The following is a 107451-nucleotide window of genomic DNA, read 5'->3' on the forward strand; positions in this document are numbered from 1 at the left end:
CTTGTTCCTCTCCCTCTGCCCCTCCCCCCTGCTCATTCTCTCTCTCTCTCTCTCTCTCTCCCCCAAATAAGGAAATAAAATCTTGAAAAAATTCATTGAACTGTACACACACACACACACACACACACACACACACAGAGTTATTTTCTGGTATGATAATTTAAAAAAATTAAAATCATCTCCCCAGGTGATCTCAGTATGCAGCCAATGTTGAGACACTGATGATGGCTTTGAAGACCATTTGAAGGTTTCTTTTCAGAACCATGGGGAGCAAGGGAGGGGCATTCCTGAGATGGGAACTCCCAGGAAGATTCACACATTGAGGTTGGTCCAGGGAGTGGAACACTCATTGGCCTGGAGGTGGCAGAATGGGAATGAGACATACTGTTTTTTTCATGTATTCATTCAACAGTTACTCAGCACCTAAGTTGTGCTGCCTGTGCCTGGGAAAGAAAACAAGAAAAAAAAATTAAACTACTCTTTCCTCCTACCAGGCAAGGAGAATGGGGTACTTTAGAGATTTCAAGGGAGAAATCTGGGGAAGGAATCAGAAACCAGTATTTCTGATCCCCACACCTGGCTAGAGTCTCTGTGCTTGATTCCCTGGAACCTGGGGTTCTCATGGAAAAGTTTTTGGGGGTTAGAGTGAGGAGACCATGCCCCTCAGATGCCACACCTGTGACTGTCACCTTTGGGATTTGGGGTTTCCATGAGGATTTGGGGGATCCCCCATTACCCATCTGCGTGGCACCTGTTTATCTCTCCCCTCCTCCACCTGCACTCTGGCCCCGCCTCATCCTTGCATCCCCATCCCTGCCTCAGTCTCCTCCTTGGCTTCTAGACTCAGACTCTCTTTTTATCTACTCTCCCACTGGGCAGCCAGGAGGATCTTTCCCTCCAACCCTGCCCTCTCCCAGAGGAATCTTCTTAAAGTCTAAATGTGAATTTCTCTTCCACAGCTAAAATTTTCCATGGCTCCCTAGTGTACTCAAGGTAAAATCAGCTCTTCAAAATGAATATTTAAGGTCTCTTGCAATCTAGTCCCAAAAGATAACTTTGTTTCTGGCTTCTCTCTTCTCCCTCTACCTCCCTGAACTCTAGTCCTCTTAATCCCAAAGTGGCAGGTCTGGGAAGGCTTTGAACTTAGCCTGTCTCCTACCCTCCTGTCAAGGCTGCCCTGGGAGAGTTGTTGAGGAGCCTGGAAGGCCTAATAACATGGTGGCTAAGAGATCAGGCCTGGGGACTCTGGAGTCAACCTAAATGGTCTCCAGTAGGAGGCTGGTCTACCAAATTATGGCTCTCAACCAAAACACAGGATTTACAGCAAATACATAGGATAAAGGAACACAGTAGATGACATCACATGAGTATAACCAGGCAAATACAGCAGGTCAGGCATTCTCCAAGACACCTGGCCTGGGCTTTTTTGGAAAGTTAACATTGTCTTTTAAAAAAACCATGGGGCATCTGGGTGACCTCAGTTGGTTGAGTCTCCAACTCTTGGTTTTGGCTCACATCATGTCTCAGGGTCCTGGGATTGAGCCCTGTGTCGGGCTCCATGGTCACTGGGGAGTCTGCTTGAGATTCTCTCTCTCTCCCTCTGTCTCTCCCCCTGCTCACACACTCTCTCTCTCAAATAAATAAATCTTTAAAAAAATCCTGAGGACTGTACCAAAAATATACCCAAAACACTAAAGAGACATAATAACCAAATGCAAAGCATGAACATGTACTGATTCTGGTTTAAAAAATGATAATAACAGGGATCCCTGGGTGGCGCAGCAGTTTGGCGCCTGTCTTTGGCCCGGGGCACGATCCTGGAGACCCGGGATCGAATCCCACGTCGGGTTCCCGGTGCATGGAGCCTGCTTCTCCCTCTGCCTGTGTCTCTGCCTCTCTCTCTCTCTCTGTGACTATCATAAATAAATAAAAATTAAAAAAAATGATAATAACAGCCATGAAAACTATTATGGAGACAATTAAATAAATCTGAATGTGAATGTGATATTAAATACTAAGGAATTATTGATTTTTTCCTAGATGTGAGAATGGTGGTATGGGCATGTAGGAAGGAGGTTGTTCTTTTTTTTTTTTCCCCTGCAGACAGGAGGGGGCCCGGCCCAGCCAGCTAGGAGGATGTTCTTATCCTTTTTTTTTTTTTTTAAAGAATATTTATTTATTTATTTATTTATTTATTTATTTATTTATTTATTTATTATTTTAGAGAAGAAAGAATGAGCAGGGGAAGGGGCAGACAGAGAGGGAGAAAATCTCAAGCAGACTCCCTGCTGAGTGAGGAGCCCAACATGGGCCTCAATTCAAGGCCCCATGATCTGACCTGAGCTGAAATCAAGAGCTAGACACTCAATCAACTGAGCCATCAGGCGCCCCTGTTCTTATTCTTAAGACATGCATCCTGAGTTGCCACAGGACTATAACTTCTTTCAACTATAACAACTTTCAACTATAACTTCTTTCAATGTGTGTATGGGGCACACATTTACATTAAGAGATAAGAAAAGAGGAGAGAAAAAGCAAATATGGCAAGGTTGTTGGATCTAGATGGAAGGTGTATAAATGGTCAGTGGTCATTCTTTAAATTGTGTTTGCAAATTTTTTATGCTAAGTGTCAGAGAAAATGAAATCATCAATGATGAGAGTCCATACAACAGAACAATCTGCAAATGTTAAAAATGAGACAGATCAGCAAACCACAGAGAAAATTAACAAAGCCCAAGTTGATTATTTGAAAGAAATTAATAAGATTGATAAAATCCTTAGTTAAAAAAAATCCTTAGACTAATCAAGAGAGAAAAAGAACAAAAATGACCAATATCAAGAGTGAAAGAGAGGTCATTTCTACAAATTCTGTAGTTAATAGACAATTTAGATGAAGTAAGAACTCCTTGAAAACCACAAAGAGTGAAAGTTTGTGAAATAGAAAATATGAAAAGCCCTATATTTATTAAAGAAATTGAATTAATTATTTAAAAAAACTTCCCACAAAATAAAATCCATAAATAAATAAATAAAATCCCATAAATAAAATCTTAAAAAAACAAAAACCAAAACCTCCTCAAAAGACAACTGGCTTTGTGGTAGATTCTAACAAAGATTAAAGGAAGAAACAGGGGTGCCCGGGTGGCTCAGCATCTGCCTTTGGCTCAGGGCGTGATTCCGGGGTCCTGGTATCGAGTCCCACATCGGGCTCCCTGCAGGCAGCCTGCTTTCCCTCTGCCTGTGTCTCTGCCTCTCTCTCTGTCTCTCATGAATAAATAAATAAATAATCTTAAAAAGATAAAGAAACAACATAGAACTTTTCATATTTGAGATGGAGTTATTTGTGCTGAGATAGGAATGATCTTTCAAAATACATTGTTAAGTAAAAAAAATAAAGTCAATGTGCAAAGAAATGAGTAGTATTTTCTCATTATGTAATAAATCAAGGAACTATATAGGTGCATTTCTGTGCATAGGAAATTCTGTCTTTGCAAGGATAGCCCATTGCCTTATAGGGAGGAAATTGAGGGGTTCAAATTCAGGCATAGGAGAAAGATTAATTTTTCACTGTCTCCTTTTGTATTGTTTTATTTTTTTATTATTTTTTATTTATTTATGATAGTCACACACAGAGAAAGAGAGAGAGAGAGAGAGAGAGAGGCAGAGACATAGGCAGAGGGAGAAGCAGGCTCCATGCACCGGGAGCCCGATGTGGGATTCGATCCCGGGTCTCCAGGATCGTGCCCTGGGCCAAAGGCAGGCGCTAAACCGCTGCGCCACCCAGGGATCCCCACCTTTTGTATTGTTTTAACATGAACTGTGATTGGAATAGAAAAAGCAGTTTAAAGACTTTTTTTTTAGCTCAAGCTTTGCTGGATTTATAATCTGACTCTAGTCACGTGTTCTGTGAATTGCGTACTGATAAAAGATTGCAGAAAGAGACTGCATGGCTAAAATCTTGAGGCCTCGGGGTCTAGGGGACAGGATCATTAAACCCACACTTGGCCACCCACTGGCTGTGTGACTTCAGGTAGGTAGCTCTACTTCTCTGAGCCTCTACTTTTAACACCTGTGAATTAGAGGATTATGCAGTAAAGGATTAATTTTGCCCAGTTCCTGGGAGGTAACCTCTTGGAATATCTTGCTTGGCAAGAGTGTTTTTGTTTACCTGTGGACATGCAGCGTCAGCTTGACCTTGGGAGGAGCTGGAGGCTACAGTCAGTCATATGGGGCAAGAGCCATGACTATGTGACTGATTCTCCAATAAAGAGCCTGGACAACAAGGCTCATGTGAGGGTCCTTGGCTGCAATACTCCAGGTGTGTCGTCACACATTGGGACTGGGATCATTGAGTGCTGTTTGCTTGGTGGCACTGGGAGAGAGCAACGGGAAGCTTGTGTCTGGGGCCCCTTGGATCCCACAAGTCTCTTCCCTTTGTCATTTTTAATCTGTGTCTTTTCCCTGTAATAAACCATGACTGTGAGTAATCAGCTCTTTTGAGTTCTGTGGGTCCTTTTAGTGAATCACTGAACCTGAGGGGGCTTGGGGGATCCCCCAACACAGGAGTAATGAACAGTGTGTACTTCACTGGGGGCGCAGGCATCATGAGATTGTGTGCACACAGCACCTTAGGATCACAGCCAGTACTTACTGAGCACATACACAGTATGTGTGAGCACACGAATGCACCGGATCCTCTTAACAGCCCCATGAGACTGATACTATGATTAATGTTTCACCTTTATTTTATCTTGAAATGTACTGTACATTCAGGAGTAGAAAACGTAGATGTATGGCATTAAAAAAAAATACTTAGAATGTGAACAACAATGAATCATCAGGTTAAGAAGAAAGGACAGGGAAGCCCCCAAAGAGCCCCAACCCAGTTATAGCTCCTCTCATCGCCTGAGGTGACCACCTCTCTGACTTTGGTGATAGTCATTTCCTTTTTTGTCTTTTCTTTATGGTTGGGCCACGCATGTACATATTCCTAACATTTTTGGATCTAGGGTGTTTCATTTTTCCCTGCTCTCAAGAGTAGTGAACACAATAACGCAGCTTGTGCCGTTTGGTGTTTCGTTCACTTTGTTCACTCACCGCTATGCACGTGAGGTTGCCCCACGTGGTTGTATGCCCCAGGACTCTCCTCTTTTTCGCTGCTGTATAGTATTCCACGCAGCATTCCACTGTAGACCACGCTGCATCTAATCCGTTCTCTGGCTGGTGGAGGTTTGGGTGGCTTGTGGCCATCCCACACCGTGCGGCTACGAACATTCCTTCCTCTACATGTTCCCGGATGGCCGTGTTCCAGTTCTCGAAGATGCACGCTCAGCCTGGAACAGCCGGGTTACAGGTTCCGCGCACTTTCAAATTTATTCAGTAGCACTGTCATCTTTCCCATTCGAAGATGAAGCAACGGCAACAGCGAAGTTAAGTAACTTTGCCAAGATCATGAAACCAAATTGCCTTGAGCCCAGCGATCCTTGCTCCAGAGCACCCACTGCTACGTGGTGGGCAGCTAAGAATTGTTGGGGGCTATGACTGGGAGTTTCATTTCCTGACCCCATTAGTCTGAACTCTGTCCTCATCAGTTAATAATTAACTGACCCCCAAGGAGCCCACAATCCTAAAAGATTTGCCTTGCCCCAGCTACTGCCTGGTTAATCAATCACTGGCCCTGGCCGGGCAAGGGGCACTTGGTAGACCTCCCGCCCCCAGAGCCCCGTTACTCGCCGCAGAAGTGGCCAGGGATTCACGATGCTTCGGACCTGTCGTGTGCTCCGTTCCCAGGCTGGATCCTCCACTGGGGGCTGGCAGCCCCTGAGCTTTGATGGGGGTGCTTTTCATCTCAAAGGCACAGGAGAACTGACACGAGCTTTGCTGGTGCTACGGCTGTGCGCCTGGCCCCCTCTGGTCACACACGGCCTGGTGGTGAGCGGTGCCCCCGGGGATCGGCCTCGGGCATCCCCGAGGCTTGGCCTCTGAGCCCTTCCTCTCTGTCCCTCCAGCTCCAGGCCTGGTCTCAGCGACTCCTGGGCTCCCGGCTCTCGGGAGCGTTTCTCCGAGCATCCTTCTACGGGCAGTTTGTGGCTGGTGAGACAGCAGAGGAGGTGAAGGGCTGCGTCCAACAGCTCCAGACCCTAGGCCTTCGACCCCTGCTGGCGGTACCCATCGAAGAGGAGCCAGACTCAGCTGTCAAGGCTGGGTGAGTAGGGGCCGGGTCCGGGGAGGCGGGGAGGTTGGCAGGAGGGGGGCTGGTGGGCTCCGGAAGCTAATGCCTGCTGGCTGGGCAGCGAGGCCTGGTATGAGGGGAACCTCAGTGCTATGCTTCGGTGCGTGGACATGTCACGAGGCGTCCTGGAGACCCCCAGCCCGACTGGGAACATCCTTATGCAGCTGAAGATGACGGCGCTGACCAGTACTCGGCTCTGTGTAAGGGACGGGCAGGATGGGGAGGGAGGCTACAGCTGCCCACCAGGTCCCCCTCACCCCTCCACCCACCGCCCCATTCCAGAAGGAGCTAACCTCCTGGATCAGAAAACCGGGGGCTTCCTTGGAGCTGAGCCCCGAGAGGCTGGCAGAAGCCATGGACTCTGGGCAGGTAAGGAGCCCAGGCTGGCTGGATGGTTGGTGGGGACTGTGGGGCGGGAGCAGAGTCCTCTGTACTAGGATGTAGCAGCCACCTGCAAGCGGCGTGTCTGAACCATGCAACTACTGCTACTTCCCAGCCTTAGAACAATTGGAATAAACGTGGCTATAGCCTGGGCCGTGGTTGGCATGGACGGAATATATGGGCCACCTGGGGGACCTAGGCGAGGGGGCTGCGGGCTGGGAGTTCTCAGAGGCGGGGGTGAGAGAGTAGCTCTTCCCCAACCAGAAGAAACTAATCAGTATTTGGTCAATCAACTCAGCTATGACTGGAAGTTATGATTAGGCCAGTGGGGTTTTGGTTTAATCATTCATTCATTCATTCATTCATTCATTTCATTTCCATTTACTATTTCTACTTTCCTTGCCATTGACACCCCCTTGACCCTGCATAACGTATTTCTCTTTGTTATTGTTTTGGCAAGTACACTGTTCAGGGGGACATATTTCCCCAACATTTTATTATGAAAACCTTCAAACATACGGAAAAGTCGAGAGAATCTTACAGTGAACACCCATATACCAGCCACTGTTAACATTTAACTTTACCTGCTTGGAATCATATCAGTCCCTCCATCCATTTTTCCGTTTGTCCACCGATCCATTTTATTTTTCAATGCATTTCAAAATAAGTTGCAGGCATCAGCACAGGGCCCTCCGAATGTTTCGGGATACGTATCACCAATTCGAGCTTGATAATTATTTATAGTATTTTATTTCTTTCGAGGAAAAATGTATATACGGTGAAATGTGCAGATTGTAAATGTATCTATTGGTGATTGTATCTATTTGTGGATTTGACAAATACACACACCTGAGCAATTCAAGTCTATCAAGGCACAGAAGATTTTCATCACTGCAGAAAGTTCTGGCATGCTCTTCCCCATCAACCTGAGGGTGTAATTTTAGATGTACACAAATAGCATTGTTACCTATCTCTTTCCATTTTTCACTTTTTCCACTGAGCACTCTGATTTTAAGATCCGTCCAAGAGTCTTTGTGTGCATCTAATCCGTGGCCTCTACCTGCTGCTCCTCGCCACGCAGCTCACGTCTCCCAGGATGGACACGGCGAGGGCGCCTCTGAGTCTCCACCACCACAAACAATGCTGTGGGCGATGTGGTGTCTCTTTCACATTTTAAAAAAATTGGCATTTTGAAAAAAGCGTCACAGGACACATAGAAGCAGGACTCGGGTGTTTCAGAGAATCAGCTCTGGAGTATCACGGACAGTGGGAGCAACTTCTTCCCAGGGCGGTTTTAAGGAATAAAGCCCCTGCTTGGCTGGCATCCGATCCCCCGAGGAACAGAGGGGCCTTCCTCGGCCTCTCGTCACATGATTTCCTTGGCTTCCCTAATACCTGGTTTTCCTTTTCCATCTCAGCCAGCTGGTTCTCAAACCATGTTAGGTTCTTCTCTGCTGGTCTCTTCAATACGGAGGCTCCCCCTCCTCACTCCTTCCTCCCCTCCATGGGACCTTCTTCACCCACGCTGCAGCCTCAGTTTCTCCCCTGGGTACTAGTGAGGCCCACATCTGTCTCCAGCCCCAGCCTCTCCCCTGAGCCCCTGGACATCCTCCAGACCGCCCATACCTACCAGATCCCACCCTGGCTTCCGTGTCTCCCCAGACCCGCTCCCCTTCCTGTCTCCATCTCAGCGACAGCCCCCCATCCCCTGTCTCAGTCCTTGGCTCAGAGGGAGGCAAAGACCGGGTGAGTTAAATATTAGGTGAGGTACCCCAAATAGCACTGGGCACCCAGTAGGCCCTGTCTGAGGGTGGCCATCATATGCAGGCAGTTTCACCAGCTACTAACTCCCCAGGACTTCCCCAAGACTCTGCCCCCAGTCAGGGGAAGAGGAAAAGGTAACTGGGCAGGTGCCTCCTTCTGGAAGGTTTCTCCACTAAGCCGAGGGCAGGGTGGTGTTTGCCACCTTCTCACGGCCTGATCCCGGGGGCCTCCCATTAGCAGACCCAGCCCCCCCACCCAGTCTCCATCTGGACTCTGTTGGATCTGGGTAGAACTAAGTCCCACCTGCTCCTCCTTCTTTAGCTTCCTAATTTCTTTGAACCCAGCTGACTCCTTGAGTGGCCAGCAGTTCACATCCACCCTTAGAATCTCCACAATAAGAACAAGAGTTGGGGGACAACGATTATTTCCACCGTGTTCCTCCAGGGCTGGACGAAATGATGATGGAGATGAACTCCTAGTCCCTGAGGCACTTACTTGCTAGTCGGGGAGAGGCAAGACCAAAGCCAAGATGTACAAGTATAAATAGGCGTTGCAGGGGGGGAAATAAGGCTAGGGAAGGAGAAGGCAAGAGCCCCAGACAGGGAGTTGCAAATCTGAGCCACGGAAAACCTCGCTGAGAAGATGACATTAAGAAAAACACCCGGAGGAGAGGCAGGAGTGAGGCAAGAGGACATGGAGGGGAAGAGTGTTCCAGGCAGGAGCAGCCAAGCAAAGGCCCTGAGGCTGGAAGGTGCTGGACATGTTGAAGGACTGGCAGGGAGGCCAGCGTGGCTGGAGGGCAGGGGGCTCCGGAGAGCCGAGGAGATGAGAGCAGAGGGGCCCGATGGGGGAAGCCTCGTGGGCTGCAATGACGCAATGAGGCTCTGGCCCTAGAGGAAGGTATTGAGGTCCTAAGACACCCAATAGCAGGTGACACTTGTCGCACCCACTACGAGCTAGCCCCTGCTCACTTCCTACGTGTTAATTCCTAGTCTTCACTCATGGAGCATTAGTCTCCTCGCTGCAGAACAGGGTTTGGAGTAACTGTCCACCAGGATCATTGTGAAGATTAAATATAGGAAGTCGCTTATTATCATCATGACAACAGCATGTTTTGAATGCTTATCACGGGCTCACCCCGTCCCATTCTTACGTCCAGGCACGTCTTACAGGTCCACACAGCAACTCCACGAGGTAGATGCCATTATCAACTAATTGTTGAAAAAAATAGACAAAACTTGAGACCCAGAGAGATTATATGACTTGTCCAAGGTCACACAGTAAGGGATGGAGTCAGGATTCAAACCCAGATCCGGGGCTCTAAACCATTTATTCAGGTGAATAAATGGTTATTATTCACCTGAATAAATGGTTTCTTTGTGATAAGGTTACTTTTCATATTGCTTACAATTTCTCAACTTTTTTCCCTTCTTGGTGGTGGGGGAGAGGAGACACAGGCCCTGGAAGGATCCAGTAACCTGAGCCATTCCCACCTCCCCTGCTGCTCCCCCAGGACCTCCAGATCTCCTGCCTCAACGCCCAGCAAAACCAGCATCTCCAGGCCTCTCTGAGCCGCTTGCACCGGGTAGTACAGGTAACACCTGCCGCGGCCTGGCTCCGCCGCACCTGCTGGGCACCCCGAGGCCTGACCTCTGACCCTGTGACCCTCAGCATGCCCGGGCCCAGCGTGTGAGGATCCTGGTGGATGCCGAGTACACCTTCCTGAACCCTGCTCTCTGTCTGCTGGTGGACGCCCTGGCCCTGCGCTGGAACGGCCCCGGGGAGGGCGGGCCCTGGGTGTGGAACACTTACCAGGCCTATCTGAAGGTGTGTGGTGCACCGTGGGGGACTGCGGGCTGGCGCCCCGGGGCCCTGACCCCAAGCTGCCGGGGTGCTTCGCCAGGACACACACGAGCGGCTGAGGCGGGCCGCGGAGGCCGCTGACAGGGCTGGCCGGGCCTTCGGAGTCAAGTTGGTCCGAGGGGCGTATCTGGACAAGGAGAGAGAGGTGGCTCGGCACCAGGGGACCGAAGACCCCATTCAGCCCAACTACGAGGCTACCAATCAGAGGTAGGACTAGGCCAGCCAGGCCTCTGAGATAAATCATAACATCTAACCCTTCATCACGCACACATCCCATGTGTGTGCACCATCATTTCCTCTCCCTGGGCCAGGACCTCATCACTTCCCACTTGAACAGCAGCCTCCTCCTTGGGCTCCCTGCTCCCTCCTTTGTCCACCCCTCACCCCCATCCCAGTCTGTACCCCCACAGGCAGCCAGAGGGAGCCTGTTAATAAGTCAAATCCTGTCCCTCCTCAGCTCAAAACCCTTCCATTGCTCCCACTGCACCTCAGTAAAACCCCAAATCCTTCCAGCAGCTCCCAGGCCCCATGTGCTGTGATCTCCTCACCTCAGACTCTGCTTCTCACTCACTGCACTCCAGCCACACTGGCCTCCTTGATGATCCCCAGGGCCTTTGCCCTTCCTGTTTCCACCGCCTAGAACATTCTCCCTCCAGACAGCTGCATGGCTCACTCTCTCATCTCCTTAGGTCTCTACTTATCGGTATGTCCTCGGGGGACCTTCCCTGCCCTCCCTGTCAAAAATTAGAACACCCACACCTACTCTCTTCCTGAATTTATTTTTCTCTTTAGCACTTGCCGGTGTCTGAGGTTCTATACACTTTCGTATTCAATTGCACATTGTCTGTCTCCCCCTCCAGAATGTGGGCCCCCAGGAGGACAGGGGTTTCTGATTTGTTGAGCACCCAGTGCTTGGAACTGAGCCCGCTACAGGGCAGGTGCTCAGTACAGATCTGTTGAATACGTAAACGACCCCCAAGCAGTAGGTACTGTTATCTCACACGCACGCGCACACACACTCCATTTCTCAGAGGAAGGAACCCAGGCACAGAGAGGTGGAATCGCTTACTCAAGGTCACATAGCTAGTAAGCGGCAGGGCCAAGTTTTGCACCCAGCAGACTGGCTCTAGAACCTGAACTCTCATCCACCTCAAATCACTCTGCGTGGGGAGCAAAATATGGGTGAGCCCCTGGGGCCCCCATCCCATGGCCCTGGGAGGAAGGAAATTGTTCCTTTACTTTCTGATCACCTGACTTAGATCAGGACCTGTGCTGGCCCCTGGCCCCAGTAGCAACCAAGGTGGTCCCCAAGCCTTGTCCTTACAAAATCTGCCTCCATTTCACACTGGATCCAGGAGAGGTATGTAGAGTTACAGAGACTGACCCAAGCTCACAGGGCAAGTGGCCACATCACGGTCGGAACCTAGGCTTGCATCCAAGGACCATGGGGGCTTTTTTTTTTTTTTTTTTTTTTTTATGATAGTCATACAGAGAGAGAGAGAGAGAGGCAGAGACATAGGCAGAGGGAGAAGCAGGCTCCATGCACCGGGAGCCCGAAGTGGGATTCAATCCCAGGTCTCCAGGATCGCACCCTGGTCCAAAGGCAGGCGCTAAACCACTGTGCCACCCAGGGATCCCCCATGGGGGCTTTTGTGTACGTTTGTATCCCACGGTCTTTTTTTTTTTTTTTGTATCCCACAGTCTTAATCACCGGCACCATTATTATTCTTTTTACTGAGATATGATCCATTATTATTTTTTACTGAGATATGACCCATAAAATCCACCCTTTCAAAGTATACGATTCAGTGGATTTTAGCATATTCACAATGTTGTGCAACCATCACCACTAATTCCAGAACATTCCATCACCCCCCTAAAGAAACCCCATGTCCTTAGCAGTCCCTTCCCATGCTCCTCCCCTTAGCCCCGGCACATTTTGTTTAGCCACTCATCAGCTGATGGATCGCTTCCAATTTTGGCTATTGTGACTAGTGCCGCCATGAACATTCGTGTGCACATTTTTCTATAAATACACATTTTCCATTCTCTTGAAAGCTCAATTGTCTAGGAGTGGAATCGCTGGGTTGTATAGTAACCCCCTCTTTAACTTTTGAGGAATGGCCAGATGGTTTTCCAAAGCTGCTGCACCATTTTGCAAAATTCACATATTATATATTCTGAAAAAATAATAAATTTATGCCACTAAAAATCAAAGTGATATGGGGTGCTTGGGTGGCTCAATCAGTTGAGCGTCAGACTCTTGGTTTTGGCTCAGGTCATGATATCAGGGTTGTGAGATCGAGCTCCACATAGGGCTCTGTGCTGAACATGGAGCCTGCTTGGGATTCTCTCTTACCTCTCTCTCTGCCCATCTCCCCTGCCTGCTTGCACTTTCTAAAAATAATAATAATAAAATCAAAATGCTATGAAAATTAATACACTGGGGCACCTGGGTGGCTCAGTGGTTGGGCATCTGCCTTTGGCTCAGGTCGTGATCCCAAGGTCCTGGGATTGAGTCCCACATTGGGCTCCCTGCGTGGAGCCTGCTTCTCCCTCTGCCTGTGTCTCTGCTTCTCTCTCTGTGTGTGTCTCTCATGAATAAATAAATAAAATCTTGAAAAGAAAATGAATACACTGACATATCTCACTTCCACCCAAATCCCCATCTCATTTTGGAGTCTCCTTGCTCTTCACAGGTGACTACTTTTGTTAGTTTCTTACACATTTCCTAAGTTCCTTCATCCATAAACAGGTAAACACAGAGATTTCTGTGTGCAAAGGGCATCATGTCTACACACTGCCCCTTGCTTTTCCCTTCAGCTGCATAACTTATTTTTTTTAATTTTATTTATTTATGAAAGACACACACACACACACACACGCACACACACACACACACACAGGCAGAGACACAGGCAGAGGGAGAAGCAGGCTCCATGCATGAAGCCTGATGTGGGACTCGATCCTGGGTCTCCGGGAACACACCCTGAGCGGAAGGCAGACACTCAACCGGTGAGCCACCCAGGCGTCCCCAGCTGCATAATTTAAAGCCAGGATAAAAAAAACCCAGGCCCTGGAGCATCAGACAGCCTAGGTTCAAATCCCAGCCCAGTCACTTTTAGCTGTGTGACCTGGGGAGAAGCTTCATTCAATCTTCCCCTCCTTAAAATGGGGATAACCAGGACATCTACTTCACGGAGCTGACTTGAGAGTCAGATGAGTGTATGTGCGTCAGGCAGGACCCCAAGGGAGGGCAGCCCCGGTAGCTCAGCGGTTTAGCACTGCCTTCAGCCCAGGGCCTGATCCTAGAGACCCAGGATCCAGTCCCACGTCGGGCTCCCTGCATGGAGCCTGCTTCTGTCTCTGCCTCTCTCTCTCTCCTCTCTCTCATAAATAAATAAAATCTTTTTTTTTTTTTAAAGGACCCCAAGGGAAAAAGAACTCTGAGCAAAGGAGTTTAACTAAGGGAAATGTAGTAAAATGCACTCTCCCTATTGAATGTGGGGAAGGTTAGGGGAGCCACAAGGAAGATCAAGGAACCCCGGAACCCCTAAGAGCATGAAGCCGTAATGACCGCTATTCCATAGCTTAGGAAGAGGGGCCACCCTAAGGAGGTGTCACCACACACAGGGGACAGTCAGCGGAGGCCGGGGAGGGGGCTACGGGGTGAAATACCCCAAGCTCTCTCTCTCCCCACCTTCGGATCTCCTGCCGGTTACTCCATGGGTGACACAGCTTCCCAAGGGGCAGAGACGGGCAGATCTGGGAGGTGATGGAGAATAACCAGGGCGGTGTGTGGAGTCCTTAGCTGGGCACATGGCCTGAGGCCAGCTGGGAGCACATTCACCAATTTGCCTCCGTTTTTAGTGCCTGGCGCTGCACTCGCTCTTGTGCACCACCACGCATTTTAGCCAGTGCCCACTTACAGCTAGGGTCGCGCTACTGCCACTCCTGTTCAGTGGCCAACACCGCAGTGAATGACTGTAGGTAAATGTCACCTTGTGCCTGTGATGAGGCCCTTTGCTCTGAGGCTGCCATTGCACCAGGGGCTTCATGACACCCTCATCTCACCCCATCTGCAATAGCCCTGTTAGGGGACCTTAATCCTTATAAGGGAGGTAAAAGGCCCAGTGAAGGGCCATCCCTTGTAGCAGGGGCAGGTGAAATGGGGGGGGGGGGGACTTTCTGGCTCCAGAGTACTTGCCCTTGGGCACCCCACCTCCCAAGGACAGGGTTCCCTAGCCCCTGGGGCCTGACCCTTCATCACCGGAAGCCATAAGCTAAACAGAACACTTCCCTTCAGTTACAGCCGCTGTCTGGAGCTGATGCTGACTCAAGTGTCCCACCGGGGCCCCATGTGCCACCTCATGGTGGCTTCCCACAATGAGGAATCTGTTCACCATGCCACCAAGCGGTACGTAGGGGAATGGGAACTAGATATCCACAAGAAGGCCCCCTTCCTTCCTCTTCCTTGCTCACATGCCAGGGATGAGCAAAGGGTGGTGGACATGGAATAGGGGGAGGAAAGCGATGGGCCAGTAGGTTCACAGGGATTCTGGGGGAGGCCAGTCACAATATCTAACCCTTGTAGGCTAAACCTGTAGACCCTGTAGGCCCCAGCTAAATAAGACATTTGTCCTTATTTGCTGGGGCCTAGGGAGGCCTGAAGGCTCCAGAGAAGGAGCTGATACCCACTGGGGAGATTTCAGGGGCCTGAGAACAGTGGTTATTTATCACTAAGTTTAGAAGAACTTCAAAATTTTAATAACTGCAACAGCCGTATGAGTGCATGATGGCTGACTTCCAGCTCTGGATCCAGCTGCTGTCTGGATTGATGATGTGGCCTTTTCTATAGCATGTGGGACCTGGGCATTCCTCTGGATGGGCCTGTCTGTTTTGGACAACTTCTAGGGATGTGTGACCACGTCTCCTTGGCATTGGGTATGTGAACGATCCATTCTCCCCATGTCCCACCACCATGCTCCATCAGCATGTGCGCCCCCCCTGCCCTAGGCCTCATCCCCATCCCCCCAGCCAGACCCCTTTCCCCACTCCCAACCAGTGCCTGACCAGGCTCCCATCCAGAGCCTGCAGCCGGCCCAGCCACCAGACTCTTCCAGAGAGATTTGTTGTTCCCATATCTGAAGGCCTTGCACGCCTGTCTCTGAGCCTGCTGTCTGTTGTTTTGGCTGGTTCTTGATCATGGTGTCTTGTTTCCCCGGTGCCTTATTATCTTTGCTGTGCAGCTGCCCGGGGTCTGAGACCAGAAGATTTGTGTTTTCTTCTGCCAGGTGCTAAGGGGTACAGAACCACTTTACCCTAAATTCAGGGCTTGAGGTTTCCTGAGGCATCTCAGTGATGCAAATTTGAGCTACAAATATATGAGGCTAATCCACGGCCTCGATCCCTCAGAGATGGGTTTCTGTTTTCTTCTCTGTTCCACTTATGGCCAAGGCCACAATTCTCTGTGAGTGCGGGAAGGTGGGAGGGTTGATTTCTGGTGAACTCTGATGCTGAGGGCGCAGCTTAATTTGAGCAGGTGCTCCATTACAACTCTCACCCTGGTCAGGCTCTGGGCCTCGATTTTGGCACCCCCTCAACTCTGTGAGGTCAACAAGTAGCTCGATTTTGCCTTCAGGGTGGAAGTGCTTCCTGTACATTCTTCCCTCTTTGGGTTCTCAGTTTCTCTTAATGCTCAGGTTAGTAAATTCCTTACTCTTTTGGTAGGATTTTAATAACTTTAGGAAGATTTTCTAAATGTTTACTGCAGGATTTTACGTTTTTTCAGTGGGAGATTTTGTCCAACTCACCTAGACTGCCAGGTTCTCAGAGATGGAAGTCTCTGTTCCAGATGGGGCCTCTCCCTGAACAGGAGGAGTTCACGCCCTGCCAACACTCTCCCCACAGGGCAGGCCGGCTATGCCGTGTATAAGTCCATCCCTTATGGTTCCCTGGAGGAGGTGATCCCCTACCTGATCCGGAGGGCCCAGGAAAACCGGAGCGTGCTGCAGGGTGCCCGCAAGGAACAGACGCTGCTCAGCCAAGAACTCAAGCGGAGACTGCTGAGACGGGGCCTGAGGGCACCCCATTAGCATCCCCAGGGGGCACGTGGTTAATAAAGATCCTGAGCTATTGCCCAGGCTGCTGCCCTGCACAGAGGCTGCCTCCTTGGGGAAAGGCTATTCTCTCTCTCTCTCTCTCTCTAAGATTTATTTATTTGAGAGAGAAAGCATGAGTTTTTGGGAGGAGCAGAGAGAGAGGGAGGAGCAGAGAGAGAGGGAGAACCAGACTCTACTGAGCAGGGAGCCCTATGTGAGGCTCTATCTGGGGACTCTGGGTTATGACCTGAGCCAAAGGCAGATACTTAACCAACCAAGCCACCCAGGTGCCCCATGGGAAGGGCTACTCTTGACCTTCGTCAGGGCTTGCAGCTCTAGAGAGACTGCTAGCTGACCCTAGAGCACAGCAAGGGTATCAATCACAGGCAGGCCAGACAATGGCACCTTTGGTGCCAGACTTCAGGGCTTGGACTCTGCCCCAAGGGCCGAGCGGAGTCAGGAGGGTTTCACGTAAGGGAGAGACAGGGTTTGGCTTTAGGAAAAGTCCCCCGGCTACCATGCAGTGGGTGTCCCAGAGTGGGGCAACAGGCTGGGAGCCCAAGGGAAGCTGGACTAAGAAACCCCCGCTGCCAGCTGGAGCAGGGCAGGGCTGTATCAACCGGAGGGGGGCTGGTGGGGAGGACCAGCTGGAGGCTGAGAGGCTGGATGGGAGGGAGGCAGAGGGCGAGGCCCAGGGCTCTGGCTGGAAGAGGGGGGACCCTGAGATGGGGATGGGGGAGGAAATGTAATTTGGGGGAGATGCTCCTAGTGTGGGAGCTGGTGGATGGGAGGGTCCCAGGGGACTTCCAGGGGGAGCTGTCCAGGACACTGCGGGGCCCCAGGCTCAGGGCAGAGAGACGAGGCTGGCGCAGGGAAAGAAGGGACAGTCGGGGGGCGGGGGGGGTGAGAAGCGTGGGAAGAAGACCGCGGAGGACAGGGAGGGCCCAGCACCTCGAGCCCCCGGAAGGCGGAAGAGGCGTTCCAGGTGCAGCAGAGCCCACAGCTCTGGGGGGGGGCATCGCCTCGGGTTCTCTCGCACCGCCTCGGGGCTGGGGGGCGCCTCTCAGAGGAAGCGGCTACTGCAAGCGCAGACGTGGCAAGCAGCCACTGGTGCGCATGCGCCTCTGATGCCCGAGCGGGAGTGCCTGGGTCACGTGGCAGGCACGTGGTGAGTGCTGCGGGAGCCCAACGGTAGGTGCGCAGACCCCGGGCTGGGGCCTAGGCCCCTGACCCTCCTGGAGCTTACGGCCCTCCGGCTAGACCCCGCCCCCAGGCCGCTGCCCCCCAGCCTGAGACCCCCTCCTACCCCCACCTCTAGGCCGCAGACCCCACCCCGCACCCGACGCTTCCCTGAACCTCAGTCCCAGTCCCCAACCCTGAGACCCTCCCCCAGCCTGCAGAGCCTGCCTCAGGGCCTTTGCACCAGCCCCAGCCCTCGGACTAGGACTATCCTCCTCCCTAACACTGCCCCGCCCAGCCTGGAGACCCCCGTCCTCTCCGTCCCAACCCTCAGGCCCTTCTTCCGCCAGACTCCTTCCCTGAACCCCTAGACTCCTTTCCTCCTTATCCCTGGAGCCTTTACAGCTCCTCCGCGCAGCCCGAATGCCCAGAATGCCGCCCTCAGACTCCCTGAACCAGGGCCTGGCCCCAGGCCCGCCGCTCTCCCAGACCCCACCCCTTTCCTCATCGGACACCTAACAGCAAAGCAGACCCCTCCCGAGGCCCCTGCCTTCTCCCGCGGCCCTCCATGGTCCCCAGAGGTCCTGCCTTCGCTGTCTCCTGCCCGCATGAGACCCCGGAGGTGATCCCGGCCCGGGAGCTGACCGTCCGGAGCCCACAGATGCCCTCCGTGCGCTCCCACTTCCCGGTGGAGCTGGGCTCTGTTAGGGATCCAGAAGCCCAGGTGGGACGACTGCACCGCCTGGCTGTGGCCGGGGGCCCGGGCTGGGGCCTGGCCCGGCTCCTGCGGAGAGGTGAGGGTTCGCGGCTGGGCCGCGTGGGGGGCCAGGCCAAGAGGCAGCGTGGTCAGAGGTCAGACGTTGTGCGCCGGCCGGTGTGCGCCAGCCTCTGTCGTCTATGCTGGGGATTTAGGGATGACCTTCGGGTCATTGGGAGCGAAGTCTATCATGAGAATTTAAGAGAGTGAGGAGGATGAAGTAGATTCACGGAAAGGGTGGCTTTGGGGATGGGGTGCTACTTGGGCCCCACAGTAAAAGAGCCGTGGAGGGTGGGGGAAGCACTTCAGAAAAGTGGAATAGCCACTGTAAAGGGCTTGAAGTCAGAACAAGGTTGTTTTTTTTTTTTTTTTTTTTTTTTTTTTTAAGATTTTACTTATTTATAAGAGACACACAGAGAGAGGCAGAGAGACACAACACAAGCAGGCTCGCTGCGAGGAGCCCGACTTGGGACTCGATCCCCGGTCTCCAGGATCACACCCCGAGCTGAAGGTGGCGCTAAACCGCTGAGCCACCCCGGGCGACCCTAGAACAAACTAAGCAGCAGCAGGGAGACTCTGGGAGAGGGCTGAAGCTCAGAGGCGCAAGCAACAGGCAGGAGGTGTGTGAATTCTGTGAGGTTTTGCCCCGTGTGTGATGGGAAGCCATTGGAGTTGTGGGCAGGAAATTAACATCTAATTTACAATTTCCATTTTTCATTGATTTTTGCAAGTCGACTGGGGTTCTGGCCACTTCCTGAACTTAATTAATAGTTGTGATTTTTTATTCTTTGACATTTTTTATTACCTAAAGATGGTGACAATTTGATCTCAGACCTTTAAACTCTAATTCTTTTTTTTTTTTTTTTCCCTCGTGTAAAGTGTTGGCCAGAACTCCCAAACCTTGTTGTCCATGGACATCTCTTTCCTTGTTCTTGATATCAAAGGGAATTAATCTGTACTTCTGCATTAAGTATCATGGGTGCTCTTCGGGTTTTGGTATGTAATTGTTACGAAGGGAGGGAGTTCCCATCTACTCATAGTTTTTTGAGGTATTTGCTCCCCTCAATCATAAGTAAGTATTGAATTTTATTTTTATTTATTTAATTTACTGATTCATTACTTACATATACCACCCAGTGCTCATCATAACTACTGCCCCCCAGTTAGCCCACCCCCCCACCCATCTCCCTCCATTAGCCCTCGGTTTGCTCTCTATCCTTGAGAGTCTCTAATGGAAGTTCGGGATTTTATCAGGTGCTTTTTCTGTATCTACTGAGCTGAATGTGATTTTTACTTATTTTTATATTTTTAAAAATATTTATTTATTTATTTATTTATGATAGATATATATATATAGAGAGAGAGAGAGAGAGGCAGAGACACAGGAGGAGAGAGAGAAGCAGGCTCCACGCCAGGAGCCCGATGCGGGACTCAATCTTGGGACTCCAGGATCGCACCCTGGGCCAAAGGCAGGCGCTAAACCGCTGAGCCACCCAGGGATCTCCTGATTTTTATTTTTTGATCCATGGATGTGTTTTCCTACATTGATTGATTTTCTTATGTTGAATCATCCTTGATTTCTGGGAATAAATCAGTTGGATAATCCCTTTTACTTTCTTTACAGGTTTAGTGTATACGGTCAAACATGAAATTGAAATATAAGTTCATTTTTGGTTCTGGAAACTTAACTGGTTTTGGAATTAGGGTCATACTAGCCTCATAAAAGGAGACTTGCCCCCCCTCTTTATTTTTGGAACAACTTGTATAAGATTATGTATACAAAAAATGAAATGATTACCATTGTAATGATTATATCACGCAGTGATTTGTGTTTTAAGAAGACCCTTCTGCAGGGCAAGACAAATACAGAAAACCAGTTAGCATGCCATGGCAAAAGACCGTGGGCTTCCAAGTAAAAAAGAATGCAGTAAATGTGATATTCAGATGTTCCTAAAGGACCTCATTTGGAGGGATTTTATGACTGAGACTGTCATAAAGCTGGGTTGGGCCAAGCGCATGATTGATTTTTGCCATATCTGCCTAGGACATAGGAGTGCAAGGACAGAGACACCAAGCATTTGCCCTCGGTAGGGATGTGGGCGAGGGCCTACAGGAAGAACTGGGATGACAGGTGCAGGGGGGAGGGGTTGGGGGAGGACCTGAGCAGAATGATCCCAGGAAGGGATTGGCATAGGTGAGGTGGAGAGAAAGTTGCTACTTGGATTCAGCTCTTAGAAGCAGCATTCAAAAATAACCGTGAGAGATTTCCTGATAAAATCCAAAGATTTTGATTTTCTTGAAGAACTAGGTGCTGGCTGCACGGGGCCTGTACACGTATACTGAATGCACACACGGAGCACCTGGACTGTGCCCGAGGCTCCTGTAGGCCGGGGTCCCTGAGGAGTTCACTTGCCCCCAGCCCCTGGGTACCTTTGTGTGATTTTGACACTTCTGGTATGGCAGATGGGTGTCGGCTTGGCAAGTGGATGTCACCTCTCGTTGCAGCTCTATGGACCTATTAACAGCAAGCACTGTGTTGAGACAGATTCTGAGCAGAGTCCCTGACGGTTGGAGGGTGGGGGTTCCAGAACATACAGATAGAACCTGGAGTTGAGGGTCACCCAGGCAACGAGGGACTGCGGGGACTGGGAATTGGCAGAGGTGTGGCATAGCAGCCCCAGGACCTCTGCCTCTGGAGACAGTCCTAAGCCCTGCTGCCCCTCAGTCGTCCAGGTGGATGGTGAGAACTCTGCTGGGCAGACCGGGCTCTTCCTTTCGGCGCTGCTGGGCCGCAGCTCTGCCGTGCAGCTCTTGCTGTCCTTTGGCGCCAACCCCAACCAGTGAGTGGACCGACGGCGGTGCCCCCGCGCTCCCAGGGGTCTGAGTCTGAGCCTGAGAGAGCCAGGGCTTTCTTCCCCAGTGGGGGACCTCATGACACCCTTCCGCCCCCAGTGAGCTCCCCTTTGTTCTCTAGATTAACCCCTTGTCCTCCAGTGACTGTTCCCGTTCCCCTGGCACCTCCTGTGCTCACCAGACACCCTCACCAAAGACCCCACCGTGTCCCCAGGTGACCCCTCCTGTTCCAGTGATCACTTCCTGTGCTCACTCTGACTCCTCTCATGCCTCCATGCTCCCGTCCTGCCACCTCTTGTCCCCATCCCGCCCCTCTCCTAATCCATCTCTGTCCTCCCTGTTCCGCTGCAGTCGCTGCCTCGATGGCAGCACCCCTGTGCACGCGGGCGCCTTCTCGGGCCGCAGCCTGGTGATGCTGCACCTGCTGCAGGCAGGGGGTGACCTGCGTCTACATGACCAGCAGGGCCGCACGCCTCGGGACTGGGCAGAGCAGGGTGGTGCGAAGGAGAGCCGGAAGGTGCGCGGTGGCCCAGGGCAGGTGGGGGCGTATGGAGCCGGCACCCCCACCTGCTTCAGTGCACAGGTCCCCCACCCAGGTGCTGGAACTGCTAGAGCTATGTCGAGCCCATGTATCTGCGCTCGTGCACGGCAGCCAGCTGGTGGCCAGTGCATCCCTGGGCCCGTGGCACGCTGGCTCTGGACGCAGCCCGCGTGGCTCCCTGTCCTTGCTGTGGCGGGCGCGCGTGGACAGGTAACTACCCGCATCCTGGAGCCCACTCACCCGTACCCCCAGGCGCCCAGGACTTAGCCCTGGACCTCCCTTTGCCCCAGGGTACCGAGGCCGGTGCAGATCAGAAGATGCCCCCAAATCCCAGCCTTGGGGTTTGGCCAGGTAAGCGGGAGAGGTTGGGGGAGCAGGGAACCCCCCTGTCCGTTTTGTGCCTCATAGCCCGGCTCCCCATCCCCAGCTGAGCAGCCTATGGCCACTGGGGCTGGCAACAGGCATACCCCTCGTGGACCCCAAGGAGCTGCTGCCAGCCCAGGGCGAGCCCGACCGCACCTATGAGAGCAGCTCCCACACCCTCATGGCCAAGTGAGAGAGGGCCCCTCCCAACCCCCACCCCCCACCCCCCACCCCCACCCCACCCCCGACCTAGCTGTCCAGCAGAGTTCTGGGAGGTGTCCAGCTCCCCTCCTCCCCTCGCAAGGAAGACACCCCCCCCCCCGCCCCACCCCATCTCAGACCCATGCTCTTCCCCCCCCCCCCCCATTCTCTAGCCTCCTGTGGAGGGGCCACCCCGTGACAGCTCGGCAGCTGAAGGCCCCGGGAACTCAGCCCGACGTGCTGTTGGCTGACCTTGAGCACTGCAGGTACAGGGGAACCCCCCTGCCCCCCAGCCTTGCCGCAGGCGGGCCCAGCCCCACAGAGCAGTCTCCTGCCTGCCCTCCAGACAACGGAAAGCCTGGAGCGTGGCAGTGGCCCCGTTACCGTCTTCCCGGTGCGCCAGCTCCCGGAGTGGCCCCCCGCCCCCCCGCTGTACAGTGGTTCGGTCCCGTGTGCTGTGGGCCCCAGCCCAGGGAGAGGGGGCACAGGGCGGCAGGACCTGGGCGCTGGCCCCGTGAGCCAGGCCTCAGTCTCTCCTCGTCTGGGGGCTGGTGCAGATGGGGCCTCCCTGTGAGCGGCCCGCTCTCCTCCCGCCAGCGCCCTGCACCACCCCAACCTGTTGCTGCTGATGGCGCTGAGCCCCTCGGCGGACCTGTCGGGGCTGTGCTTGCTCTTCGAACCCGTGTGGCTGGGCTCCCTGCACGTGGTGCTGCACCCACGGGGGCCGAGCCAGGGGCGGCCGTGCGCCGTGCCGGGCCTGCTGCCTGGCCACCTGCTGCTGCAGGTGCTGGAGGCCCTGCTGTTCCTGCAGGCGCGCTGGCGGGCCCATGGCGGCCTCAGCTCCCACGCTGTGCAGCTGGTACGGCCGGGCCTGGCCAAGGTGGGCGGCCTAGAGCATGGGCGCCCCCTGCACCGGCGCTGGCTGCAGCCCGGGTGAGTGCCTGCCTCGCCCGCCGGCCCCTCATCCGTGGGGCGGCCCCCCTCCCGGCTCACCAGGCCCCTCGGCCTCCTCCGCAGGCCACAGCAGGGCTACTCCCGGGAAGGCCCAGGCCCGGGGCTGCCCCCGCCTCCCGAACTGTACCCGTGGCTGCCACTTGAGCTCATCTGCGGTGACACGCCTGCGGCCACCTCGGATCTCTACAGCTTTTGCATCCTGGCCCAGGAGGTCTTCACTGGTCAGTGAGTGATCCTACCCCCTGCCCCACTGAGCCAGCCCCTCCTGTTTGGGTCCCCCAATCGTGCTTCCTCACAGGAGAGCTGCCCTGGGCTGGGAGAGAGGGGCCTGAGGTGAAGGCTAAGTTGGAGGCAGGTGAGAGCCCGACCCTGGACCCCCTGGTGCCGGCCCCCTACCAGGCCCTGGTTCAGGCTGGGCTGGGCCTAGGGCCCGCTGACCGCTGGGGCAGCCTGCAGAACACTCGATACCTGCTGCGGGAGGCCATGGCCCAGGTACAGGACAGGTTGGCAGGGGTGGGTGGTAGCCATGGAACCTTAGGCAGGCCTCACGTTGCACACTCAGCCTCCTCTCCGCAGGACTCAGCTCCTGGGGTGAGCTCTCTGATGCACGGGACCACACAGTGCCCTGTGTCTCAGGGTTTCCTCCCAGGTTAGAGGGCACGGAGTGGGCGGTAGCGGGTGCTGAGCTCAGCTCTGCTCTCCCCACTCCAACCAACTGGTCTGTGCCCCCCAGAGACCCTGTACTGTGAGGTGGCTCCCAGAGCCAAGACCACACCCAAGCCTGTGTCCCCTGTGATGTCCCTAGGCCCCTCCCCATGCCAGGTAGGAGCCAGAGCAGGGCTATGGAGGACCAAGGGAGCTGTGGGGCACCTGGGCAACCTATGCCAGCTCCTGCCATTATCTCCGCAGGCCCTGAAGACTCCTGAGGTCACAGGCCACTGCAGAGTCCAGAGGGCCACTGTCTGGGACTCAGGCAGCAGCTTGACTCTAGGCAGTGGCCCAAGTCCCTGTCCCATCCTCTACCCAGGCTCCAGCCCCACAGCCAGGGTCAGCCTGCACCGCTGCCTGGAGCCCAGCTCAACAGTATGAATACCCCAGGGCCCTGCACAGCCATCCCTTTGTTAATCTGGGACCCCTCCCCCCAGCTGTCACCAATACCAACTTCCCTGGCTGCCTCTCCTTTGACTAGGGACCCCCAGGACTCCCTAACTGTCCTCTCACTGACCTGTGCCCCCTGACCAACCCGACTTCCCCCAGGGCCCTGCCCTTGCACTCCAGCCTTCAGGACTCAGCCTCCCTGCTGGGGACCCAGGGCTCTGTGGAGCAGTGTGAGAGGAACTCAGCCAAGACCCCAGCCCTGCGGGGCTACAGTGGCACACACACAGGGCTGCCCTGCTGCCCCCGCTGCCCTGTGAGCCCATCCCCCGCCTGCCCACCCACACCCTGGAGGCTGCTGGCAGGGAAGGCCACAAGGGTGGGTGAAGCAGAAGACCCCGAGCCCATCCCCTGTCCTGAGCTCCATGGCTATTGGGTGGCAGCACCGGCCTTTTTCCCCTGCAGGCCCCCAGTCCTGAGCTGATCACAGGAGGTCTCTTCTCCAGCCTGCAGAAGTAAGAAATGGGCCCTGCTGGGGGCCCCCTCCCGGGCCCATTCCTCATCCCTAAGGTCACCACGGCTCCACCCGTATCCCACTACTCCCCAGGATGGACCTGCTGGAGGAGATCTTAGCAGAGCTGCAAGGTGGATACCAACTTGGAGACAAGCCCAGCCTCAACCCTGCTCTTGACACAGATTCTTAGAGTGCCCATGACTGCCTCTCTGCAGATACCACCCCCCTCAGAGCCTCCCAGGAGTGACTTCCCATTCAGCACTTGCTGAAATGATAAAGTGAAAAAGCAACCCATCTGTCTCGGCCTCTTTGTTCAGGGTCTGGCCCCAGCGTGACACTAGCAGCCATGTTTTCACTGTTTTTATTCATTAATTTTGTCAGATGGTTTAGTGGGGTATGGGGGGGTGGATGGACAGGAGCTGTTCCCCAACCCCTGTGCACAGGTCAGGACAAGCTGGGGGCTCCTGGAGGGGGAGGGAAGACCGTGTCAGCCTAGCCCTCAGACTTGTGCGAGAGCCCCCAGAATGGGAGGATGGTGGGGGGATGGGTGTGCCCTTCGGCCCAGGGTAGGGAAGCTATAACAGGTTAGGGACCCACATCAGAAACAAGTTACAAAGTTAGAAACCTGGGGTAGGGGTCAGGAGCTCAAGAAAGTACAAAACAAGGGATTGACTGGGCCAAGATAAGTGAGAGGGAAGGGAAGGGAGGAAGATCTCTCCCAGCTGTGGCTCAGCAGTAGCTCCGGGTCTGACCCTCAGAGTGGAGGGACCAGCTGGGAGTGGGGTAGGGGGGTGGGGGACCAGCCCCCTCCCTTCCTTGCCCCCCATTCCTGTACAAGGACCCTCGGTGGTGCTCACCCCCCCTCCCATAGGCTGGTGGGGCTGCCCTATACAGCAGGAGAGGCTCTGGAGGGCCCCAGGGTGCAGGCACCCTGTGAGGAGTGTGGGGGCCCCAGGGTGCCCGCTGTTTCTGGGGTAGGCGGGGGGCTGGGGGTCCAGGATCTGAACGGCTACGGGGGTGGGCAGGAGGGGAGGAGGAGCTGGAAGAGGCAGGTGAGGGACCCCTGGGCCCCAGAGCTAGGTTGACATAGAGGGGCTCAGGCCGGGTGGGGCGCCTGGCAGGATGCTGAGGGGCTGAGTAGCCAAGGTGGTCGTGGGGAAAGCAGGAGGGGGGCGGTGGGTAGCTGAGCAGGAAGTCGGGGGACCTGTGGAGTGGTGGTGACTGGCCAAGCAGACCATATGAGGCATTGAGCCGATCTGGGGGCATAGAGCGAAAGGGACTCCAGGACCTAGTGGGGCCAGAGTAGGGGGTTCCCTCACCCGCCTCGATTTCGTAGTACAGGTTCTCTCCCCTGTCAAGTGGTGTAGGGGGACCTAAGGGGCTCCTCCAGACTGGGGCTGGGGAGCTGGGTTGGAAGGATGGGGAACCCAGGGGGTACAAGCCTGGTTTGGGGACCCCAAGGAAGGGTGGCAGGCACTCCCGAGGGGCTGAAGAGAAGAACCCGGGAGTAGGAGCCTGTGAGGGGACAGAACAGGGGAGCTGAGCTGCCATCTCTGGCTCGTGCCCACGCCCCCTACACCCCCCTCTCCCAAGCTGGGCACTGACCTGGGCAGGGCCTCTGAGTCCCCTCCTTGAGGTCCCTGGGGGCCGCTGGTTTCTCACCAGGCTCCCATCGCTTTGTTGCCTTGGTAGGGAGGGTGGGGGTCCAGGAACCCAGGCACCTGGGTGGGCTAGGGAATTGGGGGCTGGCCCAACCCCTGAGGTCCCTGGGGGCTCACCGCCCACCTCCAGTGACAGTGAGCGGTGGAAAGGGGAGTGGGGAGCAGAAGGGGTGCTCCCATGCTCCTGTTGGCTCTGTCTCTGGGCCACCTGCTGAGCCCGCTCAGCCAGGGCCAGGGCCATGAGGCGTGCTGGGTTCTTGGGGGGTGGGGGTGGGGCCCCCCCAGGGCGCAGGAGGGACAGGGGTGGGGGCAGCAGCGGTGAATCCATGCCAGGACCTACCCAGAAAGGAATGACGACAAGAGTCAGCCAGGTTCTGGGTGCAGCTTCAGGGTCTCTATGGGTGTGGGGTAGGCTGAGCAGGACTCACCGTGCTGGCCTTGGGCTCCCCGGGGAACAGGCAGTGCCAGCTTGCTGCAGATCTCCTGTTGGCAGGTGTCACTCAGCTGGGCCTCGGCTCCACGCAGCAGCAAGGGGATGAGATGGGGCCGCAGGCCTGGGCTGGGGCTGAGGGCTGGTGCTGGGGTGACTGAGGCAGGCGTTCCCCCAGCCCCTAGCAGCTCCAGGACAGCAGGTGGCACTGATACAGCCAGGGGCTCTGAGATGTCCAGGGCAGTGGGCGAGGCAGGGCTGGTGGTCCCACGGGGTGAGAGGGCCTGGGGGGTCACTCTGGGTGGGAAGGCAGAGGCAGGGGCAGGGGGTGCTGGGCTGGCAGGAGGTGCCGGATCCCCCGGTGTGGGGCTGCTGCAGCGAAAGGTAAGGGGATCGAAGTCGAGCCCCCGGAGCCCCTCCAGGCAGCGGGGTGGGCTGAAGTCCAGCTCGTCACCATCATCCAGCCAGGCTGAGGTTCGATGTGAGGGGGAACCAGAGAGTGCCCCTAGACCAGCTGCCGAGGATCCAGAGGAGGAGGACTCAGAAGAGGAGGAGGACTCGGAGGAGGATGAGGATGAGGACAGGCTCTCGCAGGAGCCAGCAGGTGCCGGGCCCACAGGGAAAGCATCACTGCTGGAGTGCGGTCGCCGTAGCCTGTGCAGCCTCTGGAGGCCTGGAAGCGGGGGGACAGTAGGGTGTCAGGGGCCAGAACTATATATACCCATACGTCAATAATAGGGGACATAACCCAGTAAGTTAGGTTGGGGAAGTGACACAGAGACACGCTTGCCCGGATAGGGTCACAGTGGCTGCAAATCCAGGGAGAGCTGTTAGCTGTTCAGACTCGCAGTGATAAAGGAAATAAACTGGCAAGGCCATGATGAGAACCTTCTACACCCCAAGGCAAGCCTGCTGTCTGACAACTGCACGGCTGGCGAGCACGAGACCAGTGGGATCTCACGGGCTCTCCCTACTGGGAGTGCAGAGTGGGGCGACTATTTTTGGAAAAAGATTGGGCCTTGGCACGTACAGTTGAACATGCATGCCCTACGGCGTGCACCTCCGCTCCGGGGTACGGGTAACCCTCTCTCAAGGGCACGGGTGTGGCAGGGATTGCTCGCCAGAGCTCCCCAGCCCACTGGGAGTAGGATGGACGGGCAACTCTGGATGGGACAGCCACAGCTGGATACCAGAGAGCAGCCAAGAGGAACGAGCCTGAGCCACACTCAGCCTTGTGGGTGGCAGTGAGTGAACAGTCAGATTCACATCCAGCCCCTCACCCCCTTTCTTAGGATAGGAGTCCTAAGGAACTTAAGAACTAAGGAACTTTAGGAATTTAAAGTTTCCAAAGCACTAGGACTGTGCCCTGTGCTATTTCCCCATATGCCTGCAGGTGATAAAACCTTAGAGCAAGGGGATGCGGACCGTCAGACCTAGAGGGCGCCTCTGCTGGAGAGGCAGCAGATGGGAAAGGGGGGAGCTTGCAGGTAAGGGCTGAGGCTCTTGCAGTTCTGGCCAGTGGGTTCATGGCTGTTCATTTTATTATTTAGATTTTTTTTTTTAAAGGAATGAATAAAAGCCTGACAGGATCCTGCCTGGGCCAATGATCACAGTACCTCATGAACCAAGAGTGATGCTTTATCCAACTCACTGCACTTAATGTCCAGATTTGGAACAACAACAACAAAAACTCGAACCCCCTGAATTTGAAGTACATTTAGAGGCCACCACAGGGCCCCCGGTCCTCCCAGCTCCACCTGGGCACAGGCATGAGCCACCCTGCACTCACCAGCCCCCCTGGCCTGCGATGACAGAGACTCCTCACTTTTGGCAGATCTCAGGGTGACTGTGTCTGGTCGGCCGCCTGCTAGAAGAGAGGGGGATGGTCATGGGGCATTCCAGAGTGCCTCCCGCCACCTCCACCACCCCCACCACCCCCACCACGGCCTCTGACCTGAAGGCTGCGGTGGAGCACGGGTGCCCCCCAGCCAGGGTAGAGGCTTCTTTCGGGGGATGCTGGGGCCCCGGCCCAGTGCAAAGAAGGTCTTCCAACTGCTTCCCCCTGGCTTTCGCTGCTTCTCTCCTCTCTCCCCTTTCCTCCTGGGGTTTGTGGGAGACACAGGAGGCAGTCTGAGGATCTGGGGCCTCCAGCCTGGCCCTGTGCTCCCCTGGCATCCCACTCACCTTTCCACAGGTGAAGCTGGGGCCTTGGGAGTTGTGGGCTCGGTGGGAGTCCCCAGCCGGCCCTGGGTGCGAGCCTGGGCTTCCTCCAGCGTCAGCAGGCGAGTGGAGGGGCCGCTGCCCGCAAGGGACTTGGGCCTGGGGAGGAGGCAACGGCCTAGGGAGTTGGGAAAGGGGATAGGTGTCAGCTCAGGGGGGCCGTTCAGGGCCACAGGCAAAGCCAAGCGCTACAGCCCAAGCCCCGGCCCGCAGCGTGCCCACCCGGGCTGGCAAGGCAGGGGGCCAGGGCGGATCAGGCGGGAATGGGCGGGCAGCAGGCAGGTGAGGAGGAGGAGTGAGGCGGAACGAGCTGATGAGGAGGCAGCTCCCGGCAGCCAGCGAGGGCAGCGGCTCTGGCTTCAGTTACCTCGGGCCAGAGGGCCCTCCGACGTGCTGAATCCTGATTGGGCTGGGGTCCGGGGTAGGGCGGGGAGTCTGGGTGGGGCCGGGGTGGGGTCAAGTCTGGGGACCTCCCACCTCCTCCCCGGTGGACCCCTGGCCCCAAGAGCCCCCAGGAGCTACAAGGGGTGAAGGAAGAACGATGTCCGGGCCAAGAAGTGGGGATCCTGAGCGTAGGAGCTGAAATGAGAAGGGGGGGGAGGGGAGGGAGAGGCCGGGGCGGGGTCCTCAAGGAGCCAGGAGGGAGGTCCAGCTTCAGTGGGGTAGGGAGGAGCCCACCTGCCCTCCCACTGCAGCCCTAACAATGAGGGGGCAGTAGCCAGGACATCAGGCGGCAGGATGGGCATACCTGCAGGGTCGAGGCCAGCAGAGGTGAAGGTGTCACTGAACAGGACATCCACGTGGGTGAGCAGGAATTCCACTACCACGGACTGCACCCGGACTTCCCTGAAGGCTGCTGCCCCACCCAGCCCCACAGACTCCAGTTCCATGGACCTGGGTGAGGAGGAGGAGGGAAGCCAGATGCTCTGAGCCCCAGCTGGTGGGTTCCCACTAGGCAAGATGGGGAGCCAATGAAGAAATGACTGTCGTCCTACACCTCTGACCTCATCAAAGTAATCACATCCAGAGTTGGGTTCTCAACCTTTCCCCCAACCCCGTCTTCCCTCCCTGCCTTCCCCATCTCAGCCAATGCTCAGGCCAAACACCTCCGGGGGTGTTGCTCCTGACTCCTCTTTCCTTTACCCCTATATCCAATCTCTCGGCAATCCCTGTCTGCTCCACCCACCTATCCTGAACCTAAACTCTTCTCCCCCACTGTCCCCACCCTGGCCCAGCCTCCATCCTCCCACTCCCAAACATCTCAGCAGTTCCTCCTTGGGCTCCCAGTCTGTCCTGCCCCCGGGAGGCTGCTCCCCTGCACAGGGAGCCTGTGATGCCAGGTCAGAATCCTCCTGGCTCAGAGCCCTCCCCTGGCTGCACCTCTTTCCTAGTAAAAGTCCAAGTCTACACTGTGCCCCGCAACCCCTAAGTCACTCCTCTGTCTGGTCCCGTTATCTCTGACGTCATCATCTCCTCCCCCTCAACCCCTCACTCACTTGCTCACTGACCTCTCTCCTGGTCCTCCGGCACAGTGGGCAGCCTTCCAGCCCCCAGACATTTGCTCCTCCCCAGATATCCACATGGGTCCCTCCCTCACCTCCTGCAGGTCTTGACTCAGATGTTACCTTCTCAATGGACTCTTCTCCACCCGCTTTATTTAAAATTGTAAGTTTCCTTCTCTTTCTCCCCACCCTTGTCCTAGAAGTTCTTATATCCACCATCTCATGTATCACTTATTTTACTTAGGACAGAGAGCTTTCCTGTCTTGGTCACTATCAAATTCTCTGGGGCTCAAACTGCTACTGGCCATAGGAAGACTTTCCCTGAAGCCTTCCCTGCCACTCTAAAAATGTCAAAATGCCATCACCCTGTGCATCTCCCTTTCCTGCTCTGTAATCTTTCTCCTTGGTAGTCATCACGATCATCACATTCTCTATTTTCCTTGTTCAGAGTCCATCCCTCCCGTGCAAATGTGAGCCCAGGAGCAGAGGATCTTGCTCCACTACTGTGTCCCGGTGCTGAGAACAGGAGCTGGCACCCAGGAAGGAGGTCCTTAAGAAATATGTCAGGGCAGCCCAGGTGGCTCAGCGGTTTGGCGCCACCTTTGGTCCAGGGCGAGATCCTGGAGACCCAGGATTGAGTCCCACATCAGGGTCCCTAGATGGAGCCTGCTTCTCCCTCTGCCTGTGTCTCTGCCTCTCTCTCTCTCTGTGTACCTCTAATAAATAAATAAAATCTTAAAAAAAAAAAAAAAGAAATATGTGTCAAATGAAATGAGTAAGAGAACAAAGATTGGGTAGGTGCTAGGTGGGAAGTGTGGGGGCAGACCTGGGGCCCAGTTTGTGGAAGGAAGCTGAGGGGGCAGGCTGGTGAGCTGCCAACTTACCGTAGCAGGTTGGGTGCCCAGACGATGGCCAGGTTGCGAGCATGCATGCTGGTGTTGGCACTGTGTCTCGCCATGCGGGCCAAGTGCCTCAGCAGGTACTCCAGGGTCCTGGGGGTGGGAGTGGAGGATGACACCTGAGCCTCAACTCCCTTGGGACCCCATCACAGGCCTTCCCTGCCCCTTCTGGTTTACCTGTAGTGAGGCGGGGGCAGCTGTTGGATGACATCGTGGACACGCACCAGGCGTTCCTCCTCCCCAGGCACTGACATGGCTTCCTGAGATTATGCACAGACCTGGTGAGGGCTGGGCCAACACATCCCAGCACCCTCCAACCTCGGCAGCTCCCTTACTCACACTGAACTTCCCATAGAGCTGATATGTGAGCAAGGGATTGGGCAGCTCCCGGAAGTAGAGCTTGCAGAGGGAGGACACACTGTGGATGTCCTGCAGGAAGGCAGGGCCAGACAGTTCCGGGATCCTCTCACTGTCAAACTCGTGCCTGAGGCCACCAGGTCAAGGAGAAGAAAGATTCAGGTCAGAGCTGACCCAGCTGGCCATGTTCTTCCCCCACCTTCCAAAGTGTCCACACATGGATGTAACCCTGTGCTGGGCTCTGCAGAGGCAGAACCTGACTGAACCCCCCAACAACTGTGTGCCCCAATGAGCATGCCCCATTTTACAGGGGAGAACACTGAGGCTCAGGTGGGAGATGCTCCTGCTCGTGGCTACCAAGGCCATCTGAACACTGAGCGTGACCACGCATCCTCCTTCCACGAAGCTGTTCTTCTCCTGGCTTCAAGAGGTCCCTGGAAGATGTGGCTAAAATCCCAACAACCCCTGCTCGCAGTTCTCTGGTGGTGTCCCACTGCTCTTGGGTAAACGGCTTCTCATGTGACTTCGTGCATTGTCTCTCAGATCCCCAGGCTCCACACTGTCACCTCACTCCCCCTGTCAGCCCCAGTGCTCACGTCTCACTGTTTCCCACTGGAGGCTGTTCTTCATGCTACTCCTCCTCGGCTCAGAACCCTCCTGTGGTTACTGCCTTACTCCATGTAAAGGCAAATCCTAACTGTTGTCCAAAAGGCCTTGTATACTCTGCCACCATTTACTTCTGGGCCATGAACTCCTGCTGCTTTCCCCTTGCTCTAACTGTTCCCAGCATGGTGAATGCCCATCCCAGGAAGTCCACACAGCTGGCTCCCTCGCCTCCTCCAGAGCAAGCTCTCCCCCAGGTGGCCTCCTCTGTCCACCGAATTTAAAACTGCAATTTCTGGGCAGCCCAGGTGGCTCAGTGGTTTAGCGCCGCCTTCAGCCCAGGGCCTGATCCTGGAGACCCAGGATCAAGTCCCATGTCGGGCTCCCTGCATGGAGCCTGCTTCTCCCTCTGCTTGTGTCTCTGCCTTTCTCTCTCTCTCTCTTTCTCTCTGTCTCTCATGAATAAATAAGTAAAATCTTTAAAAAAAAATAAATAAAACAATAAATAAAACTGCAATTTCCCTCCCCAACTTATTATGATCCTTCGTACCCCATTCTCTTGTTCTCCGTAGCACTTGTCACCTACTTGTACACTTCCTCATTTCCTTGTTAGTCTCTCTGTCTAGCATGTGAGCCCCAAGAGGGCAGGAATCTTTGTCTCCTGTGCCTAGTGCTTGGCATGTGGCAGGTACTCAATGAAGGCTGATCTCTCTGCTCCCAATGATTATTCTGCTCTTCTTGCCTTTCAGGCCTCTGCTTGGGTGTCACTTCCTCAAGAAAGCCCTCCTTGCCCTCAGCCCCAGTCCTACTGCACCCTAAGCTCTCCTAACGCCCTGATACCTCTGTGTCCCCAGCACAAGGCACAGGGCCTGGACTAGAGATGATGCCCAGAAAGTGTTTGTGGAAGGAAGGGCTTGGTGGAGGGCCCTCACCGTAGCCTCTGGATGTTGGATGACACTCCTGAGAGCCGGTAGATTCCATCCACCACCCCATGGGCCTCAATAAACTCAGAGCAGCAGCGAAGTACCTGGGGCACTGGGAGAAAGCAGGGGCTCAGGTCTGGGCAGGTTGCACGAGTGGGAGGAGTGGCCTGGGCAGGTAGACGTGGGGCCTCACCATCCTGGCCTGAATTGCTGAGGTGCTCCCCAAGATCACAGCCGAACACCCTCTGCCGCAGGATGCCCCGCTGCCGCAGCCGCTGCCGAGAAGGGCGGGAGCGCATGAAGGTTCGCAGGAGGCCGGCCAGCTTCCCACGTGGCCGGGGCACAGCTGTGGGGGTAAAGGCAGGCCATAGAGGGTCAGTGCAGCCGCTGGTCTCATGGCAGGGGTGGGGTGGGGGGGTGGGGGGGGTGAGGGAGTTGGGGGTCAGGGGCCTGGCCTCTTGTTCCCATTACCTGAGGTCAGAGAGGAGACACCTTGGGGTGTTGGGACACCGCAGGGGGGACCATCAGCATCTGTGGGGCAAACAATGGGTGAAAAGAATGGATGACAGGCAAGGATACAGGGAGGCCTCCTCATTTTGCCCCTGGCACTTACCCCCCTTTAGTCCTGGACCAGGCCGCTCTGTGAACAGTTCCACACACTCACTGGGGAAGAAACCAACCTGTGGAGGGTTTGGGGTCCGTGAGTGGGCCGCCCTAACTGGTGCAGTGCCCTGCCCCACCTGTCTACCCAAGCCAGACTCACCTGGAAGCCCCGTTTGCCCCGCCACCAGCTCCGATCCTCCGTGGGTGGCATGTCAATCACTGAGACAATGTCGCCCACCTGGGAGCCAGAAGGTAATTGGAGGGAGGGTCAGAAGGGACAGGAGCGTGGGCAGCCCAGCCGGAGTCTGCTTCCCCACAGCCTCACCTCGAAGGACAGCTCGTCTGGTGCCTGGGCCGTGTACCGTTTTATTACGTGCGCAGCAGCCACCGCAGGGATGTTCAGGGAGGCTTCCTCACTGAGGAGCAGTCGGCGGCCATGGTTGTCCAGCTGAGATGCGGAGAGGCCAAAAGAAGGACATAATAAAGGCAGAGAAGATTCCTTCATGCCTAGTGGAGGCCACTACCTGTCCCCTATCTAAGAGCCTGTCAGTCACTTATTGGTCAAACACCGAAATCCTTGCCCAACAAAGCCCCTCCTTCCCTCTCACATCCCAGGACGCCCCTGCACCCTCATCCTCCACAGCAGACACCGCACATTTGCTATCTGAAAACCTACTGGTCCGAGCCACTGTTGGCCAGGTGTTCTAGGAGTTACAGTCACATCTATTTCTAACCGATATATCTTCAAATTCTCACATCCCCATAGTCCAGAGCCTGCTAACACACACACACACACACACACACACACACACACACACACACTCATTCTCCCTCACAGCCATGTGCCCACACAGACACCGAAATACCAGTGCCTCCTCCACTCTGGCTCGTTTCTTTCCTGTGCCCACACACACTCAGACTCTGTGAGTTCTCGCTCCTCAGACATCCCTCTCTCACTTCCAACTCCCAGCCCCCCTTTCCACCTCCATCCAGGTGAGCACAGGTCCACAGTTGAGGTTACTGTCCACCAGGCCTGACAGGGTCTCCAGGTATTGCAGCAGCAGTGGTACCAGCATCTGAGGGCAGGATATCAGGGTGGGCTTTTGTGAGGGGACCTTGAGAGAGTTCGCTGCCCTCCTATCTTGCCCTAGCTCACCTCTGGGCAGGGCTGAAATTCAGCCTGAATGCATGGGTGCTGTTCCACTGGTAAGACTGAAATATTTTCGTGTCAGTCAGTGGACAGGCTCTGACAAGCTCCTGTGTGCCCCCACTGGTCTGGGCCATGCTGACTCTCCCACCAAATCCCCTGGAATTCCTCATGATCCTAAAACTGAAAGGAGACTCCCTGCTGCAGTTTCATTCTGGACCTCTCCATTCTGATTGGTTGGAACTTGGGCCATACCAGTGTTTAAATGTTTAACTCTGTTCTCCTGACGGCTTCACACATTGCTCATGAGGACACAGCCTAGCTGAGGCGGGAGCTGAGACAACAAGCAGTTTACCTGGGCCGCCCTGGCACCCTCTGGAGGTGGGGGAAGCTCTGGGAGGCAGGAGAACCTTCTGTCAAATATGCATCGGTGTAGGTGGGCATCCAGAGAACGGAAGTCATCATAACTTCGGAGGACTGGCCAGGAACGGCCCTGTGGGGGCAGGAGGGACAGAAAGGAGCAGTAGTCCCATTGCACTGAGCTGAGAACCACGAGGAGCAGTCTGTCAGGCTAGATGAGAGGAGGGGTGGCCTCACCTGACAGGTCACCTGCACCCCAAACACCAGCTCATTCTCTCCAGAGAAGCTGGGCCCTTCACGCTCTGGAGACAGCAGGAGCTGTAGAGGGAAACAAAGGTCCAGGTAAGGGCCTCACGCTTGTCCCAGTCCTGACTTTTCCAGGTTGGCACTACCTAGAGAGGGGTCTGTGTCCCCTGCCTGAGCTTCCCTAAGGGCAGGGCCTGGCAATGTCTCAAGGTACAGGGTCCCCGCACAGAGCATACACCTAACAAAAAGTTAAGTGACTGAATAAAGAAACGAATGAAAGAAGGAACAGTTCTCCCCTTCCATCCTGCAACTCCTGCCACTGACTGCTCAGATTGGGGGAACAGCTATTGCTGAGATAGGCTTCAGGGGTACCGTGGCTGATACTGCTTCAGGGTTGGGTAAGAGCTCACCCTCCCACCTGGGTGCAAAGCCCTCATACCTGAATATGGCCAAAGTCAACATTCTCATAGTGGAAATGGGCACAGTCGGCCAGCCGGGGGAAGGGACCTCGAGGAGCCGAGAGCCTGGGGGACAGGTGACACATCACTGGTGGCTCCTGTGGTTGGCCCCCCTCCTAAGCTGAGCCTCACCCTCACCTCTCACCTTTTCCCAGGCTTCCCCTTCACACTGGGCCCCCCAGTGTGGGGCAAGGGCTGCACTGAGCCCTCCCCTGGGCCATCCAGGCTGTCAGTGCTGCGAGCCTGCAGAGCAGAAAGAAGAATCAGAGGCCTCCAGAGATGGGAACAGAGAGACAACGGCAGCATTGTTATCTGTGAGCCCTGGGCCCGGAGGCCCGAATTGCTCCACAGGCTGCCCTAAGCGTGGAGCAAAAGGGTAGGTCAGGGGGAGGTGAAGGCAACTAACGGTAGGCCTGCTTCTTTGTGTGTGGTCTGGGGTGGGGGGCTGGAAGAGCAGAGACCGAAGGCGAGGCAGGGAGAGCATATGCTGGTACCATCTCTCCCTGCTTCAAGTCCTCCCTTCGCCCCTGCAGAGTATAGTCTCCCCTACGTGCCTCTCCACACCTTTTATTGATGTTTGGACAATCACAGCTTCCATCTTATCAATCTTCCTTCCAACCTCTCCCCTCCTGCTAGCTTCTTCACAGCAAGCGCCAGGATAATTTTCATGCCACACATATCTGCCTCTGCCTCTCCACAGATCACAGACCTTCAATGGCTCCCTGTTATCTTCAAGATAAAGTCTGAATTCTCAGGTCTGTTTACCTCTCCAGCCCCATCTTACCCCCATGGCCTCTACTCTCGGAGCTCTCAAACTTCTAAGAGTCCAACAAAAGCACCATCTTCTCATTTCCTCCCAGGCCTTTGCAAAGTTTGTTCCCTCTTCCCCATCCTTTCAGTAGGTTCACTCCTCCCCATCCCTCAGGGCTCATCTCTCTCATTCTCTCCTCTGGGAAGTTCTCCGGGACCCAGGCTGTGCCAGCCTCCTCTGCTAGACTCCTCTATCCCCTGAGGTTCTCCCATCCCAGCCCTGAGCACTCTGAGATATCACTGGTGACAAGGGCATCTCCCCCACTGGATTGTGACTTCCCCAGGATCAGGGACCCAGCACAGAGCTGGGCACAGAACTGATGCTCCCCCCAGGTAAGGTAATGCCTGATTCCTCTCTGGGTCCCCATGCCCAGTCTCACAGCAGGAGCCGAGGAAAATCTGATGAGTAAATTAGTCAGCTGCCAGATAGGGATTTCCCAGGCTGGGCTCTCGCCTCTCCCTCCTTCATTTCCCTGCGACCCCAGGTTCATCCTTGGGTCTCACCCTCGGTTCTGTCCCTCTCCAGCCCATGAAGCTCCCCAAGGCAGGATGGGATGTGAATCTCTTTGCGCCTGGAACATGGGGTCTGCCAGGAGGTATCAAGGAGTGTCTGTTAAATGAGCGAATCAGGGAATGAATGGATGAATGAGCAGGAGCAGCATGGTAGGAGAGGGAGACGGTGGGGAGGGAGGGTGAGGACAGGAAGACGGAGAAGGACCCAAGGATCCAGCGAGAGGTACGCTGCTGGCTTGGGGTTGGGGTGCAGTGAGGAGAGGGGAGATGCTGGGGAGGCTGAGGTTCAGGCTGATGGGGGTGCTGGGGAGGGCTGATGGAGAGGGAGCAGAACGGAGTGAGAACGCGGGAGAAGAAAAGGGTCAGGCTGAGGATGGAGCCGGGTGGGGGTGGGGCTGGAGGCAGGAGGGGGAGGGGGCGGGCAGGGGAGGGGTGGAGGCTGGGAATAGAGGCTGAGGGTGGCTGTGGGATGGGGGCTGAAGAAGGACCCGGGAAGCTTCGGCAGGCCCCTGGGGGGGCCACTTGGGGGCGCGGGTCCTTCCGGACTAGCCCATCCCCCCAGCCTGGGTCCTCGGCCACTGTCAGCTCCACCCAGGGCGCGGCGAGGGATGTGCACTGAGGGGGCGGGGCCGGGGCGAGGGCTCGGGCCGAGACCAGGCCGGGGGCCCGAGAGGGACCTCGAGAGGGGTGAGGGGCGGCGCGGGCCGCGGGCTCGGGCGGGGCCGGGGGCGGGGCGCGCGGGGCGGGGCCGCGCGCGGACAGACTGACACGCGGACCGACTGACGGCCGCGTGGGCCCCTCACCACCATGGTAGCGTAGCCTCCTCAGGCGCCGGCCGCGCTCGACCCCTCGCTCGTCGTCCTCGTCGCCGCCGCCGCCGCCATGGCGACACAAAGGGGAGGGCGCGAGCCGCGCGCGGGCGGCTGCAGGCCCCGCCCCTAACGGCCGCCCGTGGCTCCGGCGCGCGCCCCACGGAGGCGGGGGCAGCGGGACGCGGCGCCGCTTCCCATTGGCTCCGCCCTCGGCCTTGGGCGACGCCCCGCCCACCCGGGCGGTTTTCATTGGCTGCGGCGGCGGTCCCATCGCTGGCTCGGTCTCTTCGGTCCCGCCCCGCGAAGTTTGACAGCGCCGCGCCCAGGACTGCTCTTCATTGGCTGTCATTGCCCTCCCGAGACACACCCCTAGGCTCTTTATGCTTTGCTTCCAACACTCCCGGCGCGAAGCAACGGGCCCTCCCCTTAGTCCACTCTCAGTGACCCGTCCTCTGACACTTGCTTCCCCTTTGCCATCGGAGTTGGATTCTCCATGGCCTCAGAGCTTGTCTCCATCCCCGAGCCGCTTTTCCACGTCTCCATCCTCCAGCTCCATCTTGTCAGTCCCGACCCGGACACCGCCCGCCCGCAGAACCCTGAGGGCATTTGCCCATGGACGGCGTCACTGTCTCACATACTCGGCCTGGGACGCAATCCCAGGCACTCTGCGATCGGCCTCGCCCTTCCCGCTGGACATGCTGTCCTTGCCTCCTCTACTGCATCTTATAGGCCGGTCTCCACCCTTGGCTCCTTTTTTCTAGGAATTGCCTTAGCCCGCAATTCCAGAACAGGACTGCGCCTGCCGTAAAGCCAATCCCAACCGATCCGCCTCTGACTTGAGCCAGGCCCAGGACACACTATAACGATGCCCTTTCCCAGAGAACCTTTCCACTGGTCATGTTCTCAACAGGGTCCCTCGCTTCAGAAAGTACCGCTTTGTTTCATTCACTCATTCATTCAAAAACTCTGATCACTTAATTTGTGGCTATAGCAATAACCAAAGCAAGGGGAAAATATATCCTGCCCACGTGGCACTCAAAAGCTCGTGGGAGAAGACAATGAACAAAATATCTTAAAATGTAGGGAGTCTGGGGTGGCTCAGACGTTGGGCGTCCGCCTTCGGTTCAGGGTGTGACCCCGGAGTCCCGGGATCGAGTCCCGCATCGGGCTCCCTGCATGGAGCCTGCTTCTCCCTCAGCCTGTGTCTCTGCCTCTCTCTCGCTCTCCGTGTCTCATGAAAAAATAAGTAAAATCTTTTTAAAAAATAATTTAAAAGTATCTTAAAATGTAGAAAATTAGGTGATAAATTCTATGGATAAAAAATTAGTCAGGGATTGGGGAAAGGGAATCCTGAAGGAGGGGTCAATTTTTTAAAAAGATATGATTTATTCATAAGAGACACACACAGAGAGAGGCAGAGACACAGGCAGAGGGAGAAGCAGGCTTTCCGCAGGGATCCTAATGGGGGACTCAATCCCAGGACCCCTGGCTCAGGGTTGAGCCAAAGGCAGATGCTCAACCACTGAGCCACCCAGGTGCCCCAAAGGCGGGGTCAATTTATAGTTACTTATTTCAACTAATAAGTTCAATAGAACTTGCTCACTTCACTCCCATCCCAGGGATTTCCATGTGATGTTCCTATTGCCTACAGTCTCCCCTCAACCCCACCCCACTCCCCACTTACCCTGTGGTGGTTTTAAAACACGACTGCAAATTCTTTGACACTGCTTTCATGAAAAGATGGACTCTATGTCCCCTCACCCTTGAATCTGGGCAACGTGGATAATTTCAACCAACAGAGAGTAGTGGAATTGACATTATGTGATATCTAAGACTAAGTAGCAAGAAAACAATGCATCTTCCTTTTTGTCCACTGGAATGACTAGCTCTAGAGCTTTGAGGCATCATATGAGAAGTGCAACTATGCCCAGGACGCCATGCTTTGAGGAAGCCCAAGCCCTGTGGAGAGACCATATGTAAGCACCACAGTGTACAGTTCCAGCTGAGCCAAGCCTTGGAGTCATCTGGGCCCTGGTGCCAGACTTTAAGTGAAGAAGCTCCAGAGGTCCTGCCCCTGGCTGTTGAGTCACCTGTGAGTCTCTCCAGTTGAACCCCTAGACATCATGGAGCACAGATAAATTATCCCTTACTGTGCCTGTCCAAATTTCTGACTCTCAGAATCCATGAACATAATAAAATGATTGTTTTATGCCACTAAGTTTGGGGGATGATTTATAATCCAGCAAAAGTAATTAGGATGGCCCTTTGTCAACTAATTAATTCCTACCTGTCTCAGCTTAAATATAATTTCCTCAGAAATCCCTCTAGGGTCCAGTCACCCCTCAACTAGATCACATTCTGCTACTGTAACATCTTTCATTTCTCTTTATATCTAAACAGCAATTTCCTTCTTTCTGATTTCATTTAAATGTATGATTTGTTCAGAAAGGCTGAAAACAAATATACATCATGTCAATGATATACAGAAGCTACTTAAAGAAAAAGATTTTATGTATTTATTTGAGAGAGAGACAGAGAATGCATGCAAGAGATCAAGCACAGGCAAGGAGAAAGAGGGAGAGGGAGAAGCAGGCTCCCGCTGAGCAGGCTCTATTCGAGGACTTTGGGATCATGACCTGGGCCATGGGCAGACATTTAACTGACTGAGCCACCCACATGCTCCCGAAGCTGCTTTTAACAGAAATCTATTCTATCCTTCTCTTTAATAAATACAGATATCAAAATAATCCTGATCATACATTCTTCAACATTTTATTATAAGTTTCTAACATACAGCAAAGTTGAACAATTTTATAGTAGACACCCACATACCTGCCACTTAGATCTTACTAACTAACTGACTGTGGGGTGAGGGAAAGAGATGAGTCAAGAATGGCTATGAGGCTTTTGGCCTGAGCAGTTAGAAGGATGGAGCTCAGGAAAGCCAATGAAGGGCAAGTTTTAGGGGAAGTTTGAGAGCTCAGTTTAAGACCTGTGGGGTTTGGGGCACCTGGGTGGCTCAGTGGCTGTCTACCTTTGGCTCAGGGGGTGATTCTGGGGTCCTGGGATCGAGTCCCGCATCGGGCTCCCCATGGGGAGCCCGCTTCTCCCTCTGCCTGTGTCTCTGCCCCTCTCTGTGTCCCTTATGAATAAACAAATAAAATATTTTAAAAGGGGGATCCCTGGGTAGCTCAGCGGTTTGGCACCTGCCTTTGGTCCAGGGCAGGATCCTGGAGTCCCGGGATTGAGTCCCATGTTGGGCTCCCTGCATGGATCCTGCTTCTCTTTCCTCCTGTGTCTCTGCCTCTCTCTCATAAATAAATAAATAAATAAATAGATAGATAAATAAATAAATAAATAAATAAATCTTTAAAAAAAATCTTTTAAAAAATAAATAAAAAAGACCTGTGGGGTTTGAGACATCTCTTAGGCCTTTGAGTGGAGATGATGAGTAGGTAGCAGAATACAGGAGCCTATGTTTCAGTGGCCAGATTGAAGCTGAAGATAGAAATTTGGGGACCATTAGAATAGAGATGGGTGTCAGAGTGGTGGAACTAGACTAGATCACTTGGGAATGAATACAGATAGTTAAGGCCAGGGCCCTAGGACATGTTAAAGTGACAGGTTGGGGCAATGACAAGGGGCGACCAGAGAGGTGAGAAGGGTGGGGCATTGGAAGCAGGGAAGGAAGTGTCTCCAGGAGGGATGAGCACACTAAATGCTGCTGCTGGCTCAAGCAGCGTGTGGACTGAGGACCGACCATTGCCCAGCACTCTATGACCCCATTAACTTCATGCCCTGAGGACAGCCCTTTGGTCTCAGCTGAGACAGGAGAATCCACTTCTGAGCTGAGAGTCAACTAAGGTGCATCCCAGTCTTGCCTGAAATCTGACCTGGACCCCCTCCCCCATCCTGACCTCGGAGGGCAAACCAGAAGAGATTTTGCCCTATAGGTCAGGAACTAGAATGGGGGTTTGGCAAGGCAGAGCCACAGCGGATAGGGGAGGGGAGGAGCTCTTTCCCCAAATTAGAATCACCCTCAGACATTCCAGAACAACTCTTCCTCAGAGATAAGTAACGTGAAAAAAATATTTTATTGGGAAAAATACAATTTTTACAAGTCAACGTCGTCTGGTCTCGGGAGGAGCTCCTTCCCTCCGCAGCCGCCTTCCTGGGGACCTGGGGGGCGACCCGGTGGGAGGAGACCAAGTCCCTGGGTCCTCAGTGTGCTCCAGTAGGAGGGACAGTTGCGCGTCCACTTTCCTGCAAAAAAGCCAGGGTCGTAGAGGCTCAGGACGGGTCTGGGGTGGTGGGTGGCTCTGGGAAAGGGGTGTTGCAGATCCTGGGGATGGCCACCTTTTCTGCCATCTCAGCTCGGCCCTCTGAACTCTTAGCAGCTGAAGTACAGGGTCGTCCTGGAACTCGCTGCCGTCGGACTCTAGGGGAAAAAGAGCGAGCGCCAGGAGGCCGACTCGTGCGTCGGGTGCGGGACCGCCACGCAGATCCGCGCAGCCACGGCGATCAGCTCACCTTCTGCAGCCTCCAGAAGTCGGGCCGCCAGGCCGAGCAGATCTGCGGAGGGGGCGGGACCCGCAGCGGGCGGGGGCGTGGCCACCGCCCCGGGAGGCCCCGCCCCGAAGGAAGTGGGCGGGGCCTCGAGAGAAGCAGCCGCCTCCTCGGCTGGAGGGGGCGGGGCCTGGGGCGGCAGATTCCCAGGGGCGGCCACGGGGGTGTCTCCGTCCTTCCGAGGCTCCCACGCCTCTAGGGGGAGCGTGGCCTTGGCTTTCCGAGCCTCGGCTTTGGAGCGACGAGGCGGAGTCTGCGCCTTGGGAAATCGCGATCCAGACTGAGGGGGCGTGACCTCTGAGCCAGGTGGCGTAACCTTGGTTTGGGGGTGTGTGGCCTTGACTTTCAGAGGTTCGGCCTGGGGCAGAGGTGGGCCCCCGGGGTGAGGGGGCGTGTCCTCCAAGGCGTCCGGGAAGAGCCGAGCGGACACTATTTGGCCCAGGGCGCCTCTGAGCTGCGGGCCAGGCCCCTCGTCAGCGGCCGTGACCGTCCCAGCGGACTCCTGGCGCGGGGCCCTGCTACTCCGAGGCTTGGGGCCCTGCCTCTGGGGCTGGGCCGGGCAGCTGGGCGCAGGAGTGGGCGGGTCCTGGGGGGCGGCTGGGGGTGGGAGGGTGCAGGCTGCAGGTGCTGGGGCCGGGGGCACGGGAGCGGGGGCCACGGGGGCGGGGCCCGGAGGCGCAGGGCTGGAGGGCGTGGGAGGCATGGCCCCAAGAGGTACCCAGAGACCAGACTGCGGAGCCCAGAAGAACCCCTGAGGGCTGGGACCCCAAAAGATATGTGGAGAGAACCCAGGGGGGATAGGAGGCCTCTCCATATAAAAGGCCTCCAGGGGACCAGGTCGGGCCACACTGGCCCAAAGTGGGATGCAGTTAGGCTGGGTTCCCAAGGAACCAGGGGTCTCTGCAGGGGCAGGAGGAGCCTGTAGAGAAACGGGGGCGGGGACCTGAGAGGGAGAGAAATGGTAGAGGGGTCTTCAGTCCCCTTCTGGCTCCTCCTTCCTCCAACTTCCCTTAGCGTCCCTCCCTCCAGTCGCCTCACACGCTCCCTCCCCCATCTCACTGGAGTGGTGGGGGCAGGAGTCCGGGGTAGCACCCAGGTTCCATCACCCTGCCCTCCTCGAGCCCGTTCAAGCTTCCTCCGCTGCCGCCACTGGTATAGAATGTCATCCTCTGGACGCAGGGGTGCCTGAGAGGAGAGGGGGCCCGAAGCAGGGATGCGGGCAGGTGCTGGTGTTGCTGTAGGGTAAGTAGAGGGGGGAAGGGTAAGTTAGGAACTGGGCTGATGAGCAGAGCAAGCCAAGGACAGCCTGTGCATATACCCTTCGATTGTACCAGAAAGTTATTCTGACAGGCTCTCCAGGTAATGTCCCAACTCCTCTCCCAAGCAGGAAGTGAGCAAAGGGGCAGAGTCAGAGGAGAGAGCACACAGGGGCTTCTCAGCCTGTCATCATTCAATTCTTTATTCATCAGCAAATATTCACTTAGCTCTTACTGTGTGCCAGGCACTGTTCTGGACCTTGTGGTTACAGCAGTGAACAAGACAGATCCTCCAGAATCTGCCTACTTCTCTCCCACTTTACTGCCCTTTCCTGGGCAGTAAAACCCCACAGAAACCTCTTCTCTGGTCTCTCTGCTTCTGTTATCCCAATCTGTTTCCCCCTGCAGCCAGAGGAAGCCTGGGAACACCTGAGTCCGATCAGGGCCCTCCTGGATTAGAACCCTCCTTGTCCTAGTAAAAAGCAAAAGTCTTTGAATTTGTGCTTCCCACTGCCTGGAGTGCTGTTCCCTCCTGTACACACAGGGTTCAATGCCTCACATCCTTCCAATCTTTGCTCAATATCACCTTCTTAGTGAGGCCTTCCCTGGCTCCTCTATTTAAAACTGCAACCACCCCCAGCCCTACCACTCATTATCCTATTTCCTATTCCATTTTCCTCCTTAGCTCTTTTCACCTCCCAACATATTCAGTGTGGTACATCTCTGCTTACTTCTCTCTCTTCACAATGCCAGCTACACAAGGGCAGTGGTTTTTGTTATCTGACCGGTACTATATCCCCAGTGTCAAGAACAAGACCTGGTGGGGCACCTGGGTGGCTCAATGGTTGAGCATCTGCCTTTGGCTCAGGGCATGATCCCAGGGTCCTGGGATTGAGTCCCACATCAGACTCCCTGCAGGGAGTCTCTGCCTGTGTCACCGCTTCTCGCTCTGTCTCTCATGAATAAATAAATATATTTTAAAAAATGGAACAAGGCCTGCTGCCATCAGTATTTGTGGCATAAATGCCAAGTGAGCTATTTATTATATTGAAGTGCAGTGTCCAGATCTGTGCTAGGGATACAGCAGTGAGGGCAGGGTCACTGGCTGCCCTCAGTTCCACGGGGCAAATGGACATCATTCCCATTACCCAGAGCATAACTTCATCAGTCATGATCATAGGGCTACCATCGTCTCTTAGAAGCCCTACCATCTGATGCTGCACAGAGAAGGGGGGTGTCATTCTGGATCTCTCTCTCTCCCACCTCCCTCTATATCCTGTGACTCTACTTCCAGACCTGGCCACATCCCCCTACTCTGTTCCTCAGGCTCTGGCCCAAGAGAAACTAACTACCAGTGTCTCTCACTGGGGGGTCCAGAGCAGCCAGAGGGAGTCTGTTAATACCCAAGAAATATCACATCCTTCCCTGCTCAGAACCTCCCCCTGGCTCCCCAGTACTAAGATAATGGCCAAATGCCTCCCATGCTTACATGGCCCAATGTAACCGGACTCCTGCCAATTTCTTCCACCTTACCCCAGACTACTCTCACTCGCCACCCCCCCTTGCCCTTTCTTTTCTAGTCCGTTGTGGGCACCATGCTCCCTCCCACCTCAGGTCCTCCCTACATGCTAGAGGGCTGTTGTCCCTACCTTCATCGTCAAGTCTCCACTTAGACAGCACCTCTTCCAAGAAGGTCTTCTCTGACTTCCCAGCATCATGATCCTCTCCTGCATGGCCCTCGTTTCTGCCTACATTTCACAGATGTGGGGTTAGGTAGCTATTTTCTGTCCCACATTCACTGTATTGTGAGCACCATAAACTGACCACAATCAGTTGCTTGGAACCAGCTGATTCACTGTGGAATCCCCAAGCCCACTCCCAAGGCCTCATTCACAATAGGTATACAATGTTTTTTAGATGGCAGATTGAGTAAATTTAGTCTGCAGAGTAACTCATGAAGTAGCTCCTAGTTTCAACCCTATGTTACAGATGAGAAAACGGAGGCTCAGGAAGGAGAGGTGAATAACAGGTAAGGTGAAGCTGAAAAGGAGCAAAGAATCAGACAAGAAAGAGCTCAGGCAGGATCACACACCAAGCACGAACACCTCTCTTACACTGACTGCCCCCACTCACTCCAGCCCCACGAGACACACACAGCACCTGTCCTGTGTGCCACTGTGTCCCAGGACCTGGCCACGGAGCAATAGTAATCCAGGTCCTTAATCCCATCTCTGAAATCTGAAGACATCAGATGGCAGGAATTGAGAGTTCAACAGTTTGCCTGCTTCAGCAAAGGCACATCGTATGTACAGCACTGGCAGGGGGCTGGCCCAGTCCGCAGACTCAAACACATTAGTATTTGGTTGAACAACATGAAATTGCCAGTATTCAACCATTTTTTTTTTCAACCATTTTTTACTTACAGAGACAAAGGTATCATGTGGTTCAGTGTAACACACAGCCGTAGCCAAAAGAATGACTGTTCACCCTAAATGAAATTTGGCAAGACTATAAACAGCCTTCGTATTCTTTAGGTCAGATTTTGCTGTTCAATCAGGTGTGGTGCTGAATTAGCAAAAAGCCATGTGATTTTGGAAATTCGTGTTCAGAACGGCAAACAGGACAGAGACAGAGAACCTGTCATGCTAATGATGGGTACTGTTAACAGACCTGTGGTAGGTGCTCCCCGTATTCACCACTCATTTATTACCCCTGTTTTCAAGTTGAAGAACAGAGAGGCCCCTGGAAGCCCCAGGTCACACAGCTGGGATTCACCTCCAGGCTGTTCTCAATCCGGGCCTCAGAACTTACCCTGTGCCTTGGGGTCAGAGCCCTTGCTGGGGTCAGGGGTGAAGGTCATGGAGAAGGGAGAGAGGCCATCAGAGCTGACTGGGAAGGAGGAGGTGCTGGCATCACTAGGGCTGAGTGAGGAGGAAGAGGAGATGGAGGCCTTGCTGTAGGGGAGAAAGCAGAAGCGAGGTGACAGGGGTCTCAGAGGCTGTGGGCGGGGCCTGGGGCTGTGGGAGTGGGGAGGGAGATGGGGGCAGGGAAGGCACCTGCGCTTGAGCAGCCTGGCAGCTCTGCTCTGCAGGCTCAGTGTCTCCAGGTCCAGCAGGGATGAGTTCCATGTGTTGAGGCTCTGCGAGGTAAGAGGGATCAGAGGCTAGCCCCCATCTCAAAGGGTGCTGGGAAAGGGGCTCTGGACAGAGGGCCTGGAGTACAGGTCTACACTCCACCTGGTGCCCTCACATGCTGGCTTAGAATCCGCTCCTCCTCCTCAGAGATGGGGGACTTCCTTTGTGATCCACACCTCTCCTGGTAGTCATTGTTGTGGGAGAAGGGTTGACCCCATCTTCCTGACCTGGCCTGGCTAATCACAACAATCTGCTTCCACAGTGCCGGGCTCAAAGATGAACACATGAGAGTAAGCCCTGGGGCTTTGCATGGAACTACTAGGAAATCCTCCTCTTTCCACTGAAGTACCTATGTAAATTAGAAGCCTAGAGTGACTGGGGCCATCTTCGCTACCTCAAGGGGAAGCCTGCCTGAGACTGAGCCCAACAAAGAGGAGCAGAGAGCCAAGAGAGTCGAGTTGCTCCTGGTACTGTACAAACACCTGGATCTAGCCATGCCTGAAAGCATATACATTGGGATTTCTTGATTGCATTAGCCAGCAAATCCTCCTTTTATCTTTAAGCTTCCTTGAATTGGGGATTGACTCTAATTCTATGCCAGGGGTAGTGCTCTCAGTTCAGGTACATAGAGAAGGAAGTGGATGAGGATGTCACCTGCTTCATTTCCTGAAGGGGGGCCACAGCCTTAGCCCGAGAGGCGCTGACCACCTTGGCAAGAGTTGGGACTGCTGTGTTGGGTCTTCCTTCTGGTTCACTGGCTCCTGCCGAGAAGCCCCAGTTGATTTTGGAGGGGGGCCACGAGGAACCTCTGCTGGGGGCATTGATCAGGAGAGGTTTAGGCCTACAGTGGATGGGACCGTAGCAGGTACCTGCTGCAAGCTGACTGCTGGGGTCTGGAGATTCAGGCCGGAGCCACCAAAAGTCAGCTGCGGTTGGGCCTGCAGGCTGGCGTTCCTCTCGGCTTGTAGGCTGAGCCTGGCGAAACCGGTTTATGTACCTGCGAGCATCAGAGAAGGGGAGGTGGGTGAATGAGGAGAGCCAAAGAATAGTAATAATGACAATAACAATCACAACAGCTGATGTTTATCAGTTACCTTGGCAATACCTAGCCCCTCAGCATCCTCTCATACACAGTAATGCAATATTATGTAAGACTATATGATACGGGGCACATAGCCACTCTTCTACAGATTATATTTAATTTTATCAGGGGTCCCTATAGTTTTATGGCTATGTAACTAGGTTCTTGACCAACAGGGTTTTGTTTTGTTTTTAAATATTTAATTAATTTATTTATGAGACAGAGAGAGAGAGGCAGAGACACATGCAGAGGGAGAAGCAGGCTCCCCATGGGAAGCCCAATGCGGGACTCGATCCCAGGACCCTGGGATCATGCCCTGAGCCAAAGGCAGATGCTCAACTGCTGAGCAACCCAGGCATCTCAACCAATAGGGTTATGAGATGAGGAAATGTGATTCTGGATAGTGGATGTGGTTGGGAGCCATTCTGGTCCATAAAGGAAAGGGCAAGAGCCTGGTGATGGGAGGCAGCACGACAGAAGGAAACTGTCCCTGATCCTAGCTGGGGGTTGCCACAGCAGCCCTGGTTGCTTCTGCCTGGACTGTTGAGTGAGGGAGAAATAAATGCTGTCTTTCTTACGCCACAATTAATTTGGGGCTATTTGTTAGAGCAGCTGAACTTGTATCCTACAAATTCAAGTGCTCACCACTATAGCACTTGTTATAGATGCTTTATAGGCAGTAACTCATTGAAAGCTTAAAATAGCCCTGGGGGATATGTGCTGCTAATATCCATGATTTACAAATGAAGAAACTGAGGCCCAGATCATACAGAGGGTAAGTAACAGAACTGGGATTTGAACGCAATGAGCCCAGCTCCAGACCTTTTTTTAAAATATATTTTATTTATTTATTCATGAGAGACAGAGAGAAAGGCAGAGACACAGGCAGAGGGAGAAGTAGGCTCTTTGTGGGGAGCCCGATGCGGGACTCGATTCCGGGATCCTGAGATCACCCCTTGAGCCAAAGGCAGATGCTCAATCACTGAGCCACCCAGGTGCCCCAGCTCCAGAGCTCTTAATAGTACACATAGTTTGGTCCTAAAAGTGCTGCATAAACAACTCTGGCTGTGATGATGATGATGGCATACCTGCCCCCCTCTTGACCCAAACCCTTCCTTCCCCCCAGGGCTGCTGGTACTTACTTGGCCACCACGGACTCCCCGCTGTCAACCAGGGTGGGTGGTGGGGAGGCTCCCACCTGTCCTTCAGTGGTGCTGGGTGGGGAAGGAGTCCCTGAGCTGGACGGCCAGGATTCTCCAAATAGCTCAGAGGTGTTGGGACCTGTGGCCAGAGCCTTGGGAGCTTCTGGGGGCCTGGACCTCTGGGACCTGGATGGGCTTAGGGTCTAAGACAGGGAGTGGGGAGAAGAAAGTGAGGGCTGAGGGGTTACCCCTGTATAGGGAACAAAGGCACGCATGAAGTGTGTCTCAGTCCAGAGGGGAGGAAACATCCTACAATGGTAACAACTCAGAGTGATTGGGGCCATGATAGGGGATCCAGGACCAGGTGAGGGCACAGCTGTAGGGAGGGAAAAGAGACTGTTTCTTAATTTCTCACCCCTATCTCTCATCACATGTCCTCCTTCCCTCTAGTAATCACTCCCTCACCACTGGGCCCACACACAGCACCCTCCATGGAGTGTCCTCACCTTGGGGTGCCAAGTCTGGGTCCGGGATGGCAAGTAGCGGCTGTGATCCAGGGGAGCATCCTCAAAGGGGCTGTCTTGGATGGAGAAAACTGGCAGACTGCAAGGGGAGAATGAAGTTGGCCAGCAGAGCCCCCTGCTGGGAGGCTATGGGTGGAGTCAGGGTTTGGGGTTGGGGAGAGGAGGGCAGACCAGATTACAATTCCCATAGATTCTTGGAAGAGATGAACTAGAACTCCCATGAAGCAGCGCTGCACATTCAAGATACTGATACTGGAAGCTCGATTCCCACCAGCCCTTGGAGCAGTCTCAGAAAACCAAGGAATTGCCTACTGGCAGTTCGTGACCCTGAATCCAATCTAGGAGCCTTTGAAAAATACAGACATGCGGCCCTCGTCCCAGGCCCAAAGCATCCTATCTGTAAGAGAGCTGGTCACCTTCGCAGGTGATTCTGAAGCGGAGCTCGGGTTAAGAACCGCGACTAAACCCCATCACTGTACCTTTCCCATAAGTCCTTGGGATACTGAGGAGGAAATGGTAAATGGACTATACCCCCCATCAGTAACTGGGCTCTGCCTAAGCAAGAAAGGTCAAGACCAACACCCACTGGAGTCTGGGGGGGAAGTTTTAAAGCTCAGAAATTTGATTCCCAAGAGGACACTGGAAACCCTTAGAGGAACACCCCTTGGAGCCACTTGGAAAGCGTAACGTAAGACTCTATGGGACCCGGAGATGCGGAGGTCCCAGGCTGGAGCTGCCGGAGGATGTGGAGCATCTTGGGAGTTGTAGTTCCAGCGCGGTCGAAGAGCAGACTCCGGACCCCAGCAAACCTGACCCGACGCTGCGTTCGCCGCACCCTGGGTCCTCCCCAGGCCTCCTGTGGTCCCCGGGAGGAGGCTCGGCCTCACCTGCGGTCCATCCCGCAGCCACCTGGGCGCTTCCGCCAGCTCCGCTCCTTCACTGGGCTGAACCCGCGCGCATCTCGGTCGCTTAGCAATGCCCTGCCAGGCCCGCCCCTCTCGGCGGGCGCCCGCGCGGGAAGACAGCGGCCTCCGAGGCGGCCAATGATGGAGAGGGAGACAGAAGCAACTGGAAAGTGGCCAGAGGGAGACGCCGCACGACGGGCTGTAACTTCGGCCCGACTGAGAGAGCGTGTTTGATTGGAGGCCCGTGGCGCGCGGCAGCAATTGGCAAGCCTGCGGACCAACGGGAAGGCTCTGAGGGTGAGCTGGCGTCTGGGAGGGTCTATAAAGTACTCGCGCTTTCTAGCAGCGTCTTACGGCCACTCCCCCTTTTGCAGTAGAGCTCCTGTCCCGTCTCCAACCTAAGCACCGGTTTTCGCGTCGCAGGGCAGTCAGGGGGCCTGTGCCCTCTGCAGCCGCCGCCCCCTCCCTCCGTCCGACCAGCCGGCCGGCCCCGCGGAGTCATTAGCCACTTCCGTCCTGCTGCAGGAGCAGCTGGTTGCGCGAAGTGCCAGGCCTGGGCTCCTCGCCGAGGTGGTGGGATCAAAATGAGCTATTTCGGGCCCGGCGCGCGGCCCCTGGGGGGCCAGCCTGGACTGTTCGTGCCCGCGCCCTCTGGCCGCTGCTCACCTGGCAGCCCCCGCTTCCCTGCGCACCCGAGACTGAGTCAGAGGCCCAGAATTAGGCCCGGCTTGCGGGGGGCTGGGCCCAGGGCCCTGCAGAGATGGGAGTAGGGTCTGTTCTGTGTCCTCCTGACAACCTGGCGGGCTACCACATTCCCTGTACCCAAGAATCTGCTCCTAAGACCGCCATCTGCGTCATCCCCAGAGCTGCCTGCGGGGCGGGGGTGGATTAAAGGGACTGCGAACTCTGCGGTGGGGTTTTTCGGGCCCTTGGGTCCCAAATACCGCGCTGTCCTACCCACTTGGCAAGGCTCCGCCTCCTCGGCCTTAGTTTCCCCTTCGGGACACGGGGGGGGGATCGCCTCTCTGGCATCCAGCAGGCGCTCAATAAATGGCCAAGTCATTGTTGGGCTTTCTAAATAAGGCTCTATTAATGGCCGGGGCTGGCCGCGGTCCCAATGTCCCCGGGCGGCCCGCCGAGGGGCGGACACAAGGCGTACTATAAGAGCGGCTGCGGCGCTCGCAGGGGCACTGCGGAGCCTAGGGGCGGCGGCGGCGGCGAAGCAGGATGGAGATCCCCGTGCCCGTGCAGCCGTCTTGGCTGCGCCGCGCCTCGGCCCCGTTGCCCGGGCTTTCGGCGCCCGGGCGCCTCTTCGACCAGCGCTTCGGCGAGGGGCTGCTGGAGGCGGAGCTGGCCGCGCTCTGCCCCGCCGCCCTGGCCCCCTACTACCTGCGCGCACCCAGCGTGGCGCTGCCTACCGCCCAGGTGCCAGGCCTGGGGGAGGGCGGGACCTCGGCCACTTGCAGGGCTCGGGCCCGGGCATCCCGAGGCGGGCCGCTCCGAGGGGCTTCCAGAGGTCCCGGAGCCTGGAGTCTCGCAGGCCGGATAACGACGGGGGTGGGAGGTCCCTGCCCGGGCGAGGAGGGTCTCCGCTCCGAGGGGCTGGAATGGCTGAGTCACTGATAGGGTGGGGCCGTCCCTCTGGAGGCTGGTGACCCAGGAAACCTGGGGAGAGGGGGCGCTCAGTCATCCTGAAGGGCATGGGGGGTCCCCGGGACTCCCGAGGGGAGGGAAGGTTTTGTCATCCTCGGGGAAGACTCTGGAGACTGTATGTGGTGACTCTATGTCTCCTGGAAAGACAGAGGGGAGGAGGGGTCCTGTGACTTGAGAAAGGGGGGCCTGGCCACTCTGAGAAGTGGGGGACGAGTGCTGGTAACTGCCGAGGGCGTAAGCGGCCCCGTGACTCCAGTGGGAGGGTAAAAAGAAGACTGGAAGCCGGGGTAAGAGGCAACTTGGCAATTTCGGGGGCGGGGGCGGTGTGTAGGGAGGGCACCAGGGGTTCTGAGGGGAAGGGGCCCGGGCATTCAGCGTCCAAAGGACACTCCGACGCTGGGGGAGGGGGCAGGCCTTAGCCTGTGAGAGGGAGGTCTCTGACCTGGCGGGGGAAGGGGGCCTCATCACTCCGGAAGAGGAGAATCTCCGTGCTTACAGAGGGAGGGGTGATCCCCGGTATTCTGCGGGAAGAGATCCTCTGGGGCTGCGACTAGGAAAGGGGACGGCCCAGTTCCGGAGGCCCCGGGGCAGGGGCAGCCCCGGAACCCGCGGGGGCGGGGCCTCGCTGGGTCCCGGGAGCCTCGCGCCGCCGCCGACCGTACGACTGTGCTTAGGTCCCGGCGGAGCCTGGGCATTTCTCGGTGCTGCTGGACGTGAAGCACTTCTCCCCGGAGGAAATCGCCGTCAAGGTGGTTGGCGACCACGTGGAGGTGCATGCGCGCCACGAGGAACGCCCGGTGAGCCCGCTGGCAGGGGTGGGGCCGGGGCGCGGAGGCGGGGGCCGCGGGGAGGGGGCGGGGCGCCGCGGGGAGGGGCGGGGCGCCGCGGCCAGGGGGCGGGGCCGCTGAAGCCTCCCGTCTCTCCAGGACGAGCACGGATACATCGCGCGCGAGTTCCACCGCCGCTACCGCTTGCCCTCGGGCGTGGACCCTGCCGCGGTGACGTCCGCGCTGTCCCCGGAGGGCGTCCTGTCCATCCAGGCTGCACCCGCGGCGGCCCAGGCCCCACAGCCGCCGCAGGCTGTTGCCAAGTAGGCGGCACGCCTGCACCCCGGGAGCCGCCTCAGGCCCCCTCGTTTAAAGCCGACCTGACTCCGCCCAGCCAGATGTCCCGAGCGAGCGCGCCCAAACCACCCTCCCAATCTGGGATCCTGCCCCGACCCTTCCCACGTAGACCCTGCCCTGGTCATGTAGACCATTCCACGGACGCACCCGCTGTCACACCCCCTCCAGCTTTCAAATTCCTCACACGTCCCTAGCTTCCAGGCCCTCCTTCAGCCTACAGCCTCCCGGCCCCACTGACCCCACTTTCTTGGCATATAAATCCACTCAAACTCCCTCCTCCACTTCCTTCTGACTCATCTATTAAAACATCTCCACATCTCATTACTCCTCTCCCCTCTCCAACACTAGATTATGGTGTGGACAACCCTGCCCCCACCCTTGGCCAGTCAAGCATAATCCCTCTCCACCCCTCAAATACCCCAGACTGCACAGACCTCCCACCCCAAACCATCCAGGCCTGGTCCTCAAGACTCTGGATCCTTCCCCTCATTCCAACTGGACAGTCTACTCCCCCCACCCATCTTGTGACTTCTTGAACCTCTTTTCTGACCCTCCACCCTTGGACACCTATTCCAGGCCTAGCAGGACCCTCAACCTCACTGCAGAAATACCCACTCCATATCCCCAGACTCTGCACAGATATCCTAAGCCCCATCCCCAACTCTAAACAGAACCCCCCACCCCCATGATCATTCTGTCTTAACCCTCAAGTCTCCAACCATATATCCCAGGTAATCCATCTTTCACATACCTCCCCTCATTCTCCAAAATCCAACCAAGCAGCCACTTTTGCTTTGGTTCCCCACAACCCTTCTTCCTTCAATTCTCTGCCACCCCATCCCCTTGCCCATTTCCCCCAATAAATGTGCTAGAGCTGTGCCAACTGCTTTTATGTCTGGGCTGGGAAATAGGGGCTGGAGTAAGCAGAGGCCAGCATGAAGGTGCAAAGGAGGCGAATGTTTATTGGGGGGGCGTGGGGGGCAGGGGAACATCACTGTCGCTCATACATCTCCCGCAGGATCTTCATGCTTTCTGAGTACCGAAGCTGATTCCGATGAGATGCCTCCTTCCACCTGCAGTGGGGGTAGAAAAGCAACGGGAAGACTCAGCAGTTGGGGTGGAGGCCATAGGGGTACAAACAGGTTGGGGGATGCTCACCTCTGGCGGATGCGTTTCCAGCGCTGCATGTTGCGATAGATGAGTGTGGACGGTGAGGGCTCAGGCTCCGAGGGCTGTGTGGACAGGAGCCAGGCTGGGTTGGCCACGCCCAAGGCCCATAACATATGCCCCACAGCCTTGGGCCGGCCTGCATACCTACCTCATCATCAGGGGTACCCTGGGTCTCAGGCTGCAGGGGGGATGGAATTCGGGATCTGCAAGCATCTCCAGGTGGTCCAGCGGCTGTGGGTGGAGGCAGCTTGTACACATCACGACTCTTGCTGTTGGTGACCTCGGAACTCTGGGGAAAAAGGAGCCCCACACCAGGCCCAAGAGAGTTAGGGAAGGGGGCCCGTAGTACACATTTCACCCCTCCTGACTTTCAGTGATGGCAGACATTAGGTCTCACCAGGGCTCTTAAAAGCCATGCAAAGAACTGTCTGCTCCAGGGATCCCTGCCTGTATTCTCCTGTCCAGCCCAGGGACTTCCAATCACTCCTACCCAGCCCAATAGCCCCCATCTGCTCCTCTAGGCCAGGTGGCTACACTTGTTTGCACTAAGGACCCCTGTGTCAAGCCCCCAGCTTTTGGGGACCTCTGATCTTGGAGGCCACCTTTACCTGCCCAAGGGAACCCTGTCCCCTTTCCTTCTCAGGCCAGGTAGGCATGTCTGTCTGCTTTAGGGAGTTCTACCCATACCCTCAGCCAAAGGGTTCCTATCTGTGTGCCTCATGGGACCCAGAAGTCACTGAGGCAGAGGACACCTTTAACCATCTACCCACTGGCTGCTGGGAGGGCCCCCCTCCACATCCAACCTCCTCATCCTCAGGCAGCGGGGGCAGCGGGGAGCTGGGGGAGCGTTCCCGCTCGCGCACTGAGGGGCTGTTGCGCATCCAGGCACGGCAGATCGGGTACAGTGGTGTGTTCTCGCTGAACTGGGCCAAGTCCACACTCCGGTCAAACAGCTTGATCACATACGTGTCTGGGGTAGTGGGAGGGGAAGGTGTGTGAACATCCTACACAGCTCTCCACCGGGGCCTGCCCTGCAGGGCCACCGCCTACTCACTGGATCGCTGCGGCCCTCCCTCAGCCAGCCCGTCATCCATCTCCCTCCTCTTCTTCCTCCGCTGGTGGGGGAAGCGGGCGGACGGCCTGCGTGGGGCATAGAACATCAGGACCAGGGCAGGGCGCAGACCTCCCGTCAGTTGGCTGGGGCCCAGGGCCACCTTACCGTTTGCCAGTGGCTGCAATGGAACAATCCCTGTGGGGAGAGACGAGGCGTCAGCAAGCCGATCCCCGAACAGAAGCCTGCTCAAAACTACCCCAAAGGGCACCCTGCGGATACTGAGATGTTCACACAGCACCCAGCCCCCCTTAGATCCTGTGTTCTGCCCACACCTCCAGGGCTGTAGGTGCCAAGCATGAGGGGACCTGAGCTCCTGCTGCTACAGGGTCTCTGTACATGCAGGGTGGTCAGGACTATGGTGGAGAAAGCACGGAGCAGGGTGGTCAGGGCCCGGATGGGGGAGGAAGCTGTCCAGCACAGACCATCAGCTGGATCCCATCAATAAAACTTACTTGTTGTGGGTGTCCGAGGGGGTTTTCCCAGCTTCCTCTTCCAGACGCTCCCTGGTAGCAGGAGAGGACTATGGGCTCAGGGTTCCCAGGGCCGAGTGGGAAGGCACTGAGTGGCTTTTCCACTGGGCCCCTTGCTCCCTAAGCCAGCCTCTGAGGTCCTACCCAGATCTACCCAGGACCAGAGGGTCCAACTTGCCAGGACCCCCAACCCTCTATGACCGGTGCTGGGCTACATCCCAACCTGTCCATGTGACTCTTCTCCAGCAGACACTGCAACACAGCATCAAGTTGGTTCCGGGCCTTGGCCATCTCCAACTCTGGGGAAGAAGATACCAAGCAGGAGTCAGTGGCCAGCTAGCTAGGCTGCAGAGGGGCATGCGCACTCAAGCCAACAGCCAGGCCCAGGCATGCTGACAGGGTGCAGGGGGCACAGACAATTGATGTGATGAGCAAGAGCTCTGGGTTCCAGGGCTGACCCACATGCTCATGTGTGACCAAAGGCAAGTCACCTTAACTCACTGAGCCTGCTTCCTCATCATGAAAATAGGTCTCCCAATGATACCTATCTGCAAGGACTGTTGTTTGTTTGTTTAAGGATTTTATTTATTCATGAGAGACAGAGAGAGAGAGAGTGGCAGAGACACAGGCAGAGGGAGAAGCAGGTTCCCCACAAGGAGCCCAATGTGGGACTTGATCCTAGGACCCTGAGATCACGCCCTGAGCTGAAGGCAAACACTCAACTGCTGAGCCACCCAGGCATCCGGATTGTTTGGAGGCTTAAATAAACCTATGGTGCATATGAACCTCTCAGCAGCAGCGTGCAAGAACAGCAAGTAAGTTGTGCAGAGTACGTACCATGTGCCAAGAATTGTCCCAAGCATATCACAGACGCTAACCCATTACATTTTCACAATAACCCTGGCAGGTAGATGTGCTTATCTTCATCTTATGTATGATGAAACCAAGGCACAGAGAAGTCAGGCTACTTGCTCAGAGTCACACAGCCAGGCCACTGCAGGGCTGAGGATTTGCACTCAGGCCGTCTGGCTCCACACACAAAGTCAGAAGGCAGAGACTCAAGCTGGGTGCAGAATCTAGGCCCTAGATGTGCGTTGTTTGGCGGAGGCAGTGGTATTATTTTAAATCTGAACTAAATCTGAAAGGACAACATTTAATAATTTGGAGATCACACCTAAAATATTCATTTGGGGCTTCCCCCCTGCCAGGGAGATAACCTCCGGCACCTGCATTCCAGGCCTCAACACAGAACTTGAGGTGAGGGTATAAATATTCTCCTCTCGCTCTTATGCCAGTACCTAGCATCACTCTGGCCCAAAGCTCAGAGCCTGGAAGGACACGTAAGGACATGCTTTGCCAGCCCTGGGATGGGGAGATATGGGGATTCCCAACATCACTGCGGAGAGACAGGGTCAGGGTAAAGGGCTAGGGGCAGCTGAAATTCTAGCAAAGAGCCCTGGGCGGGAGCCAAGATACAAGGCATACCCACATCTCTTTCCCTAGCACCTGCTTCTCTCCTGAACCTTAGACCTTGGGATCCCATGGCCTCCTAGATACCTTCCCTTGGACATCCCCTAGGTCCCTACCATCTGCTGGGTCCCACACTAGCCTCAGTGCTTCTCTTAACTTTACCCTCTTTCCTGGGCCCCCATCTCAGGGTTGCCCCACTGGCCCCCAGTCCGTCCCTAGGCCTCAAAATAGACACTCTCCCCCACCCCAGCTCACCAACAGCATGGCCTGTCCACTTGGCCTCCTGAGTGTCTCTCCACCCACCCACTCCTTACCCTGGTCCTTTCCCTTTCTTCTCCTGGGCTTCCAGCCTCAATGTCCTCCTCTGACCTACCCTCCACAAGCTGGTCAGAGGACTCTTTGGAAAACCAAACTGGCCCTGATCCTCCCCTGCTTAGAATGCTCCACGACTCTGCGGAGCCCTGGGACGGAGTCTGAGCTCTTCGGCCTGATGTTCACAGGCCTCCACGACCCTGCCTGCCTTACCCCTGCCCCCACCATCATTTGTGGTCAGGCCTCTACTCTTGCACTCACATTTTTTTTTTTTTTTGCATTTGGGGGGGGGGGGTGTATTTTTTTTAACTCGCTCCTCAGTTCCAAACCCTCCCTTGGCTCCCCATTTCCCTCAGAGCAAAAGCCAGAGTCCTAACTTGGGCTCACAGGATCTGTCCTCCTCCCTCTCGCTCTTTGTCATCATCCTCTCACTCTCCCTTCACTCCCTGTGCTCCAGACACACTGGCCTCCCTGCTGGTCCCTTGCACGCGCCAGATGAGTCTTCCACCTCAGGGCCTCTTCAGAGCTACTTCCTTGGTCTGATTTGCTGTTCCCTCACCTATGCTCATCGCTCTCTCCCTCACCTTGCCAGATCTTGCCTCCTCCTGTTTCGATTTATTTCCACTTACACCATCTAACACCCTACACGTCATCTTACTCCTTTTTGGGGGGTCTGGATCCCATGCCTCTCCTACACCCTCACCGTGCCAGACCCGGTTTCCCATCAGCTCCGACCCAATTCAAAATGACTTCCTGTCTCTCGGCTTCGGTTCCCCCATCCACCACATTTCCTACCTCCTAGGATTACTGGGATACAGTGGCTGCCAGGACTAAAAGCTTCCCTGAACTTCAGGCTCTGAGCACAATGCTTGGCCCATGACCACTGCTGGAAACAGGGAAACTGAGGCAGTCAAGAAGTCTCAGGCGGCTCGGGGTCCCACGTCTTCCCGCACCACACAGTCCGAGCCACCACCGTTCAACCTCAACACTACCTTGAGCACAAACCCGGAGGGTATGAGGGTGGCGAGAATCGTTCGATGCCTGACCTAGCGCTCGTCCGAGGGGCGGCAGGAAGAAGTCGCGTGGTCCGTCTTATCGCGATAAGCCTGTCTATCGCGACTCCCATACCCCGGCCCGTCGGTGCTCCCCTAAAAGCCCCCTACCTCGCGGTTCTCACCTGATTTCTCCACTTTCACCTTCACCGGGAACATGGTTTGGGTCTGAGGTGTGGCTAACTGGGTCACAGGAGCCCAAAGGAGCCCAGGGTCACAAACCAAGGCTGAAGGCAGAGAGGAAAAGGTCAAGATAAGCTTCGTGAGCGGACAGTCCTCGGCGCTGAACAGTGTCCGGCGGCGACCGCCACTGCAGCCGCCACCTCCACTAGTTTCCCTTCTGTGGGCGGGGCCCTTTGGCAATTGCTTGTTTCCATTTGTCGGTGCAACCGTCGATCTCATCTCTGACCAATTGACGGCTGCCGCCATCGGCTCCCAGGTCTAAGTCCCACCTTTCTGTGGCCCCGTTTCCGGAAACAAACCGACGACATCCCCGAGCGCTTCCTGGGAGGTGTAGTTCCAGCTCCCGAGACGCAGAGTAACGGCGCCTGCGCCGCGCGAGGCACGGCGGGAGATGTAGGATCAGGGCTTCGCAAGGCTTCTTGGAACTTGTAGTGTTAAAGCTCTGAGTTACATCAAGTTAGCTCTTGACAGGGTTTATTATAACCGTGGGAGTCCTTCTGGTCCCTGAGAGGAAGAGAAGTCTGGAGTTAGGCTCGCTTCAATCTTACTGAGCGCTCGCCAGGTGCCAGCTACCTGTTAATCTCTCTTCAGGCACAACCTCGTTTATTTAGCAAATATTTTAGTGTGCCAGGCACTGTTCTAGGAACTGGGGACACTGCACTGAACAAAACAAACAAAACCTCTTGCTGTAATAGAGCTTGTATTTTAGAGAATGTAAGATTACAAGAAACAAGTAAAACCTTTTAAATGAAATGGAATGAAAAAGGATACCAAAGTAGAAATTGAAATTTTATTTTTTCAAGATTTATTTATTTATTCATGAGACATACAACGAGAGGCAGAGACACAGGGAGAGAGAGAACCAGGCTCCCTGAGGGAAGCCTGATGCAGGACTGGATCCCAGGACCTGGGATCACGCCCTGAGCCAAAGGCAGACGCTCAACCGCTGAGCCACCCAGGCATCCCAGATTTGAAATTTTAAATAGGATAATCAAAGAAGCCTTCTCTGATAAAGCTCTTGGCTATGTCTATTGCTGCAGACAACATCTTCTCCGGAAAATGGGAAACTTCCATTTACCACATATGCTTTAGCTTAGATACATTCTAGGAGGTAGCACTGATACCACATTTCTGATGAGAATATGGAGAGCAAGTGGGAAGTAGTTTTCCAATTCACACACCACCGGTACAGGATGAAAGCCCCTAGCAATGCAAGCATTATTCTTTTCTTAGTTTTGCATCTGTAAAAGAGGGTCCCTGAGCAGGAAAGTTCCAATTTCAGAGGGTGCAGAGTAGAAAGGATTGTACATGTGTGAAGCAGTAAGCCTGGCACAAAGTGAGCATTCAATACGTGTTTCTGAATATTAATAACCATATTAGGTCTTAACCCCCAAAAGATCCAGGAAGTCAATATAGAGAATTAGAGTCCTTTATTGGGGGATGTCGACAAAGAACATAGGAGATGGGAACATGTCTTTGGGGCTTGAGAGTGAGCTTAGAGTAGAGGAGCACATCCTGGGAGAATGAGCCCAGGCCTGCAGAGGAAGGTATCAGGGGGTACCCAGGGGTATGGTGAAGGAGAGGTAGTCACCAAGGGCACCCCAACGGGGCCGGTAGATCTGGAAGATAGTGATCCAGGTGGTGAGTACAATCACCCAGAAGAGGAAGCCCACAGCTGAGCGCCAGACATCTGTAAGAGGGAACAGGAATGGGTAAGGTTGGCCTCCACCTGCTCTCTGTCTCCCCCCAGACTGGCCTCTCTTCTCTTCCATGGCTCCAGAATTCTGGAACCCCCATCATTCCCTCCCAACACCTGATGGCCTCCCTTCTTCTGTGCCCTGGACTCACAGCCTTTGATTTGGCTCTGTTCGGTGTATGCTGGGACAAGAAAGGCCTCTCGGAAGAACCAGAAGATGTTGACCAACCAGAGAAAAGGCAGGAAAGCAAACCCACCTAAGAAAAAAAAAACAAACTGGAACATAAGTCAGTAAGGATTCCCGCCGGCCCCATAACCCGCCCCAACTCCCAACTAGAGGACGAAAGGCCCTCTCCCATACCCAAGTTCAAATGGAGTCCTCTGCTGTCAGAGACCTGGAAATCTTGGCTCCTCCCTGGGGCCCCAAAAATCTGACTCAAGTCATCTCTTTCTCAGGACCCGTTGTCCAGCCCAACATCCCCGCCCCCCCCTCCCCCCCGTCTCTTGGGACCCAGAAGCTGAGGCCCCAGCCTCCTCTTTTCTTAGGTCCCAGGCCCTTCTCTCAGACCCAGGAGTCTGCAACCCCAGTCGCCTGATCCCTTAGACTCAAGAATCCAGGCCCCCAGGCCCTCTTCCCTCAGGCGCTCTAGTCCGCTCCCCTCTTTCTTCTGGGACCCTAGGAACCGACCCTTACCCAGGTAGTACTTCCGGCACAGATTCAACTTCTCCTCGTTAGACACCCGCTCCAAGTTCATAGTTGCGCTGAGGCCGAGTCGTCCGGCGGGTCTGTACGGCAGCAGCCGAGCCTTGGCCGCCAGTGACAGATGCAGGGATCGCGAACAACCACGCCCCTATTACGACAAAACGGAGATAAACTGAAGGGTGGGTTTGCTGAACGAAGGCTACCCCGGCCCCCACCAGCAAGCTGACTGGGTTGAACGCTCTTCATGTTTATTCGGGCGCGCAAACGACCCCCAACTCACCAGCGGAGTCTACTTCCTCCCCTTGGAAGCCTTTGCCACTTTCAACTCCGGACGTTTGCACGAGATACCGCAAGTGTCTCTGGGGTTTGTAGTCTTTTAGGGGTGCGGCGAGGCTACACGCATGCGCCTTCAGGGAACTCCGGGTGGTGATTTTGCGGGGAGGGCGCGGGCCTCCAACACGCAAGCGCAGTAGGCAGTTTCGGAGCGCGTGCTGTGTCGGGAGGCAGCGACGAACTACACTTCCCAACGCTCTGAAGCAACGGAAGTGACGTAAGGGCAGACAGAGTTGGAGGGTTCGGGTAAAAATGGCTGAATATTTAGCTTCGATATTCGGGACTGAGAAGGACAAGTGAGAAGGGGCGCAGGGAGTGGCCCCTTGCGGGGGCCGGGACCGGGACCTTGGGTTCCCTGGTGGCTGGGAGGCTCTGGGCGGTGTTTCTGGGGTGTCCGGCCTCCCCGGCCCTCGGTTCACCTTTGTCTTTGCACCTCTTCCAGGGTTAACTGCTCTTTTTACTTTAAGATCGGGGCCTGCCGGCACGGGGACCGGTGCTCCCGGCTTCACAACAAGCCGACTTTCAGCCAGGTGAGACCCGCGACGGAGCCTTGAGGGTTAACGCCTCCCGGCCATTCCCCTCCCGTTGTCCATCATCACGAGGTCCCGCCTTTTCCGGATTGCTAAGGCCCACCCCACCACCGGCTTTTTTCTTGTCGGGCCTCTGCAGGTTCCTCCCCCTCCTTCTGGCCCTTCTCGCAGGACCGTGGCCACGCCCCCGTACGTACAAACTACACCGCTGGGCTGTCCGTGACTGTTAGGTTTCTCCCCTTCTGCTTTCCTTAGGGGCAGGCATCGCTGATGCACTCGAGGTGCTCAGGCTTCTTCTCTCTTGCCAGGTCTCACCCCTAACCTTCCTACCTCACCCCTTTGCATGAGCTCAGGCCCCGCCCCCTTTAAATTCTGTTCAGACCATAGTGCTGCTCAACCTGTACCGGAATCCACAGAACACCGCCCAAACCGCAGACGGATCGCACTGTGAGTGAGGGACTGGGCTTGGGGGACAGGGCGGACAGCCCCCAGCAGGTCACCCCCTGATTTCACCCTGCGCCCTCCTCCAGGTCACGTGAGCGACGTGGAGGTGCAGGAACACTATGATAACTTCTTCGAGGTGAGGGTTGGCAAAGGATGGGTTGAGTTCCCTGTGGAACCAGGAGCTCAGCTGAGTTCCTCCTGGTCTTCCGCAGGAGGTGTTCACGGAGCTGCAGGAGAAGTATGGGGAGATTGAAGAGATGAATGTGTGCGACAACCTGGGGGACCACCTCGTGGGCAATGTCTATGTCAAGGTGCCTGCTGTCCCCATGTTAGAGCCTAGAAGTGGAGGCATTTCAGTGCTTAAAGGCCACCACTGAAGCCTCACAGCTTGCGGGCCATCACTAAATCCAGCCCAGCCCCAGAGCTGCTAACTAATCCTTTCCTAAATACTTCTGAGTTTGATTGGTGAACCTGATGGACTTTCCCCTCAGTTTCGGCGAGAGGAGGATGCAGAGCGGGCAGTGGCCGAACTCAATAACCGCTGGTTCAATGGGCAGGCTGTGCACGCTGAGCTGTCTCCTGTCACTGACTTCCGGGAGTCGTGCTGCCGGCAGTATGAGATGGGGTATGGGTGATGAGTACCAGGGTGGAATCGGCACCTGGAGCCCCAGACTCCTGTGTGTTGGGGTGCTCTCACCGGCAGCAGCCTCCCCCATCCATCTACCCTCTACCCAGGGAATGTACCCGCGGTGGTTTCTGCAACTTCATGCACCTGCGGCCCATCTCCCGGAACCTCCGACGTCAGCTGTATGGGCGGGGACCCAGACGCAGGTACCTCAGGACCAGCCTGTCAAGACATCGCATACCCTAAGGCCCTTATATCATGAGATGGACCTGATCCTACGCCCCAGGAACAGCATTCTCTCTTTTGTACCCTAAGATATCCTAAGACTGGCTCTAAGCACCATCCCAAGACCAGTGCCCGAGTCTCAACCCCTAAACTAGCTGGAACTCCAAAGCCCCAAACCGAAGACCAGTCTGCATCCCCAGTGGAGATCAGTCTCTGAGCACCTGTCCCGATACCACTCAGGAACTCTGGTTACTTGCCCCATCCCAGAGCATAGAGGCAGGCTGGGGGAATAGTGCAGTGCTCCTTACAGCTCTAGTCCTCATCTCTCCATCCTGTCCCCAGGTCACCCCCGAGGTCTCATACCGGCCACCGTCCCCGAGAAAGAAACCTACGACGTTCCCCAGACCACCGGCATGGTCGCTTCTGAGACCCTGGCTCCCTTGACCCACTCCTGACGGGCATCAGTGTTCCTGGCCAGGACCCCTCCTGAAAGCTCCCTTACCTCGCCAGCGCCGTCTTCCCCAGACTCCGGGGCTCCAAGATGTAATCTGTTCAACACAGGGATCTTCTCTTACCACCCCTTCCCTAATAAAGTTCTCTATTGAGGGTTTAGAACCTTTTAGCTTGAGCCTAGCTGTGGGCTGGAGTTTCCTTCCACCCCCACATCTTCTGACGAAAAGGGGAAGCGGGCTGGGCTCTAACCACAACGCCAGCCGAAGTTGTTCCAGCAACAGGTGGGAGAGCAACAGGCTCAGGGCCCAGGGCTTTAGAAACCCCTCCATTGGACTGGTTGGGGTGGAGACGCCTTTGTGCTGGGAACTTCAGCACAAAACATCTCCCTGAGGCTTCTCGAAGGGCAGGTGAGAAGGGCCTGGCTGTGTCAGGTGGGAGGATTCCCAGCCGGGAGGAGACTGGGGTTAGGGAGCTAAGGTAAGATCACCGGGAGTTGAGTGGGAGTCTCCAGAGGGTATGGGCCGGGTCCTCCATGCCAGCTGCCCTGAAATGGGAGAGGGAAATACCTAATGCTTAAGCTTACTACATGCCAGGTGCTATTCTAAGTACTTCAGGTAACGATTTTAATTTTTCACAATAAGACTCTGAGACAGGTATTGTTATCCCATTTTAGGGATGTGAAAAGAGGTAAGGAAGATGGCAGAGGGGGGATATGAATCCACTTACTGTAGCTCCAGACTCCTCATTCTAGCCATCTTGAGGCCTTGGTGGCCCTTCCGATAATGGTCCAGGAGCTAGAGTAGGGGATGGGGGTAGACACCCATCTTCAAAGGGGCCTGGGGGATCCCGTGCCCCGACATCACTGCTTCCTTCTTCTGCCGGCTTTCCTGGAAAGTGTGACAGGCGCTGTGGCCGGAAGTCCTGCGGTCGCGGCCCCCCAGGCTGCAGACCCCGCCAGGATGGGGCCCCTGTGCCTCCTCCTGACTGCCGCGCCGCTCCTGGCCCAGGCGGCACCTCCGGAGGCCTCCCAGCACTGCGGGGGCCTCGAATACTGGAACCCTGATAACCGGTGCTGCGGCAGCTGCTTGCAGCGCTTCGGGCCGCCCCCCTGCCCGGGTGAGGAGCAGGGACGGGGGCGTGCGTATGTTGGGGTGGGGTGGTAAGGAGCCGGGGAAGGGCTGAAAGCAGGATTACTGCCTGTGAGGCTTGCTTCGGGGTAAGGGCAGCGGGATGAGACGGTGTGGGGCTGAGCTGGTGCTGGGAGGGGTAGTGTGGGTTACCTTAGGATCCCCGCAGTGTTCAGAAGGTGGGCTGCGTGGATAAAGCGGGGGCGGGGGGGGGGCTGCGGAGAGAGGGTCTCGAGACTGGCGGGGCTCGGGCGGGGGAGGGCGAGCACGTCGCTGATAGGTTGGGTTAGTAGAGTGCCGGGGGTGGGGCCTGCTGGGATAGGACAAAGGGGAAAGGGCGTCGCTAGTGCAGGAGAGGAGGGGCTGGGCGGCCACACGTGAGACCCTGTTTCCCACCAGACTACGAGTTTTCAGAAAACTGCGGGCTCAATAACGCTGGCGATCACGTGTCGCACCCCTACAAAGAGTGTCCTTTTGGGCAGTGCAACCCCGACAGTGCGGAGCTATGTAGGCCTTGTGGCGGCGGAGCCACGGCCCCCGCCCCCGCGGGGAGCCGGAGCGGAACCCAGTGGCGCTGCAAAGAGGTGCTGGTCTGCTGGGGGGCGGTGGGGGCAGGGGGGGCTGGGCGGGGGTGTGGCTTGCAGGAGGCGGGGTGGGAGCAGGAGGGCGTGGTTTGGGATGAGGTGGGCAGGGGCTGGATGGAGGGAGGGGGTGTAGCCCCACTGGAGAGAGGGGGGTGGGGGTCCAACAGGATCAGGAGACTTACCTGCGTTGAGATGTGTGTGGGCCGGTGGGGAGGGTAGCTGCGTCAGGCGGGGATTTGGTCCCACTGAGGGATGGGAGGTTCAGGCCGAGTTCAGGAGGGGGGCAGGTCTCCCGCTTTACTCCGACCTGTTTGCAGAGGCCCGTCCCTCCCAAGGAGCCGTGCCCCCTGAAGTCCTGGAAACCCGAGGTCTTCAGTTCCCAGGAGCCCAGCCCATCAGCGATTTCCAGTCTCTCCTGGACGTCGGAGCACAACGTCACCCGGCAGGCCCTGCAGACCTCTGCCCAGGCGGTGGTGCTGGTTCTCTCCGTGCTGGTGCTGCTGGTCACCTCTGCGGCGATCCTCCTGCTCGCCCAGCAGTGCCGCCGTCAGGCAAAAGTCCTCCATCCCTGTCCTGGCTTGGTTTGTGGCGACACCAACATCCATACCTTCTTGCACTCATCCTCTCCAGGCCCCCTGGAGGCACCAGAGGCAGGGGACTCCTGGAAGGAGGTGGCTCTGGTTCCCCTCCTGGGCAGAGGTTAGTCGGGGACGTGCCAGGGAGGGAGTGGACTGGAAGACTGCCCTTCCTCCCCCTCACCCCTCCACAGTTTGTCTCCCAGAGCTGCCGAATCTGGCCTCACAGCCCCTGTCTCGCCTCCTGGATGAGCTGGAGGTGCTAGAGGAGCTGATAGTGCTGCTGGATCCTGAACCCGGGCCTGGTGGGGGCATGGCCTGCGGCACCACTAGACACCTGGCGGCGAGATACGGAGTGCCCGCTGCCTGGTCCACCTTCGTCTACTCGCTGCGGCCGAGTCGCTCGCCACTGCGGGCCTTGATCGAGATGGTGGTGGCAAGGGAGCCCTCAGCCTCCCTGGGCCAGCTTGGCACGCACCTGGCCCAGCTAGGGCGGGCAGATGCGCTGCAGGTGCTGTCCAAACTTGGCTGATCTGGGGCCTGCCCAGCCTAGTCCTCAATAAAGCTTCCTATGAAGTAGGTGCCTGCCATTTCTGGGCCTCATTAAGGTGCACTTTTGAAATAAAGCCCTAATCGGGCCAAGACCTAAAAGGAGTCTACCTCCCTTTCCACCGTACACACAAGACCAGACAGATATGGCCTGAGGTGCCCCTGAGAGCTGGCCCCAGGGGCCTCTGAGCAACCTCTCTGAGAAATGGCCCTGCCTCCCCTGGAAGAGCTCATCCACGGGGAACTAGATGAGTTGTAACCGGAAACATATAGAACATTTCTTGCTCTGAAGCTTTAGCAGACCCCCACAATTTACCCTTAATTCTGAACGATGGCCTTGCACCCCTCTGTTGAGGCTGACAGGCTTTCCTGGCTCAGGACTGGTATGGAGAAATGGGAGCGCCTACCTTCCCCCAGCACCATACAAACGGGAAGACCACCTCTCCAAACATTGACAGACTTTATTATGGGGGGCTCCCACCTGGGAACCCACCCTCTTAAATAAAAAAGTGCATAGAAAAGAAGGGATTTAGAAACCTTTGTACAGTATCTACATCCTGGGCCCCCAGGGCAGGAAGGAGGCGATTGCTGGGTGGGCTGGAGGGGTGGAGGCAGGGCCTTTGCCACCTGCATGCCCACATCCACCCTGAACAGGAGGGTGGGGGTGAGATGCTCTGGGAGGGACTAGGGAGCCCCCAGACTAGGGGCAAGATGGCAGCAGGGGATGTGGTGGGCAGCCACGGCTTCAGTTAAGGAACCGACGGCAGCGCTTGGCGCCACAGTTGCAGGGCAGCTTGTTGCTGGCATCCTCAATGGGGAATTTGTAGTCATAGGTGAGCTCCTCACCACGCAGGATGCGGCGCAGGGCAAAGATGACAATGTGCTTCTGGCCCTCCACGTGGATGACCCGAGAGAAGCAGTTGGGCTCACACGAGTGGTTGATGAAGCGGGCAGCGTTGCCATGCATCGTGGCATCCACCACGTCAAAATCATCCATACGGAACATGTAGCACCCAATACCCTACGGGGGTGGGGAGGGGCCGTCAGACGCTCTGTTCCCATGCGCTAGTGCCGCTTCACCCACCTCATTCCCGTGGCCCCGGGGAGCCCACCTTCCCATCGTAGAACTTCTCCCGCTTGTCAGTCAGCACAGAGCGAATGACAATACCAGAATACTCAATGACCATCTCGCCAGCATCGATGTTTCGCTTACAGAACAGGCCCCGCCCGTGGATGGCAGATCTGCAGGGGAGGATGGGCAACGGGAAGCTCAGCGGGGGCAGGGGGACAGAACCAAGGCAGCCCCACACCAGGGCACCTGTCCATCCACCCAAGGGGCATCCTCCCCCCAACCCCACTAACCTGTAGACACCCACAGCCTCTTTGGATGTCTTCTTGAGGTGGCGAAAGCGCATGGCCATGGGCAGCTCCAGGCTGGTGGCACGTCTGGTGGGGTCAGCAGTGTCACAGGCTGGTACCCAGGAATGACCTCTCTTGCCCCTGGTCACCCTCTTTAGGACCCTACCAGGACACCCCCAACACTCTGGCCTGCCCTCCATACCTGGTTGACCTGAGCTGCACCTCATCCTCTTCCTCGTCACAGGTGGCTCCCTCAGGGAGCACCCGATGCTGGGAGGCCAGGAAGTTGAACATGTCGAAGGTGCACTTCCTGCAGCAGGGAGGGAGGGAAGAAGGGAGGATAACAGCCATTCCTTCAAAGAGATGCCACCCACCTATCCTTTGCCTTGGGCCTGCTGCGGGCAAAAAAGAAATCCTGCTGCCACCGGAGACCCAGCAAATGGGGACTGGATGGAGCTCATCTTCTGATGGGACCTCGAGGGGAATTCTTCCCATCTCTGCAGACCTAACTCCCACGCCTGAGAACTCCCACACAGGGCACCCCGGACCTCTCACCGGAGATAGACCTCGGCACGGGCTGCCCCGTGGGGGTTCAGAGGGGGTTCCTCCTGGCCCTCTCCCTGCTGGTGGTAGCGGAATTTATAGTGCTGGCAGCGCTGGGCCCCGGGCAGCTGCTCTGCCAGGAAGATGACGGCGTCGTGGTGGATGCCCAGGAGCCTTGCCCCACTCATCCCTGGGGACAGTCAAAGGTGAGGACACACAAGTCATGTCAGATGCTCAGCTCATCCTGTGGGGCTCATCCCAGCTCTCAGCATCCCTGTGGCCCCTCCACTCACCACTGAAGGAGAGATGCCGGAGCCGGGCATGCCCTCGGGCCTCTTGCACCTTCTCGATCAGAGTTCTCCATGCCCCTGAAGAGAAAGCAGGACCAGCACGGTCAGCATGGGGCTCCACTGGACACCTTCCCTCCGTCACCACCACTCCCGACTCACCCTCCAAGCTCTCTGCCTCCACGCTGAACCCATCCTCACTGCTGATCTCAAAGCGCAGATGCGGGCCAGCCCGTTTCGGGGCCTGGTTCTCTTTGTCCTCTGGGGATGGAGGCTCTTCCTCAGAGCTTGAAGCCTCACCTGGTCCCAAGCAGCAGGTCAGAGTAGGTGAGGTTCACCCCTCCTGGACTCCAAAGTCTCCAGTTCCCCACCACCCTCCCTCTCTCCCTGTACAAGCAGATACTTGGTCTGAGGGCTCTCCTGCTCTAACTGCCCAGTGAGCCCTAAAGGATGAATATTTTTTTCTAAAGAGCCTGCAGTCCCTTTTCCGTAAGAGTCTTTGGAAAGATGAGCGTTTCCACAGAGGCCTGGAGTGCCCTGGCTCTGCAGGACACACTTAGGGCTCACTCCAACCCAGCTTACCAAAAATGCCACCTACCCTTCATTCTCCTCTCACAGAAAATTAAAAATACCAAAAGTATATTTTGTACGTGTATTTTTTTTATATGCAGTACATCTCTGTACATATTACACATTTTTAGAGCCGGGACTTAGAGCCGTGAAACAGAGGACCATACCTGAGAGTAAGTGCAGACAGAGAAGTGAGGGCCAGGGCCCTGGGACACGCCAAAGTGACAGGCTGGGGTAATGACTAGGCATGACCGACCAGAAAGGTGAGGAGAGGGGCGGAGTTTTGGAGACCAGAGAAGGAAGTGCTACAAGGAGGGAGATATTAGCACAGACGCTGCGGCTCCCTCAAGCAGGGTGTGGACCGAGGACTGAGTGTCCTGTCTGGAGGGGAGGGTGGGAGGAACCCAAGTGTGAGTGGAGCACGCTTTAGGAGAGAGGCAGGACCCATGTGGCCACACTTGCTCCCCACACCACTCCTCTGGGCCAGCCTGATTACATGCGCTCCTGGCCCTAGGCAAGGCTCCAAACCTGATTTTGCTCTGTGACCCACATCCTCTCCAGGCCTCAGTGCCCCTGGGTGCACCTCAGACAACTTCGTCCACCTCGTTTTTGCCCTTAACCCCATCCTCACCTCCATTCTGTTCCCTGAACCCGACAGGCTGGCTACAGGAGCCTCACCCGGGTGCTCTCATTGCCTTCTTTCTCACGACGCTCGTTCTCAGCTGCAGTACACTTGCTAACGTATATGTGTTTCCTCTACCAAAAGGTGGCGTGATCCCTAAGGTGGGGGGACCTGTCCGTCATGGTCACTGCCATAGCCTCACGCCACCTCGGACCCCCAAACGCAGTCTTTCAGGTGAGTGGTCTCCTGTGTACCTCGCTCCGCTTCCACGCTCAGTAGCTCAGTGCTATGTAATGAGATAATCCACACATCTGGACAGGACTGGGGTCAGGAGAAATTCGGAGCCTCAGGCTGCTCATTTACCAGCTTGTGTGGCTCTAGCCTACCCCCTCTCCCACGGCCCTCTATAACCAACAGAGCACTGCCCTCTCCGCTTCACTGATGCCGTCAGCCCAATCCACTGTTTGCTCGCATCCCATGTCCTGATGGCTCTGCAAGCGTGCTGGCCTCACCTCTCCTGCACGTGCACTCAGTGGTCTCCTACTCAAATCCAACTGCCATGCCTCCTCCCACTGCTGCTTCCATCCACAAGCCCCCTGTGATCAGCCTCCTCCGTGGCTCTGCTGTCTCAGCCCTCACACACAAACGCCTCTAGGCTGCTGCCCAGCCTCTCCTCAGACCCTTGGCCAAGCTTGCTGGCAAGATGCCTGGGTCTTGTTTCGGCTTTCTCATCAACCACGGTCTTCAATTCTGGACCCTGACTCAACATCCTTCCCAACCAAGACACCAATCCTAGATACCACATACTTGGCGTCCTCTGGGGCACCACTCTCCTTTTGTCTCCTTCCTACTGCTCCTGCCCCTCTGGGTCCTACCAGGTGAGCTCCATCCTCACTGGCTGACCCCCAGGTGCTCTTGTCTAGTTGCACAGCTCTAAATCCCCTAATTCTGACAGCTCACACACTGCTCAGCTTTACTAGGGACCTCACCCCCTGATCCTAGCAGACCAGACTCTGAAGCCAATCCCCCAGGGCTCTTGGGCATGCTGCAAAGGTACTTTCAAAGGGCCTCTCCTGGAGAGCAGAAAGGTCATCTCTGTCTCTGCCATGGGCCACGAACTCTGAGGCCCTCTCTCTGATACCGAATACCTAGCCTCAGCCTTATAGCCAAGTGGGTGCACAAGGTCTGTTCTGTGGTGTGGACGGATTCTGCACCCGTTACCCAGCTGAGGCAAACACAAGGAAGGAGGCAGTGAGAGTGAAAGGTCAGTCCCTACCTGAGTAATGGTGCCACTGGGACTCAAGCAGCAGGTCAGAGGGACCATCAGGGGCCCGGGGAGGACCACCTTCTGGGAGTGGCAGCAGAGGGGACCGGTCCTGAAGGGGCCTGTGAGGAGAGACCTGTCAGAAAGCGAAAGGGATGGAGGTCCCAGAGCCTCCAGGGCAAGGGCACTGGCTACTCACCTCGGGCTTTCCTCCCCAGTGGGGTCCCCAGGCTCATCCAAGTCAAGAACTCCACGCACTGTGGGCGTTTTCATCCTCACTCGGCTAAACCTGGGGAAGGAACCCCAAGAAGGCTGAGCTGCCTTCTCCTGCCCACCTCTCTCACCCTCCTCCGCAGACTCGGCATATTCACTCACCCGCTGCCACTAAGCCCTGGACCCTGGGGAGCATCCTCCAAGGACTCTCCATCTTCTTCCAGCCGGGGGGTCTTGTTTGGGGGAGGCGCTGGTGGGGAACGGCCAGAGAAGGTGGACACCCTCTTGACACGGATGGCCTGATGGGGCGGGCTGGGGGGCCCACTGCTCAACACCAGTGTCAGTGGAGGAGGGGGTGGTGGCGGGGTGGGGCGGACCACCCCTACCACTGGCAACACACCCAGCAGCGGTCCCGGGGGCAGAGTCCAGGAAGCAGGGGCTGTGGGGGGGATGGGAGGGGGCAGAGGTGGCTGCTTCACTGGGGGTGAGACGGGTTCACCCTCCCCAGCCATCTTCACAAACACTTGCCCCAGCTTGTTGACAAGGATGATTTTGGATGTGGCAGGTTTGGGGGGCTCGGGGGCAGGGCCCAGGCTCAATACCCGGACCCCTGGGGCCCCAGGGAGCCAGGCAAACGTCCGAGTTGGGTCAGCTGGGCTAGGAGGCAGGCCCTGGGGAGGCTGGCTGCCATTGGCCAGGGGAGGTGCTGGAGGGAGCGGCTCCTCTCTCGGCCCAGCACCTCCCTCCCCGGGCCCTCCTAGGTTCTTCAGCACAAAATCCACAATTTCTGATGGCAAGTCCTCAGGAGGTCGGGTTCTGTCCCCTGCAGCCCCAAGGACCCCAGCCCGGCCCACTCCTGGCCCTGAAGGAGGAGTCTCCTGGCCCCGAGGCTGCTGGACTGCCTCTGCCTCACTGTCTGTGCCATCATCCACTCCATCCAGCTGTTCGATGCGGGGGGCTCCAGGGAGGGCACCAGGGGCCAGAGCTGGGCCCGACACCACCGTCACAGGGAAGTGGACATAGCGAGGGGTCGGACTGGCCTCCTCCTCTGAGCTGTCCCCCGGACCCCCATGGCTGCTCCCCACTGCCCCTGCAGCCACAATCTCTTCCTGGAAGGGCTCAGTCCCCAGCAGGCTGGCCGCAAAGTCCAGGTCAGCAGCGCTCAGTCCTGACACCACCTCCATGTCCTCAAAGTCTGGGCCCAGGTCTTCAGGGGGTGGTGGGGGAGACGGGGTTGGGCCAGGGGGAGCCGGCTCCCCTGAGGTAGGCGTGAGGGCTCTGACAACTGAGGTAGGAGGGGGCACCCTGAGCTGTGGGGAGCTTCTGAGAGGGGGAGAGGCCCGCCGTGATGCTGGCAGCCTTGGGGCGAGGGGGCTGGGACGACGGGACCGTCTTGGGGGAGCTGGGAAGTCCAGGTCTCCCACTGTGGGGATGTGGTGGGTCAGAGAAGATGGACTTCCTGTGGGGGGAAGGGTCAGCGTCAGCCACAAGCTCCTGCCTCACCCACCCACCCCTCTCCCCGACACTCCCAGGTACTCACCAGGGGAGGGCAGGGGTCCAAAGGAGACACCCCCCAAGGGCCTCCGGGATGGTGAGTAGTTGGGCACTTTGATTCGAGCCCCCGAGAAGGAGCGGGGGGCTGGAGGAGGGGCACTGCTTGGATCCGGCCGAAGTGGCGGGTCTGGGTTCTGAACGGGTGAGTGGTGCTCAGGAGCTCCAGGGATGAGGGCATCTGTATCTGGTGGGGGGTCCGCATGATCTGGGGGCTCTAATGAGGCAGGAGGGGGGCATCAGGAATGGCAGAGGCTCTTTGTCAAAGCCTCTCCACACACACCCTCTCTTCTTTTGAGCCAACTGAGCTTTCTCGGCCCCTGCCCAACGATCCAGTCACAATACGCACTGGTTCCCAGTCATCACCCAGGTTCCACACCCCTCTGTGGATTCTTCACGATGTCCATGCACGCCTGGATCAGGGGCCCTTTGTAACCCCTCCTCACCCATCTCTGCTACCTCCCCTGTTCCTGGCTGTCTACTGTTCTGACTCAGGCCCCACCTGCCACAAGGGGCACTGCCCTCTCTCCAGTAGAGCCAGTCCTACAACTTTCTCACCTGTGCTGCGCATCCCTGCCACATCAAACACATCTGCCCCAAGCTGGCTCCCCATTACCTGGCTCCACCCAATCTGTGAGAACAAATCTCTGCCACCTCCTAACACTCTCCCATGTCCAGCCAGGATGGCTGCACTCTCCACCCCTCCCCACTGCATGCCATGCTCCAACCTGGCACAAACCCCTTCCCTGAAAACACACTCCGAATCTCTTCCTCCTCCTGTTCAGCCCACAACCTCTCCTTTTACCAGCCTCCAACCCCAATGTTTGCTGTGTGCCATCCAGCTCTCAGCTACACCCCCTAGCACTGGCATGGCTCTGAGGGGTCCAATGTGGTTTGAATCCTGATTCCACTACTGTGTCACTGTGGAGAGCAATAGCCCTTTCTGATTTGCAGTACAGCAGAGCTTGTACCTTCCTCAGAGGGCTGCGGGGAGCATTACAGGAGCACATAGGCCCATGTCAGGTGGCTGTACACATGCTGTTGTCTAGAAGCTGCCACCCCCCAACAAACAGGTAGCTCTCCCATCACTTCCTGTGAAATGCTGAGGACAGTCCGCGACATGTGATGCACAGCTGTTATCAGTTATTGCCATTACGACAAAAAGAAAAAATGGTAAACATCCTGGGGTTTCTTTAGGAAAGAAAGAAACTGGGTTGGTGGGCATCCATATGGGGATAGCAGCATTCAGGGAAGGAAATAAGGGAGTTCCAAGGCCCTTACCTGAGGAAGGGGCAGGGCTGTGCACAATGGTCTGATTCTCCTCTGCTGCCTCTAGGTGGACTGGCTCTTCCCTCGGACCCCATGGCCGATACTCCAGAATGCGACACCGATACCAGCAGCGCCGCCGAGCATCCACTGTGCTCCAGTACAGACGGGAGCACCTGTCAGGTGGACGTGTGGGTCAAGAGGGTCAGGACAACTTGGGAGATGGGATCCAGTCCTGGAGTCCTTCAACCCCACCCAGGCACCCTGGGCTGCTCACTGGTAGCCAATGGGGAAGAGCCGTCCCTCGCAGTCCGAGAGATCAGACAGGGTACCCAACGAGTCAATTCGGATGGAGCCTATGATGTGGAGAAGAGATCAGGAGGATGGGCCAGGGAGGGTCAGGAAGATCAGGGCAGAGAGCAGAAGGCTTACCAATGAGCACATTGATGGCATCAGGTTCGAGCCCCGTCAAGAACTTTCGCTTAAAGTTGATACCCTCGAAGTCCACATAGACTCGGCGGAGTACATCAAACCCGTCCGGGGTCACAATCTCCTGGGAGGTAGGTGGCAAAGGGGGTTGCCGGATTGGCGAGGGCAATGTGAGGGGAGGCTCTGAAGTGGGGACCTGACAGCTGGGCGCTTGGCTCAAGGACTCAGAAAAGGAAAGGAGACGCTGAGAGGCAGCTGGGGATAGGGCTGGGGGCCGCAGTGGGGAGCTGTCTTCCCCGTGGTCCTGGCTCACCTTGCCATCCAGCAGGTCTGTGTGTTTCTGGCAGAAAACTTTCTTGTCGTCCTGGAAGATGCAATAGCTGGCCCGGGCACACATGAAGTGGAAGTTGCTGAGGCAGGAGGAAAGGCAGCAGCCCACTGTGGCTCCAGGCTTCAGGCAGAGTTCACAGCGCTGCGGGTGGAAGGGGCTGCTGAGGGGAGAAGCCAGTGACCGAGACCAGGGTCTGATGCTCAGCATCACTGTCCTTCAGACTCTGCCTGGGCCCGTCTAGCCCAGCGCCCAGCAGAGCAAAGGCGCTCATCAAACACATCCTCTGCCTTGGCTGCATCCAGGGCCAGGTGCACATCACATACATTTCAGGTATTCAGAAGCAGAGTGTCTCAACAGGGAGGAAAAACAACATCTAACGTTGTCAGCGAACTGAGCAGCGCTTACCGTCTTTCTCACAGCTTTTAAAAGAAATATTTATTTATTTAAGTAACCTCTAAATTCTCCGTGTTGGGCTTGAACTCATGACCCCAATATCAGGAGTCACAGGCTCTTTCAAGAGGTGCCCCTCTCACATCACTTTAGCGTAATACCTGTATCATTTCATTCATTTGCAAACCCCCACCTCCCAGTACATTTCATCCCATGTCTCACTTCCTGAGCCTGAGACCCAGGTCCCACACTGGTGAGGAGCGGTTCTAACCCTGGCCATACCTCACTTCACGGGGACACAACAGGAGCTAAGTGTCATACTGTACAGAAAGCATCCAGTACAGGTTCAATAAGTAGAATATCTTCTAACTGTTAATCTCTCGGACTTTAGGCCCAAATATGAGGGTAGCGGGGGGGGGGGAGGGGGCCACTATCACTACAGCACCAGAGTCCTCTGACAACCAAAAACAGTACCCAGGACTGGCAGTGAAAGGACATGGTGGGGTAGAAATTGTGAAACAAGAGCAGTTTCCCCTGCAGGGGGGCCCTACCCGAGACCCTGGGGCTGCCCACCTCTCTAGGCCCGGGCTCTCACCATCTGCCTCCCTCGAGCCACAGCAGCATGCACATTTTTGAGGGAGCCATCATTTTCCTCAAATACTTCAGCTGACCAAATGGCACAGTTGACATGTGTCCACTCATTCTGCCCAATGTATAGGAGCCGTCCTGCCTCCTGGGGACAGAGGAGAAATGGTGTGAGGGAAGACCCCAGGGACTAGTACCCACAACCTGGGGCTGCACATGGTAGCCCTCACCTTAGAGTCTGCATCCCCATATTTGAGGCAGAGTGCACACTGACGGGGGTCCTCCAGGTGTGAGAAAGCAGCTGGATCCTTGCCCTGAAAAGCTGGAAGAGATGTGGGAAAGGAAGTCCCAGAATCAGGATCTAGAGCTTACCCCACCAACTCGGGGGCCCTGGCTTCCCATCCCCACTTCCCAGTACCTGCTGAGGGATCTCCTGGAGGCTGCCCTGATTCTAGGGTCTCTGGTTCCTGCTGCCTCCACTGAGCATAGACATGGTCCAAGGATGGGGGCAAAACGGCATTGGGAAGAACTCCGCTGTGGACAGGCAGGGTCAGCATGTGACACGTTCTAACAAGGGTGGCCACCCACAATCTTAGCCTAAACATGCCATGACATGCTTGGTCCTTTCTCCATGTGGCATTTCTCCCAATGTCCCAAAAAAGCCAGGACCACTCATGCCACCTAGGACACACGAAATGCTGTTTCACATGCCTAGAATACTCTTTTTTCACATCTCGGCTTGGATGTCATTTCCTCCGAGAAACCTTAGGCCCTAAGCACCTTCTCTGCACTCCCACAGCCCCCTGGACTTTTCCATCACCGCCCTGACAGTCTGGATCATCAGGCACTAATGCGTCTGCTCAACCCCCCAAACATGGCTTACTCACTGCTGTTTCCAACACTACCTTGCACATAGTAGAAACAAAGTGAGCTAACTGCACAATCTGAGTCTTTGCTGGCCTAGAACCACTGAAGACTCTCATCCTGGTCCACCACCCTCCAGACCCTAACTCCATTTCTCGTCTATTCTCAGCCCAGGATCTGGACCCTGGATTCCCAGGTGCCCTTGCTCTTGCCCTCACTCCCTGGTTCCCCTCCTGTTACCCAGCCTTGCTCACTTTGGCAGCCGGGTACTCCGTCGCCAGTACTTGGGGTCGTGGGCGTCGAACCAGCCGAACGCAGACTCTAGCAGCTGGGAAGTGGGTTAACAGGATGAGAAGAACTGGCTTCCCCAGGAAAGTTGGTCGAGGCAGGGTCTGAAGGACCCACATTCCTCCCCACTACCATTCAAACCACCCTATATGCATCCCCCAAAGTTCTCACCTTCAGTAGGAGCCCCTTCATCTGGCCTCCAGCCCGGCGCTCTGGGGTTTCTCCTTCTTCTGAGTGCCTCATCAAGATACCCACCATGTCCTCCATAAAGCTGTGCTGTAAGGGGGCTTATAAGAATCAGAGCCCCCACCCCACTCACAACCCCTCCTCCTGGCACCCACGTATTCCTCTCAGTGTCCCACTCACCACAGACTTGTAGTGGCCTTCCTCGAAGCGCCGACTCACGGCTTGCAGATCGCAGGGCCCTGAGTGCAGCTGCTTTCCAGCCTGCCCACACTGTAGAGAGGAAAAGTCAGCCAGGCTGGTGCTGGGCCTGGCCCCACCCCGTCCTGCCTCCTGAGGCCCCCAGACCTGAGTGCACAGCAGCAGTGGGCCTGCCACCTTGGAGCTCAGCAGGCCCTGGAGCACCTGGCGCAGGCCCCCCTGCAGGGCTCCACTCAGGGCCTCTCGCCAGCGGGGGTGCGTGGCCCCTGCACACGGTCCGCAGGTATACAGCACTGAGTCTGGCAGCCCAGAAAGGATCTCATAGTCTTCATCTGCAACAGCCAGGGCAGGATGAGAGAAAATGGTTTGGGAGAACGTGAGAACGTAAGAACATAAGGGCTCTCAGCAGCCCCCAGGAGTTGCCAAGGACATTTAGAACAGTTGTCCTGTGAGGGTCTGTGCCGGGGTAGGGCAAGGACACCCCCCCCCGGGCTTAGGTGGCAGCCCAGGCACTCTGCTCACCTGAAAGCCCCTCGCACTTGGCATGCACCCAGTGGTCACACTGCGCGCACTGCATCATCTTGCTTTCATAGTCGTTGTCTTCATAGCAGCGTGTGCAGATTGGGCAGAAGTTTCCTGCAGAAGCAGGAAGAAAAGGGCAAGTCAGAGGGGCTGGGGCCACTTCCTGGCCCTTGCAGGTGCCATCAGGAGCCACCACCCCTTGGCTGCTGAGAGGGCTGCCCCTGCTAGGCCCCATCCTGGGTCCCTACCATTCTCAGAACGCTGGCTGAGGATAAGGCCTCTTCTAGCCCTGCAGCCTCAACGCCTCACAAAGAACCTTGTTAACATGCTGCCTGAACAAATGGGGAAAGCCCCCAGGTTTTCAAAGTGATCAGTGGAGACTCGAGGTTCCAGGAGGCATGTCAGGGACCACTACAACGATGGGGTCCAGGCTCTCGATTCCCGCTGTCCCGAGAGGAACTGTGTCCCTCTATGTGAGGTACTGGACAGGCTTCTGTGGAAGACTACCGTGAACGGAAGGAAAGGTCCTGCAGCTACAAGAGGACACAAAGCCACTAGAATACCACGTCTGTCCTGCCTGTCTAGGAGCCTGGCCCGCTGCCCCGTGTCCCCCGGGGCCCAGGTCCCCTGACAGGTCCCCACCTTTCTCATAGAGCTGGGTGCACCTGGGGCAGAGGCTGTAATCTCCGGACCACTCGACGTCCCAGTTCTTGCCTGGAGTCGCCCCACAGCTCTTACAGCGCACACAGGCTGAGCAGATCTAGAGGGACAGGGTAATGTTAGGGAGAGCAGATTAGTGCAGTGTGGGAGGGTACGGCGGAAGGAGATGGGCAAAAGGAGTGGAGAGCAGAGAAGAGACAGAGGAGGAAGGATGGGTAAGAGGAGAAAAGGAGTGCAAGAGAAGCAAGGAGGGACGGGGGGAGGGAGAGGAATGAAGTGGGGGAAACCAGCAGAGGGAGACAGAGAAGAGGGGAGGCCAGGCAGGGGCAGAAGATTCAGAGCCCAGGACCATGGAATGCATGAACCCCCGCAATTGTTCCATATAAATTCTGTACCCGTCTTGTCCGTGTGAAATTTTGGAAGAGAAGATGCTATTTATCATGAAAGACTCCCACAGGGGCCTCCAACCTTCCCCTCCGCATGGAAACCCTGGCCTAGACCAAGCCTGGGGTGGTAGCGGCCTTAACGAGAAGCCCAAAGCAAGGGGTGTGGGCCTCATCCCTCACCCAGTGACGGCGCTTGCGTGTGGCCCGGGTCGGGTAGCTGGGCCCGAGGCAGGCTGGGTGATACGCATGGCGGCAGCGCTCACACTCCAGGAGGTGCTGTCGGAAGTCGGAAGGGAGACATCAGCGGTGGAGCCTGCTGGCACAGGGGTACCCCCTGCTCCAGGCCTCCGCCCACCTTCACAGTGCCCGTGCCCAAACCTTGGATCCCCGGCCTTTGCGCCCACACACGTGGCAGAACTTGCAGCGACGGCAGCACCAGGTGTCGTGATGTTGGGGCAGGGGCCGCTCAGCCTCCTCCAGGCAGAACGGGTGGAAAGGGTCGCAGCACACTTGGCAGAACACGAGCTGGCGGGGGTGGGGTGGGGACAATGGGCTCAACTTGAGACCGAGAGGCCCAGGGACGAGACCCCACCCCGGGGAGGCTCAGGCCGCCAGGGCCACCAGAGCGCAGGGGGCTGTGGACAGAGCTGGGGATCCCACCTCATGCAGGCCTTTGCTGGCACACAGCAAGCACACCATCGGTGGCCCTCCCGGCACAGACGTGAGCACGCTGAGGCCGCCCATCAACCACACGTTCTCCAGGTCACAATCCTCCTGAGGAATAAGAACACAGGATCAGAGAGCAGCCAGGAACACAAGCCAAAGGCTTCTCAGACACAAATTTCTTTTAAACACGGTCGAGACCCTTTCCCTCAAAGCTATACCTTAAAATCCACACGGACCCGGTGCACCCCATCAGGGGACTTCTGTTTTCCAGTCCAGCCGTTGGGAAAAGAAGCAAAGGGGCCAGGAGCCAGAGCATCCTAGGAGGATGGTGGTGGTCAGAAGGCCGCCAGCCCCACCCTCTGCAGACTTCTCTCCACACTGTCCTCTCCCCCAGCCAACTCTGTCTTTCGCCTAGATCCTACTTTGCTTTCCAGAAGGACAGGCCTGCCTTACCCCTCAGGGCCTATCCTCTGGTGTGGACACAACACAGCACTCAGGTGAGCCTGTTACCCTGACTTGCTAGGAAGCTCCTGAAGGGCAGGAGCCATGCCTTCCACAGGGCTCAGGGTTCTTGATGTGGGGCCGTACTGACCTTGTCCAGGCGCCTTCGGGCCTTGAGCTGCAACACAGGCTGCAGGGTGGGTTTGCGGGGCCGGCTCTGCTCCTCAGGTTCTGGCAATGGCAGCTCTAGGCAGCACACATAGGTGGTGAGGGTCTCCCACTTCCCTGCCCATTCCCTTTCCTCCGCAACCCCCTAACGTTACCTGGATCCCCATGGTCTTCTTTAACCCAAAGGATGACTCTCAGACCTGGCTCAAACAGCTACTGAAAACCTTACGCATCAGTTTTCCCCCTCCACCTCAAACTACCTGCTTCCCTGCACTCAGCTACTTTCCCCATCACACAGATGCTGCCCTTAGCCTGGAAACCCCCCCAAACCCCCCCCCACCCCCGACACAAGGTGGACTGAAAGGGGAAACAACAAGCAATTCGCACCATTCTCTCGGGGGGTCCGACGCCGAGGAGCAGGGGGACCCCCAGGCTCTGAATCATCCGAGTCCTCGAAGATATCATAGGAGGGTCGCTGTTTGACGCAGCGCCGGGCTGACTTGCGCTGCAGTAGGAGGGAGTCCTGCTCCTCGGGCCCTGGGGGGGCCACCACCTCCTCCCGGGGCCCCCCAGCTCCCGCCCCCCGGCGTGGGCCTGGAGGACCAGGGGAGGCCTCAGGAGATTCATCGGAATCCCAGGGCAACAGCGTCTTCACTATCGTCCGGCCTGTGGGAACAGGGGACTTAGTAGAATCTGAGCTCAGCCAGGGACATGGGACATTGGGATGGAGAAAAGCCAAAAAGCAGTGGGGCAGAAGAGCACGAGTATAGGAAAGATGCAAACACACACGATGGCAAGACGACAAAGGGAATAGACTGCAGAGATAAGGAGAGGACAGCAAAGAAAACGTGGTTTCTTCCACATCACAGATCTAAAGAAGCTGGTGTAAAGAAATACTCCTCAAACCTCGTTACCTTTTTTAGCCAGCCGTTCCATCTTCCGAGCCTCTATCTTGTCGCACTTCCGGTATCTGGGGAGGGGAGCAGCACGTCACCAGGGTAGGGGACTGGTGGTCTGGGGGAAGAGAGGAAGCTCTCCACAAGGATGCCAATCCCACTGCTCTGGCGGGGCAGGAGGCCTGGGTGACTGACAACCACAGGTAGGAACAGAGGCTGTGCCCTGGCTACTCACACACAGCACTGCTTCTTGGTGTTGGGGCCCCCAAACTTGGGCTTGTCCAGGCAGTTGACACAGGACCCACAGTCCTGCACACGCAGGCAGCCCCGACAGTGTCCACACCGTGCCATCCGCATCTTCTTGCCATGATGGGAGGGCAGCGAGCGCCGGGGTGTATGGGCAAGGGTCCCTCCAGACCCTGCAGGCTCTGAGTCTCCCCCAGGCCCTGCTGACTCCACCTTTCCCCGCCGAGACCGTGATGGGACACTCTCAGTCTCAGACGCTGATGACGTATCTAGTACAACAGAGAGGAAGGGATGGAGCCACAAGGCCAGTAGGCCTTTTACCTCAGGTCCCTCCCTGCTCTCCCCTACGTCTCATTCAACTGGCCCTCTGGTCCCCTTTCCCACAGTGCTCAGGTTCCAGGTGCCCCCAGATCTGCTCTAAGACCTAGCACTCCAGCCCACCTGCCACCTGCCCCAAGCACCCAACTCAGCTCCCTCTCTCCTAGGCTCTTGGTGCATCCGCTCGCCCTCAAACTTGACACAGCTGTCAAATCTTCCCACAACACACCCGCCCCTACCCTCCGTGGCGAGGTCCTGCCGATCCCGTAGAGGGAGAGCACTGAGGCGGGGGACGTCTTCAGGCACCATGGCCCGGGCCTGACCTAGGGCCACAGCAGCATGACGACAGACGTGTTTGATACGGGGGCCTTGCACAGGGGACTCGGGGCCCTAGGGGAGGAGAAACCAGGAATACATGTGGGAAGCTGCCCCCTGTGCTCCCGAAACCAGACTTCAGAGGGTCCTCCTCCCACTCCATACCGACGGTCTCTCTCTCTTAGTTTCCATCGATTCATCTTCAGACCTCACAGAACCTCTATCTGAGATCTGCTTGACAGTCCCCACGACTTCCTCCATCTGCCCTCCAGGGCTCGGCTGGTGGAGGAATAAACAGGGTCAGAAGTTGGAAAGTGAGGAAAGAGAGCGCCGGGGGGACTAGCACGGGGGAGGCCCACAGCCAGGGCCGGAGCACAGGAAGCTGAGAAACAGAGAAGGGCTGGCTCTGGGGTTCCGAGACACCAGAGGGTGCCTGAGGCAGGAGGTTAACAAAAATGGAGAGAACTGCGAGAATTGAAGCCGGATGACCCGGTGCGGGAACCTGGCTAAAGCATCATGCTCACCGGCATCAAAGACGCCACCTTCTGCTGCTGCTGCTGCTGATCGATCTTGAACAGCTGCACCTTGGCTCTCTTGAGGAGGCTAAACATTTTCTCCTCCACGCCGGACAGTGGTAAGGAACCCAAGGCTGCGATACGGGCCTTTTCCAGTGGTGACGGCTGCTGTGGTAGTGGCTGCGGCTGCAGTTGTAAGTGTGGCTGTAACTGTGGCTGCTGCGGTGGTAACGCCTGAGGCGGCAGTTGGGTTGGCAAGGCCTGCAGGGGCTGCTGTAGCTGAGCCTGAGACTGCTGCCCATTGCTCAGAGCTGGAGCCCCAGGAAGGGGCACCTCGGCCTTAACGGGAGTGGCGACCACAGGGGCAAATCGAGGCAGGCTGAGGTGGTTGGTGCGACCCACTGCCCGTGGCTCAGGCTCAGCTGGAGAGTCATCGGCGGGAGGAGGCTCTGGCTCAGGGGCTTCAGGGGCCCCAAGAGGAGTAGTAAGCACCGATTCATAGATCTTCAGGTGGGCTTCGCTCGGGGTAAACTGAGGTGCCCGAAGGAGCAGGGGCCTCCGGGATGGAGGGACAGGGACAGGAAGTGGGGGTGGGGCCGGCGGGGGGGCAGGGGGAGGAGGGGGCAGTTCCCGGGTCAGCGAGGTCCAGCGAAACGTGGGTTCCCTTAGAATGGACCGTCTTTTCTCAGGGAGTGGGACTGGGGTAGATGGAGGAGTTGGGGCACGTGGTGGTGAGGGAGCTGGTGCTGGTTCAGGGGGGACGAGTGGGGAGGTGGCAACAGGAGGCCGCAGAGTAGGTGAGACTTCTACCTTTAGGGGTTTGGGGGGGTCTTCATCCATAAACCTCCGGGGTGTCTTGATGACTCGGGAGGAGCGGGCACTCACCACAGGCATAATAAACTGCCGGATATTCTTCAGGAAGGTGGTACTTTTGGGGGCCACAGTGGGGCTGTCTTCCAGAGGGCCTCCTGTGGTAGTGCTAGGGGCTGGAGTGGGAGGAGAGGTACCCTCTGGCATGGCCCGAGCAGCTTCTCGCTCTGCCCGCTGGCTGGGTGTCAAGGGAGGCCGACCCCTCTTCCTGGAGCACGCGGCTGGGACCACCGGAGGAGGGGACTCTTCCTGCTGCTCCTCTGGGGCAGGAGGTGGTTGGGGCGATGGCGGGGGCAGAGGGGACACTGGGGGCGGTGGAGGACAAAGCGGGGATGAAGGAGAAGTTGAGGGGGGTGGGAGGAGTGGAGGGGGTGGAGGGGGTGGAGACGGGGGAGGGGGAGGAGGAGCTGGAGGAGTCGAGGGTGGGTTTGGCGGCTTTGCCTCTTCCTTTTCCTCTGCGAGCACCATCTCTTCTTCAGGTCCAGCCGTCTCTACCTTCTCCTCTCTCTCTTCCTTGTCTTTTTCTTTTGTCTCTTTCTCTGCCTCCTCCTCCAGCTTTTGCTCCTTCCTCCAGCAGGGGCCCTCTCCCTGTCCAGATCCAACTCTTCCTTGGGGGGCATCCTGCCAGCTTTCCTCATGTTGATCTTGACCCTGACCTGATTCAAGTCCCAAGGACAACTGTCCCATCTTCATTTTTTTGGCCTTTGAAACAAACTTAATCACGAGAGGGAGCCCGCCTCGGCCTCGGCCTCTACTTCCACGGCCTCCTCGCCCAGACTGTCCTCCACGCTTGGGGGTCCCAGGTCCTGGGCCAGGCCCCTCTTTGCACTTCCAGCTGCCAGTTCGGTGTCTTACAGGAACCACAGGAGGTGGGGGCTCAGGTTTAGGGATTGTCACAGCTGCTTCTGCCACCACTACTGCTTGTTGCTTCTTCCTGCAGGGGCCTGCTGGCCGTCCTGGGGGCCGTCCCCGAGACCGACGTGGAGTGGAGGGCTCACATGCCCGGCTCCGCGGGGCTGGGGGTGCCTGGGCCCGCCGGAGAAGTTCAGTCAGTGCCTGCACCATCCGTTCTGTGCCCTCCTCACCCCGTTTCCGGGCAGGAGTCTTTGGGGGGGTAGGAGCGACATCTGCTAGGCGAGGAGGCGGAATGGGGGTCGTCTTATGCTTGCGGCCCCGACCTCGGGGGGCTCGACCTAAAAGGAGAATAGGTGTGGGGAGATGGGTCAAGCTAGCCCTGCAGACTGAAGGAGGCACTCCAGGAGAGCAAGGACTAAGTCTTACTTGTCTGTTTCCCCCACAGCCCAGCCTAGCTTGGGCTTTGAACACAGAACACACTATGTAACTGATGGAGACTCTAGTTAAACAGGGAAAAGCTGACGTTAAGAGCAAGAATAACATTCCTGTAAAGCTATAGAGGTAGAGTTTCCCCATCACTCACCTCGCTGGGATCGGAGCGCAGAGCGCAGGGAACTGGGGGCCACATCTTCATCTGAATGAAAACCCTGAAACTCCTGATTTAGGGGACCAGGGGTGGAGGGGAGAAACAGCAGTCAGTGCCAAAGCCCTCATTCCACCTGAGACTCAGATATGGAGATATATCCCCAGTTTCCCCCATAACGTACTCCTACCTATTTAGAAAAAAACTTAACACTGCAAGATAAGACGAGTAGAAAAGAGTCTCTTCCTACGGGTGGAGGCACGGGTATTTTGAACCCTTGTCCCCTGTACCGGGCTACACCAGCACAGCCATCAAGGGTTCGCTGGCTCCGAAGGGAACAGAATTGGGTCTTCCCAGGCCAGGCAGTAGAAACTACCCTCAGACTCTCTCATCCTCCAACTCAAAAAAGGTGGGACTAGTGTTTACACATCTCAGGATGTAGTTTCCTCCTGAATGAAAATGGGAATAGGGGCACTCAAGTCGGGTGTGTGCATGTTTTCAAACGATTTACTGTAACAAGCTCCACTCTTGAGCCCTCAAGGGACTGCAAACTGTCCTAAGTAATACAACCCACACCTTCCTTCTGAGAGGCTGGGGATAAATCCTGAGCTCAACCCAGACCTGCTAGAGTTCCCGGTCACAGCCTTTATTCCATTTTTTCTTCAACCTGTGCCTCCAAGAGGAAGCCCTCCATTATGCTACCATCTCTCCACTTGAAGAAGAAAAATTGGGGTACTGGTGAAACCAGTGATGTGTCAGAGATTATGAGGCCAGGTGGAGCAGCCTGCAGGTAAGAGCTCGGAGAGCCCCAGTCTGGGTCCGCTAAAGCCATGCTGCTGCTGTCAACCACCACTGGTTGGGCATGCAGTACCCACAGCCTTCTCGCTCGGCCCCGGCTGCCGCCGCTTTGCCAACTACCAAGATCACCAGCCCAGGACACTTCTGCAGGACGAGCCTCGGGCCCAAGTACCAGCTGCAGCCCGGGCTTCCCTACTTTCAGAGGCCTTTTTCACCGGCAGTTCCGTGCAGCCTACCTCCCCCCAGGCCTATTTCCAGGGCCCCCTTCCCTCCGCAGGGGCCCCGAGAGCCTCGCTTCCCCACGCCACCCCTCGGGGCCACCCAGACCCTCGCAAGCCCCCGGCCTCCGCCCCGCCCGGCGTCGGGGACGCCGCCGACTGCCTCACCTCATCGTCGGATTCCTCGTCACTGCTCTCTTCCTCGGGCACGCAGCCCCGGCTCGGGCCCCAGCCCCGGCCCCGGCCCCGGCCCCGGCCCCGCTGAATGCGCGGGCCGGCCCACAGGCGGCGGAGCCGGCGCAGGCCCCGGCGGAGCCCCAGCAAACGGAGCAGGGCCGTGTCCTCCCCGGGCTCGGCTCCGCCCGGCCCCGCCGCGCCGCCGCCGCGCCGCAGAGCTACCCGCACTCTCTCGGCCCCGCTGCCCCGTCCGCCGCGGCCCCCGCCCCCGCCGGAGCCCCGCGGCCGGCCCGGGAAGCGGCCCCGCGCGGAGCCAGGCCCGGGGCAACTGCCGCCGCCCGCCGCCGCCGCCATCTTGGCACCGTGAGAGGGGCCGGGGAGGCGGGGGGAGGGGCGGCCCGTGCGCAGGGCCGGGGGGAGGGGAGGAGAGGTGGGGCGGGGCGGCTGCGGCTCACGACAGCAACCAGCGCCGCCGCGGGGCCAGCGGGAGCCGGGGGCTGGGCCGGTCACGCGCGGGGCACCACGGGAGCGGGAGTCCGAGGCCAGTCGGCCGTCACCCTTAGACCGCGCCTGAAGAGCAGAGACCCCGTGTTGCGGCCCGAGAGGGGTGAGGCGCAGAGACCTCCGGGAAATGTAGTCCAGGCGCCTCGCTCCTTCCGCCGAGAGCTAGGGCCGCGCGAGAGCTGGGACTATAGGGTCCTAGCCGAACCCAGAAAACCATCTCCAGGGCTGCCGGGAGGTGTGGTTTTCGCCCCAAACTCCTCCCATTGCTCCTGTCGAGACGAGGACACGCGTGAACTACTACTCCCAGGGTGCAGTGGGCTTTGGACCCTGGGAATCGCAGAGACCCTGGGAAATGCAGTTCGCGACTTGCCGGAGGCGTGGGCTGGGAAAGGGGCCGCGGCAAAGGAGTAGTCTCGGTTGGAGACGCCACCCGGCTGCCGGTCTGCAAGGCATGGAGGGAAGAGGCTCGAGAGCCACAGCCTTGCGGTCCTTGTGCTCAAGGAGAAGAGGAGGGTGGCTGCAAGTAGGGTGGAGCACGCGTTCCTGGAGCCCCGGGCTGGGGGTCCCAGACTCAGATTCTGCGCACCGTTGCTTGCTGTGGAAGGGGCGAATAACTTGGTTTCTCAGTGCCTCTTTCAGCGGGGCTTGCTGCTAAATCAGCCTTCCAACAGGCTTGCTGCTAAATCAGCCTGGACTTCGCGGCCCTCGCGGGCCCCTACCTCAGGGGGAGGACAGGGATACCGGGGAGAAGGAGGCGGCCCCCGCGCTGAACAGTGGATGCACGGCCACCAGGGGCCGCCACAGGACAAGGGGCAAGGCTGCCCTCCTTCCCTCGCTGCTCACAGACTAAAGTCTGGACTCGGCTTCTGATCGTGAGAGGAGGGCACAGGAAACTTTATTTTGATGATGAATCACCAGCCCCCGCACAGTTAATTTTCACTCGTGCAAGCTTTACTGCCCACACCCCACACGGGCTCGCTGGCCCAGACTTCTGGGGCCTGCGGTCATCTGGGAGGCGGCTTTCAGCGCCTTTCTTGCGGTGCTTCTTGGAGCCAAATTTGCTAGGCTGCCGTGACTGCGGTGCTGGGTCAGAAGCCTAGTCAGCCCATCAGCCCGTCTTTCATTCTTTAAGCCAAAGAAGCTGCCAACACCATCAAGTGGTGGAGCAAGGGGACCTACAGGGAGAGGTCGAGGCCCGGGACGGCCTGGAAGAGGAGTAGAGGAAGGTGGAGCGAATGGTCCATCCAGGTGGGAGCTGGCTGGGCGAGTGGCCACGCATGTGCGCCTGCATGGAGGCCAGGCTGGGGCAGCCGGCCCGGCACAGAGGGCAGCGGTAGGGTGCGGCCCCATGCGTGCGCAGGTGCTTGGTCATGGCTGAGAAGTCCCGGGAGCGCTGGGGGCAGAGGCTACAGGAGAAGGGCTTCTCTCCTAGGGCAGGTGGAAGGGGAGGCCAGTGAAAGAAAGAAGGGGATGAAGGCTGGCCTAGGGACGGATCTGGGCGACTGGGCAAGGGAATTGTGTGGGAGCCAAGCACGCAGAGAAGAACTCAGGAGCAAACAGACCGGAGTTTGGAAAGGAGCAGATAATTCGCACTGGGCAGGGAGCCCCTACCTGTGTGGACTCGGTAGTGCGTCTCCATCTGATGCTTGAGTGAGAACCTTTTTCCACAGACAGAACAAGAATGGGGCCTGGACCGAGCAGGTGGGGGTGGGGGAGGTTGTTGGCGTGATGGGCCTGCTGTACTCACATGACCCACACAGGTGGCAAGTGGACCTGTGGGGACAGAGAAAGCAAAGGTGGGCAGGACTGGGAATCTGAGAGCTGGACTACTGGTACTCCCAGACCTCAGGAACTACAGTGGGGCTGAGGCAAAAGAGCCCTCACCCTACTCACCTGTGTGCCTCTGATCAGACTCTTCCATCTCCCCAGGGCTGAGTTTTGTGGGGCACTGGGGGAGGGAACCTGGAGAGGGCAGAGTGAAGTAGGTTCCCTACTCAAGCTGGACTCCTGGAGTCCCAGACTCAGGAAAGAGACCAGAATTTGTACAGGGCACTGAGGGGCTTACCTGGGGCAGGACTGGAGGAGCCCAACTGGTTCTGGTTCCAGAGACCTTTCTCGAGGTTCAGGGACAGTGGGATCCTGGGGATACGGTGGGGAAGAGTTAACCTTGGCAAAACCTGGGATCCTGGCCAGACCCTTCCTGGAGAGGGAGATGTCATGAGTCCTCCTCAGAGGCTGGGCTTTGACTTCCCCTGTGATGGAAGCTTCTTGTCCTATCACCAGCTCAGGAAATGTATAGTAGAGATTAGAGATGTGGTGCCCTCCTACCCACTGCTGCCTATCCTGAGCCACTCCCTCCCAGCCAAGGAGGTCTTCCGTTAGGCTCTTTACTCACCTCTGGTCCTGTGGCCAGACCTCCTGCCAGGCTCCAGTGATGGCGGTGCTATGGGAGAAGGGAGTGCCGTATCTGGGTGGCAACAGCAGGATGCTCCACAGGGCAGGCTGGCCCTCCCCCAACCAAGGGGCCTCAGCCCACCAGGGCCTAGGAACGACGCTGCTTTGGAGGCAACCTGGTGGGGGGAAGGGGCCAGGGAACTCCCGCAGACTTTCCTCAGAGCCCCCTGGACTCTCCGTCACCCACATAATTACTTCTTGTTTTCCATCTGTTCCACCATGGCCAACAGGGGATTGCTTGAATTTCTCCTTTGATCTCATCTGCTCCCTCGAACCCTCCTGCATTGCCTCTGCTCTCTCCGGCCTCTCTCTTTGTGGCCTTTGCTCATGCAGTGCCTCTTGTTCTCTCCAACCAGCTCTAACAAATTTCTCTGGTCTTTGATTTCCATGTCCCTCCAATCCTCTCTCAGAACCCCTTATAGGTTTCTCTGGCTCCTCCTGATGTTCCTTGAGTCCTGTACCCAGTTCTCTAGCCCTGTCCTGTCGAGCTCTCCTGCATGCCTCTTCCAGGGACTGCACCCCCAAAGTTCTGGCTGCTTCCTCAAGGGGTCCCAGTTCCCCAGGTTGCAGCTCTACACTCTCCCCATAAACAAAGTACAGAAGCTGGGCAAAGGTAGAAGGGCTGATGCCTTTGACCAGAGCCCAGCGGCCCCTGCGGCCCAGCTGCTGGCTCACGCCTGCCAGCACCAGGCTGTGGGCAGGGAATTCTTGGCTCCCCACAGTGATCAAGGTATCACATAGTGCTGGCCGGAGCCTGGCTGCTAGCCGTACCAGTCGATCAGAGCAATAGGGGCTAGGCAGTCTTGTCGGGCACAGGGGCATTGTGCCTTGCCTGGGTACCAATCTCAGAAGATCTGAAAGAAAGGCCATAGTGTGGGGTCCATGGTGGAAAGGGGAGGGAGGAACAGCATATTCTCAAGCCTGTGGAGGTGAGGGGAGAAAGAATGAGTTGCTGGTTCAGAGCTCTCTCTGTCCTGAATGGAACAAATAAACTAACCCAAAAGAGGACCTGAGCTTATCCAGAATCATAACGGAGCTGAGGGTGGAGGTGTCAGGAGAATGGAAATTAGACCATATTCAGGACTTAGAGAGTAAGGACCAGGCAGTTAACGACCACATCAAATAGTGAGTTTAAGGCTAGTATAGATGGGTCCCGCCAGTCTCTGACTTAAAAGAGAGCAGACGCTGATACTTCTGCTATTCTAAGCTCTTCTGCAGGGAAAGACCTTGGAGTGCGCCAGGCTTTCTTCTTTCCAAAGAAATCGCCATAAGACCCCCGTCAGCCCTGGCAGTTAGGGACAGAACAAGACAGAGCTTCATGGGAGAGTTGAGGAAGCTAGTGCCACCTCCACCCCCACCCTATCACATGGAGCTGAGTAGTCTTGAGAGGCAGAAAGGGCAGTAAGACTGAGGTCATGGGTGCAGGAGGGCATGCTCTAAGACACCAATTGGTTATCTCCCTACGGCTGAAACTTCTAGAACATGTCTTCAGAGGAGGACCTAGAAGAAAATCTCATCCAGTGGGTTGAGAGAGCAGGTGCAGAAGCCACAGAAGAGAATGCTCCCAACTCAAGGACAGGGAGAGATTTTGGAGGAGGTTTTGACCCCTTAGGAAGCATGGAAAAAGGAAAATGGGAACTGTAGAAGGGGAGGCTATTTTCTCTCCAGATTAGGATAAGGAGGTGGTTTAATTTTGTTTTTCATAAGCCAAGAGTAAAGAATAGAAAGAGCCAACAAGGCAGAAATTTATCACACATCATAACTACCACAACTGCTTTTAAGAAGAGACCTGGGAACCCAGATATTAACAGACAGCCCTAAGTGTTTCAGTGCCCAGCAGGCATATTCCTCAGTGTGGGCTCACCATGAATAAGGACCCTCGGGGGGAGGATTACTACTTGGATACCTCAGGAAGAAGGCTACAGGCTGGCAGGAAGTGGATAGAAAAAGGGGTATAATGGGAGGAAAGTCTCAGCTGGGGAGAAGCAACCACTCACCGGTTGTAGCTTCCTCCTGGACACCGCATGCTCTGAACTGCTGTTGGGGCTCCTGGGTGCCCCCCCCCCCCCACCCAGAGCTAGCCCCGCCCCTGACCTCACAGTCTTCCATTGGGTGTCCCAAGTATCACTCTGCCACAGTCCCCCAAGGGGGTGTGGTCTTATACCCCTGGCTCTGCTTTACCCCTCCAGGAGAGACCACCTCTACTTCCAGATTCAAGATATTCAGCTCCCTTCCTGCCTCCTTATTTCATTTGTTAACTTCTAGAGTCAAAGAAGTTCATATGAGGGGGTGCCAGGCTGGTTCAGTTTGTAAAGCATGCAACTCTTAATCTCAAGGTTGTAGGTTCAAGTCCCATGCTGGGTGTAGAAATTACTTAAAAAAAAAAAAATCAAGGGATGCCTGGGTGGCTCAGTCAGTTAAGCATCTTCCTTCAGCTCAGGTCATGATCTTGGGGTCCTGGGATGGATCCCCGTGTCTGGCTCCCTGCTTAGTGGGGAGTCTGCTTCTCCCTCTCCCTCTGCCCTTACCCCCCTCCCCAACTCTCACCCCCACTCATGCACATGCGCTCTCTCTCTCTCAAAAAATTAAAATCTTAAGAAAAAATAAAAATCTTTTTAAGAAAAGTTCATCTCACAACAAGAACCTTGGAATAATCAGACCTGCATTTGAGTCTCATTTCTGCATTTATTAGTTGAGACACACTGGGACAAGTCACCTCTCTGAGCCTCAGTTACCTCATCCATGAAATTAGGATAACCTTTGCTTACCTCATTTGGAGGTGAGGGTGAAGATGAAACGACATGATGAATGTGAAAGTGGTTTGTCAGTACATAGCATTGTTCAAAAAATATTAGTTCTGAGATGTGTCAGAGCTCTAGCAGCTGGAAGCTGTTTCTATTACCCCAGAAGTAAAAGGGACTGAAACATCTGGATTCCAAGGAGAGAGTGAAGGAGGGCCAAAAGCATGCCTTGTCCTTCCTCTCCCTGATTTAGTACTAGGAAGCCTTAACTGCTCTGTGGAAATGACCCCTATCATCTGGGCCACCACAGGGGACTGAATGTACAAGTGACTCAGATTCTCCCATTAAGCTCTGAAGGGGGCAACCCCAGGAAGGGCCTGCGGTGGTCTTGGAAGAGAAAACTCCCTTTTCTTGGGTTGATGACAAATGACATTTCTCTGAAATCAGGACTCCGGGGTTTCTTTCACTTCCTGCCAAAAGCATCAAGCTCTCAGGAGATTTCCCCCGTGTTCACACTTTAGCGCTGGTTAACCTGGGGAAAGGAGGAGGTCTGAGAGACTCAAATTTCTTTTTCTGGTTTTTATTATTCCATAATCCCTCATCCTTTGGCAGATTTTTCATTCATTCAACAAGTGCCGAGAAATCATTTATGATATGTTCCTGGTATATCATGTATGCCCAGTAAATAACAGGAAGGTAAATCAGGCTGTGGTAGACTGTTCTGGTGACCTGACCCAGTCTGGTTCACCATAGACTTTTCCCTCAGATCCTAGTGCCCTCCTAGACCCAAATATTATGTCTCTAACTCCCATTTCTTCCTTTGGCCCCAGGACCCCAAAATGTTGACAGCCTTCTACTTTCTCCTTCCAGACCAAACATGCCTTCCCTCTACCTCTCATTCTAGCTTGGGTATAGGCAGATGTTAACCCTTCCTAGATCAGACAGGGTGTGCCAATGGGTGGGGCTGGTGGAGGGGCAATAATAGGGTGGGGAGAGGGGAAGATGAGTCAAACTGAAAGGGAAAATGCAAATGGACAGGCTGTATTCATGTGCTACTCTGAACGTTAAATATTTTCCATTTCTGAGCTTTCTAACTCCTTGTACCACCACACCCAGGGACTCACAAGGCACTCATATAAAAGACACTTGGCCTTGGGGCACCTGGGTGGCTCAGTGGTTGAGCAGCTGCCTTTGGCTCAGGGTGTGATCCCGGGGTCCTGAGATTGAGTCCCACATAGGGCTCCCCAGAGGGAGCCTGCTTTTCCCTCTGTGTCTTTCATGAATAGATATATAAAATCTTAAAAACAAAAGAACAAAAAAAGACACTTGGCCTGGACATATAAAAGCACCGATCCCTGATACGTATGTATACAGAGAAAAAGACCCTTTCTTCAACACAGTAATACAGTCCCTGAGGATATGGAATAAGTGGGGAAAGCCATGAAAGAGAAACCCAAGTGTAAAAGAAAAGGTACAGGGGTCTAGAAGACAACATCATCACTCAGTAGCCTTGCCTCCCAGCCCCACTTCAGTGCCTGTGACTCAGCTCCCCCACTGGTATGATTTGCTCATTGATGATCAAGAATGTTGGAAAGTGAGCACCTAGGTGATTCAGTCAGTTAATTGTCTGCCTTTGGCTCAGGTCATGATCTTGAGGTCCTAGGATTGAGTCCCGCCTCGGGCTCCCTGCTCAGGGGGGACTGCTTCTCCCTCTCCCTCTGCCCTTCCCCTCTGCTCGTGCTCCCTTTCAAATAAATAAAAAATCTTAAAAAAAAAATGTTGGAAACTGTGCTCAAAGGGCAGCATCCTCTGTAAGCCAAGTGTAGTTACAGGAAGAGTCTGCAGGCTTTCAGGAAACCTAACAGGGAGGAGAAAGGGCAAGGGACTCCCCATTCAGTGAACAAAAGCTCCCAAGAATAGGAAACCCTATTTTTGCCTCCTACCTAGTGTCTACCTCACCTAAGGATATTGTTTTAGAGACTGCTTCTTTAGAGGTTCCTCCAGGGCCATCTATCCCTCAGCCCTTAGGCTGGTGACACTGTAGGCCCTTCTCTCTCCCTACATTCTTGACTACATAGTTCAAGCCATCTTGCATTCAGCAGTGACAGCAGAAGTACAAGCAAGTAGCACTTTGACTTGGAAGGGTAGGGACACTGTAACTCTTTTCTATTCCTGAGAAGTCCCCCATCACAGTCTCAAAAACCTTGTCCACCTTCTACTTCCCAGGCTGACTGTAGGAATCACCTGCAGTTGTCTCCTGGGGTGGACTCAGGAAACCATTGATTCTGAGGACACAAACCTGCATCTTGGGAAGGTAGAGTGGATAGGAAAGACTAGATAGGGCATACCTGGAAGAAAGTATGTGGGAAAAAGAGTTGACTTTTGCCCCTCATTCCTAATACTCATATTACTGAATAAAGTTTAATGTCTGGTATTTTTTATTCTCATAGGCTTGACCAGAGCTCCTTCATATGCCCCTGCAGGTACAACTCAGCTTGATATAAAAATGTCAACGCAGCAATACAATTATGGATTCTCCTTAAATATAATTAAAACTAAGCCACAGAATAGGCTGATTAGCGGGGTGATTATTTGTTTTATGACAAATGTTCTCCCTTTATCTCACTTATTTCAGATACTACTTCCAAAGTCAAGTTTAAAAAGATTCAATTTAGAAAAATTATATGAACTTTCCACTTTTTTCAGGAATGCATCTCTTTCTTCAAATCAAAGTGGTTAAAGTCCCCACAGCATTTTATAATGCAGATGAAGACCAATTATCCAAATCTTACCTAAACTTTCAAATGCCCACTCTTTCTAGTGAAGTACATCCAACACATACCGATACATACCACGGAGTAAATTAGTTTCTTTCTTCCCCTCAATCTGTATTTCATATAACTTAAGAACCAGTGTAATTATAGCCAGGTGAGCTGCAGCTAGGTCATAGAGACCCTATCATAGCATATCTTTTGTGGATGAAGTGGAAAAAGAACTAGACTAGAAGTAAAACAATTTAGGTTCCACTACATCCTCTCTGTGGGTGGCCTTTCTTTTCAGTCCTAATACGGGGCTAACTCTTCTAAGATCCTCAATTTCCTCACAGGGACTGCTTTCAAGAGCAATACTGAATGCCAATATTGTGTTAAACCTGCTCTGACCCCCTCTGGCTGTGGTCCCCCCTTGGGCCAAGGATCCCAAGAGCATCGAGGAAGGGCCCACTGGGAACATGTGTCCCCCAGTTCTAGGCCATGCTCTGGGAACTTGGAACCCTGGACTTCCTCACCCAAATGGCCTCCTTCCAGGACAGCCCTCAACCCTGGGTCTATATTCAGGAGGGTGAACTGTGAAACCGATACACACACCCCAGGCCCTAGTTGTGTGTGAGGAACAGGTAGACTGAGCTCAGACATGCAGACTAATCTATGAGATGCCTTGAAATGTGCACCAACACCAGGTGTGGGAAGAAAAGGGGAAATTTTCATTTTTAGTCTTGCCTCAGCCCCATGAATAATACAGGAACCAGCTTTATTCCAATGGCTCTTAACATAGGTTAAGGGGATCACCATCCCTTTTAAAATTGTAAGCCACAGAATCAACTCTTTACATCAGAAAATTGTGGATACTCATACAAGGGATTCACAGGCTGGAGTCAGTCCTTGGACAGGTTAGATACTCCTTGTTTATCCTTGTGGCTGCTTTGCATGCCCCCCCCCCGCAAATACAACATGCATATAGTTTTTCTTGTGATTTCCAGGAGCTCCAAAACCCTTAAATCCACTCATAGACCACTCCCCCTTGCACCCCCCTACCCAAGGTTTAAGAATTCTGGGTGTACATGAAAACACTCTGAAAGCTTCAATACCACATAGAACTTGTCCAGCTGAGTGAAATTAGATATCAACACCCTGTCCCATAAGAATTAAAAAAAAAAATCTTCCGTAATGACAAGCTGGGTGATTTCCTAAGGAGCAGGAAATCTCACACACCTCTTCCTGTGCTCTAGGACAAGATCCATCTTCCCTATGCATCTGGCTCCATTCTTACAGCCTGGTATCTTCTGAGAATGACCAGGGTTTCAGAAAGAGCAGACCAAAAGGCCCTAATATGACCCAATCCTGGTTTTTTTTAGAGCCACACGGCAATAATATTTCATGGAGGGCAAACAACCTGAGATTCAGAAACTCCCTCCTCAAGAACCTCCAGAAGACCTTGGGCCTAACCTCCTGGCCAAGTTGTCTATCCTGGACCTGATAGTGGAAAATCTGCACCTCAACCTAGAGTCCAGCGACCCCCAAAACCTTGCAGCTGCATGTTCTTAGCACAGCCTGGGTGCAATGGCTGTTGACAACTGCCCATTGGACTTCCAATCTCGACAACTCTCTCAGCCCAGGCTGGATCCAAAGACCCCAGAAAATCTCCCAAGAGCACACTAGTTTCATCTTTTGGCCAGTAATGCCCCGCCCCCCCCCCCATAACCTCTGGAGAGTCACAGGCCTCCCCTTCCAGTCACCACATCCAGACTCAGGCCAGAGACCTCAGGCAACCTGTCACCGATCAGAGGCCATACCTCACCGCCAACGAAGCCACGCAGAGCTCCAAGGGCCTCCCACGGCCACACAATACACTTCCAAATCAAGTCAGCCTCAGGGACTGTGGACCAACCCAGGGCATGTTGGCCTCTGCCCCAGCCCGGGTCCAAAGGTGCCTGCCCAGGAGGCCCCACTGCCATCCTCGCCAGGACAAAGGGAGTCCCCGGGGACTAGAGTCCTCAACTCTCGCTTCTCAACCCTCACGACGACCGCTCCGGCCCTCCCACCCCAGCTTGGCTTGGGCCAGTCCCAGGCCTGAAGAAGCGTAAGAGAAACCATGGCACTCACCGACTCGGGCCCTGTGCCTCCTCCCACAGTCACATACACCGAGGGCGGCTCTAGCTCGAGTGGCCGTTGGGGAGCGGCGAGTGGGGAGCGGCGCGAGGCCCGGAGCTCGAGGCCCTGCGCGTGCACAGCTCGCGGGTCGCGCCTGGTTTCCGCCGCGGACGCCGATTGGCTGCCGCCGGCCGCCTCCTGCTGAGCATGCCCAGCATCCTCGGAGGCACCTCGGACAGCTCCCCGTGCTCCGCCCCCGCCCCCGCCCCCGCCCCGCTCCCCCCGCCGATTGGCTGCGGAGCTCCCTCCCGCCCCCCTGGCTCTGCCGAGGGGCGGGGCCTTGAGTCCGATGGGGATGGGTCGGTGGGCTTGGGTTTCAGGTCTCTGAGGCGGAGGTCTCACCCTCCAGCCTGTCCCCTCCCCTGCTGAGCGGCTGCGGAGTTTGCCCCTTCCCACCCTCTCTCTGGAAAGACTTGGCCCGGAACCTCCTTGGCCTCAATAGTCTTGGAAGCTGCCTCCGCAAGGGCTCAGGATTCAACGGCCTTCTTGCTTCTGTCTTGGCACCCTGACGAGCTCTGTTACACACCCTCTCACCTCTCTCTCAACCCCTGACAGTCTATGCAGTGTGTGTCTGTGATTGGTCGGGAGGCCCTCGAGAGTCGGCCAGGCTTCGGGGTGCCTGTGGGCAGCTCCCCTTTCCCGCCTCTTGTCCTGCCCACCACTGATTGGTTGCAGAACGCACCCCGCCTCACCTGGAAGTATGCGGGGACGAGGAAGGCGCAAGAGGGGGCAGTGCCTTGACCCGCGATTGGTCTAGATGCTCGCGCTTCAAATGCTCATTGCCTGTCAGCTGAGCCAGGGATAACTGCGTACTTCACGTACTAGCCACCCCCCCCCCCGCCACACACACACACACACACACACACACACACACACACACACGTGGAGAGGATGGCCCATTGCTCCGCCCCGCCATGAACCGGCCAGGGCTAAGAGCTCAGCCAGCTGGCTTCCCATTCATGCCGGGTTTGGTGCGGACAGGCGGCGAGCTCGCGGCGCGCGGGGCAGGGAGCAGCCCCCGAGCCGGGCTGCGGCGGCGCTGCTGATTGGCTGGCCGCTCTCTCTTCCAAGGGCTTTGGGTTCGCGCTCGGACACAACCAATGAGGAGCGAGGGCGCTTTAAGGAGGCGGGCGTTGCTCGACCGCTTCCACTTCTGATTGGCCCAGGGGCTTGCTTGATTGATCCGAAGGCCGGGAGGCGGGAGCCCAGGCCAACGGCTTCAAGCGGCGGTTGGCTTTCGCTCCCTGCGCTTCAAGCGGCTCAGCTCCGGGGCTTGCTGGAGTGTTTTCTGGCGCCCACCACCCCGCAGCTAGCTGAGGAGCTGGGGACGAAGGACGGGCGCTGGGGGACCCTCCAGAGGGGGGCCTGGGACAGCAGGTGCAGACGAAAGTCGGGACGGAGACTGGCCAGCGGGTGGGAGCAAACCCCTCCAGAAGCAGGAGCAGGCAGGCGGGTGCTGTGGCAATCGTAACCAGAGCTCCCGCTCCCGAACCCTTCCGCTGGGCCGCCTTGTGTGCACCATCTCCTTGGCTCCTTCTGGAACCCAGCGAGGGAGCCGATTCCCCGCTGGTTAACGCCCGAGGCTGACTTGTCTCACGTCCTGGCGGGAACAGGCGTTGCTGGGGCTCTGATGAAGGAGGGTTGATCTTGCAGGTGTGGGGTGGGGCCTGATGTGATCACGTGGCCCTGGTTTACCTCATCTACAAATGAGGGTTTTTTTTTTTTTTTTTTTTTGAGGGGGGGTGTTTTGGACTTGAATCTGATCCTGAAGGCTTCCCTCCGTGCATATTTTCAAGACCTCAAACTTTTTTGGGCAAATGCATTTGCATTCCAGAAAAGGGTATTTTTTAAAATTATCCTCATCAGATCTTTGCCACTTATTGGCCACTTACACTGAACCAGGCCAGTTTTAAGTGCTTTGCATGCATCATCTAATGGAATTCTTATAACCAGCCCTATTGGACACTTAACTGCGATTATCCTCACTTCACAGATAAACGAATTGAGTTTGGGAGAAGAAATTGATTTCCCTTAAATCTCACCAGGAGTAATTGTCAGAGCTGGAATTTGAGCGAGGCCTGCTGCCGCCTGACTCCAGAGCCTAAGCTCCTAACTCTTGGTATATACTGTCCCCCATCCTAACAGCTATAGGATCCAGAGTGTGGGCACACATGGTCCTGGGAAATCCTCATAGCCATCCCAGGAATATGAATGGTGACAACACCCGTTGGAGCAGACGACCAAGTCTCCTAGAGCAGAAGACACTCAGCTCACATAGCTGGTCTGTGACTAAGAATATCACATAAATTGAATCTGAACTCACATTCTTAATCAACACTAGTCTCTTCCCATTTGACAGAGAAACAGGTCCTGAGGAGAAATCAGAGCTGGAATTCAGACCCAGGTCTATCAGAAGCCCCCACCCACCCACCCACACCGGAACCATGTTGCCTCCAGGAAGTAATTGTCTAGTAGATCCTGGGCTGGGTCAGGTGGGGAGTCCTCTCACCCAGCCAACCCTGTCTACAAACAATGACTTCATCTGGTCCCAACTTTGGCTCTAAAGGTGGTTGAGAGTGTATTTCACAGCCCCAGAACTTTGGGGGCCTTTTCACTTAAAAGCTCTAATCAATGCTACAATTTACTGAGCCATTTTTATGACCCAGACAAGGTAGGCATTCTGTATGCATCATCTCACTGAATCCCTATAATAATTCTAGAACATAGGGACTGTTACTGTCCCTATTTTACAGGTGAGGAAACTGAGACCCAGGGAAGGATGTAACATTCCTACGTTTACCAAGCTGAAAGGTGGAAACTTGATGGGAACTCAGAGAACCTGACTGTAGAGCCCTCAAATCTAACTATCTAGCATGTGCAAGCATAAAAAGGTGGAGTGAGCCAGGTGGAGTCTGGGCTCTGGCAAGATGGACTAGAAGGGTTGTCTGCTTGGTTCCAGGGGTTGGACTGTAAGATTAGAGGAGTCAAATGTCTGAAGGGAGTAGAGAAATGACTATTGCTTGTTGAGCAATGCTCCCCCCACCCCCGCCCCTAGTGCCAGACACTGTGTTAACTAAGCTACAATATATGTTGAGAAGCAGGGAGCTTTGTGGTTTCTTAACCGCACTAGACCCAAACTGCCTGGATTCCTATCCTGGCCCTGCTGCTTTCTAGTGTGAGACCTTTAGCAAGTTACTTAACCTCTCTTGGCCTCAATGTCTTCATCTGTAAAACGGGGGAAATGACAGTAAACACATTTCAGGACTATTGAGCGGATTCATAGAACAGTAGCATGCTACTCTTTTTGTCTCCAGTGCCCTGAAACTGAACTGCTTTCTTGCAATCACCATCACTCCTTCTTGACTTTGGCATAAACACTGAAAATTAAGGCTGTTATTTGCAATGGAAAATTCTGGGCAAGGTGTGTTCCCAAAAGAGATAGCAAGTGCAAAGGTTCTGAGACAGGCATGGACTTAATATGTTTGAGATACAGCAAGTAGTCTGGCTAGAGCTAAGCAGATGACTAAGACTCAGGAGCGCAGTTCAACTGCACAGGTGTTCAGAACAGATGTAAAAATGATCCTGTACTTTATGCTTGTTAGAGCATAAAAGACTTTCCCTCAAGCTTTGATCTCTGGAGAAACACAAGGCCATGATTACTTTTGAGGTTTCGGTATCCAAAGTTGCTCAGGAATTTAGAGATGAAGCTTAGAACTCAAGCCTTCTTGGGGTGCCTGGGTAGCTCAGTGGTTGAGCAGACTTTGGCTCAGGGTGTGATCCTGGAGTCCTGGGATCAAGTCCCACATTGGGCTCCCCAGTGGGAGCCTGGTTCTACCTTGCCTATGTCTCTGCCTCTCTGTGTCTCTCATGAATAAATAACTCTTAAAAAACAACAACCTTCAAGCCTTCTTGCTCTCCATCCAGGGCTTGTATGTGGGGATCAGGAGACTTGCATTCACTCAAATATTTACTAAACTCTTGACAGCATATGCCAACTGTGCTGAGCCCTGGAGAAGACTCAGCCCCTTTGAAATCTTTAGATTCAAAGATGTAACCTTCTAGAAAGGAATTAGATCTCAAAACATATCCTTCCAAAAAAAAAAAAAAAACATATCCTTCCAGAACCAAGTGAAAAATATAGCAACTAAAGCCCAGAAGGAGCACTTAAACCTGGGGTGGGAAAGGAAGAAAAGTGAACAAAGACTTTCCAGAGAGGGTAGTGGCACCTGAGTATATATTTTTGGGGTACTGTTATGTGCTAGGCACGGTTCTTGGTACAAAGTATATGCTGGCAAGAAGAGACCAAATGTATGTGTGCTTGGGCTGCTGTAACAAAATTCTGTAGATGGCATAGTTTAAACAACAGACATTTATTTCTCATGGTTCTGGAGGCTGGAAGCCCAAGATCAAATGGCCAGCAGAGGATTTACCCCAAAGATACAGATTCAGTGAAACGCCGGGACACCTGCACCCCGATGTTTCTAGCAGCAATGTCCACAATAGCCAAACTGTGGAAGGAGCCTCGGTGTCCATCGAAAGATGAGTGGATAAAGAAGCTGTGGTCTATGTATACAATGAAATATTCCTCAGCCATTAGAAATGACAAATACCCACCATTTGCTTCAATGTGGTTGGAACTGGAGGGTATTATGCTGAGTGAAGTAAGTCAGTCGGAGAAGGACAAACCTATGTTCTCATTCATGTGGGGAATATAAATAATAGTGAAAGGGAATAGAAGGGAAAGGAGAAGAAATGTGTGGGAAATATCAGAAAGGGAGACAGAACATGAGAGACTCCTAACTCTGGGAAACGAACTAGGGGCGTTGGAAGGGGAGGAGGGTGGAGGGTGGGGGTGACTGGGTGGTGGGCACTGAGGGGGACACTTGACGGGATGAGCACTGGGTGTTATTCTGTATGTTGGCAAATTGAACACCAATAAAAAGTTTGTTTGGTTTTTTTTTAATTTTTATTTATTTATGATAGTCACAGAGAGAGAGAGAGAGGCAGAGACACAGGCAGAGGGAGAAGCAGGCTCCATGCACCGGGAGCCTGATGTGGGATTCGATCCCGGGTCTCCAGGATCGTGCCCTGGGCCAAAGGCAGGCGCCAAACCGCTGCGCCACCCAGGGATCCCCTAAAAAGTTTATTAAACAAAAACAAAAACAAAAAAACAAACAAAATGGCCAGCAGAGTTGGTTTCTCTGGAGGCCTCTCTCCTTGGCTTGCAGATGGCTGCCCTCTCACATGGCCTTTCCCTTGTGCATGCACACTCCTTGGGTCTCTGCTGAGGTGCTACAGGGTGAATGTTGGCATCAATTCGTATATTGAATCCTAATCCCCAGTATGCTGATATTTGGAGATGGGGCCTTTGGGGGGGTGATTAGGTCATAAGGCTGGAGCCTTTATGAATAGGAGCCTTACAAAAAGGCCCCAGAGAACTCCCTGGCCCCTTCCATCATGTGATGTTACAGTAAGAAGACAGTTGTCTGTGAACCAGAAAGTAGGTTCTCACCAGATACCAAATCTGACAGTGCCTTGATCTGGGTGGGACATCCCAGCCTCCAGAACTGTGAGCGCCAGAAAAATAGATCTTTGTTGTTTATAATCTGCCAGCCCACGGTGATCTATTATAGCAACCTGAGCAGACTAAGACATAAGGACACTAGTCCTATTGGATTAGGGGGCCTCCCTACTCTTAGGACCTCATTTAACCTTAATTACCTCCTCAAAGGCCATATCTCCAAATATAGCCACGTTGAGTTAGAGCTTCAATATATGAATTTTGGAGGGGCCACAATTCAGTCTTTAACACAGAATATCTACCATTGAGTGGCTCACAATCTGGTAAGAAATGTGTATTATTTACTTCAGTGGGAAGGAACACAGAAGAATGGTTAAGATGTTGGCTCTGGAATCAGACTGACAGGTTTGGGTCCTGCCTGTATCATTTATCAACTGTGTGAATTTTCTTCTCCTTTCTGTGCCTTGAAAGAATCAAATGAACAGACGCTCGTGAAATTCTTAGAACAGCCCCGGGCACAGAGCAAGTGCTGATTAAATGTTGGCTCTTGTTATTAGTTGCAAGTAAACTTAAAACTATGCTAAGTGCTCTGAAGAAAAATCATAAGATAGATACTTTAAGAAGTAAAATAGAACTCTAACCTGGCCAGGGTTTTCCAGGAAGGCTTCCTCCCGGAAGCGATGCTTCCACAAAGATTTTATGAATAATTACTAACTTGACTAGGAGAGGGGTGAGTCTTCCAGGCAGTGGGAAAATAGGTTCCAGAGCTCTGGGGTGGGAGGAAGCATGGCCCTAAAGTCCATTGCTGCAGGGATGGAGACAGCAAAGCGAGGAGAAGCAGGGGAAGCAGGGGAAAGTGAGGTTGGATGTGTGGGCAGGGCCTAGCAGGGCATGCTCAGGAGTGCTGGCATTTCCTAAGAACCATACAGAGTCAAGGGAAGAGGCATTTATTTTTTTACAGGAAATAATTTAACCCTTCCTGGGAACACTACAAGTACGACCATGTGAACAAGCTTGGGCTGGCCTGCTGCAGACGCACGGCCCAGTGAAAGCCATTGCCCCAGCCACCTCCACCAATTGCCAGCCAGCCATACACGTGAGGGAAACCACCCTAGACCTGATTGCAGCTGCAAGAGTCAGCCCGGATGAGACCCACAGAAGAACTGTGTGACCGGGCTCAGCCCGGATGGTCCCAAAGAATCAAGAGCTAGAAAATAATCATTATTTTTTAAGTTGCTGTGTTTGGGGTGGTTAAGAAAGTCAACTGACATACCCTGGACCAGAGTAATTTCTAGGCAACAAATATCACTTGCCTTGATTCTGGATCTTGAAAGTTGAAAAGTTCTCCCGTTTCTGATCTTCTTTCTTCGCTCTTCTGGATGAATTTTTATGAGATGAACTTTAATGCCAGGGATCTTTTGATAATTCCCCCCCCCCCCCCATAGGACTGGAAATGGCTGTTGGGAAAAAAAAAAAAAAAAACTTGCTCTGGTTTGCATCTTCCTATTTCCATTTGCAGGGCATCTGAAAAGGCAGTTAATTAAGGGGAGAAATCATGATTCTATTTCGTATTTTCAATACATCTCTTGGGCTAAATGGCGCGTTCCTAGCTGGGCTCAAGAAGGTGTTGGAGTGGCCAACTCCAAAGTGAAGAGTAACAGCCACCTGCTGGTCAGGGCCAGTAGGAACAAGAACAAAGCCCTGCAAGCTGTAGAGAAGCCCCTCCCTTGCAGTGTCCCTCCAGCGCCCCCTACTGACAAGGCCTAACCTCATGCCGGCTGATAAATCCTGAAATTAAGGCGCAACAAATGGATAGCTGGCGCGGTGAGTAGTGGGGTCCTCAAATACTAATAAAAATTATAGCCATGATAATGGCTAACACTGAATTCTCAGAGCACTTTGTGTCATTTATTTCTGAATCATCAGGAGAAAGTTTATAGGGAGAGGGGAGAGTGGTCCTTTCTGCTCCCAGGGTCTCTGTTCCTTCTTCCCTAGGCTCAGAGCCTGAGGCCTTCTGGGCAGCCAACTTTCCCCCCTGGCAGGCCAGGCCCATTGCGTGGAGCCGAATCCATCTCTGTTCCAAGCCAGGCGTGTGCCCCAGGGATGGGCAGTCAGAGCTCTCTCCAACCCCGACACACCGTGCTGGGACAATGGGGCATAATCCAGAGGAGGGACCTTGACACTTCTGGAAATTCAGACATCCAGACAGGATGTGGATGTGGTGCTAAAATTGCTTGCCTCTCTTCACCGCTAGTTTTAAATTTTTATTTTTACATTTTTTCCCCTCGCACTAATTTCCTACTATATATATAATATAATTTTTATATAAATATATATAAAATATTTAAAATATATAAAATATATTTTTAAATAAATATATATTTACAAATATTAAAATAAATATTATATATATATATATATATATATATATATATATATATATATATATTTCCCTTCTTGGTTTTCTTGATCTTCTCTTCCAAAAGGTAAGCTTTTATAAAGGGAGAGATTGAGGTCTGATTTGCTCCCTGCTGGGCCCCCAGATCTAAAACAGTGCCCATGTGAGGTGTGTGCCCATGTTAGGCAAGCAATAAATATTTGAATGAGTCATTTTACTGGAAAGACATTCACAGTTTTACCACCTAGGACAGGGGCAGATGCACCTTGTCTCACCAACATAGCTTCTGGGCCCCAGTCCCTGGGGCTTACAGGTATCCATGAAATTGTCTGCATAAGACTGGTTCTCAGTGGATCTGGACAATTTAGCTCTTATTATTCTAGAGCGCCTTGAATACCCAGGACTTCACATCACCATTCTGGAAGAGTTCCTGTAACAGTGTAAGCTTTTCCATTTAAGAGAGGTTAACCCACATTAGACTGTTGGTGCTCACCCCTAACCCGGGATAAGCAAGGCCACACTGGGGAACCAGCAGCCTCAGTGGCCGGATTTTCCTGAAAGCTGTTCCTGCCTCCAGACCCTTTTAGGAAGTCTGTTCCCTGTTGCCTGCTGTCTCTGATGCTGGACTCTGAGCTCAGTTCAGAGGCGACGACCACTAAAAACTCATTTCTCTACAATGTGTTAAACTATGTACATTAATACTGGCAAAAGAATTTTTGGTAAAAAAAAAAAAAAGAATTTTTGGTAAATTCAGTGAGTTGACCATTTGGTAACATGAACATTTTGTGGGTTGGTTTCTTTCTTTCTTTTTTTTTTTTAATTTTTTTTTTCTTTTTGTGGGTTGGTTTCTAGTGAATTGCCCTGCTTCCTAATTTTCACTCAGTCCTCAGCCATGTGTCATTTCTTTCTGCAGTCCATGCTGAAGACATTTTGAAATTATGCCATCAGATAAAAAATGTCAAATAATGACACCGGTCAGTTAGAACTCTGAAAAAATCAGGATGCAAGCATGAGTATAAATTATTTTTAAAATACCCACCAGTTGCAGAGTAGATAACCATTCCTGAATTAAGGAAAATTACTCATAAAAATAAAAGGACATTTCCCATGCATACAACACCTTTGCTATTTTTGTCTCCTTTTTAGAGTCCTACATATATAGAAACATACGTTCAGTTTTTTCAAATAAACTTTATTTTGGAAGAATTTTAGATTTGCGGAAAAGTTGCAAAGACAGTACAGAGAATTCTTGTGCCCCATTCACCCAGTTTCCCCCAATACTACACAGCCATGATACATTAATCAAAACCAAGAAATTGGAGATACATTCGTTAGATTACTCCTTTCTGCCCCTGGACACCCCCGAGTAAGCATCGTTAAAGTCTCCCCTCCCACCGCCCTCATGTCTAAGAGTCTCCCAAAGAGCCCGAGCAGCTGCGGAAGCTCTTCATCGGAGGTTTGAGCTTCGAAACAATCGATGAGAGTCTGAGGAGCCATTTGAGCAATGGGGGACGCTTCTGGACTGTGTGGTAATGAGAGACCCCAACACCAAGCGCTCCAGAGGCCTTGGGTTGGTCACGCAGGCCACCGTGGAGGAGGTGGACGTGGCCATGAACTCAAGGCCGCACAAGGTGGATGGAAGAGTCGTGGAACCAAAGAGGACTGTCTCCCAGAAGATTCTCAAAGACCCGGTGCCCACTTAACTGTGAAAAAGATTTTTGTTGGTGGCATCAAAGAAGACACTGAAGAACATCATCTAAGAGATTATTTTGAACAGTATGGGAAAATTGAAGTGATTTGAGATCATGGCTGACCGAGGCAGTGGCAAAAAGGGAGGTTTTGCTTTTGTGACCTTTGACGACCAGGACTCTGTAGACAAGATTGTCATTCAAAAATACCACACTGTGAATGGCCACAACTGTGAAGTAAGGAAAGCCCTATCGAAGCAAGAGATGGCTAGTGCTTGGTCCAGCCAAAGAGGCC

At 55.2% G+C, this 107451-nt stretch overlaps 11 protein-coding genes and 3 long non-coding RNA genes across 64 annotated transcripts; 6 read left to right on the forward strand and 8 right to left on the reverse strand.

Annotated features, from left to right (window-relative positions):
- Positions 1–4793: 4793 nt before the first annotated feature.
- LOC140606600 (uncharacterized) lies at positions 4794–22235 on the reverse strand. The gene is made up of 3 exons (XR_012008933.1): positions 20708–22235; positions 10190–10367; positions 4794–9588 (listed from the first exon to the last, which is right to left on the reverse strand). It is a non-coding gene; the product is annotated as an uncharacterized lncRNA (long non-coding RNA).
- On the forward strand, positions 5664–16397 carry PRODH2 (proline dehydrogenase 2). The gene is made up of 10 exons (XM_072780203.1): positions 5664–5931; positions 6009–6205; positions 6294–6432; positions 6515–6601; positions 9891–9971; positions 10049–10204; positions 10281–10447; positions 14547–14657; positions 15099–15184; positions 16151–16397. Exons 1-10 carry the CDS (start codon positions 5758–5760, stop codon positions 16333–16335), a joined length of 1383 nt encoding a protein of 460 aa, XP_072636304.1. The 5' UTR covers positions 5664–5757; the 3' UTR covers positions 16336–16397.
- LOC140606552 (inactive serine/threonine-protein kinase TEX14-like) lies at positions 17546–25088 on the forward strand. 7 transcript variants are annotated; one of them, XM_072780179.1, is made up of 16 exons: positions 18179–18314; positions 18666–18897; positions 21003–21117; positions 21482–21647; positions 21727–21881; positions 21962–22022; positions 22099–22223; positions 22409–22501; positions 22833–23168; positions 23253–23410; positions 23488–23681; positions 23766–23838; positions 23923–24011; positions 24099–24272; positions 24750–24799; positions 24892–25088. In XM_072780179.1, exons 4-16 carry the CDS (start codon positions 21543–21545, stop codon positions 24986–24988), a joined length of 1710 nt encoding a protein of 569 aa, XP_072636280.1. In that variant the 5' UTR covers positions 18179–18314; positions 18666–18897; positions 21003–21117; positions 21482–21542; the 3' UTR covers positions 24989–25088. The 7 variants fall into 7 exon arrangements, with proteins under 7 accessions (XP_072636269.1, XP_072636291.1, XP_072636245.1 ...); XM_072780135.1 differs by lacking the exon at positions 18666–18897 and having other exon boundaries at positions 17552–18314; XM_072780158.1 differs by lacking the exons at positions 18666–18897; positions 22833–23168 and having other exon boundaries at positions 17554–18314.
- Positions 25089–25143: 55 nt separating this feature from the next.
- ARHGAP33 (Rho GTPase activating protein 33) lies at positions 25144–38473 on the reverse strand. 4 transcript variants are annotated; one of them, XM_072780015.1, is made up of 23 exons: positions 38334–38473; positions 37522–37627; positions 36353–36450; positions 36189–36273; positions 35741–35821; positions 35499–35636; positions 34980–35072; positions 34322–34444; positions 34157–34234; positions 34007–34073; positions 33865–33924; positions 33587–33739; positions 33403–33505; positions 31850–31994; positions 31688–31770; positions 31496–31603; positions 29858–30003; positions 29074–29227; positions 28844–28989; positions 28679–28753; positions 26888–27562; positions 26404–26795; positions 25144–26313 (listed from the first exon to the last, which is right to left on the reverse strand). In XM_072780015.1, exons 2-23 carry the CDS (start codon positions 37546–37548, stop codon positions 25528–25530), a joined length of 3816 nt encoding a protein of 1271 aa, XP_072636116.1. In that variant the 5' UTR covers positions 37549–37627; positions 38334–38473; the 3' UTR covers positions 25144–25527. The 4 variants fall into 4 exon arrangements, with proteins under 4 accessions (XP_072636116.1, XP_072636087.1, XP_072636096.1 ...); XM_072779986.1 differs by having other exon boundaries at positions 25144–26795; XM_072779995.1 differs by lacking the exon at positions 38334–38473 and adding an exon at positions 38019–38147 and having other exon boundaries at positions 25144–26795.
- A 3944-nt stretch (positions 38474–42417) lies between these two features.
- On the reverse strand, positions 42418–53389 carry PROSER3 (proline and serine rich 3). Of its 13 annotated transcripts, none has more exons than XM_072780054.1 (12): positions 53046–53380; positions 50028–50124; positions 49522–49724; positions 48168–48295; positions 47953–48059; positions 47221–47303; positions 46976–47118; positions 45814–45912; positions 43968–44143; positions 42873–43851; positions 42699–42780; positions 42418–42605 (listed from the first exon to the last, which is right to left on the reverse strand). In XM_072780054.1, exons 1-12 carry the CDS (start codon positions 53066–53068, stop codon positions 42464–42466), a joined length of 2262 nt encoding a protein of 753 aa, XP_072636155.1. In that variant the 5' UTR covers positions 53069–53380; the 3' UTR covers positions 42418–42463. The 13 variants fall into 13 exon arrangements, with proteins under 13 accessions (XP_072636155.1, XP_072636226.1, XP_072636181.1 ...); XM_072780125.1 differs by lacking the exon at positions 53046–53380 and adding an exon at positions 50933–52271; XM_072780080.1 differs by having other exon boundaries at positions 42418–42780; positions 49522–49593; positions 53046–53389.
- On the forward strand, positions 52078–54606 carry HSPB6 (heat shock protein family B (small) member 6). Its single transcript, XM_072780242.1, has 3 exons — positions 52078–52375; positions 53278–53400; positions 53530–54606. Exons 1-3 carry the CDS (start codon positions 52178–52180, stop codon positions 53695–53697), a joined length of 489 nt encoding a protein of 162 aa, XP_072636343.1. The 5' UTR covers positions 52078–52177; the 3' UTR covers positions 53698–54606.
- A 57-nt stretch (positions 54607–54663) lies between these two features.
- Positions 54664–59835, reverse strand: LIN37 (lin-37 DREAM MuvB core complex component). Of its 3 annotated transcripts, none has more exons than XM_072780214.1 (9): positions 59441–59835; positions 56705–56780; positions 56464–56514; positions 56117–56146; positions 55952–56037; positions 55701–55867; positions 55046–55186; positions 54886–54959; positions 54664–54800 (listed from the first exon to the last, which is right to left on the reverse strand). In XM_072780214.1, the coding sequence occupies exons 1-9, from the start codon at positions 59742–59744 to the stop codon at positions 54719–54721; spliced, it is 1011 nt and encodes a 336-aa protein (XP_072636315.1). In that variant the 5' UTR covers positions 59745–59835; the 3' UTR covers positions 54664–54718. The 3 variants fall into 3 exon arrangements, with proteins under 3 accessions (XP_072636315.1, XP_072636320.1, XP_072636331.1); XM_072780219.1 differs by lacking the exon at positions 59441–59835 and adding an exon at positions 59256–59333; XM_072780230.1 differs by lacking the exon at positions 59441–59835 and adding an exon at positions 59059–59116.
- A 1076-nt stretch (positions 59836–60911) lies between these two features.
- Positions 60912–62337, reverse strand: PSENEN (presenilin enhancer, gamma-secretase subunit). The gene is made up of 4 exons (XM_072780377.1): positions 62178–62337; positions 61889–62045; positions 61347–61451; positions 60912–61188 (listed from the first exon to the last, which is right to left on the reverse strand). The coding sequence occupies exons 2-4, from the start codon at positions 61947–61949 to the stop codon at positions 61049–61051; spliced, it is 306 nt and encodes a 101-aa protein (XP_072636478.1). The 5' UTR covers positions 61950–62045; positions 62178–62337; the 3' UTR covers positions 60912–61048.
- An 89-nt stretch (positions 62338–62426) lies between these two features.
- On the forward strand, positions 62427–64682 carry U2AF1L4 (U2 small nuclear RNA auxiliary factor 1 like 4). Of its 9 annotated transcripts, none has more exons than XM_072780295.1 (8): positions 62427–62526; positions 62673–62760; positions 63141–63207; positions 63291–63340; positions 63417–63515; positions 63696–63829; positions 63911–64035; positions 64397–64682. In XM_072780295.1, exons 1-8 carry the CDS (start codon positions 62483–62485, stop codon positions 64507–64509), a joined length of 720 nt encoding a protein of 239 aa, XP_072636396.1. In that variant the 5' UTR covers positions 62427–62482; the 3' UTR covers positions 64510–64682. The 9 variants fall into 9 exon arrangements, with proteins under 9 accessions (XP_072636396.1, XP_072636405.1, XP_072636413.1 ...); XM_072780304.1 differs by having other exon boundaries at positions 63940–64035; XM_072780312.1 differs by having other exon boundaries at positions 63696–63817; positions 63940–64035.
- On the reverse strand, positions 63710–65804 carry LOC140606661 (uncharacterized). Its single transcript, XR_012008959.1, has 3 exons — positions 65234–65804; positions 64557–65051; positions 63710–64051 (listed from the first exon to the last, which is right to left on the reverse strand). It is a non-coding gene; the product is annotated as an uncharacterized lncRNA (long non-coding RNA).
- Positions 64673–67372, forward strand: IGFLR1 (IGF like family receptor 1). Of its 3 annotated transcripts, XM_072780286.1 has the most exons (5): positions 64673–64788; positions 65403–65623; positions 66034–66218; positions 66536–66917; positions 66988–67372. In XM_072780286.1, exons 2-5 carry the CDS (start codon positions 65467–65469, stop codon positions 67323–67325), a joined length of 1062 nt encoding a protein of 353 aa, XP_072636387.1. In that variant the 5' UTR covers positions 64673–64788; positions 65403–65466; the 3' UTR covers positions 67326–67372. The 3 variants fall into 3 exon arrangements, with proteins under 3 accessions (XP_072636387.1, XP_072636369.1, XP_072636379.1); XM_072780268.1 differs by lacking the exon at positions 64673–64788 and having other exon boundaries at positions 64827–65623; XM_072780278.1 differs by lacking the exon at positions 64673–64788 and having other exon boundaries at positions 64827–65623; positions 67000–67372.
- A 413-nt stretch (positions 67373–67785) lies between these two features.
- KMT2B (lysine methyltransferase 2B) lies at positions 67786–87276 on the reverse strand. The gene is made up of 37 exons (XM_072780256.1): positions 86914–87276; positions 85730–85802; positions 83431–85484; positions 83072–83185; positions 82831–82981; positions 82263–82542; positions 82046–82101; positions 81519–81797; positions 81115–81209; positions 80741–80839; positions 80517–80630; positions 80235–80381; positions 80037–80132; positions 79453–79570; positions 78811–78924; positions 78436–78620; positions 78271–78360; positions 78076–78180; positions 77871–77944; positions 77171–77286; positions 76983–77074; positions 76763–76900; positions 75760–75918; positions 75450–75570; positions 75295–75373; positions 75033–75193; positions 73741–73968; positions 72363–73659; positions 72187–72276; positions 72000–72109; positions 69694–69831; positions 69538–69612; positions 69257–69434; positions 68904–69011; positions 68705–68788; positions 68455–68584; positions 67786–68363 (listed from the first exon to the last, which is right to left on the reverse strand). The coding sequence occupies exons 1-37, from the start codon at positions 87274–87276 to the stop codon at positions 68088–68090; spliced, it is 8187 nt and encodes a 2728-aa protein (XP_072636357.1). The 3' UTR covers positions 67786–68087.
- Positions 87277–88290: 1014 nt separating this feature from the next.
- On the reverse strand, positions 88291–97615 carry ZBTB32 (zinc finger and BTB domain containing 32). 18 transcript variants are annotated; one of them, XM_072780438.1, is made up of 7 exons: positions 97502–97610; positions 92649–93153; positions 89822–89869; positions 89492–89565; positions 89320–89388; positions 89038–89199; positions 88291–88854 (listed from the first exon to the last, which is right to left on the reverse strand). In XM_072780438.1, the coding sequence occupies exons 2-7, from the start codon at positions 92681–92683 to the stop codon at positions 88580–88582; spliced, it is 663 nt and encodes a 220-aa protein (XP_072636539.1). In that variant the 5' UTR covers positions 92684–93153; positions 97502–97610; the 3' UTR covers positions 88291–88579. The 18 variants fall into 18 exon arrangements, with proteins under 18 accessions (XP_072636539.1, XP_072636589.1, XP_072636597.1 ...); XM_072780488.1 differs by lacking the exon at positions 92649–93153 and having other exon boundaries at positions 89320–89416; positions 97502–97615; XM_072780496.1 differs by lacking the exon at positions 92649–93153 and having other exon boundaries at positions 89320–89416; positions 89492–89626; positions 97502–97615.
- Positions 97616–97803: 188 nt separating this feature from the next.
- LOC140606738 (uncharacterized) lies at positions 97804–101698 on the forward strand. Its single transcript, XR_012009018.1, has 2 exons — positions 97804–98926; positions 99543–101698. It is a non-coding gene; the product is annotated as an uncharacterized lncRNA (long non-coding RNA).
- Positions 101699–107451: the final 5753 nt, after the last annotated feature.

Source organism: Canis lupus, chromosome 1 (genome assembly GCF_048164855.1).
Source record: "Canis lupus baileyi chromosome 1, mCanLup2.hap1, whole genome shotgun sequence".
Taxonomy (NCBI): Eukaryota; Metazoa; Chordata; class Mammalia; order Carnivora; family Canidae; genus Canis; species Canis lupus.

Coding starts and splice junctions, on each gene's coding strand:
- LOC140606552 (XM_072780135.1), top strand. CDS start 18,089: ATGGTCCCCAGAGGTCCTGCCTTCGCTGTCTCCTGCCCGCATGAGACC. Junction 18,315..21,002: donor GGCCCGGCTCCTGCGGAGAG/GTGAGGGTTCGC, acceptor GCTGCCCCTCAG/TCGTCCAGGTGGATGGTGAG. Junction 24,273..24,749: donor GCCTGGAGCCCAGCTCAACA/GTATGAATACCC, acceptor TTTCCCCTGCAG/GCCCCCAGTCCTGAGCTGAT.
- PROSER3 (XM_072780029.1), bottom strand. CDS start 53,068: ATGAGGCCCCCTTCCCCCGCCAG. Junction 50,125..53,045: donor AGGCCCCCTTCCCCCGCCAG/GTCAGAGACCTC, acceptor CTCCCCTTGCAG/TCTGCCAGTTTTCTCCATCC. Junction 48,296..49,521: donor GGGGAGTCCGTGGTGGCCAA/GTAAGTACCAGC, acceptor TGATGCTCGCAG/GTACATAAACCGGTTTCGCC.
- ARHGAP33 (XM_072779986.1), bottom strand. CDS start 37,548: ATGGGCTGGAGAGGGACAGAACCGAGG. Junction 36,274..36,352: donor AAGGGGAAGCCTGGGAAAAG/GTGAGAGGTGAG, acceptor CCTGTCCCCCAG/GCTCTCGGCTCCTCGAGGTC. Junction 34,074..34,156: donor GGGGCAAACGGGGCTTCCAG/GTGAGTCTGGCT, acceptor AACCCTCCACAG/GTTGGTTTCTTCCCCAGTGA.
- PRODH2 (XM_072780203.1), top strand. CDS start 5,758: ATGCTTCGGACCTGTCGTGTGCTCCGTTCCCAGGCTGGATCCTCCACT. Junction 6,206..6,293: donor GACTCAGCTGTCAAGGCTGG/GTGAGTAGGGGC, acceptor CTGGCTGGGCAG/CGAGGCCTGGTATGAGGGGA. Junction 6,433..6,514: donor TGACCAGTACTCGGCTCTGT/GTAAGGGACGGG, acceptor GCCCCATTCCAG/AAGGAGCTAACCTCCTGGAT.
- IGFLR1 (XM_072780268.1), top strand. CDS start 65,314: ATGGGGGTAGACACCCATCTTCAAAGGGGCCTGGGGGATCCCGTGCCC. Junction 65,624..66,033: donor CGGGCCGCCCCCCTGCCCGG/GTGAGGAGCAGG, acceptor GTTTCCCACCAG/ACTACGAGTTTTCAGAAAAC. Junction 66,219..66,535: donor CCCAGTGGCGCTGCAAAGAG/GTGCTGGTCTGC, acceptor ACCTGTTTGCAG/AGGCCCGTCCCTCCCAAGGA.
- HSPB6 (XM_072780242.1), top strand. CDS start 52,178: ATGGAGATCCCCGTGCCCGTGCAGCCGTCTTGGCTGCGCCGCGCCTCG. Junction 52,376..53,277: donor TGGCGCTGCCTACCGCCCAG/GTGCCAGGCCTG, acceptor GACTGTGCTTAG/GTCCCGGCGGAGCCTGGGCA. Junction 53,401..53,529: donor CGCGCCACGAGGAACGCCCG/GTGAGCCCGCTG, acceptor CCGTCTCTCCAG/GACGAGCACGGATACATCGC.
- ZBTB32 (XM_072780412.1), bottom strand. CDS start 90,750: ATGGCCTTTCTTTCAGATCTTCTGAGATTGGTACCCAGGCAAGGCACA. Junction 89,566..89,821: donor GTCTGGCCACAGGACCAGAG/GTGAGTAAAGAG, acceptor CCGTATCCCCAG/GATCCCACTGTCCCTGAACC. Junction 88,855..89,037: donor GCACTACCGAGTCCACACAG/GTAGGGGCTCCC, acceptor CACCTGCCCTAG/GAGAGAAGCCCTTCTCCTGT.
- U2AF1L4 (XM_072780295.1), top strand. CDS start 62,483: ATGGCTGAATATTTAGCTTCGATATTCGGGACTGAGAAGGACAA. Junction 62,527..62,672: donor TTCGGGACTGAGAAGGACAA/GTGAGAAGGGGC, acceptor CACCTCTTCCAG/GGTTAACTGCTCTTTTTACT. Junction 62,761..63,140: donor ACAAGCCGACTTTCAGCCAG/GTGAGACCCGCG, acceptor AATTCTGTTCAG/ACCATAGTGCTGCTCAACCT.
- PSENEN (XM_072780377.1), bottom strand. CDS start 61,949: ATGAACTTGGAGCGGGTGTCTAACGAGGAGAAGTTGAATCTGTGCCGG. Junction 61,452..61,888: donor GTGCCGGAAGTACTACCTGG/GTAAGGGTCGGT, acceptor TTTTTTTCTTAG/GTGGGTTTGCTTTCCTGCCT. Junction 61,189..61,346: donor ACAGAGCCAAATCAAAGGCT/GTGAGTCCAGGG, acceptor TCCCTCTTACAG/ATGTCTGGCGCTCAGCTGTG.
- LIN37 (XM_072780214.1), bottom strand. CDS start 59,744: ATGGCGGCAGCCGTCAATTGGTCAGAGATGAGATCGACGGTTGCACCG. Junction 56,147..56,463: donor CCCTCGGACACCCACAACAA/GTAAGTTTTATT, acceptor CTCTCCCCACAG/GGATTGTTCCATTGCAGCCA. Junction 56,038..56,116: donor ATTGCAGCCACTGGCAAACG/GTAAGGTGGCCC, acceptor TGCCCCACGCAG/GCCGTCCGCCCGCTTCCCCC.
- KMT2B (XM_072780256.1), bottom strand. CDS start 87,276: ATGGCGGCGGCGGCGGGCGGCGGCAGTTGCCCCGGGCCTGGCTCCGCG. Junction 78,621..78,810: donor CAAGTGCGAGGGGCTTTCAG/GTGAGCAGAGTG, acceptor TGGCTGTTGCAG/ATGAAGACTATGAGATCCTT. Junction 78,181..78,270: donor AAGGCCACTACAAGTCTGTG/GTGAGTGGGACA, acceptor GCCCCCTTACAG/CACAGCTTTATGGAGGACAT.